Genomic DNA, 144179 nt, shown 5'->3' on the forward strand with positions numbered 1-144179 from the left:
ATTAAGGCTTGGTCCTGTGAGTGGAAGAACCAGGCGGTACGCAAGCAAATAAAGCAGATTTCTGTCAGGTTGTTATTCGGGGGAAATCTCGCTCTTTTGGGGCGGGTTTAACAGTGTCCGCAGTGGTGAGGGGAAGAGCTGTGCAAACGTCTGTCGGAAGAAGTGAACTTGACCACTTTGCTCATTTACATTCACTGGGTGTTGCCTTTTGTCAGCTCATTTAGGGCTCCTCAGATGTTGGTGTGAAGAAATCAACATTTAGATAGCGTACTAATGTGCCGCTGAGAAGACCCTCTGAAGATAACTACCTTTGATATGACCCCCTGCGACTCACACTGTCCCAAGCTTAGCCCCACCAGCAGGGGCAAGACAATCCAATCCATTTGCCCCCCAGAGAGATCAAAGCCCCGGCCTCCTCCTTTTCATTCTATTACCAAAGGCACCACCTTTGCAAAGTCCCTACACAAATGAGATTGTGCATCAGCCATTTTTCTTTGGTGGGGTTAAAGACAATGTTTCTGAAAGGTCAGAAAACAAGCAGGGACATTAAAGAGTTTGGATGATGAAGGAGAAGAGATGGACTGGGGAGGGAGGGTGGGGGCATTGAAAGGAGGTGGCGAATAGCGAAAAGCCGCTGATTAAGGCCTGATGACTGTTAATGGGACAATGCTTGAACCGCTGGGGCCATTACTGTGCCATTGTCTTATAGGGTGCTTGGCTATTGAGTAAAGGCATGCCATTACACAACGTTTGATGCTCCTGCTCAAGTGCAGAGATATTCGACAGACAGGCTCATCTCCTGTTGAGGATGTTTGATAAAATGAACCGAGGGCTCAGAGACACCACTTCCTGCCCCTCTTTAAAAAAGTAGTCTGCATTGAGCATACAGGAATAGGCATGTTCACCAGCAACAAACTGATACTGTGCACTCATACTGGGGTTTGCCAATCATTGGGTAAACGGTCTCTCCTCGGTACTATAAGGTGTTTTTCAAAGTATAAGGTTTCTGTGGTCACATCTATTCAAACAACTGTGCTAATTGACTGCGACTCCACAGGCCTGCCATCTTATTAATGTTGTATAACTGCATATAACTTTATTTTCTAACTGAATAGCAACTCAGTCCGTGTTAGTTTTCCACCAACTCTCTCACTCTGGTATATATTTTTTTTCTTTTGAAAACTACGTGAATAATGAGTAAATTATATGTGTGAAGCAGCTTTGCGCAATGTGGTTGTGGCTGAGGCAGACTTAACATAGCAGCCAGGAGCTGAGCCAGCTCTGGCCCTGGCCCTTGTCCTAGCCCTATCCCCAGGCCGCCAGCCTTCTGGACCAACCATAATGAAGAGGAGGCCCAGCTGTAGCTCTGTCCACTCTCCTGGCGCATATGTTCGCTCCTCGCTCTTCTGGCAAAGCGGGCAGACATGGCATATTGGGATATTGTTTGTATAAACAATGGGCAGATTGTTTGTTTGCACTGAAGCGGTCACAGCTGTGTAAGCACTGGGATATGTTGCATATGGTGGGACTGGAGAGAGAGAGAGAGAGAGTGAGGGAATCCACCTGAAGGATACAGGTGGTGGAGGACGAACAGAAGTGTCATCGTGCTCCTCAAAAATGGCTGAAAAAGCCAGACATAAACATTTCCACGAGTCCAGAGGGTACTAGAGCTTAGCGGGGGAAAATAAATAGGGTATTGTGGTCAGGTATCGCTTTAATTGGGCTTTCATGCAGTGTATTACCCAACATAATATGACCATTTGTTTCTGTTTTAGCACACTTACCAACCATGGGCCTTTACAGCTGTAGTCAGGGCGGCCGAGTCTCCTTCATGTGGTTAACGGAGACTCAAACATGGGATGACATCATCAGAGAGGGACCTGAGGCCGCAGAGGAGGTGTCAGCTGCAGATGGAAGGAACACCAGGATGGATCAAACCAGTCATTCATGAATACTCCCCTGGTGAGCAAAACCTCGTGTCACATCTCTGTCCCTGGGATAGCAGTGAGAGACGGGCTGGGCCCCGTTGTCGCCACATGGAAAGCCCCACACACACACACACACACACACACACACACACTTCCCTGATTAAGTGGAAATGTTTTCACCAGCATAAGGCTGACACGTTAAATGAATAGTTGATCGTCTGGGAAATGTGATTCTCTCAATCTTGGAGAGGAGTGTATTTCCAAAATTGGGCATCTTTCGGAGTTAAACAGATGCCAGTTAGCCCAGCTAAGCACAAAGAGTGGAAACAGGTGGAAACGTCCACCCTGGCTCTCTCCGAAGGCAACAAATCCACTTTAACCAGCAGCTGTAAAGCTCCCAACTTGTAACTTTCCCTAAAAAAGGCTCAATGCTTCCCACTGTGTCCAGCACTTAACGTTAAGCTAAGCTAAACACATCCTTTGTCCAGCCTCATAGCACGTAGACGTGAGTGCCGTTGATTTAATCATCTCGCTCAGGGAACGCTAGCTTACGCCTTTGAAATGAGCTCAAATATATCCAAAGAGGGAGGCAGAGAGAGGTGAAATACAATATACAAATACGTAGGAGGTGAGAGAGAACAATCGTTTTACCTGGCAGGTAACATGACACCCAATCAGAGTACGTCATCACCTCGCTCTGTGAAACCCCTTGTTTCCCCTGCTCACGTTGACTTCACCCAACAACTTAAATCGGTGGCACAAACCTGTTCTCCGCTCGCGGCCACACACTCACCGCATTGTGCCGAATCACTTGTCCTTTGTTTATTATTTCCCAAGGACAGGGAGATCTCCCCTTATTGCTCAATCAGGCAGATTGTCATCCCACAGAGATGAATGGCGTGCATTGTGTTTCTTCTCCATTTAGCGATAAGTACCAGCTCCTAGAAGTTTGACACATCCCTGTGAAATGTTGTTTACATAATGGCCTGGTTTTGATCCGAATGCTTATTCCAGAAGTATGCCATCTTCATCTGACAAAATAAGACGCGTTGCCTGTGTGCACGCTGCCTCCAGTTCTTCACCCTTTCATCTCTGATGATTCACTCAAGAGATTGTTAACCCGGGGAAGGGTGCCAGCGATGTTGGAATAATAATTGTGGCTATGCCAGGTACTTCACTTTATTGCACATCTTCTGTTGTGAAGGCAGATTGTATTGAGATTGTATTTTATTAAGGCAACTGTACAAACATATAAATGCAGGGTGATATTGCCCAATTAAATGTTATCATATCAACACTTGATGAAAAGATCAGACAATGGTTCGTGTTGCAAATAAAAAACAGTGTTGAATGTTGGTTAGGACGTCATTGCTCGGGCGTCTGTGTTATTCCAAACATCTCACACCCCTACAAAGGTGTGTGAGATGTGTGTGTGTGTGTGTACATGTGTGGACATGAGTAAATGTGTTGGCATATGTGTAATTGGTGTGAGGTGGCATGCAGGGACACGACTGTTTCTCTGGAGTCCATTGAATGTGCCATAGCTCTCTGTGTGTGTGTGTGTGTCTCTGTGTTTGTTTGTGTGTGTGTGTGTAACACACCCCCTGGACTTCCTGGAGTTAGGGCACATGCCTGTGGCCTGTGTTAGCCTGTGGTTGGTGTAATGATGACAGGCTCACACACACACACAGATTCCTGGACCCCCACAAACATGACTTGGCTGAGCCTGCATGGTATATTGTACTGCTGACAATGCTCCCATTACTCTTAATTACTCTGAAGAATGGACACTAAATTGTTTAAATGGAGTGTGTCTCTGTATGTCTGCCTGTCTGCTCGTCAGTGCATCTATCCTCCACAGCAGCGGAGCAAGTAAAAGTCCCGCTTGCAAAATGTCAGTAACTTCAGTGACAGTTTTAAGTATAAAAGGCAAAATTACAGTTTGTAAGTTATATTTGTTGTTATATTTTCATATATTGTATTAGTGTGTTGTTTTTGCAGATACATTAACATGTAAATGGATAATTTGAACAATTACTGTTTACCGTGCTGTCATAGAAAGTGTTGTATTTTATAGGGTCAGTAGAGCTTTTCGAACAAATATTCAGCTGTTAAGTAGCTGGAACAGCAGCTTTCAGATGAATGTTGTGGAGCAAAAAAGTACAGCGTGTCCCTCTGAAATGCAAGTACGAAGCAGCATAAATAGGACCTCAGAATTATAGTACAGCATCATGACATTAGTAAGTTTCCAACACTGACCCTCAGTGACAGTCCAACCATATGGAAGTAAACAGATGAAGAGGTTATCAAGAGTATCTCATGCTCCTTTTGATCCGACATGAAAATCAAGCAGAAAGTACAGTCATTTCCTCGCCATCTTTTAATCTAAATGGGTCTAATAACAGGTAACCAGGTGTATTTGGGTGGATGCATGACATGTACATATTAGAGCACATCCATTGCACAACAGCCGGGAAATGGGGTGTGCTGTGCAATCGGACAGATTGAGATCTTTTTCTTTTTCTTTTTTTGTTTCAGTTGCATCACAAAGCTGCGGTGCACCTCATTTCATGAATCCTTGTGTAGATTGAGTAAGATGAAGTAATTAGAGGCTTTAGTTTGGATAGCTAGCTATCTGCTCTGCTGCACATGAAGGCAGGGAAGTAGTATAATTAGAAACTAGCCAGCAACACCAAAGGGTTAGGTGGCAAACACTGGCCAGGATAACACACACTTTGTTATTACCCCGTTTGCAGTTATCATTTGATATGGCAGCATCCTGTCCTATTTTTTTTTATGTTCACCTGATGACATAGCCCTGATGGACCATCATCTGCTTCCACAGCAGGATGTGGCCTGTTGAGGCTCCAGCAATGACTCATCAAAGTGTGTTGTTTGTTGCAAGTATGCCTTCTGTGCGTGTGCTGTCTGCAAATATTCCAGCAATTGTGTGTAATGAGTTTGAGAGGCACATCTGGGCCAAACATTTAAACCATGTACTCAGCCCTCAACCGCTGATTTGTGAATTCTGGGCTATGGGTTAAACACCACCAAATGATTGTTCAAGTAACTCTTGCTTTCCATAAAGGGGGGGCGGGGGTTGTTATTTTGCAAGAAACGGTTCCAACTTGTACCAACTAAACATTTTTGACTAAATGGTTTTGGACAACAACTGAATAATTTTCCAAAAGACATTTCTTTCGGGGGTTGTTTTCTCACAGTGGATCAGAAAAACTGTTACCAAAAAATGACGGGGAGAAAGAAGGAGTAAGGTTATCACTTGATGTTTAATAAAACAAATATATTCAAATTTTCTTATAAAACAATATATATAACACATTTACAAAGCATGGGGGCACCATGTCTTTATAATACTAGTGTTGACAGAATTCAATTAAGTGCCACCTTCAGGATAATATTTACAATACAGTAATTTACTGCAATAACTGAGGCTTGAAGTTCCATAAAAAGAGAAACAAAGCAGCTCTGCCATTACCGACGACATGAATCGATCTTCCCAAGACTTCTGAAATACTTCCGACTCCTCGTCTGTTGTTGGGGAATTGGATCGGTCCGTCTTGCCCTGTTGCATTCCTCTGGGAGTATCACTTTCCCAGGAATCATGTCTATCCTTCCGGGTGCTGTTTATGTCAGCAACTTTGGCAGGAAAGAATGTCTTAGGTGTTGGTTGTGTGTGTGTGTGTGTGTGTGTGTGTGTGTGTGTGTGTCAGCATCTCTGGTGTGTGGAAGGCTGAAAAGTGTGAGTGTCCGTGACTGACTTGTGGGTTTTTTGCTGGATCTGTGTCTGTGTGTGTGTACTCCTGTCTCAGTGTGTGTGTGTGTGTCAGCGTCTCTGACAGGTGTGTAGGTTCCGGGCTGCAGTCCTGCTGGCGCTTTGATCTCGCTCTCCTTTCTCTGGTCGGCAGGACAGACCGTCGCCACAGTCGCAGCGCTGGAACAGCTCCAAGCCGTGGGTGCCTTTCCTGCGGTGGCGCGTACACACCTGGCCCTCGGTCAGCACCGGCTTACAGATGCGGGACCAGAAGTGTCTGGCACAGCAAAGACCCTCAGAGCAGTCTGCGGACCTGAGGCAAGTATCCCCTTCCTGGCCTGGTGACAGAGGGGAAATGAAAGTTATGTTACACGAAAAAACAGACAACTTCACTGACAACTGCTTGTGTTGTTGCTTGAGCCTAATAGAGATTGATGGTTCTCGACGGGACGCTCACCTTTTGCAGCATGAGGCTGATTGCCGTGGGCAGTGGGGGGCTTCTTGGCATGATGCTCCATTGTGTTATTGCTGTGTTTGTGCCGGCCGGTGATAATAGATGCATCTGTGCCATCCATGTCATTCGCCTGGCAAACACCTAGAAAGGTCAAAAGAAAAATACATTTAGGGTCTGCCACTGATGCAATATCAAATGAATGGATATAATTAATAATTAATTATAACACACATAGATCTTAGACAGCATAACTACACGTATCCTAATACCATAAACAACGTGGTAAATCATACACGTCAGTATTATTTCAAATGGGATGCTTCTGCTCACCATTGCTGCAGCGGTTTCCTGCACAACACATGGAGTCCCGTGCGCAACGCTTCCGGCTCTTACGGCAGGGAAGGCAGGCGCCTCGGACGTCGTTGCAGAACTCATCACCTCCACAGTCTTCATCATCCGTGCAAACACCTGACTGCTATAGTTTGATTAAAACAAAAGCAGTGTTATTGACGTATTGAGATATCACACGTAAAACGCAACACAAGCGCAACTTACGGCGCACAGAATTGACTTTTACGCATGGGAAAGTGCGTTACCTGCAAGACGTCCACGGGTGACTTGTGTCCTACGCCACCGGCGGGAGAGGTGCGCGGACTCGGACTGACGGTATCGGCGCCTTTGACTCCCGTTGCACCGGGCAAGTTTTTGATGGCGTTGGAGTTCACCAAGACCGTCCCCGCGTAAACGTCTCCAAGGTATCCAAACAGCGTGAGACACACAGCCAAGAAGCGACGCGCTGGCGGCATGTGCATGATTCTCCTGTTAAAAGTTTCTGCGTTGCCAAGAAACGGGGGGAGAGGAAGGAGAAAAAGAGAAAAATCCCGTCTGTTTATCTGTTAAAATAGCTGCGTGACAAAGTCCAAAAGCGGCCTTGAATCCTGAATCACAAACGTTCCCAGAGAGTCTCGGTGCGGTGCTTTCGAAGCCTCCTGACTCGCAGTCCCGGGATGATCTCTTTATACATGTGGACCTGTTTGTCTTCCCGCCCCTCGCTGTACACAACAAAGGCGGAGGGTGGAATTTCAAAGAGAGCCCCACTGTACGGAAATGGCCATCCATTCTCCCCGCAGGACTGCGTTTCACAATGTTTGTGTAATGATAATGACCTGCAAAGTCTGAATGCACTCTCGGGGGGGGGGGGGAGTATATCCACAGCCAGGAATTTCTCAAATTTCTCAATCCAGTTAGTATAAAATGACGTGTTCAATATAAAAGAGGGAGTGAATATGTTCCTTAATTGATTTTTCTGAAAACAAGTAGCAGTTTTGTCAAAGTCCACGAGTTGTGTGCTTTGTTTCAACACCGGTTTAAGAGTATTTGTACAACATTGATACACAACTCTTAATATAATATATTATGGGAGTCACTTGTCTCCAAATAAAAAAACCCATTAGACGAATGTTATTTCTCAGTTTAGAGATCACTTGTTGAAATGAACCCTTTTCATTTGTCTTGATGCCAACAGTTCCACCATTTATTCACATTCGTGTTTTATTTGAATAACCTTCAGATTGAAATGATCTTAAGTAACAAATGCAGCACATTCGATCTGTTAATTGATTTGTCTTTAGAGCTCTGGGACAGAAACTCTCCGGTGTGGGATTCTGTGCGTTTTCCTCGGGTTATACCCCTTCTTCTCTATCAAAGCTGTTTGGTTATTCCACTTTCTCAGCCCTTTGGCTGTGTACGAGCGCAGCGATTGAAGTTACGCGCGTCGATTAACTGGCTCGACTTCATTTGATCCTCCTGATTGCAAAGGGGGGCAATTATCCTCCAAAGTGTGCTTGATTACACCAGTGGCGGACATCAATGTGCGGGATATGCAGACCATTAAGGGGTGTGAAAAGTTTACCGAATTAATGGACTTCCGCGGTGAGGCCTTTCAGGGTTGACTGGCACTTTGAGATTAAAGGCAACTGTGATCTGCCCTGCTCTCTGACCCTGTGGGCTCCTCCGCTGTAAGAAATGTCCATTCTAACAGAAGCAAAAAAAAAAAAAAATCAAACCAGATAAAATCACACCTTTCTTTTTACCGGTCAACAGTTCATTTATGATGAAATAGGTGTTCTTGAAAAGGTCCCATTTCGTGATATAATCGTATTCTGGAAAAAGTGGAATTTAATTTCCGATTTTTAAAACACAGGTGTTGAAGCATGATGGGAAAACGAGTCATTTATGAAAAACATCTTATCTTAGCACTTGGACGTCATCTGCTGGTCACGTAGCTCACGGTTGAGTGTGAGGACGTGTTTGCGCGTGCATATGCGCGCGCGTGCGTGTAGAAAGAGAGAGAGGGGTGGGGGGGGGGGGGATGCGCCATAGACACCTGACAAACACACTGTAGCACTTTACGCGTTTGGATTGCTGTATGTCTTTTGAAGTGGAGCTTTTATCTCCACTTTACTAAATGTCAGTGCTGGTAAGGTGAGCCCCTTTGATGCACTTTGATCCCCTTTGATCTCCCTGAGGTGTCACCCTGTTGTTATGACTGAAGCCACCCCCCAAACAGATCTGTTGTGCGAATAACACCGAGACCAGAGAAACTGAATCATCCGCACTTACCGGTAAGTGGACGACATCAACTCAAGGACAGACTATTCGATATCAGGCGACCTGAACCAGTTCACGTCAGACTGGGCCGGCTGATTTGAGAGAGAGGACAGGATGTCTTACCTGCAGCTCCCTCTTGTGGCAACAAGCGAAACTGCAGCTGGAATCTTCACAGCACACTCGAACCACTCATCCCGAGTTGTTTTAAAAGATAATAATAATTAAGAGACACACACCACTCAAAAGTATTGTTTTTACTCTATAATTTTTTAAAAATCTTACAGGTGGCACTCTGCAAAATGAATTTACAGCAGAATAAACAACATAACACAAGGCAAATATCAGGTAACATTGCAGAAGGCTGGCAATATAAGACTCAAAACCAGTGGTTTGTAAAGTGATGGCATACATAAGGCTTTGTGATAAACATAACCTGCCCTTAATACAGCAAAAATACTTATGGTATGCCCACGGAACTGAGATTTATTGTCATTCTTAAATCTCCATCTACATCATTCAATGATTTAAATGTAAGTGTGGCTTACTGGGATGACACATGAGTCGAGCTGTTATGAAACGAGAATTTAGAAGATGATAGATTATGATTAATGCTAGCATGCCGCCAAGGATTGTCAACAGGGGTGAAGAGAAATAATGTTTTTGCAAACTGTGAAAACTGCAAATCATTCTTGCCCTCTCTACATGCTTAGACGTCATGACCGAAACATGTGACGGATGCGGTTGACTTCATAAAACCATTTTAGATATGCAGAGAAAAGCCCGTCATTGCAGCCACATCAGGTATATAATTTAATATAATAATAATAAATGTTCCTGTGAGATAAATAAAAAATGGGTAGATAGGAAAATGTATTTTTATATGCAGTTTTGTCAGCCATCAAATGAAATTCTCTTTCCGTGGTGATTAACGTATTTATTGGATAAAACACAGGATGAGAAGCAGCCATCTAAGAGGACACATACGTTGTTGAGGTGTATATGTGTTCATGCAGCATCAAAAAGGACTTGTGATGTTAATTTTGTATGCCATTGATTTAAGGCACTTACATTTCTTCCGATTCCGTGCTCTTGTTTTTGGACATGAGAGGTGACGAGCTGGGTGAGAGATCACGGCGCTAGTAGTCAAAGTTGTGAGTTTATGACAATATCATTTCCCTCTCTTTCTGGCGCTCTTTGCCTCCAGGAGACATTTTTAAAATATCCAAAACGATGAAGTTATGTCAAGATAGTCTCAAGATTATGTGGATTGTGGTCAATTTTGCCTCCCAAGACGAGGATGATTAATTTACAAGGATGAACTCAACCTGTTTAAAAAACGAGAACGCCACGTGGCACAATGCAACATGGTGTCGAGTGATATCGAACAAATCTTCACTCCAAGTTTACAAATTGACACCAGCCTCCAAAGTCAAGTACGTCACAAAGAAATCAAGCACAAAAAAATAATAAAAAAATCACTTTACAAAAACAAAAGCCGGCACTGTCATCGCACCATCTCTTACTATAATTTATCAATAACAGCACCAAAGACATTGAAGCCATTTTCACAGTTATGTCAGAACTATACAGGGGGTGAACTGAGGACGAGGCATTTGGGTGATTTAAAAACAAAATTAAGAAGAACGCCGGTGGTTACGCATTCATAGTGTGATGAAAAGCATTTTAAAGAGAGGAAAAAAGGTGTGACTCCATCTACCGAATCTTAAAATTAGCCGTAACTGCTAATTATTTTTCAGTTAATTGTCTTAAGTGCATAATAACACGTTGCTTCATGGAAATACTAGCTGACATTTCACGTGTCAAAGAGTGATTCATTAAAATTTTAAGCAGGGCCCTTTTAAGAGTGACCTCTCGTTCCACTGAATGCACAGTGTTTTGTGCTTTTCAAAGTAGGTTAATCTTAGATGAAGTGTACTAAGTATTTGATGTCGCTGTGGTCATGTGTGTGAATGTAAATTCAAATACTATGTACCAGCCTGCTGTATGCCATAAGGATATTAAATAAGAAAAGAAAGAAAAACAACTCTGTGACATTCAGGTTAGTCTTGAGCACTTGATACCAGTTTGACTTGCAAACTGTAGTGTGAAGGTCTCTGGAAGGTATCATTGCAGCACGAAGCTGCTTGTCAAAAACCAGGATGCAACTGCAGTAACATTTAAACCCTGCCAACATTTCACCAAATGTTGCACAAAAACAAATGCAGAAAAAAAAAATCAATCACTAGCCTCCTCTCCTTTTGAGCAGTCCACCTTTATCACACTCTTATTTATCCTAGAACCGAAACTTAGACAAACTATCGAACATTCATCTACCCACTCGACATCGTTCCCTGTTACCGGGGGAAACCTGGCTCCATTATCAGCCTGCGTTTAGTTGTGTGTGTGTGTATATGTGTGTGTATCCCTGCACTTTCTTTGCCTTCGCCTTTTAGAGCCGAGCGTAAGACAACACTGAAGAAGTGCTACAACAGTCCCATTATAAATGCTTGATCCAGAGCCACAGTGAAATAAAGGCATATCGGTGACCCAGAGGGTTTGCTATCTATCCGTTTATCTTCTTCTCCATAGCCACTCTTTCTCTTTCTTTTAAAAGCAGTTTTTTTTGTTTTTTTTGTTTTTTTACAACAGCCATCTCCTCAAGATGGCCTCCAAAGCCAGCAAAAGAAGAGTCTCTTTTGGTTTTAAGTTTAGTGGAGGACTTCAAAAATCCACGTCCCAGCCGGAGTTGTCATCAGGAGGCGGGTCCTCGTTGTCCTCCGGGAAGTTGTCAAAGTTACTTGTGTCGACTGCTGACGTGACCTGGCAGAAATACAGCAGAATCGTTCATAGAAAGACTAAACAAGCGGGCAACAAATGCATTTTGAATTCGGGATTGACTAAAAAAGAACGTTTGACTGAGTATTAGCAGTGTGCACTTACATTAGGGATAATAGGAGGCGTCAAAGTCCCCTTCTTCAAGCCCTCCCAGTTAAAGCCCTCAAACCATCTAAAGGAAAACCAGCATCAATTCTTAGTTTCACAATCATGTTCTAATACACCATAATACTGGGAAGACAAATAAATAAAGAGGGGATTACAATCATTTATAGACTTACTTGTGCTTTTGGATGTCTTTGACACCATTTTTCAAGTTTCCCAGTCGTTCAGAAGGATTATCCCTGCAGTAGAGAAATAAAACATGTTGATTCATTCATTCATGATTCACTTAAACGATTACGATTTAGTTTAAACGGTTGCTGGAAACCCAGACACTTACCTGCATAGCTTTTTAATTAGGTTGGCAGCATTTTTGGTAATTTTCTTTGGAAATTCGATCATGTCGATACCTCTCAGGATTATGTTGTAGGTTTTCATTGGGTCAGGCCCAGAGAATGGAGGGCTACGGAAGCAAAGATTGCATTGTTCTAAACAGCATTTCACTTTTTGTGGATTTTTATATTGTTATGATATGAAGATATTAGTTGGCCATTCCCAGTCTTGTGTGTACCTGCCAGTTAAGAGCTCAAACATGAGGATTCCTAGAGACCAGTAGTCGGCTGAGATGTCATGACCCTTGTTCAGAATGATCTCTGGTGCTACATACTCCGGCGTCCCACAGAAGGTCCAAGTCTTCTTCCCAAACCCGATCTTCTTGGCAAAGCCAAAGTCAACCTGAGTAAAAGAAAGATTTTTGTTCTGTCAGTCAGAAATTTAACAGGAATTTGTGCCATGACAATTTGGTCCTTTCCCCCCCATTTGTATCAGATCATGTAGATACTTATGCATAATAATGGCAATTTGTGTAATTATTTCAGTATTGCAGTTTTCACTCGATGCTTTGACATGATTGATAGAAAGGGTTGAGCAGCTGGTTGCCGCCCTGCCAAAAGCAATAAACTGGTTTCTTCAGGAGGAGAAAAGGGAATGGCGGCGCCTCAAACAACACAGAACCCAACTTAACCTCAATTATACTTTTCTTTATACCATAATTATAGTTTTTATTCACTGCTAGCATGAGGCAAGTGTGCACGTTTCATTTGATCCTTCATCGTAGCATCATAGAAAGACTGTATTTCTCTTGTTTACAGAATTTCTGACTTTCACACAAGACACAGGAAAATGCAATTTCTTTGGATGGTAATCCTTTATTGATCTCCTACCAGTTTGGCATAGCCCCTGTGGTCCAAAATAAGGTTCTCTGGTTTGAGGTCTCGGTAGATAATTCCTTTGGAATGCAGGTAGGCGAAGGCCTCCACCACACAAGCGGTGTAAAACCTGGTGGTCGAGTCCTCGAATGAACCTCTGGAAACACAGAAGGACAACAGATACTTGAGGTTTTAGGATCATCTCCCCATGTGCACGTTGTGGTACTTATACTTTGAATTACTTGCATTAACAAATTAGCTTACCGATCTCGAAGAATGGTCCACAACTCTCCTCCTAAACACGCCTCCATCAACATGTAGAGGTATTTGCTGTCCTTGAATGTTCTATAGAGCCTAAAAACACAAAAGCTGATGTTATTGAAACAGCTTTAAAATGCATTAAAAAAAATGTTTTGGTGAATATCTAGAGAAGTGCAATGAATTTACATTCCAAACTTAAAAGATTAGATGCATTATCATAAACATAAACTCTCATGAGTCTTCTTATTTTCTTTCAGCATCCACAGAGAAGACAGCAGGAAAACCTTGTATAGGGTGTCTCAGTATCACAGTTCGACACAGTATCAGGATCTACCGGTTCTGAGGCCATAAAGCACTGATCCTTGTGAGATGGTTGAAACAGTAGATTATTTGTAGTGCCTGTTCCATGCTGTACCTAACAATGAAGTCAGAGTGGGCCTCCTGCATGATGAGTTTCTCTGAACGAATGTGCTCCTGCTGTCTCGTGTCGACGATGTGGCGCTTCTTCAGGATCTTCATGGCGAAGGTTTTGTTCTCATCGCTCTTGAGCTGAACCTGCAGCGAGAAGGAAAGACAGATATTCAAACACATAGGTCGGCGGCACATTAATCCGCAAAGCTTGTGTGACGCTAAAAGCGTTACTGTCACAGCACAGCGCCCCCTACCAGCTCAACGCGACCAAATCCACCAACTCCCAGAGTGTCGATGATGTTGAAGTCGGCCAGGTTGAGATTGAAGAAAAACGCATTCTCCGCTTCATACCTGTGGTGCCGACAAAAAGGAGGGAGAGGGGGGACGGAACGGGAACAGGATTAGAGATAAGACGAAGGTTGAAAGAATTGATAATCCAATTTCAACAACCTGAGACAAAATATCCATCCCTCCTTCAGCTCATTTGTTTGCAAATCTTAAGCGGATTTAACTCCTGGTAATCTATTGAGGATGTTATTGAGGATGCGGAGAGGATAAATGTGAACAAGTGAACAGGATGTATTTGAGTCTCGTCCTCTGGTAAACCACTTCGACCTCTCCATGAAGACATACTGTCTATCCCCAGTGTTGATAGGAAAAAAAACAAAAGAGGGGACACTCATCCATCACAAGCTCACGACTCAGCTGGCTCTGAAGACCTCCATTAGCTTCGCTAACACCCCAACATGCCACTGCATAGCTGCACGTGCTGGCAGTGGAGATGGCATCCACGTGTCCATCCCTTATCCCCAGATGCCCCGTGTCTTCTCTTGTTATTGTTTGATCCCGGCAGAGTTTTATCAGTTCAGTCTCTGGATCAGTGGGCTTAGGACAGTTCTGAGCACGGACAGCCGTTTCTGGGTCACACAGAACAGACTATCGCTCTTAACGTCAGGCCTTTTTTCCCCCGCCTACACAGAAATAGTACAGCTCTGTGCCACCGATGGACACAAGGAGGACTTGTTTAAATAAATCAACAGTGTTCCCTAATGGTGCAGCAGCAGTTTACTTACAATCAAGTTAAACAATGACTCACTTTGAAGTATTGTTCCAAGTTTAAATTTGATAAATAAAATCGGTAAATGAGACTGATTGAGACATTTGAGACGTGGAAAGAGGATTTCACATGGATCCATCAGATGCATAAGTTACACTGCAAGCCGGAACAACAAAACCTTTTCCCCTAAGCTGCATACCAGCGAGCACAGTAGGGGCATGTGTTGGCAGGTTCCTGAGCCATGGTGTTTTGGAGAAACACATTAGGTTTCTAGGACAGTCACTGTTTATTTGTGTTTAAATAGGCACTACTACTAGCATGTAAGATTTACAGGTGATCCCTTCTACTTTCCTCCCCTCCCTTTATCTGGAAGCCGGCCCAGAAAACACTCCAAATCCCCAAATGCTCTCCGCTTAACAAAAGGATGGAGAGATGCAAAAGAGAGTACACGCATTCCTGTGTGGGGCAGGATTATGAATAGGGTCATGATGCCTGACACGTGCACACAGGGACTTAGGAGTGCACATAATGAGGGTGGTCTCGTAAAATTTGTCTCGATATAAAAAGGGGTCAGGAATGAGGGGATCATTTTACCTCATGCTGGTCTTTAAAAGGGTTTACAAGTAATAGCAGGATTTGGCCAACAGATGGCAGCCATGCGCCGTTAGAAGGATCAAGGTAGGGAGCAAATAGTTGAGGATGATGCACAGTAATTAAAAGCCTTTCACGGCTGAACCACATGAATGAAACTATTGTGTTAGGTAGGCAATGGAAGAATCAACTCATATGTTCTATTCCTTTAGATTAACTCATCATTAAGTGAAGAAAAAAAGACAGCCTTGAAACCCAGCTGGTAAAGTTGTCAGTGCACTGCAATGAATTGTAATGAATAGTTTTGTTCCAGGAAAAACACTTCCCGTTGTTCTATGTCTCAACCAAGGACACATCTCCCTGGGAGTCTATGAATAGTGGAGATATTTACTAAAGCGACTCAAATACTAGTATCTATTTTTTCAGTTAAGCCAGAGAATAACACTGTCTATTGTCCATGGCTGAAGTACTAGATACAATTTGATACTGGTGAGCAGACAAAGAATCAACATTGTCTCTATTGTTATATAGGCCCTCATATGAGTTTGAAATTACATGTGATTTTTTTTTCACTCCCTGTAAGGTTACAAATCTCTTACTAGCACTGAGATACAAAGTGTTCCTATGCAGGTCAGCTATAGCACCCCTGTGGGTGATAATCTGTATCAGTGAACGGATGAGATCATACAAGATGATGCAATCCCCGTGTGTCCGAGTATGTGAGAGAGTGTGTGTGTGTGTGTGTGTGTGTGTGTGTGTGTGTGTGTGTGTGTGTGTGTGTGTGTGTGTGTGTGTGTGCTATTGTTCTCATTTCCTTTGGTCTAGCCTGACTCAAGATAGAGGAAAGAGGAGAAACAGCATATCTGACCTTAAAGCTGACTCTCATTAAATGCCACTTTTATTTACCAGTAGTTCTTGCCTACTGAACTCCCACACCTGCTCAAAACACATGGCATGTACTGAGTTGTACCGGGTTCATATTTTCTCATCAATCTTCAACATGCCTGATGGGCTATGATTAGAAAGTAAGTGGGAAGTGAAATATTTACCCTCAACACATGACATCTGCAAGTTTCATAAACTTAGATTTGAGAGATTCATTTACTGACAGTCTGAAAGGAAAAATGAGATCAAGTTCGCCACAAAGCAGTAGGAAAAAGAGGCAGCTGTTGACCTATAAGAGGATAGTTCAAATTGATTTTTTTAATGGCATTTTACAGCCTAAGAAACAGGACATGAGGGGAGAGAGAGTACAGGAATGACATGCAACAAGGACCCCGACCGGATGCAAACCAGGGACATTGCAGCTTATCATTGGAGGAGCTGTAACCCACAGGCCAAAGACTTCTGCAGCTGTATGTAACATATGGGAATATGGATAAGGTAGAGTATTTTTTGTCTTACCTACAGTCTCTCACCTTGCATCCCACCAAACAACATACTTATTAAATCCATATTTTATGCATGCAGAAATACAAGTAAAATATTTCAACAGAGATGGACATATTAACTCTACTTTATGTAGCTTGATGCTCCTCCTGCAGAGAGACGAAGCAGTGGCTTGATCAAAACCAATGTGCACATACAGCACATAGTAGGGAGGTTGTCATGGAAGAAAAGACCTGTCAACCTCACAGAGTGCAGCTGTATAGTTACAGTATTCCTGCATGGTGCTTATCCGCTGTGACCAATTAGAGATAGTTTCCATCACCGTTGGATCCTGACTCGGGCTTTCTTCACCAAGAAATGAACGTGCTCCGCTGGGTGGGAAGTGCCAGCAAGAGACGACACTCACAGCGGGGAAAGTTGCCTTAATCAGGGTGGAAAAAACAGCTTTGAAGTGACAGATTTTTAGGGAGCAGAGGGAGAGAGTGGCTTCACTTGAGAGAATTGGGTTGACAAAAAGGTTACAAATGGTGGCCTTGATTGTTTGCTCACTTTGCATGAAATCAATCTTAAAACTAGCTTCCCTGCAGACCTAGGGGAGGGATGGGGTAGAACATGCACCCCGTGGGTTTCTTTCTACCACACAGATTTGCTGGCAGTCATCAGTGGTAGAGTGCCATAAGAGGGACCTGGCAGAGAGAGAGGCACCCCCTCCTATTAATCCCCCCACATTCTGTCTTCTCTATTTCCTCAGTGCCTCTGCCCAACGCAGTTAGGTCGGTGTTATGCTCTGCTCTTTGATGACTCAATTCTAGTGACTTGCAAAAGTTGACTGACAGCCTCATCAGTCAGCCACAAATCCAGAGTATCAGACAGATTCTAGGCTGCTTTGTCACCCGTGTGTTGTTCTCTCTTCACTTAGTCCATCCATCTGCACCTCTCTTTGCCTCTCAGGGGCGATAAAATGTTCCTTCTCTCCCACCTTCTGTAATCTTTCATAACCAAGTTCTTGTGTCTCCTCACCTTGACTCTGAACAGAGCACAGAGTGAGCGAGGTATCAGATTATGCCGATACGTAGCTGCCTGTACCCCAAGGTGCCCACTTCATTGCCAAGGTGCCTTCCATAGTGCTATTCTCTTGTTTCCATAGCAACGATAAATAGAGTCCATATTAATTCCACCAGAAATAGAGGCAAAGGTCATGGCCTTTGCTTTCTGGCCTGCCACACGGGTATTGTCTTGTTACGTAACAGACATAAAGAGACAATGCATTAACAGTTGGTCTGGAACATGTTTCTCCATCAAATGTTGCAGCCGGAGGGCAGTCACGATATGGTACATTTTAAAGGGTTATTGAATCGGAAAATTAAATCTGCAATGTTAAATAAATAAAACGAAAGACGAGCAAAACAAAAAGCAAGCCCAAAGCAAAAATCATTGTGTTTTTTTTAATTAATTCATGCAGACCAATAAATTAAAATGTTCTTACTTGGCTTTGGCATCAGCATCCTCACAGCCTTTACTGGATACATCCTCCAAACCTCCAATCAGGTGCTTGAATGAACTGCAACACAGACATGCCAATTGTTGAAACAGCAATCCCTTCTGAGATTATTTATTTTGTTCACAAATCTACAATTTACAGTAATACACATATTCTCCACTTACAGTATGTAATCAATGCAGTTTGTACACTGCAGACCATCGGTAAAGAAAGCTGGTACAATAGAGGGCCAGACTGTCATTAAAAACACTGCCAGTTACTATTAAATATTCATCAGTCTGCTTTTAGAGGCAAAGCTCTAAACTGTTCTGTAAAATAGAGGAGAAGACAGCGCTAACAAAGAGGTGTAAAACAGTGTGATACTTAGTGGGAATTTGTGAGACAAAAGTAGAGGTTGTACATAAATGTTTTAATTAATTCAATATAGAATAGAAAACATACTGTGCTGACAGAATGATTAAAAAAAGTAATTCTTACATAAAATACTGTGACAATATTATCTGTTCTTTCAGCACTTTCAGGTATTTCAACGGTGCAACCATGTACTTTTCAAGCCATAATAATAAAACTATAGTTTTTCAGCATTTTCTCACTGGACAGAAGATAATGCATTCTAATTAGTATGATTACAGAGGATATGAACATTAAGGGAAGTTTATGATGAGATGTTGCCTGCAGAATAAGATCTTGTACGTGAGAAATAGCAACTAAGGCACTAACTATGTGAAGTATGGCTGCCTATGCAGAAGACTGCAAACATCCTGGAAGAAGGCTCATTAAACTGTCAGCCAGTCGATGTAATACATCTGGTGTTTTCTCCTGTTGAGACCATAATGCCTCGAAGCTGGGACTTGTTTCCAAGCTGAGCTTTTTCTTTAAATGTTTGGCTGCTTACGGCACTATTGAGACTGCGACTCTGCCATTTGTTTTTATTCCCCCGTCTTTCCAACTGTCTCCATCTCCTCCTTTTCTCCTGCACAGCTCCTGCAATTATCCTAATCGTATATCTGAAAAATCATCTGGTTGAAACACTATGAAGGGCTTGGCTGGGGTGATATAAACACACACATACACAATGAGCAGTGAGAGCATGAGCTGTTTGTATGACAGGCAGAGTGATTAGCACTATCTCACCTGTGCTGGATGACTCACTCACTATCCCCTCTGCCGGCCCTGAGGATGGCCCATTTGAGCCTGCTGTGTTCCCTGAGGCCAGAGGGAGGCCCTGGGTAAGCTGATACCATCTCCTCCCTATGCCTGATTCCATCTGTCTCTCTATTCTCACCACACGCACCAACTTAATCCTTAGATGGTGACATGATATGAACTTCTTTGGCTCTAAATTTTAATACCATAAAAACATGATAAACATTGTAGTGAAATGTCAAAACATGCCACCGCAATGCAAAGCTGAAAATGTGGTTTCGCTCTTTGATAATCTCCTGACAAACATCAGAGGAATAAACATTGTAAGTCATTCCTGCACACATTTGCTGAGGTTGAATTAGGATTTAAGATTTTTTTCTTAAAAAGCAAATCTCACACGTTTAGATGTCTGTGAGAAAACATCTGCATGAGTATTAGCCCAGAACGTAGAAGGTGAATAAATCAACAGACTCGGAGATGATGTGGTTGCCTTCGAACCACACAAACAAGGCACTATTTTTTTTAATCACTACACATTTATTGAATTTGTTGAAATGTAATTTATTGGATCATTTAGGATACCTTTACATTTTTTTGGAGTTGAAACTGTAACATTCTTTAAGGTCCAGAAGTGCGTTCATGTTGGTGTCTCAGTAAATGTAGCACTTGTATAGCCTGTTCAAAGAAATCCTCCCTGCCGGACCATTAAGAGTAGATTGCGTGGGCTGGGTTTTGCATGGCTGCTCATGATAGACCACTTTAATGTTAAAGAAACAATAGGATCAATAATGTAAAACATGTTCTGTTGATTATCTTTATTGATACTCACTCTCTATCGATGACTAGACAGGTGACGGCCTCTGCTGCAATGACGTTGGCGGTCCTGATGTCCTCCCTGGAAAAAACATCATAGAACACAATCAGGCACACATCGGCACATATGATCCAATTAATGCCCTCTGGGCATATTATTCATAATATTACACATTTTAAATGCTTTATCAGACATGTGATGATGGAAACAGTCAAAACCATTGTGCCACTGGCACATCACTCTCAACAGGGAACACACATCACTGCTTGATTGGCATTACTCTTTGTTATATTTGACATCAAGTTCATCTTCCTCTGATGACAATGCTTCTTCAGAGGAGTCGCTCCAGCCGCCCGAGTCCTCCGAGTCTGTATCCCAAGGATCCATCCTTCAGTGTGAAAGACTTTCTGCTAAGCTCTGACTCTGAGCCAGGGCAGTGCCTGCAGCAGCCCTCCGACAAAAGACACGTCTGGCGTACTTGTAATAAAAATATCCAATCCAAATGCAGTGTTATCCACTTTTCAAGCAGAACAATATATATATAAATATATATTTTATATATATATATATAAAAAAGATTCTTCAGGGGATGTCCCATAAGCAGATTATTTCGTTCCCCATATTTTTGAAAAAAAAGAGAAAAAGGAAAACGAAGAAGATTGTTCCCTGGTTGAATTTAATATCCCGATGGGAAGCGAATAAAAGCTAAAACAAGCCCTGCTCTAGATGCGAAAAGAGTCTATTCAATTAAATTTAAGTGCTGACAGTAGCTGACAATCACTCTGTGCCTGATCTCAACTCAGACATATGGCAACCTATTTCAATGAGCCGAGGTGACAATTCCTCCTCGTGCTATGCCAACTCCCTCTGCCTTCCCTTTTCCAAACACACCCCTCCTCACGCACAAACTCACACACATACACGGTGTCCCACTCTTTCTGCTGACCCCTTTGAATAAAGGGCACAGCTGGTGGGGGAATAACAGATTTTGAAAAGGTGAGGGCTACAGAGGAGAGGAGAGTGGAGGAATGGTTGTCAGGGGCAGACACTATTGGGGTCCCTCGAGCAAACAATATTTCATTCAGCTCTGATAAACTCCTATGGCCTGCGTCCATGCTCTTAACAAAACAATACTGCTCCACCTGTTCTCCTCTTTGCCCAAAACAGCTTTTACAACAATTTTCATAAGCACACTTACAGTATAACCAGGTTAGTGGGTGAAAGAACTGATTGTCTCTGTTGACAGTTGACACCGTGGTTGTTATTCTTGATTATGGTGAGTGATAGTCAGCGGGAATGAGATCTCAATAGTGTACATCGCTCAAGGCTGAGGCGTGAAGAGATGCTTCTGTTTATGAGACCCTCATAAAAGTCGCCCCGGTCGTAACTGTATGTGGAGTTGTGTACTGTGAGTTTATTTTCTCCTTTATGTTCGCAATGATAAATATGTGGTGTATAGGTTCCGATAAATGTAATTTCATATATTTTCAGTTTATATGAAATAACAACATGACAAAGCATATTATGGTATACTTTGTGTGAATTCAATATGTGACAAAGTACTTTGTCACATAAGTATTTTCTCATTTAATTAAAAGTTTTTGAGAAAAAAAAAAGATAATTTCCAGCTATACACTGACTATGTTTGCATGCATTACACAGACATAGAGTAATCCAATTAGGCAATAGTTTTTTAGGGGTATTTCCATGAGCAGAATTCTTGATTGTAGGAAGACAGGAGTTGAACAATGATGCTGAATGAATGAGAACAAACCCTGCTGTCCAATATAATAATGTCCTGAGCTGTATGTACTATTGTATGCCGAGGTAATGGAGCTTTAATGTTGGAGAAGCCAGTTAGAGTTCAGTTAGTTGTAATGATGATCAAATGATCGTCCCGCAAAATATTGCCACAGCTTAATTCCAGCAGCCTTGTGGTGCTCAAAGAAAAGTAAATGGACACACACACACACACACACACACACACACACACACACACACACACACACAATCATACACTGACAGCAGAGGCTGCCATGCAAGGCAAATCAGCTTGCTTTGTTAAGGGCGGTTGAGTCAGAAATACTTGTTATGTCCCAGCTGTGAATTGGCCATCGACAATCGGCCAGCTGTAGAGTCACTTTTCAACAGCCGTCAGCCCTACTTCTACAAATGCACCTGCCAAGTAACTCAAACGAAGAGTTTTTTTAATTAATGTCATATACTGTATGTGTCAAGGGAGATAACAAAATTTCTTTCATAGCCAGTCACTCAAAAATTATTCATTTGTCAATAATTCCAGAATGTCGAAGAACATTTTTAAATAGCTGTTATTCTAATGTTAACATTTAGAAGCTTTCGCAACACATTTCTGAATTGTAGATCTCAGACAGACACACACACACACACACACACACACATTTCTCATGATAATGAGCTACATCTACAGCGATATCCCCAATCTGCTACATGAGTTTATTTCTCTCATAAAAAATTAAGTGTACAGTGTTCGTATCATTTACTAACCATGGTGATACAACAAAACACAACAACACAACACTTTGGGCTATATTGAAATAGAGGATTAAGCACGAATTATCTTTAAGAGACCTCAAGGGTTTCAAATTAGAGAGCGACTTGTTACACCTGTCCCCTGCTTCTCGAGTGTGGCTGAGGAAAACAACTTAAGTGTGTTATTGCGTTGATACTAGCGATGTTCTGTGTGAAGCACAGACACGAAACAATATGTGTCAGAATGATTCATTTGCATGCTGCTAAGCCAAAGTTATCCACTAAGCCAAAGATGGCTCTGAACGTGTTAATTGCAGCCCAACAAGACACGCATTGGAAAATAGACACAGACACGCACAGACGCACAAGCAAAGACACACCAAAAGCAGCTGCAAGCTGTGGCTGGAATGTCCTTTGGACTTACACAGGAGGGAGCCTGAGGTGTTGATTTCCAGTAGATAGTTGAAATGAACCTGGTAATTGGACAGTGATCTGGTGTCCCAGGAAGGGGGTTAGGAAAATAGCGTACTGGCTCGGAGGCTGAGAGTGGGTCAGTAGCTATGGAATGAAATGAGGGAAGTAAAGCCGCGGTCAGAATTGGGGCAGGAACAAGCGGTGGCCGTGGGATCCTCAGCCAAACATTTGTGCTTCTATTCTGTGACTGAATTGTTCTGCTTATAATGCTTATTATTATACTTTATATGTATTCAGATAGGCCTGGATAGTTGTATCACAGATTTCTATTAGAGCACTTAAGTAAATTACTGTGCCGGGGTTTGTTCAGCTTTTTCCCATTGACAACAAATTGTGCTTTTTTCACATAACTCCAGAGTATGACCACTCTCTGAGGCATAGCCCACATTTGCATATTTATGAATATATTTAATCTATTCTTCCGGGCAGCCACTTTCACACTTGTTGGAAATTATTCATGAGGAATAACCCATACATGCCATCTCGTTTTAAGTGGGTAATTAAAAACAATAAGTTTACCACCATGGGAACTTATTTAGAAAAAAGGATCTACATTAGTCAATGGTCAGAGAAAAATATTTTTTGGATCCCATTTGAATTTTGCCACAAATTAACAAATATCATTTTAGTTTTTTGTTTCACACAAAACTATATGGTATTATGACAAACTGATCTTCTGAAATCTTTCCAAACTGACGAAGATCATACGTGTAATCAAAATTAGACAAAACGATTCAAGACATCAAGATAAGTAGATGATACAAATGTGACCCCAACTAAAAACACTAAACAGACAAAAAACAAAGAAATATCAAGTAATAAGACATAAAGAAATTTGTTGGATCATTTCTTCATAGATTATAGAAAAGTATAAGAAAGGTGTTATAATCAACATATACAACCTATAATAAGAAGACATTTTTGAACAAGTGGAAAGATAATATGGATTAAATATTTACGAGTGTATTTTCCCTGTTTGTTGCATCTGTCTTGTTTTTGTTTTTTTCCCAAGCTCAAACACCCAAGATTTAAATGTTTGTGAATTTATTTCAGTCACAAATGATGTTGTTAGAGTAGCAGACACACTGTGAAAATGATAATGAGGAAAGGCTACTCTGGAACCTCTGATTGAGCTTGCAACAATTATGTAGCAATTATTTCACTTTTTCTGACTGATTGTATTTATTATTTTTTCCAGCCTGCAGTTGACGGAGCAATGTGACAGAATGGTTTAGTTGTTTTGTGAATTTCTGGTTTTTAGCTGCAGCAGACTCTCAATTCCCATCCCCATCTTCCCTTGGGTTGCAACACCTAAAATACATTTTTGGCCTGTGGGAAAGTCTGAAGAAACAACCTCCCCCCCCCCCCCCCCCCCCCAACACAACAATTGTGCATGTTTCCAAAATAAAAAAGGGTAACATGGGATTTACTTTGACAAAGTGCTTCTCAGTCTAAAAAAAAAAAAAAAGCTTAAAATCTTTGGCCGTTTATTTTAATGTGGTGATGGTAGGAACGCATAGCAGTAACTTTATAAAACAAGAAATGTCTTCATTCTAAAAAAATCTATGTGCTTTAGAGAAAATAAAACACAGAGTAGATGCACAGGAACATACAGCAATGTATAATATACAGATTTGTAGTTAACAGCAGATGGCAGAAGTCAATTCTTTGACTCATGGGAAACAAGCTATTAAAAGATGACGGTAAGGCTTGGAGTGAAGAGAGACGGGTGATTCTACAAGGCCGCATTCAGACCAACAAGCACATATCTAAAGATGTAGCATTCATTTCAATGAGGCCATTGTGTTGCACATTGCCCTGGCCAAACACAAACCATGTAACAAGACTTTACAGTCATGCTGTTGCCTCCATTAGGCTGAGCTGAGCATGAGAACATGTTTAACATTACAATATTACCATGCTGATGTATACCAATCAACAAAATGATAACAAATTATCTTGAGGGGGACATGAATGTACCAGATTTCATGGCAATCAAGAGAGTTGTTGAGACATTTGATGAAAACCCCTAAAAGAACCTCATGGTGGCACTAGAGGAAAAGCCACTAGGATACATCGTCTTCGAACCATGGTAGAAACAATTTTAGAGCAAACCAATAGTAGTCCAATAGACATTTAAGTCTGGACCAAAATGATGGGCCGACCGACACTGTCATAGAGTCATGCTACTGGCATAGCTAAAGCCTCGTAGTCGTAGCACCTCCCTTGTAGAAACAGAACGAACTTGTGCTGTTGTGACAGGAGTCAGCTTCGTTTGGCCAAGTATGTAAAAGATACAATAAATAAGAAAAAATAAGAAATTGAAATGTCTTACTACCAGTCAAGTGTTCTGTTAGTTGTTTATAAAATAATGCAGACGAAAAAACAATGAATAGATAGATGATTATGTGCAGTAGGATACTCTATACTATAGACACAAACAGGAACATATGATGATGGAAAGAATGTGACATGAGATATGTTGCCGGTCCAGTATTCATTAAGGCCTAACCCTGCGGAGAAAACATGTCATTTGATATTTGGCCGGCTGCTTTAATGTACACGCATCACACACTAGCGCTCACACAAGCTTGAGCCAAATCATTATGTCTGCCCGCTGGCAGGAGAACAGACTGTGATTTGTAAATATGTTCAAAGGCAACATCTTCAGATGGACACTCTAGCATTTGACTAAAGGCCATTGAGTTTCATGAGCAAGGACAAACACAGTTAACTTCTGATTACAAAGACGGCCCCGCAGAAGAGCCATCTGATCAAAAGACTACTCCGAAGATGGCCACCCTCTCGATCATGTAAATTTGCAAGACATGCTTGACCATCAAAGGTGCAGTTGAATAGGCTTCTCTAGCTCAAGACACTCCAAGACAAAAGGCATTCAGGCCAAAAGATGATAACAATACCAAGCAGATGCAGAGGTGGGGACGGCACTCTGTTATAGTGGGATGCAGGGAAGGGACGGTTTTCTTGATTAGACAAAGCATGAGAGGCCCTTGAAGGTGCTTTGAAGCGCTTTTTAGAGGTGCACACTTCTATTCTAGGAAACACTAAATGCATTGATGTATGGATACTGTTAAATATATATGTGATATGTCATGTGTGTGCGTCACATACTAAACCATCAGTGTGTTACATCAAGACTTTTGTGGCTTTCTTTTAAATAATAATTACAAGGAATCATTGAATTCCTTGAAAATACAATAGTGCACAATCCATTATGAATTAGTACTTTGTTTCATGCGCTCATCAAACAGCACTTTTTGAAAAATCTCATTAGCGTAAAAAGGATCGAATTTCTATTTGAACATCCTACTCCTCTGTCTACCGAGAGGTCAGGCTTCCTGTGTCTCACATGTTCCGCATGCATATTAATGCTCTGTCATCTTTTATATCCTATGGTTGTTAGCTTACACATATGGGGGGTGGGGGGTGTTCAACCATCTGTGCAGTTCCAGCTGTCACCTGAACATCACATCTAACATCTGGCGTGCTCCTTTTGAAAATAAAAATAATGATTTATATATGCCAACACATAAGCTGGCTGTTTTTTAGTTGTTTAGTAATATTCATGCCCTTTATGTTTCAAAGTCTTTACTATAGGCTACTCTTGAGCTGTTAAGGGCTTGAGATCTAAGTTATGGCAGCTTTCACAGTCAGCGGCCACAAGATGGCGACATCTCCATTTATTCCGCTATGTTGACACTGTTGGCAATGTGCTTGCATGCATTCAAACGTCCTCTCGTGAGTGCATACAGTATGTTCTCTCTCTACCTGCACCCTCGCAGAAATAAGACACTTTTATCTCTCCCCTCCCTCCGTTTTAATAATACATTTTGCACACAGGCACACAGCGATGACAAGACAGCACAAACAGCAGGGTAAAAATATCACTTCGGGGCGCTGGGCTTGGATGTAGCCATATAAAAATATTTTCATTACTCTGAAGTGTTATTTAGTGAAAGTATTTGAGTGCCTAGATGGCACTGAATGTAAGCAGTACGGTAGCAGTGAATCATCTGACCCTCACAACATTTATATACAGTCTGGTTGCTTCAAACATTCCTGCCACAGGCTGATAATGTCTGTATTACATGTTTATCTGAATTGACAAAGGGCGCTGTGTTAGTTACAGCCACTATGCTGACATACTTAACACAAATGTTCACGAAAGAGGGTGATTATTACAGTCAAGGACTGCATGAAGATGCCCTTGTTACTGGTAACCAAGACAGTAAATGAGAAGAAAAGACAATAGAATCGAAGAGGCGTATAGTTAATATTGTCTAAATGAAATAAGTCTCACTATACGAAAAATTCTGTGCAAAAAAATGACTTCTTCCGTGTCGTTTCTGTGTGTGATAGCAGGATAGCACAGACAGGTTGTCACTTGATGTGGTTGTGAGGGATCTCTACTGTCAGTTGAACATAAACACTTTTTTTCCCTCTTTTGATTTTGGCAAAAAAATAGAGATTTAGAAAGAGGAGCATTCCACGGCAATTGTGTATGGCCTTGTTTGTAATTTATTCAAAGGGGGCGACGTAAAATTGCTGCATCTTTAGATATTCATGCTGTTTATATTGCATCAGCTTAGAATATGATTCCATAACCAATCATTTAAAAATGTTTGTTGCTAAAATTTTATCTCAACAAACTGTATTTTCAGTTGCAGAAAAAAATCAAATATGACAAAAATAATGAAAAAGAAATCATGACTATGACAGTGTAGAGTCCCTCTTTCTTATCAGATTATTTTCTGTGGCACAGAGACAGATGGAATCGGTGTGGGAGAGCTACAATAATTCTGGCCTTAAGTTGTTTAATATGTTCCCTGCTTTTATTTCCATACACTTAGCAAGTAATCATGCCGCTCAAGAGGAGTGAGTGGTAGGGGAAAAAAACAGGGACAGATAAGAGCTGGAGGCTGATTGATAGCAAATTTGAAAGGATAGATGCGCGTTAAGTACAAGAGAGAGGATGTTAAAGAAGGGTTGCGAGTGAAAACTAGAAGAGAAGCGGGTGACAGTGAAGGAGACAGAAACAGCGGGAGAACGGAAGATTTAAATTGGAAGAGGCAGTGTTATTAGGAACAATCTTACCCTTGCAGTGCTTTCTCCCCGAACCAGTCTCCTTTTCCGAGGCTGCGCAGGTAGACAGGCTCTCCATTGGGCAAGTCTTCCCTGGTCACATTAACCTGGAGAAAAAGAATGGAAAAAAAGCAGGCGGAGGAGAGTTAAACACCAGAGCAGTGTGACAGTGAGGAAGATGGGGAAAAAAGAAGAAATGAGGGGCGATGTATAACAGCAAAAGAGAACACATTTCATTTACACATCATTGTAAAAGAAAGTGACATGTATATGATCTCTCAATACGGCGGGTTAATGACACTAATACAAAGAGGGGGAGGAGAGCTGGTGTGACAGACATCTCTGTTCGTGGGTGATCAGTGACAAAGAGACGGCCTTCTCTGTGAGGATCCGGGAGGCGCCACAGACCACTTCATTAGCCAGATGACATGTGAGTGATGGCACTGTGGCGTGGTGGTCAGATTTACAAATCAAAGTGATGGGCACTTGAGTGGATTTTGGAGGAAGTGACTGGAGACGGTCGTTTCGCCTAATGAAGGATGGTGTCAGATCTGCACAGGTGTTGTAGCATATCAAACACCAGCACGCTGTCATGCAGCCAACAACTGGGTGACTGAGTAATTATTCATGATCGAATGTGATCACGTGAGTGCGGGACAAAAACAGCAAAGAGAGATGGGAACAGGTCCAAGGGCAGATCGTCCATCGATGTGCGTTGGGAGATGCCAGTATTTGGCGGAATATCCTCGAGACAAAGTGTCTGCGGTCTAGATGGAAACAGAGTGAGTGGGAATATCCAGCGTTGATACTGAAGGTCAGGAGCTAATGTGTATGTGCTCACGTCTTTGTGAAGTGGGCTGCATCCGTTTGGGGTCAAAGGACAGTAACAAAAAAAAAAAAAAAAAGTAGAAGAAATGTAATGTATCTTAAACCGTAGAATGACAGTTACATCCTTGACATGTGACCTGTGAAAACAATGAATTTGCCTCAATAACTGGGACTTGAGATGGAATTTGATGGATGTATAGAAGAAAACATGTTCAAATCTTACCATGTGTGGAAGAGACTGAGAATTATTTTGTTGACAAATGTAAATAATGATGAAACAGTGGAAGGAGCTTCAGGAAAAGGAAAAAGACGATGATGACGAGGTGGGAGAAAATATGAGGGAAAACAGGTAACATGTCAAAACATGTTGACAACGGAAGCACATGAAAGCCCACCAACATGTTGATGTTGATGTTAGATGGGACAGCGTGTCATCTGGGCTCAGTGTTAAAGCCGGTGTTGATGACAGAAAGGTGAAATGGAAGTGACTCCATTCTCCTTTCTAGATACCCTCCACAGCATCTGCAAGGGAGGACGACACAGGCAGCCTCTCCCTTACGTCAAGATGATTGATGATGACCGACTTCCGACCAAAAAACACCACCACTTTGCTTCAAAGATAGGTGCCTTTTACCATGTGTGCCTTGATGTCATGCGCTGTGATGTCATAATTGTGATATCGGCGGTGGGCTACAGGAACTGTTTCTCACCTTTCCCTTACTGATGATGAAGAAGGTGTCTCCTCTGGCCCCCTGTCTGATGATGTACTCTCCATCTCCATAATGTGTCTGTCAGAAGAGAAGACCAGAGAAGAGAAGCGTTATTCAGGAACACTATGATTTGTTTGTCTCCGTTCTTGCATTGAGGGAACGAAAGGCTGAATTGGGTGCAGTGAGATAAATTCCAATTAGATGTGTTCTTGCGACACCACAGACTGGCCAGCTGTCCAGGGTGTTCCTCTGCCTTACACCCACCGCTTGCTTGCATATGCCCTATGACCTTGACTGAGCAGGTGGAAGAAAATTGGTGAATAAATTAATAATATCGCATCAAATGTGAAGGCAAATCACACCTCCTTTTGAAGAGTACAATTAATATATCCATCCATCATTCCATTTTCTTTACCAAGTAATCCTGTTGGGGGTTATGGGTGCCAGAGCCAATCCCAGCATGCATTGGTAAAGCCTAACACATAACAGAAAAAAACCTTCACTAACACATTGCCTCTCGCGTTGGAAATAACCTTCAGTACCAGATAAGAATGCTTGCTTGGTTGTGACATAACTTAATATGATGTGAAAAACCTCTTGTGCCATGGAGAAAACTGGATATCACGTTCCAACATGATCTACAAAACCATATCATAAGGAGTCACATACAAAAAGGATAAGGACCTCTGTCTAATGTGCAACAGAGGTTGCAGGTTACTTATATAATGTTGCCTTTTTTCACCAGCGTGTCCTCGAGGAGAGGAAACTGAAGAGAAGAAAAGTCATTCTGTCTAATCAAAAATCAATCATAGACTAAAAGCATCCATTAAAGTAGAGGACAAGACATTAGACAGCATGATGGATTTAGCCCTATGTGACCCAGCTGCACAAAACTACAGGACCTCTGCAGGTAAGAAAGAAAAATGCGGACCCAGTTTTTTTTTAAATAGAGGAAACCTTAAATAGGTTGTTTGTTTGTTTATGGGGTGACAGAAATCAACATATTTCAAACAAATTCCTAAGCTAACATCTCCCTTGGTCAACAGTGCAAACACATACAGCAGATTACATTTAAAGGCATGTCTAGAATACCATGCAAAACACCTCATTTTCACGGGGTGTTTGCATTCTCTCGGCTCACTCACACATGCCATCCCTGCCCAGAGTCAAATTGATGATCTCATCAATCACATTAATAAATGTCCTTTATAAGGTTAATATAGAGAATTTGATCACGAGGAAGGAGGTTTGATTAGACTGCGCTTCACTAGATATACTAGATGTACCAAATATGTCAGATTCATTATAAGAACAGAGATCTTGAAATGGGAAATCTGCTTTGTGTTTGCTTGCATCCCAAAAGTTCCCTTTAGCCTTGTTTTGCCCATTTTACACTTTACTGTTCACACTGTTTTGATGTGGGTGGCATAGCTTGCAGCACCTTACACCAATGCCCTTCCACAACCTCTTTCTTTTCCATGTATTTGTCCTTCGACATTGAGGTTGTTTTGTGTAAGCTGATAGATTCCCTTTTGTTGGTCCTCCTACCCTTACACACCCCTAGTGATCCTGCTGAACTGAACAGTTTCTCTTGAGTTTGATCTTCTGACCTTTTTTTTTTTACTGTTAGGTCTTTGAATTAAAGTCAATTTCACCTTTAACCACATACAGAAAGGTTACATTCTGCGACAGCCTTTGTAGCCATTGTCCATACCATGCTGCAGATACTAGATGCTGCATAGCACATCTGCAACAAGTTTGCCTTTACCTTTGCTGAAAAGCAAAAGGATCTGGAAGTAATTTCTCTTAGTTACATAAGTTATTGCACATATACACTCAGTGGCATTGAATAATCTTAAAAACTAGTCAAAAGGCCATATTTGATTGCAACCCAACACATTGAAAGCCTCAATGTGAGCAGCACACATCAAAAGTATACATGAGAATGTTTTTGCATAACTAAATTATGCTGAAAAAAAAAACATCAAAGGAAGTGGCGTGCAGATGGGTAGAACATGTGCTATCGAGAAACTTCTCAAAACGCACACTGAAACAGCCTGAAGAAAACTTTCCACTGTTGAAATGTCACATGATTAAATAATATGGTTCACAATGTTCCTCAGCCTATTGGGTTGTTTGACCCCCTCCCTCTTGAAAGCTGAAATGGCCTCTAACAGTAGTGTACTGACTTCCTGGACAGGTTCACAAAATGAACTGTCACTTAGGTAGACCATTGGGTTCAATATCACCACACTGAGCACATACCAAAGAGCATAAATGAAAAAATGCCAGCTATGCTTTTCTCCAGCTAACTTTGTTCCGTTAACGCCCCCCCCTTCACTCAGTGCACACTATCTGGATTATGTCTTCTTTCCCCTTCTGGCTGCCAGCTCTCACTGCAATAAAAGAGAGTGAACGTATGGAAATCAGTGCGTGGTGTAGGCTTGTGACATCTGCTCTGTGCTGGAGGTGTCACAGGCTTTGGAACAAGGCACTTACCTCTTCAAGGACATCGGCAAGCTTGCTCAGAATATCTTCCTGCAGGCCGTGGAATGTGGGAACGCTGCGTGAGACAGAAAAGAAAGTGCTTTTTCGGGATCGATTGGGTTCTTACATATATCACATATTACTCATTAAGTCTATTGTTGTTGAAGAAATCAGAGTGGATAGCAGCAGGTATCGTCTGCGAAATAGCTGACCAGAATCAAAGCAGACCTTTCATCTGAAATGCATATAAATATGGGAAACGGTAACACAGAAAAATCAATATTATGCTATGGCAGTTGGCCTGTATATTGTATTACAGATGGTGCATATAAATATTTCAGCATAAACTGGGCCACGTGTCTAGTTACACAGCGGGGAATCAGATCCTAGGTTGAATACACCAGTATGACGCCCTAATGTTTGTTCCGTCTGCTTCCCGGCAGCCTCAATGAACGATATCTGCCTGTTATCAAGCCTACTAAATAAAACTGGCCCAATGTTTATCAAGGAGGAAAATAACCCCTCTTGGTGAACAAAGGACATATCTCCCTATATGATCTCCCACTCTGTGTTTCCCCATCTCCCTCTTCCCCCTCATTTTCCATGCTTTATTACAGTAATCTCAACCATCTCCTCTTGGCCCCCAACCCAGGCCTCGCTGTCGTGTTGATCCTTGTGTTGTTGCTTCGTTGACAGAGAAGCTAGCTAATCAGCTGACCCTACTTTACATGAAACATATGGAGTTTCAATCCCTCGAGCTGTGAAGCTGTTGACACAAACAAAAACCCTCTGTTGCATTCAATTTCTTAATTGTGTTATAAGAAATTAATTAATTATACAAGGCCAATGGGGAAGTAGAGTTTCACTAATGTGCTGTTTTTGATCATTACACACATGGTTCTGTGTGACTGTGAGAGATTAAGACAACCTTAAATCATTTCTGTGGCAATCTTGAAAACGCAGAGTAAAATCAGCACTTCCTTGGGGTTTTATTAACACTTTCCCAAGCTCATTTTTCCACGCCTTATAAAATATCGTAGGGCAGATGGCCGTCTGCTTTTATTCCAACGGAGCTAGACATTTACCTTGGAAGGGGAAGGGGGCAAAGGCTGGATTAATAGTCCACCAACCTTTAAAAAAATATCAATTCACAGTAATATGCCTTTTGTAAACCATGGCGATGCTTGTCAGTTTATTACACACCACCTATGCAGTTACTATTCCTGGAGCAATGTGCTTGAGTGATGAAGTGCATGCTAGGAGGTAATATAAAAAAAGTCTTCACAAGCACATTCACTTCCTGTTTGCAATAATAATAAACTTCAACTCTTAGTGCTTATAAAATAAGATGAATAGTATTTTTATGTGGTTGGAAATATATTATGTCTAAAAGTGAAAGATTACTATGGATATAAGAAAGGTTGAAGTGGCTTTATTGCATTATTGCTCCCTAAAAGCATCCTGTGTTCATGTTCTCCTTAGTGGCGATATCTTGCATTAGTGTGAATAATTACTGTCCACTTTCAGAAGCAAAGGCAGAAGTAGTGTGCTTTCTTTTATACTGCTACAAAAACAAACTTGTTCAGATTGAGTGGACCCTGGCGCTTACATCAAAGACAAGAGGTGAAAGTGAATGGTTGGGTGTACAAAAGGTGTGACACAGGTCTGTGATTATGGTGGCAGTACCGCCCTTAATGGTGTTTCCAGCTCATAAAAATAGCAGTAAACTATTAAAATATGAATGAAAAAGGAGTACATTTTTGTTAGCTTTCAAGCACGTTGTGCATTAAGTGTATACATACATTTTTATTCTATTTTGAAACATTTTGTCTGTGGCATGTACTTATACTCATTCCCATTTCATATTAATGTTCTATGTTAACTTAATATCATCATCAGTGATTTAAATACTTGAAATACTACAATAAACTATTAATCATTAAAAAATGTCTATGATCTTTCTGGTCTAGTAATTTCAGTCAAAGTGGTTCTTTTGAAAGGTTTTTATTTACAACCTATTTTGTAGTTTAGGTATGGGGATGTGTTAGAAATGTCTTGGTTTCCTGCCTGCTTTGAAACAACTCCGTCAAAAAGTGTCAGAGTCTGATCGTGATCACAGTGAGTCACGAGGTTACGTTCAGCAGAAATCCACCCAGGCAGAGGGTGTGCTTTTATCATATCAGGCACATCTATGAGAGCAAGAGAAAAGAGCAATAGAGCAACCTCTAATATCGCCTCGGAAACGGAGTCATGGGAAAATGGGCATGCATATGAAATATACAGAAGATGTGATATAATATTCACAATTAGCTTGATGAAGATCAAAGTGGTGACAGAAAAAAAGAGGAAAGTTGAACAGAGATGGGACAAAAGAGAGTTATACCTAATTGCGCCTCTCATGTATCCTGATCATGCACACACTGCCCTCCCCTCTGTCTTTTGATGAGTATTTTCTTTTATCCTATACTCCATGCAGGCCTTTTAAGTGATAATGTGCTTCTGGTGGTTAGGCGTAGAGCTCTCCAATAGAGATAGGGATATTAAAGAAAGATGATACAGGTAGGTATTTTTACAGCAGGGTGAATGACACCTCCAGTGACGCAAAAGCTATTCATTTTTTGAATTATATAATTTACTGGGAAAAATTAGCAAGCAATCTTGTGAGAAACAGCTCACAGATATCCCCCCTGTATCCATTTAGTTAATTAATTCATTGCATTTCAGATCAAAGACCTATTCAGGGCCATTTGTCTGTCATTGTGGGACAATTTAGACGGTTGCTCACCTTTTCAGAAACTCCATATACTCTGTGTGCTTTATGAGACCCGTCCTCATCATGATCGTCTGAAAACATTGTCGGTCAATGGCCCACAGCTTCACATTCGTTAGAGCTGGAGAGAAGAAAACACAAAATAAGCAATTTTGCCCTCAGGCAACATATTAATAAAAACATTTTCCGCATTATACATGCGCTGCAACAGCTGTATGCCTTATGCATGTGGATATGTCGAATATGATATGCATTTAAAAGCATTTGATATTAAACATATTGTATGGCATGTAGCATGCATGATGGAATTGAAACTAAAACCCTACTGAAATCTCTGTTCAGTGAGAATAAGGTGGAGAAATATGTGGATCTTTATGTATAGTTGTTTTTGTTGGCAACAACTGGCCTCCAAGTGTTTTCCTTAGCAGCTGATCAGGCCTGCAAAGCAAGCAGGAAACATTCTGGGTGATTAGTCTTTGTTCAGCAAGTGGAGTTAATTGGTATTTTTGGAATACCTTGCATGGGTGGCTTGCTTCAAGTCACACTCCAGCATTTTAATTGGTTTAAGGTCAGGAATCTGACTTGACTATTCAAGTTGTTTTTGTTTTTTTTTGTTAGTTGAAGCCCTTGAGTTACCGACTTTGTGTTAAGGACAATTAGCAAAAAGCAAAAAAAAGGTACATTTCAAATCTCAAACAGTCACCCGTGGCATGCTTCTGTGCAATTTCCTGTAACAGTTTAGAATTAATTGTTCCACAAATGATAGAAATCTGTTAGCCCGAGGCACCAACTCCATTACTATAATACTCTATACACATGGAGTAGGTGGAGTTAAAAAATGTCTTTCGTTTAAATATGGCATCGTGTCCAGAGCATTGTTGGAGTGTTAGACGGCAGCAATACTTCATCTTTAGAGAGTAGCAGTTTCCTCTGTAGTAGCTTTCCATGGACAAATGCATGTTTGTTGATTTAGTTGTTATATAAAACATTAAATTCAGTCAGAATACAAAAACAATGCATCAAAATACAAGCTTTTAAATCACTAAATAACAGGGGACTTTTACTGTGTCTCATTTTCTAGTAACTTAAATGTGTTTATCACTTAATTAGCAGCTATTCATCTTCAATAAAAACAAGACTAATTATACTGCAGGGAGGAAGAGTAGGCAGCAAAAATAACAGGGGAATTTTACTGTCAAGAATTAAGAGGATCTGAAATGTGTTTATCACTAAATTGGTGGAACTGTTATAGCCTATTCTTCAATAAAACAAGTCTACTAATACTGCAGGGAAGAGTAAAGAGCAAAAGTAATGGGGGGCTTTAATTGTGAAGAATATATAGGAAACTTAATGTGTTTATCCACCATTTTACAGCTGCACCAAAAATATCTAATACTCAAGACCAATCTGAGCTCTGATCTGGTGCATCCAATCACAAAGGTGGCACTGAAGAGACAAGGTAACCATGGACGGAGTTTCCCAGAATGCATTGCTGTTATGTTATGCTTTTGACGCCTTATTGAATAATGTACCGTTCTTTTGCAGCATCCATACAGAATCCCCGTCCATCCAAGTCTAAATCTAAATCTCTTGATTTTTTTTGGCTGGCCTGTTGATTGATGGAGTCTTGGGTCTTTCAAAATTCCCTTTCTTGCCATTTTCAATATTTTTTTTTTGAAACCACAGCAGATCTGAAGTCCTCTGTAGTCACTTTTGATCGGAATATGTTTCACCTCGACGGATCTCTATTGTGAAGCGCCAACTGTTGGAACCAAGTAATGCAGGTTTTCATCGGAGCAGTGGACCTCTTACCCACACATTAATGTCAACATGTTTCCACATTCAGCCCCATTTTCTCAAAGAAATTGGGTTATTCGGGGCAAAAACACATCAAACCCCTTTACGAAGCACACTGAAAAGAGACTTCCAGACGTCATGCTTCACTTTGTTAATAGCAGTTTATGGTAATCATTTCAAAATAACTTTGGGCTTTCTCCCAGTAACATTATCTTTTGCAAGACATGTTCTCATTTCGACTTCAATTGTGCAATTATACAGTAGACTGGGGCATAATGAAAAGAGAGAGGAAAATCTCCAGTCTGACCCCAAAACAAATCTGGAGATCCCTAAGGAGCCCCGTGGCTTCAGGGATGTAGTAATATTAGACGGAAATTCATCAGATAAGAGTCAGTCGATTTGGTGTATTGTCAAAGCGTCTGTTGCGCGAGCTTTTCATTCCATCTCATCCTCCCAAACCGACACTAACTTAACACTCGTTTTCAAGATAGAATCCAGTTTTATCAATAGCAATGTGGTATTCATTGATCATGGGAAAACGATTCTCCGCTCGCTGACAATGTTCTGTCAGGATGCAATGACAAATCAGGACAGCAGGAACAATCATAGGCATTGACCAAGAAACAGTAATTCGCCTGTACACCAAACTCATTCAACAAACACTGGAAAACAAATGTACAGGTTAGTATTCATCCCTGACAACAACCTGACCCGTGGGAAAAAAAATCAAAACAACCATATACAATAACTGTCTATTAGCTAGTGGACGGACTGTTTTGATCTTATTTGACTTGATTGTTTTTTTTCAATTTAAATGTGTTTTATTATGAGTACGTTGTGGTCTTCTTGCTTTTCCTGTGGTCTTTCTGATGTCCTCGTGTTTGGAGCACAACAAGTTGATCTGAATCTGAATCTGAGTCACTGTGCATGCTTGGCAACATAACGGCACCCTGCAGCTGATGGGGGATCAGTGTGTCACTTCAGACGGATGGGCTTTGGCCTGCAGTTTAATGGGCATTCCCTAATGGTGTATATCTGATACTACAACACTTAATAAATGTGATGCGGGCGCTCTCTCCCTCTGTCTGTCACACACACAAACCAAGTTGTGTTTCTATCAGTGTGAGTATGGAGCTTTAGGCCAAGAGAGAGAATACTGTGCATGGAGATGTGATACTGGATATTTAACTTTTTTTAGAATGCATTTAGGGATAAAAGCTAATGTAACTGACTAGTTAAGAGTTAATGTTTGCATTGAATGGCAAATACTAGTAATGTAAATATGGCTCCACACATACACAAATACGTGCTCCCATACATACCCTTATAGGAATTTACATACATATACACACATATGAGTGAGTGAACACACAGATATTATTTATTTGCAGACCCAAGAGTTGGACTGCACTTTAAAATAGAGCCAACCCACAGGAGAAATGGCCTAATTACACAGTCTGACACCGTTTTTAGTTAGAGATGACCCCAAAAAAACATAGCATTACATACAAATATATACAGGATCTACTGAATCTCATTATGTCCTACTTAATCAGAAAGGTTATTTCTGCAGGGGGCATGTGGGCAAATTATTCCAAGGTAGACTGAGGGCTCAACCAACCTGGTATACGGGGATGGGTCTAGAGAGAAGTTATTACAGTAACCTTCTAAACTGACCCCGAAGGAACACGAGTAGGAGGTTAGACGTCACAATGCAATGTGCAACGGAGTGTTTTGGTGTGTGGGAGTGTGGGGCACTGGGAAATAAGATATGTAGGAAGCCTGCAGCGCACCACAGTAGGTAAACGTATTATTCGGAGGCTTGACTAAATTGCGGTGAGACTCGGGGAGCTAGTTATCCTGTAGTGAGGGAGCAGATGAATGTCATAATGTTCATGGGTTGCCGACCATTAGCTTCACAGCTGTCTGTACTACACCCTCGGCAGTGCTGCAGTGCTGCAGGGATGTTATCTGTGAAAGGTTTTTGAGGAATTTGGAAGTGTGTTGTTCCACGGGGATGATTATTGGGGTTTTAACAGTCATGCAATGGTGGACTATAAATGCATAGCATGAAACCCACAACTAAATACTGTATATACAGGGGGAAAGAAAAAAACACCTGTGCAATGTAATGCATTCCAACAGAGGTCTGACAGTAAAGATTTATAAGTTGTTCTAGATTGCATTGTATTGTTGTTGCACCACGTCGTAACTTATCTGCTGTTTTCATGCCCACTTCATGTAAAACGCGTCGCATTCTTCTTCATGATATTCGTCGTAGGTCGGTGAACATGATCATTAGCGTTTGTCAAATTGATTTCCTTTTTTTCTGTTTTTGTTTTGCAGTAAATATGGTGGTGTCAAATGGAACGTATATGCATCCATTCTCATTACCATAAAAATGCTTTAAGGCCGATTACACACGAGACACATCGGTAGAAATGTGCCGCCCGCAAAACCATTGTTTTCCTTACGCTCCTCTCTTGCACTGCATGTTGCATTTTTCTCACAGCTTTTAGACGTGCATAAAAGTTAAAATGTTCAAATTGTGCAAGAGACATCTTTACCAACCCCTTCCTGTTTTGATGGCGGTAGATGTTGTAGGAACGGACAACGCAAACAAACGCAGACGAAAGGTTGATATTAGCGGTATTTAATTACAATGAACTATATTTTTTTTTTCAGTATGCCATAAATCCAAAACCTCTGCTTTTTATGGCCTTTCCCCCTCCTCCTCTTCCGACAGCAGAGCAACAGCAAGAGATTTACATCTGACTGAATCCACATTTGCTCACCTGGTTGCGCATGCACCACCTCTCCACAGGCTGATCAGCTGTTTTGCCTGACGCATTATACCAAGGGCCATGTTTGAGGCGGCTGCGCCTGTTTCATCGCATCTCAATGTGATCGGGGCCACAGGCACCATTGGGAAGTGTTCAAGTGATGCTTATTCGCGTGCCGTCATGCAGACTGAGGAGGTAGTTTAGATACAGTGGCCGGGATGTGCCAATTCAGGGAGCAAAAGTGATAAATTGCTGCTTTTGTGAAAAATGTACGGCCATTGAAGCTGTGAAAGTGGCCTCTTGATGTGTATCAAACCCCCGATGTGGGTTTACAGGGAACAGATGTGTGTTGAAACATATTGCTCGTTACATCTCAAATATCATATCATGATAATTCCTCCAAACAATGGCTGTTTTTTGGATGTGCATGTAAAGTGTGTAATTGACAAATTTGAATGATACATTCTGCTCCCTAAATCAATATCGCTTAACTGTGACTATACTGCTTAACACCTATTTTCTCTTTGCCCATGAAAGCTCCTCTAAATTGAATGTAATCCCACCTCAGAGTAAGAGATGGCTATTCATAGCAATGCGGTCCACAGCCAAGCGCATTATCATTAGTTTGTGCTCATCCTTTCCTCCCCTCACCCTGATGCAGTGTTTTAAATCTCTCAGCCTTGAATTTTCTCCAAATTATTTGCAACAATAGATTAATAATATTGATTGTGAATACTTCCAAAACTGGGCAACTCGCTCCTTTAAAATGCCAGGCCCAAAGCAAAAGAGGATCTGTGTGTTTGAGCCTGAGGAAATCAGTGAGAGATACATCTCAATGTTGCCATAAGTAGGGTGTAAGCCAAGACATCACTCATTCATTTGGCTCAGTCATAATTCATTGTAACTGAATTTCAGCCTGGGGGATTATGCAAATGTTGGTGTGTTTGCTCTCGTAATCGAATTGTGGGTCATTAAATAACATAAATATAGGATGAGATCAACAATATTTCTTCTCTGCATTCGGGACATAACAGTTTACATCCAGAGAGCGTGGGCAAAACTTAGAGCATTACTGTGACCGTAATCGCGATTTTTGTTGTTGGTGCCACAAGTTTTAATGGGGTTTAAAATGAGTGAAAACAGTCTTCGTCTGGCCCATGATGATTAAGTATAAAGAAAACATCTGCAGAAAATCCAACATTCCTTTTCCAAAAGCGCCACAGGGCTACATGAAAGTGGTGCTTAAACAAAGATTAGATTAGAGTCTCAAGCAGTGAAGTGTGCAAGCAAACTTGTACACACTGATGGCAAGAAATATTTTTGTTAGTAACGTAATATAAACACTGTGTAATGCATTGCTCAGTGTATGTTTCATTTGAATGCAAATAAGCTCCTTTTCTCCAAATGCATTTATTATCTGTCTACCGTGGTAGGAGTTTCTAATAACAGATGATGATACATATTTTGACACAATACTATATATTATTCGCAGCACCGTCTTAAGTTGGGATTTCTGTTCATCGTCTTCTCCCCCTTTTACAAATCAAAAATTGTCACACGACAAAGAAAGTGTATTAGGAAACCGTATAAATATTAATCATTATGTGTCTTCGGTGCCGTGTTTGTTTTTAGGATGGGCTCGGCTGTGAATTATCATTTCAGCACTTGTAGATGATTAACCTGGGGTTGCACACAGCTCTGAGAAATGGAGTGGCGTCTCCAAACTAATTAGTGGGAGCACCCACCATAAGAATTTGTAGCCTGGAATATTGTTTGAATGTTTGGCTTTGAAGGCATTTGAATTGGTTTTCACCATCACTCTAAAAACTTTTCTAGCTGTCAGATCTGTGACTTCATTTTCGCTAATTAACATTTTCTCCTAAACTCTCGCCCACTTTCCTTCCTTGTAATGTCTCAGAAAATAAGAAAATCAACCTTCATCTCACCGACTGATAGACACACACACACACACACACACACACACACACACTTAAAATCACAGTCACGTGAACACCACTCCTTCGAGGCCTCCCACATGTCTTGTTTTGGTAAGCATTAAGAGAGCTGCGCTGTCAAGGCGGCAGAGTGAAGGAGCGTAATCTCCTTTCCCCCCTAAGTCATTAATAATATCAAGTCTGATTACATCTGGATGAGCTCTTTAGAGCGTGAGAAAGCAGGACAGGTCATTTGGGCCGGACAGCGTCACAGACCCTTGAGCCTAAAACATCAGAAGAATCTTCTTCGCAATTATGGATATAATCATCTACTTTATTGAGGCTTAAAGGAACATAATACACACCGATTCATACGCCAAAGAACAACAAACTTTGACATGATGTTTGGGGTTATCTCCAACATTGCAGGGCTTTCGTTAGGGCGGTAGTGTGTGCTCTTATGACAACTTTCACATAATCGCTGAATCCCAGCATATAATTAGCTGATTTAATCAGATGAAGTCTCCAGCTGCCATTTCTACTGATGCTCACCTCATGTGGGAGACAGAAGTCCATGGACTTGGAGCAGCAGCTGCTTGAGAAGTATCGAGCTGAACGCCGTGGCACCCTGCCATCCACCCACCGCGCTCACGCTGCTTTATAGAGGATAACCCATCCTTTGTTTTATAGAGTAACCGACTTAATTAGGGGGGTTTCTACTTCAGCTGTGGTAATGTTACAAATACGTTTATTTCAAAACCATCAACACCTAGACACGTGGGAGTCATAATATTTAAATGCATAATCCAACACTGTCCACAGACGGGATACTCTCGTTACATTTCGGTCGGAAACTTCGCGTCAGAGGCTGATTGAATGGGTGTAATCCGAAAAGCGTGCGTTTGGCTTCCTCGGTTTCCATTCACCACTCATCTGTAATATTAACAAACCTCACTTTCAACCTTTATTCATCAATTATAGCTGATCTTGTTTGGAAGTTTGTCATAAACATGCACACGTTGGGAAAACAGGAGTTTTGGTGTCTGTTTAAATAGTTTAAAAAAGTATTGCATTCATCCATCCATCTGAAGTCAAACTCAATATGACCTCATCATCTGATAGCACCTTCTAGTTATTCAAGGCGTAGAGTCTGTAGATGGGATGTGCACAGTTCACAGTGGGCGAGTTTGCCACAACAGCAAAGAACAAAATGAAAAAAAGCGTTTCCAGTGATGCTCCCTCTTAAGGTTTCAAATAAGGTTGAACAAAGCAGAGGGAAAATAATAACTAAGTAAATGAAACATGTAAACAGGAAGGCCTCACTCACAATACCACAAAACACACTTTATAAGGAATGTATCATGAAAATAGGGAGATTTCCCTTGAATGGTTTCATGCAATGTCTCAAGATCGTCCGATAAGCTCGGGCCAATCAGAAGCCTGAATACGGACAGCTACAGGTCTGAGGTGCGTGCGAGACAACAAAGAGAGGCGACTGTTCATTCAAAACAACGGCGGTTCCCAACGAGGTTAGTGTGGATGCTGCAATAGCAGCAGTTATATCAGAAGAGAGTATTTCTCCCAACTGGCTTCAGCCAGAGTTTGATTGACAGATGGTTCATACAATCACCTGCCAAGTAATTATTTTCTTTAGTGCCTGCCACCAAACAGTTTCCAATGACGGTTTCTCGAATGGATTTGTCTAACAAACCATCTGTCCGGTCAGGTTAATGGTAATATATTTTACAGTGAACAATGAGATTGAGTGCAATCCAACCTTATGAGTCATGATTAATGGACTTGAGTAGCTCTGACATTCATAACTGATGAAGGGTGTTATGCGTGGTGCAGAGTGAACAGATGTTAAACCTCTAATTAATTGGTATTATGTATGTTTTTAGAAGTCTAGAAACAGAGGAAGAAGGGGGGGTCATAGGCCAAGAAGAAAAGTGGAACGAAGAAAAGAAAAGACAGAATGTATTCAGGTCATGACATTCTATCAAAGCAATGCCAACTGTTGACTTTCAACAGGCTCCTGTTTATTTTTTGGTCCAAAACATTTCCCATTAAAAAGGAATGATTCTCTTCCTTTCTACAAGGAATTCATTTCATGGTTTCATGATTGGAGTACCACTTTCCAGAGCTGGTGACGTCAATGGTAAGGAAAACTGCTCCTATGTAGGCGGAACGGTGCAACGCTGCGGCATCCGAACGGCAATAAAACATCACTTTTCAGCACAAATTGCTTTCTCGTCCGTTTGCGAGGTACATTTTAATTGCTTGTTGTCTTCATCATTATACACAAGCAAACGTGAAAGTATTCGCCACGGAGGAAGTCAGTTGGAATAACCCGATAAGTTTCCGTCTGCCCAGCTGCAGAAAATCAAACTGAGGAAATGAAGTGCGTTTGCTATTCATCAGCATGGAGGTTATTTTTAGGGCCTGGTGCAGGTTGTATCAGGTTGTATCAGATGACACATTTCTCTATAATAACAGGTTCTGTGGACTGCTCAAACTCCACGCTGAAAGCGGTCAAATTACTGATTTGTCAGGCAGTCAAATATGTTCTTCCAATATGCTGATTGTAAATAGCGGTCATGCTCCTGTCATTTAGGAATTCACTAAAAGGGAGGAAGAACAAAATTGGCTGGTGCGCTGCATGTCATGAATCAGATGTTAATTTTGCTTATTTCATGCGCAAACAATGAACATTTCCAGCCACATATTTGTGAATGATACTCATTGTTAACCATATTTAGTCGTGTAAAAGACGACCTATGTGCAAAAAGTTTTTCTAAAGCCATTCCAACTTTAATTAAATAACCTCTACTTAAATTTGGAGAAATCGGTGTTGTCTATTGTGTGTTTGTGTCATATTGATTTAGTCTGTATGTCTTACTTGTTTTGCTATGTATACAAATGTTACTGGAAAATCATTTCCTCCTGGAGGACAAATATTAAACTATCTCATATCTCTGGGTAATGCGCTACTGAATGCGTTAACCGTAGTGTCTACACTAAAATGACAACAAACATATGAGTATTTTGTTATTTCAGTTCTCACAACAACAAGACATAACTTGTTGTGTCATTGTTGAATTTAATCAGGCCTCCTGTCAGTCAAAGCTGATGTTTTGCAACCCGTCAAGGCAAAAGCTTCAAATTTCTGCTCGAGATACAGTCGGAGTGATAATTCCCCCCACTGCTCTGCCAGAGTGTGATGAATGCATGTTTCTGTGACTGCATGTGAGTAAGTGACTGCATGCCAGCATGAGTGCACATACTCCGTGTAAATGTCTGTATGCCACTCTTGATCATTTTCTTTTTTTTTAGCAATTATTCTGACAAGAGGCCTCTCTACTCTGCAGGAGTTCCTACATTCAGCTCTGTTTTCATGCAAACATTAATCAAACCAATGGAGTGGCCCAGATAATACAGATAATGTTCTCTGTTCAGGGATCTTGTGTGGAAAAAAAAGAAATCTGCCATGTTTCAAATATAATTACATCTGACTTATAGATTTCAACCTGAAGAGCTCATGGTAGTCATGGTGTCATTTATATCCGTCTCAGTCATGTGCACACTGCCTCCAACCTACTGGTCAACAATTAGAAAGTGTTATTATTCAGCTCCAGCAGTTGGTTTCATTTTAATAGTCTGTTGCTAGTAGCAACCAATACTAGCACAGTCTCATAGCAGTTTCTCATTGGCACACCCTAAAAAGCCATTGTTTGGACCATCACTAAACTACTAGCGTGGCCTGAATAGGGTTTTTAACTGCATGATGTGGAAACATTTTCTTCCAATTGTTTATACCACACCCTGGAATTTCTGCTCTTATAACTAATCGTCTACTTAAAGCAGATTTTATAAATTAATTGTATGATTTGTTTAGACATTCAAAGCACTTACTTCTGGGGAAAGATGGTAGTTGTTAAGTATTGAAAAAGATCAAATGACTTGAAGGCCATCCCCTGTTATTTTCAACATCTATTGTATTGTTTAGCTTGCTGCAAATAGCACATGACCGGGAGGGAAGAATAATTATTGTTTTTAAATTATATAAACTATATCTTATTCACTGTCATCTTCTTCTCATGAGCATGAAATTAAGGTTAATTTTCAGAGGATGGGGGTCAGCAAATACAAATGGCATTGCCTCTGTCAGTCACTGTAATGTCTGCTGCCTCAGACCAGAACTGGCAACACAAAATGTACATGAGGAAACCTGTGATGGAACAGATTAGCTAAATTGGGTGAACTTCTCCATTGTTAGATCGCCCTAATAGATTTGCAAAACCCAATACGATTGGCGAAGGTGGGTAGCGAGTGAGAGGAATCTGCCTGGGAAAGAAGGTGAATGATTGCACGCAAGCACTCAGTTATCAATGATAATAGTTTGAATGTTATTGGTATGAATAAAGCTTCAAAGCATTGAAAGGTTCGGTAAATAATTTACATCAAGAATGTGGGAGTGTGTTTACAGGTCAAAAGTGCCAATTATGATGGGCAAATCCAGTTTAGCCTATTTATGATTATAACAATAATGAGAATTTACATTATGACAAAGCGAGTGAAATGTCATCTTGACAGAAGACATATTCTATCAGCACTACAGCTACAGCAGTTCTGCTATGCTTGTATTTTTTTGCCCATTGAGGTGACAAACAACAATCAATCCTTCTTGGATGAAAGGTCAGTCCCACCGTCTCGCTGAGATTTGGTCAATAAACACTGAGTAATTGCTACATGGTACCCAACCTTGGCCTATCTGATCTCTGCACTGGGGAAATCTAAACTAAATTCCACAAATTTAAATCTGTAATTTAAGCATCTTTCACCCTGATTAACTTTGATTCTTGCGGTTACATTTTCTACACAATGTGAGAAACAGCTTCCTTACAGAATTCCTCTTCCATAGATCAATAAGTCCATAAAACAGCCAAAGGTGTCATACCGGCTCCAGTTTTCTTTTCTTTTTTTTCTGTGGAGAATCAGCTTTCATGTTGGTCGGATCAATAATCTGATTGTAATCCATTTTTTTACACAAATCTGCTTGCAAATTCAAGTCTACCCTATTCCAGAGGGTGTCGGTAATACACCAAACTTTAGATACAACATTAAGTATTTATAATATCACTTTATCTCAGTCAACCATTCCATCTTGAGTTAGGCTATTCTTGGATGCATTCACATTTAGTTTTGTTTAAGATGGGGACGCTTCTCAATGCCTCAGACCTCGTCTATCGGCCTGTCTGTCTGTCTGACTGTATACTGCTGCTGTCTATGGTTGCCTCTCGCTGGGTGTTTTAACCTTTCAAACAGTCTTGAGCCCCAGAAGAGCCTCTAGCTCCAGGCTCACACCTGCGCTCCAACTCAGGACAACATGCAGCATCAGGGGCCCTCGCATGCATGCACATATAATGGGACAACCTTCAACATAATAATGCACTTGCACACATAATAATGCAAATGCACATGAATTCAGATCCATTCATCTATAGAAAAGAATCCACATTGTCAGGTTATAGACACCGAGCAAAAATACAGGCAGTGACAACCTTGACTTCAAACAGCTGGGTGGGGGCTTCCCTTGTACCATCTCCATTTTAACAGCACATTTCCTGCTGCATTTTCTTGTGGCAACAGTGTTACCATGGCAGCCGTGGAAACAGAGAAGATTTTTTTTTTCTCCGCTCTGTCCCACTGGAATTCTACAAACGCCATTCTTTCTGTCTTCCTCTCTCTGTCCCTGTATTTTCTTCACTTAACCAATGAAACCCCTGTGTCGTACTGCTGAACCTCTGCACAAATCAGCAGGGCGTGATGTAAACACAATGAGCAGACCTTCATTCTGGACGTATCTGTCACATATCTCGTCTGTGAGCTTTGTTTTTCCAAACCATCTCTAATTGTGATGAGTAGCCTATTGTAAAAGACACAGCAGCACAGTAGATGGTGCCTCTGTGTTTCTTGTTCAGTGCATTGGGCGAAAGTATGCATTCCAGTCACATTTAAACCTACAGGCAACCTTAGGGCAATTTAGACCCCAAAATGCATGTCTTTGGACTATGGAAGGAAGCTGTAGAATCGGGAGAAAAACCCAGGGGAACATGGAAACTCCACACAGAAGGCTGACCCAGGAAACCAAAAGTGTTCTCCAGGTGTTTCAAAATGTGGGGCATTCATATATGATGACCATACGAGAGGCAAAAGCTGGCTCTCACATCTGAGGATGCAGAAACACCTGTTCTCTTCTGCTGTACTTGTTCTATCTTTATCTTCTCTATTTAGCTGGCTAGACGTACATACAGGCAGCTGGAAGGCTGCAGAGACCACAGCCGCATTTATGGTTCTGTACAATAGCATAGAATACAAATACCCCCTGATTACAATGTATGTAAGACATATTTCCTATGTTAGCATGCAAAAACATTTTCATTGTTGAAGACACATAGCAGCATGACTGTTCTTATATTCAGCTGAATACACAGGAAATCGACAAGTGGTAAGTGCAAAGTAAAAGTGCTCACTCTGGTTTTCAAAAAGCACAAAAGTAAAGCCTTTTGTTCTGAAGGTGCTTTGACATTTTGGGACTCACTAGATTTCAATCCCACTTAATACAAATTGCATACAATGCTGCTGTTTTTCTCTGCTGGCAAGGTAAAAAAAAAAAAAAAAAAGACAGCGCTTGCTATTCTGCGCCAGAACCAACAAGAGAGCAGTCCCCGAGTGTGAGAGGAGGTCAAGACTCGGGACTGATGTTGTGGAATCACACCGCCGGATCAAAAGAAGCCCGGTGGTGATCACACGGTTCATCATCATGTCATGTGGAAAATGTCAAAGTGCAGAAAGAATGTTTCGCAGCTAGTCTGCATTCCTTCGCGATGGGAGTTGGAGATAAAGAAACTCGGAGGGCACACTGACAGACTTCCAATCAACATGTTTTATCATTTAAACATAACAGAGGGGGGAAAAAAAGAAACCGCCGTTCTCCACCAGTCATAATGTTTAACTTCTCCAAGGAGTCAGACCTGTAACTTATCTAGTTCTGCCAACAAGATTCACTCGCTGCAGACAGGGTGATTCCTGAGACTGAGCAGACGTAGTCCACTACACACACACACTCACATTCACACACACTCGCATGCACGTTTTCCTCCCTGAGATTGATGAGAAAGACAACTGTTTGCTAACTCCCCAGCGGAAGGAAGGCTATTTAAACAGCTGAGCTATCAGTCCGTCACAAGGGCCATTCTCAGAAGTCTCCAGGACAATGCTGCCGCCGCTTCATTTTTTCGTTCTGCGATACCATGATACGAAGTGCTTTTTTTAGTAACGGGTGTGTGTGTATGAATACTGATGAGAGCACTGGCCCTGTGCGAGCTGTCATGTTATATCTATGAAGCGTGCTAAAGTGACGATTGCACTTCGGCAAAATGCAGGCTAGTGTGGATACATCACAAAGTATGTAGTTACGCATGTCTGTGTCTATGAGGGGTTTGACGGTGCTTTCAGAAGCTCTTGTCATTCAGGAGGACCTCAGGGGACTGTATTAAAACAACGTGTTGATCAGAGTGTAGTAGTGGCACATAAGGTGTTAAAATCATGTTCAAATTCCAACTACCCAACACGAACATGAGCATCCTCATGAAAATAGACAACTATTAAAGAAGATTTAAAGATTCAGTCATGGCTTGGATGGCTGCCAACTACATTAATTTTTATCTCAAATCCGTGGTAGCAAGGGGAGAATATAAATGTCAAATAAATGGAATCATTATGAGAAAGGATATGCCAATTTGAGATGAATGTACCAACCAGTCCATGCATATATTAAATATATAACTGGTTGGCATAAATATGCATATCATATATTTATGCGTGAAATGTGCATCAATGATTCCCAACCTTTCAAGTCTGATGTATCCCTTCATCGACCAGCATGTCATCTTCTAAATGTCTTTATTTATTTTAAACTGGAGGTTAAAAAAATGGATTCTGCTAAACAAGACGTGGTAATTCTGGAAATGGAAGATTGAAAAGGGAAACACCCTCAGAATGACAACGATAATAATATGAGCCACTCTTATCTCCGATCGTTAAAAATAGATGAAAAAAAAATGCTATGCAACAGTTCTCACTTAGTTTCCAGTCAATTAACTTAAACCGTGTTTCCTAGCCATGCGTCTGTTTCTCATACCGGCTGACCCTGCGCTCCTTTGAACAGTGAAAAGCTCATTCTGAAATGTGCATGGGAGCGTTTCTGACACTCAAAATGAGAGATATACGCATGTGTGTGTGTGTGTGTGTGTGTGTGTGTGTGTGTGTGTGTGTGTGTGTGTGTGTGTGTGTGTGTGTGTGTGTGTGCGTGCGTGCGTGTGTGCCTGCTGCTGGCAAACCCCCAACAGTACACTTGATGGGTCGAGCTGTATAGCAGCTTTCAAACACACGCTGCCCTCACCTCATCTGGAGCTCCCTTTAAATGCTCATGGTACTTCTCAAAGGGAATTAAGCCATTGATTATGTTCAAAACCTATAATCTAGTCGTATGTTAAAGCGTTTCATGTGCATGAGATTGGATCCCGACTGAGAGCACATGCTGAGTTTCTGCAGTGACGTCTGAGACTCCTTGACCATCACTATCATTAAGATGGAGCACAGAGATAATCCGTCTCACTGATTATGTTAGTAGTGACAGGCAGTGACCTCATCTTTAAGAGGGGACTGGTCCAAAATGTCCTTTGGAGCCACTATGACTGAACAATATGTTTATTTGTGCCACAATGTGGTGTATTTGTCAGTCGTAGTTTACCAGTTATGCATAGGACTGTTTTTTTTTTTAAATGTATTCTTTACCGTGGAAATAAAATGTTATTTTTTTATACATTCTTTTGTTCTTCATTTCTTCTTTTTTCAGCAAAACCTTAAGATGAGGTTGAAAGCTATGGAAAACATCTATATTTATGGTGTTGAATATTTAATAAAGACGACGTCTCTGGGATGTGCTTATGATTGGTTAGTATTTAGGGCAAGTAACTTTAGAATAAGTGATGGATTGTTGGAAAATTTAGATAAAACTATGGAGCCAATAGAGCACTAGTGGTTTTTCAATGTTTTTTTATGGTGTAACGTTGAAATGATCAAATAAGTTATAAGTACTATTTAAGTAATTGGTTATTAATTTTAGTCATTTTTCGAACAAAAAGGCTAGACAGCACCTACAGACATTAGGATTTGCTGCTTTTTTTCTTGTTTATATCGTTGTAAACTGATTATCTTCAATTTTGAAAATAATTACCAGTTACAGAGTTAACCCTTTTACTGGGACTTTTACAAATATATACTTTGATTCCACAACTTAAGCATGAAAAAACCAGAGCCACAACAGCAATATTGTTTGAAATGGTTTCTTTCCCGCCGTTATGCCACACCATGCTGAATCCTGTTAGCTGTTAACGGCTTTATGAAACAGTGACATTTTGACGGTAGAAAATAATATTTTTAGCCGAAGCCCACCGTCTGCCTGTCCGCAGACAGAACAATTCCAATTTTTGTCCTGCTTCCCTTGAGGAAGCTCCCTCATTTTGCTGTCACGGCTGTCCAGTATTTGTCACCTCTCTCTTTTGTCTCACTCCTACCACTTTCTTCCCCTCTTGCATGTGGAATCCCACCTCATTTGCCAAGACTGGCAGAGCCAAACCCCAACTGTGTCCACAACTCTACTCTTGAGTGTCTGCATCCACGAGCGAAATATAACATATTGATTGGAGGAGCTTGTTGGGGGTACGCATCCTTTTGGGGAAGAAAAGTGGATTCTGTTATAGAAGACATAAAAGGCTGTAAAGGAGCGGAGTTGATGGGAAGCAAATATCCTTTTCAGTCCCACCCCAGGAATTTGCATGGAAATACAAGAATGAATGCAAATGCAATATTATAGTTTTCAACTTTGCCTGATACCTGAAATACATCCGCTTAGAATTACACATTTCGAGTCCACATGGGGAGATGAAATGACGCTGAGGATATATCCTCCTATAAAGGGGTTCCACATGCAGATCAAATCAAGTTCTTCATTGGAAGTTGATCCCCCATGCACCCTCGTAGTAGTTGCATGATTTCCATCGAAAGCAGTCACCTCTAATATCCTATGTCACTGCTGAAATGCTCAGTATATTCTTGTGTAGAGACATATATTAAAACAAGCTTAAGACAATCACCCGCTGTCACGCTGCCAGAGACCCTGGTAGACTGTAAACACACTTCTGCCCATGTAGACAATTACATCATTTGTTCCATGCAGAGTTTTTATTAAGCAGCCACATCACCAGCGAAGCGCTGACGTACACTTCTAAAGATTGTGGAAGGAAATACATGCTGGTGGGCTGGTGAGAGGCAAAAGAATATACCAAAGAAAAAAAAAAAAACACAGACACTCTGTCGCCTGTGGGAAGGGGGAATATTTTATCCCATAAGAGTTGGCTCATCTCCCTACGGGCACTTGTTGCCATAGCAATGGGAGCTGGGAGTTTCTGTCAGGTTGGCTGGTCAATGGTAGGGCATCATGGGACATGAATGGGGTCAGTAATGGGAGTGCAACCTGGCTGCCACCATCATAAACTGTGGTTTCCTCCACACTCTCAACCGGCGCCTCCTCGGCCTCGTCTACAGGCCTTCATTGCATGCATTCATTGGAACCTGGCTCACACGCAAAACAACTCACAGTGTGTGGAATTATTTACTAGGTCAACAATGATTAGACTGAATTATGATACTGTAAGTGCCAGCTGAAGCACTCAGGCACTTGATTTGAGCCATATCTGCGCTGAAACACTCACACCCACCAGACTTTATCCCACCTTTTTGTCTACTTAGTATCTCATCCAAAAGACACGTTTCCAGTTATTTTCCATTTCCTGCCTCGCATAAACACACATTTTTCATACTGACACACTCTCTCCTAGCACGCTACATCTCAAATGTGCGTAGTCCACCATCTGTGCTGTCCTTTCTCAGTCTTCTGTCCGTACTCTATTAGGCTGACTATTCAAACCACCAGGCTGATAGACCACCTACTCACCCACTGTGCATCCTTCATAGCTGGAGCTTTGACACAACAAAGGGTAGACGTTAACATCCAGCCCCCCTTGGGGGGATCTCGCAAGACACTTATAGAGTATTGTGGGAACACAGAGCGGCGGAGAGCATTTCATGATGGCCGAGGAACAATGCTATCTGTGCTATACGGTGACTTTGTGATCCTCCTCTCTGTGTCGACGCAAGGCTTATATCTTCCAGGCAGAAAGACCCCCTAATCCTGCACCCCAAGGGAACAGAATTCACTGGATGTGTGTTTGTGTGTGCGTTTGTATGTGCGAACAGGCACATCCTGGGGAATGTGTAGACATTCAACACTGATGTGAGCACTTTGGATGGTTTTCCAGGTGTCTGTGGAGACTCACTCTTGACTGTGGCCGTCCTGGTGCAGTTGTAGAGAATAGCCAGCTCTCCGAACACCTTCCCTGGCCCCATGGTGCAGAGCTTCAGGCTCTCCTTCGTCACCTCCACCTTCCCATCTGAAAACGGGCAAGAAAAACAGGTACGACATTAAGCATGATGCTATTCAAATTGCATTGTCAATATCCTGCCTGATCACCGAAGTGTGTGAGCCCTCTGCTCCCTTCAATAGGGGCAGCAAACACAGTTTCAGTGATGAAATGGAGTGGATGATAGGTGTCTGAGGGCTTTTTTTCATTTTTGGGAGCACCCAGCCAGGCAACCCTTGAATCACTGGGCTGGAAAGAAAATAAGATTATTTTGCAATGTGGACTTTCCAAGGGCGACTGGCCTCCTACTAAGCCTGCGTGTGGACCTTAAATAGCAATGCAGCCGTACCAATGTGAGAAAATTCTACTTAGAGCTCTCACACATGGCCTGGCATGCCTTAAGGTGAAGGACTGGTTAAATTCAAGCATTCATAAAGAATGCTCAAAAATGTTATTATTGCAGTATGCAAGGATTCACATAGTCACTATTTAGATCTGGTCCAATGCCAACATATTTTAGCATTAAAAAAGCACCATTCAACTTTAAACTCTAGATGAAACGGCATTTTGAGAGTATCTAGCTTCCGTATCCTGATGTTTGTCCGAGTTAAACAAGATATGCATGCAAGACATAACGTTGGGAGGAATATGAATTTGATTTGATTAGCTCACAACCAGCTTTAGCTCTGTGCAGAGTCCAACGTTCCAGATTGACTGATGGATGATGTCATGATATAATTGCTTGAAATTGGTTGGTAAGCCGATGTGAGCACGTCATATTTTGTTTTCCAGTTAGAAAAATGTAATGGATTTGAAGGAATTGTTTTTTTAATAAATTGCTCAATAAGATCACAATATGATCTAGAAGGGGTTAAAAAGGCATTTTTCAATTCAGCTCAACTCCCAATAATAATCTTTTTTTTCCCCCGAGTGTATAATTGTGGCAAGTTTGCACCATCACCAGGGTAAAATTGATTTCCATTTCAATATTTCCAATAAAATGATGTCTACATTGTTGTTTGCTAAATGTGAAACTGCTTCCTAGTATGTCTACGTTACTTTAGCATATGTCCCCAATTCATACAGGCATAAAAGAAACCCACACATGACGGTGTCTGAACAAAATCAGAGAATGTTCACTTCCGTGCAGCCTGGGTGAGCATTATTCCAGTTTAGGTAAATATTTTCTTATACAGACTGTAAGAGGCTTTTTTTGCCCCTGTGACGGGGGGTTGGCTGCTGCCAATGTTTACAAAAGCCTCATCAAGCATGTAAACTGGAAACGCAGCGTTCCAGAAGGCGCAAAATCCCAAAGAAAACAGCTGAAGTCATCTCCAGGCGATTGAAGAAATATGGCAAGATGATAAGAGCACGTGAGTCATCCACAGAGGAAACAGTTTGACTTGTTATCTTGTTGCAGAGGCTGGTAAACTCCTTTGACAGAAACCCTACAGAAACCTTGCCATGTTTCAGTCAATTATTTTTTCAGACTTTCTTCCACCTACCTGGAAGGATTATCATTTTTGTCGTGATAAACAATCCATCATCCATTAATGCCCAGCAAAGAAGCATACATGCAGAGAAAATCTTCAGCCCTTAAAGTGCGTCACCATATTATTCCCTGCCGTTTTTACTGCCCTGAGAGTCTTTTTTTCCTCTGGGCTTCCTGCAACACTCCACTATTTCCATTAAAATGGAGAAACAGTTGGAGATCAAAAAACCAACTATGATGTCTCACCATTCAGCTTCTTAACTATACAGTGCTTGTGCATCTCTGATTTTAGTATCAGCTTAAGCAAGAGCTTTCTTCGGTAGATTGAAAAGCGTACGCCACACATCTTCTTTCGATTCTCTCACTCAAATGCTTGTTTTCAGTTTAGCAAGGCGTATAATCACCAGACTTCAACTTCTTGAGTGCAAGTCTGATAGACAGCTATGGGTGTTATACTTGAAGTTTGGTTCTCGTGCACAAAGAAAAAGTATTAAAACCCTTATGGTAGATCATCGTATGCCTGATTCTATTTTGTACTCGTTTTGTACTCATGTTTCCCATTTTCTTAGCATAAAATAACTTCTTATGCACATCAACATTTCTCTGAGGAAAAAAGGGAACCGCGTATTGCTCGTTTACAACCGTAAAAACATTTCACAAACTAAGTATAGCTGATATCATTTTCGTAGTGTCAATCTCAAGCCTTGCAGAGGCTATCAGGACTGTAATTATTGAGCACAATTTGCTGCAAGAACTGCCAATGAGAATCGATGAGCCCGAGAAATATGTGGCAAATTGGAGTGTGAAGAGTGTCGAGATGATGATGTGACTTGTCACCTCACAAAGCCCCTGAGATCCTATTACAGCTATTAAACCTGCGTCTAATAGACAGACAATGGATGATGACTAGTTTAGAAGAAAGAAGATGCCAATGGTTGCCATGTTCTTCCAGTACAGAAATTGTAACCAAAGACAGTCCTGCGTGTTTGTTGTCATCTAATCAGGTGGATAAAGGGTTCACATTGAGCTGTCTATGATCAATTGTGCACCCTATTTAACTGACTATTGAATCCATATCACAATAAGCAAGCCACAAATTGTTGGCTTTGATCCATCAGCAATAGCAACATGTACAAAGCAGGTCTGTGAAGTGAAATAGATGCAATATACACACTGCCATTCAATCAGACCAACTGCCACAAAAGCTTGATTCATTACAGTGAGACGACTGAGAGGACTACTCAAAGTTTTTTAATTGCCTTTCATGCTTTTATGTTAGAAAAAAAAAGTCCTCTTATGTCTTATATTCTGCATGAATGGTTTGCAAAATAAGTCATGTTTTGTACATGGAGAACAAAGGAACAAAACACAACTAAAACCACTGAAAGAGACAATGATCTCCCTGAACAGAAGTGAATCAAAGTTATTCGTAAAATAAACTGGAAGATTAACAACAATGTGTGTGTAGATTTACAAGTTCCTGTTTCACAATAATGCCTAGAACAAGCTGGAACCCGAAGGTGTATTGTTTTTAAAGCAAAGCTATTCTTAAGACGTCACAGTAGAAATAGAAGGTTTGTCTTGGGTAAGCACTATTGGAATTGAACAACCTGGCTCTGAAGCTTTGACAAAAGAGAGTGAAGAGCAGGCAAATAATAAGTAATTAATTTAAATAAAGATGAGGTAAATAAACTCAGACCTGAGGAAACAATGGGATGTGATTGTCAGTGAAATCAGTGGTGTAGGTGTGCCGAGTGCGGTGTGAGGAAAAGATGTCGCAAGAGTACACAAGAATAATGCACAGGAGTGAAGAGAGAACTCACAGCCAGAAAAGCTTTAAAGGAGGTACCTGCTGCTTTAAAGAGACAAACGCATACAGAAAAACACAGCAGAGGGCCGTCACAAATCACAAAATGAAGATAATAACTATGGAGCGATAAATCACAAATTAAAGTGAAACAGAAGTTAGAGCGGCTTTAGCTTCTGTACTGTGATTACTCCCCAGTGGAACAGATTGATATCACTGTTGAATTTGATTGGACCGCTAAAAAGTGGTGGTGCGCTTGAATGCAGCGTGTTACAGAGCTACAGGACCAGCTGCACCATCCAACTTGTTGATCAATGTTTCTGATTGATTGATGTATGGATGTCTTATATAAGCACATAGGACAAAAATGTGATGGTTGGCTTTTAATATAAACATATGAAGAAATCAGGACACTTTACACATCAAGCAGGACTAGAACACCATCATGATTTTCCCAACATCACCCATTATTATAACTGGATTCTATATATTTTCCATATATTGTTAAATAGCTGCACAATATGACTGGGGATGTGATCTATAAGGGTTACGAAGGCATTTTTTCCATTTCATCTGGACTTTAAACTAGGGCTGCAACATTATGAAAGTCAATACTGATGCTTTTTTATTGTTGATTTTGTTGTTATTCATCCCCTCTTTGGAGCCAGTGGAACAAAGAATCTTCATTGTAAAAAAAGAACCTTGTACAGGCATTCAGCCCTTCATTCACATCTTCAATGATCACAAAGGCTATCGTACACTATGAAGGACACTTTAATATAAGCTTCTTTCATGTGCTTCAAAACTCTTTTTAGCCTGTCAGACAGCTGCAAAATGAATGAGAAAAAAATATTTTTCAGTACTTACAGAGCCAAAAAACAACATATTACGGAACAGGGAGGAAGTAAAGTAGAAACATAAATGTTATAAAACATAATACAATATTTGTGTTTGCCATAAACTTACAGTAGGCTCGAACACGGGGCCTTTTTATAAAACACACATTGGCATACAGGAAAGGCCTTCCCAGTGGACCTCTTCTTCTGAATATTAATGATAAAGGAATGATCAAGGAAATCACAGGTACCTCACGGCTTACTTCTTAATAGGATGCATGTTTTTACAAAGATAAGCATCTCTACCTTGTTGCAGCTGTTGCAGACGTGAGAGAGATGAACAGCTGTTCACTCTCCATGCTGTTACTCAGAGCACATACGGTATTTACATGTCATCTGTGCCAGTGGTGCACAAACATAATGCAGGTGATTATTTCTAGTACATCTTCTTGAAATGTACCTGGAACATTTCTTACAAACTCCGTGTCACCCATCTTCCTCCCGAGTTGGTGTAACACTCCCACAAGGCTGACATTTTACTTCACTTCCAAAACAAACTAGGCACCCTTTGACCTCTTACATCATACCAGTCGTGTGCAATCCGTGGCATCTTCTCCGAATCGGCAGCCAACAACACAAGATTTTGCCAGCAAAAATTGAATGTGACACATCATACAAACATTGGCCACTGATACGGGTGAATGTCATCTTATTTGCCGAAAAGGCTGATAAATCGGAAAGCATATTCAATCAAACCACAAAGTAGACTGCTGAGGGGCCAAATAAAATGGGTACACAAACCATCCAAATGTGAGTTATAATTATTGTATTTATTCTTATTTTGGGGGCCAAAACTGTTTCAAATGTGAATACATTTGGTGTATGCTGTTTTTGTCAAAAGGAAAGAAGAAACGCATACATTTAACAAGTGACTTCACACATTTCAGTGTATGCCCGTGTCCTTTTTCAAAAGGACACAGGACACAGAACTTGGTTCGGTCCGAGGTTTAATAACAGCATGCGTCTTGCGGATGGGTTGAAATAAGGACAAAGACAACCAAAAATAAAGTAGAAAAACTGCATGCTTGACTATGGACGAAGCTCCTAATTTCCTGTGGAAGGACATGCAATTAATCCCTGAGCGAGGTGAGTAGTCAGGAGCACAGTGCTTGTTATGAACGACGCACTGACCGCAGAGGGAATTACTCAGAAAATAAATAATCAAATTATTAGAATTAGCAATATAGCAAATACATTGCTGTTCAGAAGTTCACAAGAATCTATCTAAACATGCCAAGATGTGATCCAGCTCATTTCCTGTTTTTGTATCCAGTAAGACCAGCTTTATCCATATTCACTTGTTATTCTCCTCACATATGCAAGTTCTATCCAAATTCGTATTCAAATAGCACCACAGGCAAAAACATGCCATCTTATTGGGCAGTCGATCAGACACATCTCACAGAGCCATGTAACAGTTGATTACTGTCCTGTCTATAAAGGCCCATTAAGAATGGAATAAGAGGTAGAACAGAAAACGTGTCAAATACCACCTGTATAATTTTAACTACCATGAGGGTTTTTCCTGTGTCAACGTATCACAGCAGGTCTCCTCCCTGGAGCTGTGTTAAAGGCTGATCATTTGAACACGCACAGCGGGGCTTCCAGACAGACGGACAGAGCAGACTTCCCTCCGGCTCGATTCTGGCTGCATTCCAAATCAAAATCTTCTGTCTTTTAAGTTAACTTTATCTCACACTGTTGCTGAAGAGGGGAAAGCCAAGCAAAAGGGCTCCTACTAACACTCTAACGCAGTGATTTAAATAATCCTCTACTATCTGAAGGAGAGTTGCAAAATGAAGTCATTTTCTATTAAGACATTTGTCTTTTAGACTCAACCTGATGAGTACAAAGGCACTTTTGTGATGACCCCACTCAAGTGTGCCTCTGTTAGCTGCATACGACACACTAACATTCTCTCTTAACCCCAAATCAATTTGGATAAAAGGACATCTGTGGTTTTCCGTGTGAAGTCTTTCACACCGAAGCAAGGCTGCGTCTATATATAGAATTGTGTTCTAGGGGTCAGGCGCAGGATACGGTTTCATTCTTCCTCCCCTTCTTTCATTGATATTTTTTATGTTTTTCAAGCTGCACAAAATAGATGTCAAGAAACAGGATGCGGGGGAGTTCAAAATCCCACGAGTGTAACATATAACCACTATCCCATCTTAATGTGCCTTGTTCTTCCGCCTCTGCTGAGGGGTCCGATTACCCGATCCTATTCCAGCCCCATTAGAGCAATGGAGGAACACACTGTCTGTAGAGCCACCAGAACATTATTGCATCCTGCTCCCACTGGCAAAAAAAATGGGGGTCATGACCTGTGAAGATTTTAGGTGGTACATCGCTAAAGTTGGCAATTCTCTGAAGTGACTCCAGGTCAACAATGACATGTCTGTGAGAAAAGCAGTCACGTTCTGTTGGGCAGTTTGGATGGTTTTGAGGAGAAAGAAAACTGATGGTGAAAGCTCATGTTGGATCGAGCGTGGGATCTATCCATCAGGGATTGAAATGGCTTCAGAAAATTCTAGGGTTTAATAATCTCCATCTGCTATTTATTTCTTAAAAAAGATACAGTAAATAAATTGCATCCTATTCAAAGTGACTTAAATAAGCTTGAAGTGGATGCCTTTGACTCTGCATTCGCTCGGAGCAGAGTTTGTGTTTTTGTCATGTTTTTCAAAGAACACCACTCAGAAAAAAACCTCTCAAAAAACACTTTCCGCAGAACAAATATTCATAGCTGTCCAGTCATGAAAAATAGCACACATGAATCAACACACTGGGTAGACATCAGAAAATGAAAAAATATAATAAATAGATCTCAAGATGAATGCAGTGGCTCTGCTTCACCTTCGGGAAAAACAATATTCAAAGGGCTCGATGTCAAAATGCTTATGCTTAGTTTTGAAACGAATTAATAGTTTGTTAAATTAGGCGAAAAAAAATGATTGGTAATTCCTCACATCACAGAACTGGCTGTGATTCAATAAAGAGGACTAGCTGTTCCGACACATTATTATTCTCTGCAGTAAAAAACAAAACAAGCCCTAAGGAAATACGACTGGAGCCAATAGCAAGAACCAACACAAAAAGAGGGAGAGAAAGAGAGTTAGAGCACTATTGTGTTCATAATCAGGGAAGGTAACTCAGAATGGGAGAGACTTAAGTTCAAGCGCACCGGTACTGAAAGTGACAAACACTGAGTGTTGTAGTTTCAGAGAATCCCTGTGTGTGTAAGCGCAGGCTGAAAGCATACAAGCAGCAAGATGATGCATGGTGGCTATAACTTGCTTGTAACTTGGAAGTGAATGAGAATCAGAGTGCATTGTGTTGCTTTTCTACTTAAAATGGAGCCGAGAGAGGTGGGCATTATTCGGAGAAAAAAAGTGGCAAATTTGCTAGTTTAAAATGGCAAATTTGCTGGTTTTAAAGTCGTAAATTGGCTAGTTTAAGGTGGCAGATTTGCTCGTTTTAAAGGGGCAAATTTGTGACTATAAAACTAGCAAATTTGCCGCTTTAAACTAGCAAATTTGTGACTTTTTTTCTCAGAAATTGCCCACCTCTCTTGGCTCCGTTTTTTTTTTTTTTTTTCTACAGTGGCCCTTATATGCCGTTGTATATATATATATATATATATATATATATATATATATATATACACACACACATATTTTGAGGTATTTTCTATATTAAGCTGTTGTTTCTAAATAATTTCTGCACTCCCTTAATGTTAGTTAAGTTGGAATTGGCCAACATTGTTGCTGCATACCCCTCTGACACTGGGTAGTTGTGCCACTGCGCTAACCCTGACTCTAACCCTAAACCCTAACCCTTATTGCCTGGTGTTATGTGGTCAAACAAATTTCGCAATCCTTACCAATATTGTATTCACAGGTTTGTATCACTATGATGATTTTCTTTAGATATTTAAATATAACACGGAAAAAAACCCAAAAAGGCCCAAATTGTTGCTGCATACCCCTCTGACACTGGGTAGTTGCGCCACTGCTTGAAAGGCAATAGTGAATCACTGTAGTGCTATAGTCTGCTCTCAGTCCAGAGAAGAAGGAAAGCGGCGCCGGGGCTCGTCAACAACACATCCATTGGTCTGTGTATGTTTTACAAGTTGTTTATTGGATTAAATCCAAAGTAACAAAAACAGGAAAACTGAAGTAACTGAAGACTGAGGTGAAATGGAGAAGGTGGCTAGGCATTATGCATTGCATATTGTATAGAGAAAGGTTAGCAGTGAAATACAATTAATAAAGCAATTTCAGCTACCCAATACCATGCTATTGGAGCTGATGTGATAATAAATCTCTGAAGCTGAATTTGCGTTAAAATTACTTTTGGTAATTGACACACGTACACAAGCTAAATTGACTGCAGTCTAAAACAATGGTACTGAAATCAACCCTACTGCATAATGTTCAGGTTTTTGTTTTAGGGAAGTGTTGATTCATTCTGGAGGGTGCGGTTTGTGGTGCTGTTCATTACATTATATTGACAGGTGTTTCTATTATGTTGCCCACCTAATTTATATCAATGAAAGCAGGATAAATTAAAAAACACCTCTCTGTATAATGCGTGCAGTTCAACAGCACCACAAATTGCCGGCTCCAAAATGACCACATGAATGAATAAATCAATTATGATAGTTAGCTAGAATTGCTGTTCGTTTTGTTTTATACTGCTTACTATTCTCTAAACTTTAAACTACACAGAGGGTTGGTTATAGAGTAGGTGGATTGCTGCAGGAAACATAAAGACAGTTTTATGTTTGCCCAGAGACCTCCATCCCTCTTCCACAGAGAGGCATGTCTGGATGATATTTTTTTTTAAATACTCTTGACTGTCATCATTTTTCTGTCAACAAACTTGTGATGCAGTCTGTGTAAGCTTCTGCAGCTCCACGAATCTCAAGATGAGGGAGAGTGATTGCAGTTCCTGTACTGGGCAGCTGAAATCGACCAATACCGTTAGAAATGGTACCCAAACTATTTAAACTTTAAGGTGCTTTGTAATCTCATCGGTTGTTGTTATGTCAGTTGTTTTCTCTCAAATCTCCCCTCATCTGTTAGAAGTATCAAATAGATTCAGGATTCAAAAAGTTCAGTCAAGCATTTGCTACCGACTAGTGTAGCACATCTTTCTATCTGATGTGGCTGGAGTCAGTCGGTTCACTTTCTGTCTATATTTTTGTGCCACCATTCCTTCTGAATTGACGAGAGCAGAGGCTCTTAGCACAAACTAGCCGACATCAAAGACACCTATGTTATGTATGCCATTTGTATTACAGGAGCAACAAAAGGAAAAGAAAAAAGGCTGTGAGGAGGGTGAGAGATGTTAGGAGGCAGAGCCACAGATCTTACTAAATATAGCATCAGAGATGCTCCGTAGGTATCACACAGAGACAGAGGAACCTTGAAGTCAACATAGTACAAATGTCTACCTATGGAATAAAACTAGCGAATGTAATAATACAGCCAGTGAAAAGTACCAAAAATGTATATACCTGCAATGAATAAACATTTTTCAAGGAAATTAAAAAATGCCTTCTGGGAACAATACAGTCAAAATATCTTAGCATCTATTTTTTTAGAGATCTGAAGCTCTCATTTGTTTACGCAGGACCAAATAACATCTAAATGTGATATAATCGCATTAATTGGTAACAATAGAAGTTTCCACATGTTTTTTTAGGAAAATATATGACATGAACTGGGAGGTCTGGTGAGTTGGTATGGAAACACCCACAGTCATTATAGTTTATTCTGAGGTGAACGTGTGCACCAAATTTCATAGCAATCCATCAAATAGTTGAGGTATTTCAATTTGAATCAAATTGGTGAACAAGTGAGCAACACTGCTGTCTATAGAGCCATTTTGTGGGCTGAAAGATATATTTCTGACTTTCCATTTGTTCACCCCGATCCTTTAAAGATTATGAAGCTTAAAAACAAGGCTGTTTTTCATAGTTTATGAAAAGTTGAGATTAAAGATACAACCACAATATGCTCCTGCATACAGCAACACTATCACACAAAGTCAGTTTACATTGAATAATACTTTGTACAAAACAAAAGGTGAGAATCCCATGGTGGAGCAGAGAGTATTTGGTGGAGGAAATCGATGAAAAAAAGAGTAATTTAAGAGAGAAGACGCAATAAAAAATAGTTTATTGCGTTGTGTAAAAGAAATTCTAATCTCAAAGTCCCCTGTAAACCTTGACACCGGTGACATTGGGCTGAGATGTGTAAGAAGGCCAGGCTGAAGAGGAAACAGAGGGACAGCAGGGGGGAAACACAGTAAGACAAGGACGGACACCTGGTGCTATAAGTGAGCTCTGGAACATCATATAATTTGAGCTGAGAGCACTTCACGTATTTTTCAGTTCATCTGAGGCACCTTCACGCAGGGCTTCCTGCCATCGACGCGGTGGGAAATTGCATTGCAGGATTTTTTTTATACAAGTGGTTTGTGAGACCTAAAGACACACAAAAAAAGGGTGCTGTCGACATAATACAGGGGCCAGCTGGTTTCATCCTTTTTACATAATTTTACCTTACAGTAAGAACACATATGTCTACTTTTAGAGCCTTTCAGTCTCACACTGGAGGATACTTTCATTCAGTAAAAGGACATGAGAGGTGAAATGACAGTTTAATTCCCTCGTCCAGAACCCCCCTCTCTTTTTTCATTAAAACTTTATAATAGTCCTAGTTCCCTCCCTGCTGCTCTCAGTCATCAAACTCCGATTATGGCTTTTGTGTTGACAAGCTGATTGATCGCCTGATCAGGGGGCAGTGATAATGATCATTTTGTATTCACAGACCAAATCACAGCGTTGTAATTACCAGTTAGTGTCCATGCCATGTGCACATAATGCAGCTTTTCTTAATGCAGATCAGATGTAATTAGACATCGTCAACATCAGAATGTAAATTAATATGGCATCTGATGTACTACATTAATGGGCCTCTCATTTCCGAAGCCATCTCTCATTTCAGTAGCCTGCTGTGTCATGACAGACGTGAGAAGACTTTCACTGGGGAATTTGGACGCCCTGTCAGTGTTGCCAGTGTTGGGGTAACAAATGCACGTGGAGTGTTTCCGTGCATAAAAGTACACACGTACACAACAAGTCTAGTCATTCTAGGTAGCGCTTAACACAAAGTAAAGCTGGGGCTGATGGGAATGTCACTGTTTTTTTAGGTATTTGGGCATATACCAAAGTATTGAACAGATTACACTTTTTTACCCGATGGTGGCGCTAGTTAAAAAAACAGGATTAACAACGGGGCCATTCCATACCAATTGTCTTGAAAGAAAAGAAATCATGTGAAAAATAATAATTCATGACACTTATTTTACTCGTTTGGGTTGAAATTTGTACTGAAGATTGCATTTGCAGCAGACATTCATGTAAATAGTTGTTACTGAATGTTTTACAGTTATCAAATTAACAAAAACATATTTTATTTTACCAAAAGACAAATCTTACCTTTTCAAAAGTTAATATCTTCATTAGTTTTCCTTTTTGGCCAAAATGTGATTACGTCCTAGAAATAATTTGGTCCTGCATAAACAATTTGAAGATTTTTCAATTACACAGGACCAAATAACATCTAGTTGTAATGAAACCATATTAATACAGAAACCAAACTATATATCAAATACAAGTTTTCCAAAAACATCTATGACATGAACTGGAGTCCTGATGAGTTGGATACGGAATGACACAAAGTTATTATAGTTTAACCTGAGGGTGACATGAATGTGTGCAACAAATTAGGTAGCAATCCATTAAATAGTTGAGGTATTTCAATCTGAAGCAAAGTGGTAGAAAATGCTCCTGCACTTTGTAACACACATACACACACAAAATCAGCTGTGAAAAAAAAAATGTGAGAACCCTTTGCCGGAGCAGAGAGTGTGTGGCGGAGGCAATCAACGTTAAAAAAAAAATACATATCAAAGAGATGAATTTTAACGCAGCAGACTCAATAAAAAGTCTGCAGCCGGAGAAGAGTGATTTAAAAAGGAACACTTATCTCAAAGTCTCCAGTAAACCTTGACTCCAGCGTCATTGAATGATGAAACAGGACTTTTCAAGTTCACTGTATTCACTGACCAACCTTCAAAGCTTGGCATCATCACAATGTTGTTTAGAGCCAGAGCGTAAAACATTATCTCTATTTCTGCAGCTATTTCACTTGCATAAATACAGTACAGTATGTGCGTGTGCGTCTTTGTGATTAATTTATGGGAGGTTATAGTTTTGCACCTCCACCTTTAAAAAATGTTTTCTCATACAGTCCCTGCATTCATGTGACTATACTGTATTCAAGCAGCCTATATCAATAATCATTTAATATTTTCAGCATCAAATAAATCACATTTTTGGACTGTCCATTGAGTCGGTTCAGTCATAGTGGTCCCTAATCGCTTTACAAAGCTAAGAAACGTGTCATTTAGCTCAACTACGCTCATGGACTAACAAGGGATCATAGGAAAAGATAGCATCTGTATGTTGGATTAACCTGCTTGGCCCACTGATTCCAGGCAAACATTAAATGAGCTAAAAGTCGGATCGTACTGTTGCCATAACGCTGAACTAATTTGTCAACGTCGACGTCTGATAACTTTGTTAACAAGCCACTGAACGTTAGATCGCTGATAAGACAGGAGTCGGCTGTGGAGATGGGATGTTCACAAAGGAGCCGAATTAAAAAGCAGGCCCTTTTTAGTGTCTTGAATATTTTGGATTTCAAGGCACTCTCAAACCTAATCTAGATAAGTGGTGTAGAAATGCAGAGAATGTGTTTTAAATTTCTTTAATTTTTTTCTGGGAAAGATCTCACCAATTATGTACCTTTCCAATTCTGCTCCCCTATTTTAAATCATAACCATGCGCCCGTGGAGGGGAAAGGATTCATCCATCACTGTAGCAGAGCATATTACTCAAGCCCTATCCTCAGTGTGCTTATCCACTCACAGCAGACTCTCAGCATCACTCCAAGTCCACGGCCACCAGCTCCCCATGCACACACACACACACACAGAAAAACAACACACTCAACACAGCACAGTTCATACCTATCTAAGTCGAAGCAACGAACGGAGTTTCAAACGCTACATTTGCATAATATGTACGACACTTGTGAGCTCTCTTTGTCTGTGCCTGCCTTTCCTTCCTCCTTCTTCTCCCCTTATGTCTCACCAACACACACATCGCTTTCATCGTCTTTCCAGTTGAGGAATTCACAAAAGTGCCGTTAACCACGAAGGCGGGATGAAAGCTCAGGGATCATTCACAAATCACTCATTAATTCTTCCTCTGAGGTGTATTCATTCGCCTCTGTGGAGTGAAAACGAGGATTTATTATTCGGGGGTAACAAAAAATAATAATGGCCAACTCGCGCTAATCGGAAAAAAAAGTAAAAAGGCGGAAAAGGAAGGGGGTGAATAGGAAAGAAAGGGAGGAAAAGGCCGAATGAAAATGAGATAAGATGGACAGGTGGGCGGGTGAAGGGAGATAGAAGAATAAGACAGTAGTGGAAAAGATGATGAGCAAGAAGAGAAAGATGGTGACAAGAGGACAGATTGGGGTCAAAGTCGTAGGAGTGATGGGGGCTGGAACTCTGGTGTTTTGTATTTGAGCATTTTGAATTGATAACTTGAACCGGAGTGAGTCCCCCTGTGTGTGCGTGTGTGTGTGTGTGTGTGTGTGTGTGTGTGTGTGTGTGTGTGTGTGTGTGTGTGTGTGTGTGTGTGTGTGTGTGTGTGTGTGTGTGTAAAAGTAACAAAGGAAATGACTTAGAGGCAGAGAGACAACGAGAAAAGACACTTGCCAGGCAGAGAGTGTTTTCTCGTGGTGATCAGGACAGATGGTGCAGTGGCTCAGCATAGGTGAGACTATTGGTCTGCAACACACGCATGCAAACCATTTGCACATAAATGGCACATTAGCAGACGTTATATTCATCTTGATAGGGGTATTTCAGATCATTAGGCTATTGTATGTCAGCAAACGCAGGCAGATGTTTACCCACCTCCTCGAAATGCAACAAGCTACCTGAACTTGGTGTAAGGTGTCTAAATTTTTTTTTTTTTTTTTAAACAGCTCACATGTTTTCCCTGTCTAATCTAGAGGCTTAAATGTCAGCTTCGAATTACAAATCAAATCATAAGGATGCCAGAAAGTAAAGACATTTTCTGCAGGCTCTCTGTACTTTTTTCCTACTCTTTCAAAGTAATTGATTTTTCATGCCTCAAGAGATGGCGTCAGTCAAGTGAACAAAAAGAATTATGCACATATGTTGTAAGTATATGCTGTTCAACTACATGTGTGTGTATGTGAGAGAGAGAGAGAGAGAGAGAGAGAGAGAGAGAGAGAGAGAGAGAGAGAGAGAGAGAGAGAGAGAGAGAGAGAGAGAGCAGCAGCAACATAGAAAATGCGTTTTACATGCGTTTTCATTTAATAACTTTGCTTCTATTCCATTTTAAAGGGGGTGGCCGTATTTAAGTGGACAGATTCGGGGCTACCATCTGAACCTGAGAGTTACTTTTGACTTGTGGAAGATAACAAGGGAGTGTGTTTAAATGTCATCCCAATTACAGACACCTCACCTTTCCCCAGATGACACCTTAATAAACCTCATTAGAGTTATCATGAGGGCAGGCAGCCTTGAAGAGTGCCAGCTATATTTGACTCAATCCCGTGGTTATAACAGAATTACATGCTCTTGTAGCTATGTGCTTACGTAGAAACACACAAGCACAGTCAATTTTCAATTTGATTTTAGTCCCAAGTAGTTGATATTGAGTTCCCCCGAGGAGCCTTTTTTCAGCAGGCAGGGTGAGTCTGAGCCTCAGCAGTGGGTTAAGGTTCATTATTTAACTACAATTGGTTGCTGTACAGCGCTGTCAAGCTACAATACACAGCAGTCGTTGTATTGAACGGTGGCTATATGCTGTATTCTCTTGGTCTAATCAACTCAAAATCTGTGAGCCTCGGCATTTTACTTTCCTGAGCTGCATTAGTTAAGTTGCCAGGCAACAACGTGGTGCAGTGGGGTTTGCACGCTCACGTTTCTTCTCTGTTTTCATATTGTCTTATTAATATGCGAATACATCATAATAATCAGCTGTTTATTAACAAGCCACAATGCTGTTTATTAACTAGTAATCTAACGGGACAGTGTTTCTTTCCCTTGCTTGTTTTATTACTTTGTTTTATACTATTTATCTATTTTTTTTTTAATACTAAGATGTATTAGTAAAAGAAGCAAAAGAAGAATTTCACTGTACAGAGAAACACATTTCTTTTTGTGCATGTGACAATAAAATCTTCTCATCTGCTCTACGGATCAAGCCCTTTCACGCCTACAGTATGACACTGAGTCACACTCAGGTGCCCCTGTTGATTACATCTCTCTGCTCAGGATGAGACCGGAGCCCATTTCCCTTTACTCTGCCTCATTGGCCAGTGAGCACAGAGGGCACCTCTCTGACGACTCAAGCCTATAGCCCGGTGAGAAAAAGACGTCAGAGCGTCAGAACGAGACTTACTGGATGGCCAGACATTAAAACATTTCTAGCCGACTACTTTGTTACTGCATAGAAAAAGAGGTATCCAATTGAGCAGAGCCTAATTAATGGAAGCAAAAGCTTAAGTGTCACAGACTGCTTATTTGTGTGTTCACTTCAGTCTAACAAGGAGAAGGGAGGACAAAAACATTTCTTCTGAAACGCCATGAAAAATCAACATAAACAGACACCTGTGCCTCTAATTGCACACCCTTGTTTGTATTTCATAAGGGATGAATGCAAACGGATGAGTGTAGATGCTTTCACACACAATCATGTATACCAAGAGCCTTGAGTGTTCAAGCAACAAGTCAAAAACCCTTCAAATACTCCCCTTATAGAGAGAAAAATAGTATCAGGCCACAGTGGATAAACATTGCTATTCATTGTTATTCAGAGGTGTATATCTCAGTAAAAGCAGCAGGAAAAGGAAAGATGACTGGCAGGAACGGTTGAGTATAAGCCTCAAAACAGCACGCTGTTACTTTCTGCCGAAGTCAGACATTAAATGATGCCATTTAAGCCTCAATTACACTTGAAGATTTCTAGAGGAAATCCTTCAAAATATTATATTTGCCTTACCTAAGAGCAGGTGACGTAAACTAATTGGGACTCTATCCAATTTGTGCTGAGAAAGTGCCAAATCCTAGACTTTTGTCAAATCCCCTGAACATCTCCACCGGCATAAAGTAGTCCACAGTGCATCAATGGTTGCATTGAATATTGTAACCTGTCAAAGAACCTGTCAATGTGCCGGGAACACTTGGGATTTGGAGCTGACTCCTATTGTAACATTACCACTCGTTCTCCTCAATTGTCCGTCTCTCCTCCCTGTCAACATTGTAAAACTAAGAAAATATACACATGAGCTCGTTCTTGCTAAAAGATAACAAATGGAATGAAAAAGCAAAAGTCATAGTCAATATCACGTATGCCTGCATCCTCCTGGTGAGGCTTTTTTTTTCTTTGAACGCACTGGTTTCTCACACAGGGTAAAAGAAATCAAAGCAAAGAAGGAATTTTAAATTCATATTCAGAATATTCACATTTAAACGCAAGGTTGGCACAAGGAAACCTTGTCAGGAGAAACCTCAAACACCCCGTAATTACAATAAAGCTGTCAACCAGAAGAAAACGGATCAGTTAAACCATCTTCTCCAAACCGCAGACTTGGAAAGACACAGTACAGCTCAGATTGTAACCTTATATTAACAACACCAAAACATTAAACATTATGTTGGATGAATAGAACAATAAAACATGAGAGTGTGATGGATGTTTTTCACTATTTTCTCACATTGTGCAGACCAAAAGGCAATCAATTAACTGACAGAGTAATCAATAATGAAAATCGTCTTTACTTGCTGCAATAAAAATATATTAACTTTAGATTTGTTAAATTTGCCATAACTCAATTTTAAATTAGACTTCAAATACGAGCTTTTTTTCTGATATTAATACAAAACCATTTACTGTGAGACATTTTATTTCCCAGCTGACTGGTGCAACAATCACCATTTTTATTGCAAATTAGACTAAACCGATCATGTGCTCTCCATATTCACTTCCATTTTTATTTTTGGCCTAAGCCCAGTATCCTGTGTGTTTATGCCATCCACAGTAATTCTGAAATATCTGTTATCCAAGCTAAGGATTAGGCTCAGTTACACAGTTACATACATCCTTGTCAACACTCTCCTACTGCAACCATGTGTCCATGGCAGGTAGAACAAGGGCTATTAGCATACACACTTTCATTACATTAAGTTGAATGATGACTATGAAGGAAATCAAGGGGGTTTTCCTGTCAAGGAAATACTTGATAGTAATTGGATGTGATTATACTACTTATTATCATCATTAGCCACCTGTATGGGTCTTCGTGGACGACACATCCAATCAAAAGCCTCTCTCATCTCCATGGAAACATGAGCTTTTGTCTCATTTGCAATCAGTATGTTCAAGAGGAGCGTGAATTACAGCCCAGTGGATGCGACCAAAATACGACAAACGCTCATTAAGGCAGCCTCATCATAGATGTGAGCCGCTGCCAGGATCCGTTCGCTTTCTGCGGCTCCTGTTTTGTCTTATCATTAATTATCAGCTCCATCTGCAACAAAAGCTAACTGCTCTGAGGTTTTTTAACCAGGGATCTGTGATCATTTTTTCCAAAATATCAGTCTTGTCTGTATTATAAGGGCACAATAACTTATGCATATGCTCTTGTATTTAAAAAAATGAGGTAATGATGTAACACTTAATTATTCTGTTTTGTATGTTGATGTAGTTTACTTATGCCTCATGCAGCTACATGTTGCATGATAAACGATGTCAGCCCTATGGCAAAAACGTTAATGATTAGCCTTCCAAATTATAATAAGGAATGACACAAGTGGATGAGCAGGGAACACTTCATTTGCCAGGGAAATGATGTACAATGCTGTGCAGACGGCTGTCTGTTTGACATGGCATGGCACACTCAAACATCCCGTCAGTGTGCATTAAAAAGTCACAGACTATGCGATGGGCTTCCACGGAGCTTGACAAAAAAAAAAGTCATCAACCCTTGGGCTGATGCTTTTAACATTTGCTTTTTATGCAAAACGAGTCGAGGTCAGTTACGGTGAACACTGCAGGCGAGAGAGAGCGACAGAGAGAGAGAGAGTGAGACAGACAGAGAGAGAGAGAGAGAGAGAGAGAGAGAGAGAGAAAGCAATGAACAGAAAGTGGGGTAGAACAGTGAAAGTTTGAGGTTGCAAGACAATACTTGGGGATACATATGTTGCGCCTACCCTAAAGGATTTGAAAATGGTAAATGATTAACCGAATATGTGATATTAGTGGCTCGTGACCACTGTTGAATTGAAGCTATTTAAACTCTTTTCAATTACGCTACGGGTCTTTCCTCTTTCACGGTCGGGGCGAATCTCAAAGCCCCTTAACAATTATTTCTCCAAGAGATTTGCATCTTTCGTTTCTCTCTTTCTGTTGCGATCAAGAGGAACATATTTATCACGTCGGTGCAACGCTTGCTCGTTTGTGACCGAGCACGACGAGTCAGTCAATCAACATCTCGCAGCTTTCATCACAGGGAGAGATTAAAATCTCCTCAATACCTTCAGAAGGGGTTGAAAGACTTTTTTAGATCACCATCTGGAGGTTTCAGGAACCGTTCAATTGCCTCAATACTTCCTCAAATTCCAAAATGTCCTCTCGGGTGACACGGTTGTGTTTTGTATTTCATTTGCATTTTGCCAATTTCATGTTTGACTCTTTACATATCTGGCTGTCTGCAGTCAACAGATAAGGGCAACAGGTGATGTCCTTCTTGCAACAGGGCTGTGGACATAAGTACTCAGATTTTTTACTGGAGTGAAAGTACCAATAGCAGAATGTAAACGCAGAAGTAGCATCAGCAAAATATATCACATCTGCAGAAAAAAAACAACCCCTGCTTCTACTATGATACAATAGTGTACAACCATTCTAGCATCTCTGTGAAATGAAACATTAAAATGCTGACATGCTCACGTTTACCTCACCATAATAGTTTAGCGTATTAGCAGTTTAGCAGGTATTTGGTCATAATGTCAGGAGGATTTGACTGGGTTTATCTTGGTTTGGAGCTGGATGTCCAACAAATATCTGTAAACCATTCCGATTGTCCCTGTTTTCCCCAAAATTAAAAATAGTATACTTGTTTTCACCACTACGACCCATTTTTTGATAATAAATAATTATAATGCACCACGTGTCTGAATTTAACACCAATATGTCTGTGTGTAAGTATGTAAATCAATCTATGTGTTGTTCCCAACTCTTCCTGACAGACTAGCACACTAACAGTTAACTGTCATGCTGAAGAATAAGTGTGTTCTGCACACAGTAGAAGAGTAGTCATGGTAATATCAGCTGCATACAGTGGAAACGTGATTATAAAAGATGTTAACCATGTTTTATTAGACAAACGCAATCCTTGTGTTTTGTGTTTATTAGTTATTATACTGTTTTCAGATAAACTATGTTTTGGTTGGTTTTGAGAGAGAAGACATAGACATAGGCACGGCGCATGGTGTTGAAAAGGTGCGCTCAGTCGATATGCTAAGAAATAAAATAATTGTGCCCCATCCTGATGCCTGAAGGTTAGGGGTTATGCTGGCATCCCAACACAGACTCTGTCTGTCTCTGGAGCCCTTTCAAATGTGACAAACTCTACCTGCCTCTACTTGAAGAGAGCAGGGGATGTTTTTGTAGAAGTCTAATTTTAGTTGAGAAAAACAGTTTCCTCATTATTTGGTCGTCCCTTCCCACAGTTCTATTCTTAACCATGCCCGCATGCAGCATCCAGAAATTGTCTTTTCAACTCAATAATCAAAGTAGGTGGCGGACATGAAACAACGGGGGGGCGACAATCAATATCAGCATCCTTCCAAGTATTAACCTTTAAATGCCACCATCTATGTACCAACCAACAAGATTCAAGCTCATGGCGTTTCACTTTCGTTATTCTCTCTTTACCTCCCTCTGTTCTGCCATGTTTTCATGATTTAAGGAAAGTATTTCCACCTTGAAACATTTTCAATCCACATTAGAGTAGTTACACTGCACATACAACTTTATGAACTAAATGCTATTTAGGTCTTAGAGGTAGTGAGCAATAATAGTAGTTTGTATGGTCTATGATGATTGATGATTTTATTAAGTCTGTGAATGTCCAGGTTCACCTCTAATGAGAAGTTATTTTGTGCAGGTATTTTCCATGAGGTCAAATCTGTTGTCATTGACGATGGCTCTCTGAAAATGTTATGGCAGTACCTTGCTCGTGACAAATCATGACGCAAAAATGCCCTTTCACAAATCCCATCAGCGGCAAGCAGCGAGGACTGTTGCTCTTGTTTTTCCAGAGCTCTCACACTCTGTATCGTCGATGCTCGTTTAAAAAAAATAAAAAGATGACATAAAAAAAAAAACCCCACGCTGGAACAATACTACTAAAAAAGAATGGAATAAAAGGGATCACAGCATCACATAAAATAAAAGCAATGGGACATGAGTGAATCATAGAGCATCAGAAGTGTAGTTTTGATTTTTTGGTTCATCGCTGTGTAGAAACCCATCAATAATGCCCTTTCATTTCTTTTCTGTCATTGTCAGGCAGGCTCTCCTAAAGCTCACCAGACACCGTCATACAGATCCACTTAAAAAACAATCTGTTCAAAAGGAGTAACCATTCTTGTTAGGGTAAGACTATATTCTTTCTACTGGTGGTTTTGATTTCACTGCAGGATCCACATTTTACCTCGGTGCACATGTGCTTTTACCTTCCATGACGTAGACCAACGAGCCCACATCGCCTTCCTTAATGATGCAGCTGTCCTTTCCATACTCCACAGGGTACATGCAGTCCACGATCTCTTGGATCTGCGACAGCTCCAGGTTCTTCATGAAGTCATTGTCGAGGATGGCCTCCTTGATCAGATCCTTGGACCTGGAGACAAGGTGAAATTAAATCAGACCATCACTACAAAAACAAAACAAATTCATATGGATGTTTATATTTCATAGTAGAGAGACATGATGAGAACCATAGAGGGTATAAATGTGTCACACACACAGATCAAGCAAAACATCCTCTAAAACAGAGGAAGATGTTGACCATATCAACTGGCAGGCATGTTAATAATTTAAACAAAAAAATGAAATCTCACTCAAGCGGTAGCTTTTCAAAAAAACTCTTTATTTCAAAGCCGTCAAGGTGAAACCAGTTCTGTGTCCTCCTAATGCTGCAACCATCTTAATCAATGCGTAATGAAAGCAAGTTGTTTCCATTCAGGGCTGTACTTCTGAAAGCAAAAAAACAAACCTGCAGACAGCGGAGTCATTTGGGCATTCACAGGTAAGTCTCTTTTTTTTTTTGTAATGACTATGCACGGAGGGGAGAAAATGTAATTAACTGTAAAGCTAATGTGTAGTCTTCAAGGGGCACAGAGCACTTTGTCAGGCAGTCTAAAAGGAGACATTATGTCAAATCACCATTTGGAACGAGGAGTACACATTAGATGCTATTTAGGAACCCTCACCGGAGGAGCCATTTTATTCACTAGAGGTGTCGTGTGTTGACAGCATGTGAACGAGAGCCATGGTTGAAATCATCACAGCAAGAGTCAAAGAAGTGTCAAGAGATGGGAGAGAAATCTGAGCTGGACTTCAAAACAGTGAGATCACTCATTCACTGCAGCATGGCTGGTGCTGCTCGGCCGGTTTTGACAGGGTCTCGCTGGGCAGCCGAGGTTAACAAAATGTATTAGGGTTAATCCAACAAGAAGTCCCCTCCTGAGAAGCTAAACTTTTATACCCTCAAAGCCCTCTCAATCCCCTGCTAGCAGGATTCAAAGGCACTGGTGAGCTGCCAACTTGCCTTTTGGGGCTCCGTGCCCTTTTCAGAAAACGGATTTCTGGGTGCATTGTTGACGCTGGTCACCTGAGGAGCTTAAAGTTAAAAGGGCAAATAACCTGCAAGGCATTTATGAGGCAGCGCTCCCCACAACACACCGACGTCTCTGCCCAGCTGCCAACCCGCAGAAAAATCCCATACAAACCACACACCGACAGTGCCCAGCCTGTTTTTTTTTTTTAACCAAATGCTGTGTTGCATGTCCCCTCTGCACATTCGTGGTGTGGAAGTCATGTTTTTCAGGCAGCGTCTTTCTTTCTCCTCAAGGGCTTTTCAGGTCACATCACTGCCTCTCCATTAAATCCCGACACACATTATCAAATCTGTGAAGTAGTCCCTCAAATTAAAACTGTCAAAAATGTGAAATGCACTGAACAGCAGTCATTAAAGCTAACAGGTACATTTTCAGCACAGGCCAGTGTCCACAGATCATCATTTATGCACCATCAGCTGAGCGCATTAGCTTTGGTTTGAGTATCAAAATAGCATCCTAAGACATCCAAAAACAAGATTATCATAATGTGTGCTTTGTATTCAACAGTCTGGGGACTTTTCAACAAGAAATTCAAGGCTAATAGCTGTGCTTTTACTCTGAGTGCAGTGATACTTGTGGATTAAAGATGAGGAGCTAAACTTAAGATCAATATTAGCTGGTTGGCTCAATCTACAAGCAAAATACAGATTATTTACTTAAATTATTTAAAGTGCAAACACTGGATTGATTGGATTCTAATGTCAGTGACACATCCTGGTATATATATGCCACTGTGCAAAAGCCACATTTCAGACAATGTATTCCGATGGGAGGATCATTATCCCAGACTTTCCCATCATTTGTGGGCATACCTTTTCAGCAAATACTATAGGGAACTCCTCTATGTGGCAAATTAAAGAGATGAAATAGGGTAACAAGCATCCAAGGACTCAGGATTTTCTTTTATTTGAACCTAGGATGGTGCAGCAATCAGGATAAGCCAAAGGTTCCTTGTTGGATATATTTTATTCCGCCCTTGAGTGGCAGAACTGGTTAGTCCTGGGAGCTGAACAGAGAAAACGGAGTGGTTGCACCTATTTTTAAACGTCCATCTATCTGCAATCTATGTCTTTCAAACCTCCTGGGACCCAACTAAAAGGGTCCTCAAACAGCTATAGATTTATTATGATGTTACATTTTAAACATTTTTAAACATTATTATTATAAGTCAACTCAACTGTATATGCTTTGCTTAGTGTGTACATCTATTACTGCTTGGTGCTTCTGAGAAAAAAAATTGTACAACTACATTTACTTTTACAGAGAAATGTTACTGGTTACGTTGCAAATTTAGATTTAAAAAATATCACAATTAGCTAAAATATGATGTATTATTATAGACCTTTTCATTGTCATCCTGTTGCTATAGGCAACAGATTTAGTCCATTGCAGCAGGAAACACAAAGGGGGCCATTCAGAATCTTTATCTTTACAAATTTGAAAAGCACTTCTGTGATATTTGTATCCAGGAGAATTGAAAGCTAAGTAAAGGCTGATAATGCTTATGACTCTTCAGTTAATTCCACTGAAGAGTCAAAAGTAATAATTGAATACAGGACCTTTTACTGAGCGGTATTCATAACTTCACTAATAAACCCACAAGGCTGTCAACATGAAGATAATTGTGCCAGCAGGTAACGGTACTAACAGCTCAGCTAACGGTGCTAACATCAAGAACAGTAGGCTATTAACAACGGTAACAGAGCTAACACCGCTCAGTGATAACAACCCTCGTTAACCTGAGGGGGAACCAGTCAGAAAAAAGTTACCCCTTCCACCACTACCAATACCATACTATTTAGCCGACCGTAACATTATTATTAGTGTACTGTAAGTCAGTGTGGGAAGCTTACAAAGTTTGAGTTGCAATGGCACAAAGGTTATTGGCTCGTGCTCGTGCAGGTAAGCACTAAGAATAGTCAGGTGGTGACATTAGTATATAATAATGGATTGGATTGGATCCACATCTGTCCTCTTCTCCTCCATATTGAAAGGTTCTTGTCACCGTAACTAAGGAACTCGGGTATTTCCCACTCGTAATTAGTATTACTGTCAATAAATAATGGCAGGAGTGGCAATATTGGTGCTCTAAAACTGCAGAGGGGAAGAGGTTTAAATGTTTAACCAGACAGAGGATATTGGATGTGCTTGTGTATCTAATAAACAGACTCATCATTTATATTCAGGAACAATACTTTCTTTATGTGCCTCGGCTTCAGACGTCAATGACGTCAACGATGCAAGCCTCAATACGCGCTTCACAGAAAACTTCCTGGGTTACTTGAAACCTTGGCCCAGCATGGTTTGTTTATAGCCTGATGTAAGCTCTTTATTTCTGACGGTTGCCACAGACAACCAGTTTGTAGTTAGGTGTTGGAGACTCTCATTAAGTTTAGGGAGTGCCAGTCTGGACTGTGATTTTAATTTTATGCGAGCACTAAAGGAACAGGAACAAAATGGAAATCGATTATTTTCCATAACTGACCTCCAGCCCTCTTGAAATGTGCCTCATTGGCACCGGTTCTGTTACTCTACTCCCAGGAGTATTCTGGCCTTTTCAACCCTGATCTGGACCCCCCGACTTGAGCCCCCGATAGCAACACTGAGGAACGTCTTCTAGCCAGACCCTTGTAAAAACATCTGCCTTCCTCTCCTTTGTGAGGATGATATATTTGCCTTCATCCACTAGTGAAGTTTGGGGCTGAGCAAGTTCAGCCTTCCTTAAAAGGAGAAAATATGCTCTTTTGGGAGGAAAAAAGAAGAGGGGTGGCAGAAAAGTGGGAGAGGCTAACAGAAATAAGAGGCAGACCGGGGGAGAGGGATGGGTGGCTTGTGTGTGACGCTCTGTGGGTCTTGTAAAGAAGATAAAGTGAGTGAGAATGAAAGAAAAATCTAAACATTTAGCCAAATCCAACAGGCAGTATCACTATACTTCAATAACCTACATGAAAATGTGACGGAGCTGTTTTTATTTCATGATGATATCACTTGCATTTTTACTTAAAAAAGAAAAAAGGTCTCTATTTTCAATTGGGAAATAACAATAGAAGAATATTGCAAAACCAAAATAAATTCAAATTAATTGCTATGATGTCCAAATAAGGCCAAACTAATAAGAGAACAACGAAATTTGCATCAAACAGACTGCTGCTTTCAATTATGTTTTATCAGAAGAGGGTGATGAAAAGTTGTGGCAGACGCTCAGAACATTTGAGTTGAGAGTCAGTTCAAACAGCCTCTTGGTAAAAAGCAGTTCATTTTTAGCTCCATCGTGAAACTTCCTTTCAGTTTCCCTGCAGGGAACTATCATCACAAGTCATGCAGTCATTCTTTCCGCATCATAATTGGCAGATAATTACATTTAACCTCTTTAATGTCATGGGTTGTTGGGAAAACTGCAACATACTGCACAAAAGTTTTAGTTGTTTATTTTACAAAAGCCTGATAATAACAATCTTCATGGTCTCTCTAAATATTACAATGAATGGTCACTGTATTTTGTTTTCCTCATCTGCCATAAACCAGTTTCCAGGGTCTCACGCTCAGAGGCAGACAAAGAAAGCGCCGCACAAGGAAAGAGTGTGCTTTCTGTGTTTTTTGCCAACTTACAGAGCTGACAGGTACAACAAAGACTAATGGCCTTTCTCTGCTCAGATAAATAATCCCCTTCAGTTATGAATCTTTGCAGATGAAATCCTTGGAGCTGTGTTTGTTTTGGTGTCAAAAGAGTAACGACGTTCATATCTGACACATCTGATCTCCCTGCAAAGTCTGAAAACACCAACAGGAGGACGGAAATAATTCATGTAATGGATTTAAAAGTAGATAGTATGGCAATGATTTTAATGAGAGCACTCCATTCCTCTCATTTTAAAGTGATCCGACAACCTTGATATGCATTTCAAAGCCGGATTTAGTTTTGACAAAGTGTTGAATATATTCAGTGTGTCTATTTTTCGATTTATTTAAATGTGCCGGCAGATTTTTCCTGTTCATTGGGGGGGGGGCAAGTATATTGATTCATAATAACACAACCTTGAGGTTCAAACCCAACAGACAACTGCATTAGTTCACAACAGGCGGCTCTTCTAGTGACAGTTTCAGTCTGAGGACCTGTTCTCCTGTTGCAGACCAAGGTGAGCAGGAAAGAGATGTTTGGTTGAGAGTTTGAAAAGGACAGGAGAGGGAGGGGGAGAGAGAGAGATAGAGAGGGAGGGAGAGAGAGAGAGAGAGAGAGAGAGGAGCTCTAGACAAATCATAAGGTAAACATGCACAGGGAGCCTGCTAAGACTGCCTGTCACAGAATCACAGCTTGTATAAAATATTCACTGGTACATTACACAGCTGCCAGCTCGCTAAACCCACAATCCCCCATCACTGGATCACATGTAATCTCTCTGTGTGATCACTTGATACTCAGCCTTTTATCACCGGGCCACTGATTATCTAATTGATAACTGCCACTAATGACGTTTCTATTTTTCTCGTTTTAGTTGAAGGCACAATATCCCTTTCTGTGTGTGTGTGTGTGTGTGTGTGTGTGTGTGTGTGTGTGTGTGTGTGTGTGTGTGTGTGTGTGTGTGTTAGGGAGCAGCGCCTCATCCATATGTGCTACAGGTGCCGTACCTGCTGCGCCACACGTATCGTTACGCACGCGAAATCGGAAAGGTGACAAAGGGTGAACGAACTCGTACTGGAGCGCGACAGCCGACGAAAAAATAAATAGATATTACAACCACTATCGCTATTTAAAAAAAAAGATGAACACTGTAGGATCATAATTTGTGGACACCTACTGTGGGCTTTTGGGGTAGAAAGGTAGGGTGACATGGCTAAGATCCTGGATGTCGAAGGCGGTGGGCTCCGCCGAGATCGCCTGCCTCTTCGTCCGCTGCTGCTCGTGCAGCTCGTTCTGCTTGTGGACCTGCTGGGTCGCCGGCTTGATCACGGAGCGGTATTTGTCCAGCTCGGTCTGCAGCCTCTGTATGAGCTCGTCCTTCTGGTCGAGCTCAAGTTCCAGCTCGTCGATGAGCGCGTCCCTCTGCCGCAGCTCCTCGATCTTCTCCTGGAGCGCGTACTGGAGGTCGCGCAAGGTGCCCATGTCGTTCCGCGTCGAGCGACTTCCCGATAAGTTTACCGAAAGGTGTGCGGCGCTGGCGTTTATCCCCTCTCCTCTGCCACGCTGCTCACAAACTTTATCCGGCATGAACGGCTTCAGAGAATGCAGCGCCTGTGTTTCCTGGGGGAGGGAGGGAGGGAGGGAGGGGGGAGGAGGAGGGAATCCTCGCCGCTGTCCGTCACTAGTGGATGATGGGAATTTAAGCGAAGGTATGTTCGGTGGTTACCGCGATTGCCAAGGTGAGTCCGTAAAGCGTCACAACCACTACCAGGCAAAGTTTGTCCTCTCTCTCCCTCTCTCTCTCTCTGTGTCGCTGTGTCCCCCTCTCTCGCTCTCTCTCCTCCCCCTCCCTCGGCGGTGTGACAGCGGAGGACCGTCCTCTCCTTGTGCGTCAGGCTGCGACCCTGAGGGAGCGCATGGCGAGGAGGGCGCCTACAGGAATCCGTGGCACAGTGCAGTCTGCCACTCCGGAGAGACTCCGCGCACTCGTCTCACATGAATAATGGACTCGGCGAGAAAGCCACCGCTCCGGGAAGCATCACACCTCAGCCAGCAGATCGCCCCGAGGCTGCTCAGCTGCAAATAGACGGGGCCCGGAACCTTAATGGAAGTTGAAGGTGATGGAAACTTAATGATCCCCGGCGTTAAAATAAATATTGTTCTTTTTTTTTTCATCTGGCGAAGGAGGCTGTTTGTATTGTGTCGTCAAGAAAGTGATGCTTCAGCGGCACATTTGAACCCAACTGATGCTCCAGGCATACATGGTATTTGGAAGTGGAAATGAATGACACCTTTGTTCCTCAAATCCCTGTCACTGCGGTGCATTTGTTCGAGAGATTCCACAGAGGAACAAGTGAAGGTGCTAAAGGCAACACAGCAACAATCCTAATGTCATAGATTGTCAAACAGCAGCAGCAGACAGAAATATGCCCAAAGATAACGAGGCTCACGACTCAGCTGCACATTCTTCATTTGATGTGGTGTTAGTGTGTTCTCTCTCCGCTGGTGTGTGTCCACATTATCCCAATGAGTCATCTGAAGCGCGGCGGGAAAGCGTTTGGCCTCATCGCTCTGGACCAATTCAGGGGAGGATAAACGGCCAAGGACAATCTGATGGGATGAGGAGACGGCGGTCACCGAGCGGGCGGGCAGCGAGGACAGGAAAAAGCGGTGTGTGTGTGTGTGTGTGTGTGTGTGTGTGTGTGTGTGTGTGTGTGTGTGTGTGTGTGTGTGTGTGTGTGTGTGTGTTGGGGTGTTTTGAACAGGTGTTGAAAAGCAACTGTTTTTTCCTCAAGAAAAAAAGCGTGTAAACAACCGAGGAGCAGAGCCGGTTGTTCTAATAATAGATCGTATACTGCCCTCTTGTGGTGGGATAAAGCATCAACTCGGGCAAACAACAAGGTGGCTTCTGCTCTGCAGGCAACCATGTCCAACACCTCACCTTCCTATGTTGTAGGTGTCATTGGCTGAAATAAGTAGTTTGTGCTGTAGCTATAATGAACAACTTCTATTACTTCACATACTGACTTTAGTCCTGTGTGCAATAAGTGAAAATAATGTTAAACCTGCTTTCAGAGAAATAAAATGTACGTGATAAAGTAACTGTGAGGAACACCTGTTTAACCGTGTATAGTCTAATAGCTTAATATAGTTCCCCACCCTCAAAATATTTGTTTTCTTGTGATGCTCCCTGCATGCAACGTTTTAATGAAGCCGAGGCAGCCTGTCTCCTCTGAGCCAATTAAAAAAAAACGTCATATATTTCTTTTTATATCTCCATGAAGGGAAGGGCGCAGGGCACGAAGCATGAACAGCAGCAAAGTTCCCTTTGTGCAGGTGCCTGGAGACTTCAAGCTCTCTCCAGTCCGGTGTCGCATCTCCTCCACATCCTCCCATCATCAAAAGGCCCTCCCACTGCCCTTCAAAGCACCTCTGCGCTTTAGATTTCACCTCTCTAATTATCCAGCTCAGCCGTTTTTCCTATGCAGATCAATAGAAACAGGATCCGTCGCTCCATGCTGCGGTAATCCGATGAGCAGGGCGGGACGCCGGCTGGTGCCATGCGTCCCGACTAATGGGGGTCACACTGTCTCCAACCCCGCCGCACAGGTGGACCCACCATCCAAACACCGGTTGGTACGGGGATCAATCACGTCATCACGTAAACAGGTTAACTTCCCGCTGATAACTGCACAGATTGTGACCATGTGCAATTAGCCATGTTTGTCCATTGAAGGCCCGTTCAAGCACTTATTGTGCCTCATCAGCTGGGTATAATGTATGACCATTTTCAGAATGAACCCTGGTCCTGTAGAAGGCTGAGAAGTATGCTTGTTAGTCATCATTTCAATCAATGAACCCCGGGGTCATTCATGACCTCTTCATTCTGACGTATGTCTTGCTTGTGTTGGTACATCAGGTAATGAGTGCAGATGAGGACCTGCCCTGTCTGCAGTTCATTAATGCAAATGAAGATTGGAAATTGTCTAGCCATCTTAATCAAATCAACCTCATTGCCTACTACATTAATTGAGTCAGCAGAGAGTAGTGTGTGTGTGTGTGTGTGTGTGTGTGTGTGTGTGTGTGTGTGTGTGTGTGTGTGTGTGTGATATCAATAGAGCAAGTCATTTATCCCAATGGGATTGTTATAACAGAAATGTAGGTGAAAAGAAACATAAGAGTGTCAAAGTTATTGCTGGGATTATTACAGCAAAAGCAAACCGACCAGGACTGTGGCAAAGTGAAAACGCTGGTTTTACTATTCAGCTTCTCATGTGAAACTCTCAAAAATCAAAGAGAACCCTATCGCGAAGCTAAAACGAGCACCTAAAGGTGAGGCATATGGTCAAACGAAGCGTTTTCTAATGGAGTATTAAATATCCTCAGACATGCACTTCGGGTCCTCAGCGTCCAGCTACTAAAAGCCAATAATGCATCGCACTTCCTCCCGTCTGCGTCCCGTGGGACCGCCGTGATGGATCTGATCAATTAGGAGCTCTTTCTGAAGCTCGCCATGGAGCTGTGTCATCGGCCCTCAAGAATGGAAGTGCTTCTCCATTCATGGCAAACGTCTCCATCTCTCATTTAGAAAAAAACAAACAAACAAACAAATGGGCAGAAAACAGACAGAAAGAGAAGCTTTGTGGAAGTGCCACAATAAAGTGTGTGGAGTTACCATCAGTATAAGAGAGTTCCCAATTACAGATTCACACCAATCAAACATGTTCCAATTAAAAGCACAAATGTCTCGTCTTACCAGTCGGACTTGGCGTATTTCCGAAACGCCTGCCTCGACAGGTCCTGGTGCGTCTGGGGCTCCGCGGAGATGCCCTGCGCCCTGCGGGTCCTCGGTCCAATAAGTTCGGCGCTGGGCAAAACAGACTGACATTTGTGTAATTTCCTCTTCAGCTCCTGGATCTCGTCCTCTCGGTCCGCCAGACGCCTCTCCAAGTCCCGTATCCTCTCCTCCTTCAGCAGCAGGATCTTGGCAAAGTCGTCCTCCAGGTCACTCATGTTGAAATCTGCGTTAAACTTTGCCGCGACTCTCCGCGAGAGGGAAAAAAAAACAAACCAACCTCCGATTAAAACTCCCAGTACTCGCACAGGTTATGAAAAAAAAAAAAAAAACGGACACGAATCCCTTCCTATGTGCACGCGCGGGCTGATGATGTTCCTAAAGACCCCTTCACTGCCCACTCGTACGTGGAGGAAAAAGGAGCGACGCGCTGTTTAAAGCCGGGGAGCGGACGGTTGTCAGAGCAGCGCTACAGTCCAGCGAGCCTCCGGGGAGCTGCTGATGATCCTTCATTGAGAAACCAATTACAGCAGCTCTTTCTCTCTCGAGGACGCGGGCAGGCCGTCACGCTGGCCACTGAAGAGCCCAGGCAACTCCATTAGTTCACCGCCTCTCTCACGCTGCGAACGCGCCACAGACGGAGCCCGACGATGCTGCTTCTGCTGCTGCTGCTGTCAAATATTTGTTTACCACCTTTCCGAGAAGCCCGAGCCCCTTAGAGCGCGATGTTAAACACCCACGTCGCCTCTCCGACCTATTGCAACAACCAATTGTCCCGCTCTTCCTTTATAGAACAGTGGACTGGACTCTGGATGTGTTTGCAATAGTCACCTGGTGTAAGTGAAGTTGCACTTTTGATGTGGAAATTGATTTATTTGCATGTTATTGCCCCCCCCCCCCCCCCCCCTTTTAAATCAAGGTTATTCATTCTTAGTTGAATTGATAATAAATACACAAAACAAAGGTGTTGCATATGAAAAAAAATCTAGATTCTAGATTTATAGCTGCAGTAGGAACAAACAAAAAAAAGAAAAGTTGCCGTTATCGTATGCATCCAACATACACAGCAGACCCAGAGCCCTTCTGTCTTCATAATTAGACTAATCAGTTTGCATGCTTTGGCAACAGGGCTCATCACTTTCTTCCTGCAGAGAGTTCAGACATAGATCATCACTTCTCCTGCTGTAATATTAATCTCTAAACCCAGACAGTTTTTTTAATGCGCCACCTTCTTTTCCCTATTCTGCTCCCTAAATCTGTTTCAACTCAATGAATTCATTGTGTGTGTGTGTGTGTGTGTGTGTGTGTGTGTGTGTGTGTGTGTGTGTGTGTGTGTGTGTGTGTGTAGGGGGGGGGGCTCATGGGCGCTAGGAGGATGTTTCATTAAGATTCTGAGTTAAAAATAGAGTGAACAGATCTTCCCTTTGCTGATGCACTTCAACATATCCCACCCTTGTCTACTGCTTGCAGTCTTATTATTCCAACCACTTGTTATTGGGTTAGAGATAAATGCTCGTTGTTGGAAAGCGTGGCTGTGTCTTTTGGAGTCCTATTACACATCAATTGACATTTTCTTCCCCCCCTTAAAGCCTGCAGCTCTTTCCAAACGCATCTTAGAAGAGAGTATTACCATAACTGGTTGTAAATCCCTCATCTCCCATGTGAGCCTTAACGGCGGAGAGTTATCAGGTGTAGTGGTTGTCATCACGAAAAAACGCACATGGTCCACGTCTTTGCTGCCGTTTCCGTCCGCGCCGTGAGTGTGTTGTGTCTCATGGTAACGGTGAGTGGCCGAATGAATGCACTCGGCATTCAAAGACAAGGTGAGGACCCCGGGTCGCGTTGTTGTCAATGTGGAAAAACGGTGATGGATTCATTATGCATGCGGCAGACACTGTGCCCATTATGACAGCGGCAAATGAAGTGTCACCTTCCTTGACCCCCCGTCCACATCCACGGAGATTATGGTTGCGCTGAAGAAAGCATGCTGACATCCTATTCAAGGAAAAGGCGCATTTGGTGCATTCGGACGGGACTGCGCAGAATATCATCAATCAAAGATGTCTTTGTTGTTATGCTCGCCGGCCCTGAAAGGTTTATCTGTGTTGCCTACCCAAGTATTCCCGTGTTTACAGAGAGTGAGTAATGCTGCACTACCAGTTCCAGCTCGTGTTGTCAGAGCACTGCACGGGTCATCTCCCTTGGAGGTTGTGGGCTAGGTAATGGACGCCAAGTTAACCTCAAGGCACCCGGAGATAGACGCCCTGACTGCGATCCCGTCGGCCAGTGAGTCTGGTCTGTCTGCGCCGTATTGAAGGCTTTCGTGTGTTTGTCTTTGCAGCGTTTTCTAAAGCGTCTCCGGGGCAGAGAGAAGCCGGTGCCCTCTCATTCGCCTCTGGGACAGATCAGCTTACGGAAGAGACGAGGGCAGACATTAGTCACTGTTTTCCTGTAATACACTCTCTCTCTCACTCACACACACACACACACACACACACACACACACACACACACAGAGAAGAAATAGAGGGAGGTATCTTGGGTAAACCCAGACATATGCTTGCACATCATTATCACCCCCACGCACACACACACACTTGCATGCAGTGATTTATGTAACCATTCACAAAGCTAAAATCCCTGCAGACACACACACACACACACACACACACAGACACACACACACACACACACACACACACACACACACACACACACACACACACACACACACACACACACACACACACACACACACACAGTAATGATGCCAGTATGGAAACCTTAGAGGGGATTACTGTAAATGCAACGGTAGGAGAAGTATGCTGTTGTGTCTCTGGAGAATCTTCCTCCTTAAGCCCCTGATGTCTTTGATATTACATCTGAGTGTGCTCTCGGTGTCTCTGCCGCCGTCCCGGTGAGACACCGCCAGCTGGCTGCCTGCCCGGGCCTCCCGTCCCGGGAGAGGTGACATGAGCGCTGGGAGAAGGTGAAAGACGGGAGAGACGCCCTGGGATGATGACGAGAGGGAGAGAGGATGCTTCAGCCTGGTGGCAATCTATTCCTGACCCTCTCCAGTCCCGTAAAACACGGCCTCAAAATCCTGCACTTTAGCAGCAATATCGTGTGCCAACTTCACATGGCCGCGGGCTCACATTGTAACATGATATCACATCCAGAGCTGCGGATTGATCACTTGACTCACACTGGAGATGGATGGAGCCAGAGCTCAGGAAATTGACTTAGCAAAACACAGTGACAGTTACTTCCTGCCTTCTTCTATTAAAATCAGATAGGTGAGGATAAGGTGTATTTCATCGTTTTCTGGGCTTCAACAAATATTTTCATTATTATAAAACCAGGAAATTAGTTAGTATTGTTTCACCTCCGATTCCGTTGTCTTGAAGTCAATGGGTTTTTTTTAGATACCCGAAATAAGAACTGTTGTTTACAGAAGCTGCATTGTTCTACGAAACACAATATGTATGTAAATACCGCTCTCAAATGGCTAAATGAGACTACAGAACATCATCACACTGACTAGTCCACCTTCACAGCTTTGTTGTGTCAATTTGCACTCATGTGACTATAAAAAGTGGCGTTCATTTGTAAAGATAATCTTGCAGATAAAAACTAAACTAAAATCTTGCGTAGCTGCAGCCATCATGGGCATCGTTGTCGGTTAATGTTCCTTCAACGACTCGATTCAATTGTGTCAACACCAGATTGAGCAGGAAAATCTAATGAGAACAAAAGTGATCCAAAGATGACGGGACAGTGAGTGAGAATAAAGCTGTGGTGTTTCAGAGAAGAAATGTGTCTGCGAGGCAAATGGGAGGTCAGGGTTCGCTGGTTGGAATGTTGCATTCCCGTCATCTTCCAGGTGTGCTGGGTGAGTAACGTTGTTAATGACCTCAGCCGTGTCTACGGTGGCCCTGGGAGCTCAAAGCATTCCCCAATATGACAAAACAACAAGGAAAAAAACAACGCAAAAAGAAAAAGCACACAATCGCCTATGACAACAAGTGCAGCGAATAGAAATTCACCACAAATACAGGAAACAAACAAACAGAGAATCTGTAAGTTAATTTTAGCTACATACTACAAATATTAGCTCACATTAACTGTATATTTAATCATTTGTGCAGTGTTTCTCTATCTGCGGATCTCCAAATATCGACGTCAGCTTCGATCCCTCTGCCTGATTCCACCAAATCCCCTCCACATCCCTCCTAAAGCAGCTCCTGTTTGTCTGGAGAACATGGAGATCACGCCTCCCTGCTTTCGCTCTCTCGAAACAGGATTTAAGTTTTTATTTTTGGAGGTGTATATTTTCACGCCTTTCCCAAGCTGTCTGACGCTATACCATCAAGGAGCCGCTACAAAACAGTTGCGATGTTGTCATCACAGAAAAACCGAGGATTTTTTTTTTTTTAGTTTCCTGCATGTGTTTATTTGAACTGCGCTGAGGAGTGAAGATTTGACCTCGGCTGTAACTAAAGAAAAAACTGGTTTTGTAAATATGGATATTTACAAAATGTATCCGTGGGCATCTTGGTCAGCAGAGCCTTGTTTATCTTATTTTGCATCAGGATTGAAATCCCTGCACTCATCATCACATTATTGATATCCGGAGTAATGGATAAAACCCTTCATGTAATGAATGAAAGGAGACATGTTACATCTCCCCAGCTGGCCGTGTATCCACTGCGCCAAAGCAACGATTTCATAAAGCAGTAGAGGTGGGAAGTAATTGAGGGGTTTTGTGTGAAATTAAATGACCCCATTGACATTCTAAGCTCACCTCAGGCCCCTCCGCCTCACAAACTGGCCTACATGAACGCTATTTCCCTCCCTCGGTCTCCGCTTCTCGTACCGGGTGTTTGTGTTAGCAAAAGCGCGTTTGAAAAGGTCGTCACCCGAGACACATTTGCGATGAATAACCGCCTGAAAGGATGAGCCGCGCCGACGGTTACTTGGAGCTCCAAACATGTGTTAGAAAGCGTGGACGTCCGTCTCCAGAGGACCCTCTCCTTCTTGCGTAACGAGCTGTAAACACACCTGAGTCATGAGTCACATCACTGGAGCGCTAGGATCTGCTAGCATGCCATTATCAGGCTGTTAACAAGGAATGCGTTTAATGGAAGCTAGCTTGAGAGAGCACGTTCCTCCCCCGGTGTAAACCGTGCCATATGGAGGCTGTATGCCAGACTCTCTTCTGCAGGGGTCAGGAGATAAATCTATGGTCACAAAGCTTTCACATACAATGCATTGATTCTACTGGTAAGGCTTGTTTTCTCTTCATGGTCTTCTTGACATCAAGTGACTACGGAGAAAATGCAGACATATTCATGAGTCTAAGGAGGTTTGGAGACTGAATACTCGAAGAGATCTTCATCACAACATGTCCAACAGCCCAATGTATAAAGGATTGACAAACTAGGTCAACAATGGTGGACGACTCAAACCATTTCTCCACTGATTAATAATAATATCACAGATTTCATGCATGATACAAATAACAGGGATTTTCATGTTTAAATCACACTTAGGTTAAACCGTCAGTATCAGAGCTGTGTGCATTAGGAATGAATGAACAGGGGGCGTGCTGAGGATCTAACCAATGGCTGCGTCCGACAGCGAGCATCATACCTCTTCAGTGAGATAAAAGGTTTCCTCTGCTCCTTCAAAGATCTCTGAGTAGTTTATTCTCAGAATATTTATTAATGCAACTCTAATAACCTAATTTTAATATCATATCTTCTTTTATTACAAGAGGATTGCATCATCACTTGTTAATAACTGCCGGCATTATGTTTTGATTAGCATGTGGAGAAGGCAACGTTATAGGTACAGTGGTGGAAGAGGGAAACGTAGGAATACAAGCCCTGCATTGAAAATATTTTTTAAGTTAAAGTATGTATTCCTTGAAAAATAGTCAGCCAGTCTGGTCCCTGCCAGATTCCCTGTGGAGGCTGAGCTGAAGGGGTTTCTTGTTAACATGCATGATTTTGTCTGATTGTGCAGAATCCAACTTATATGTATAATAACTTATATGTATAACTTTATAGATATAGCCGATCTTCTCATGGGGGTCTCATTTACTGGTGTAGGTCACATAGAGGCATCATTAGGGTCTTTAATTGAGAATGTTTCATGACCAACTAATCCTCACAATATCTTCTTTTACAATCCAAACACTGACTTTGTTGTGGAGTTGAAGTAAAAAAGAATGAAGGAGGGAAAAAAAGCAAGGAAAGTTAGTAGTCAAGTTAAGTAAATGTACTTAGTTACCTTCCACCACTGGGTAGCTAGAAGACAGTAGCAGTTGTGAACCATAAAAGACTAAAATCACAGCTATTGGACCCCTGAATTCCTCAGCACATGCCTATCTCTGCGGGGTTCCCTGCAAACTAAGCAAAGCTTTTCACCGCCTGTGGAAGGACGTAACGTTAAGTCACAGCGGAGGCTGGTCCAAACGTCTGGAGCGAACTCTTGACAACTGTGTCACCGCACGCCTTCACTTCAACAAACTCATAAAAGTCTGCACAGCCAAAGATAGACGCGGGCTGTCAGAGGGACATGGCAGTAAATCAGCAGGAGACCCCCAGGGGCCAACGGGAAAGGGTCTTTGGAAGGTGTAGCTTAGCTTGCCATTATGCTGATCCTCAACCTGTCACTGAACTTAACCCCTCTCAACTTGTGGCCTTAAGACCAAGCTGTATAGCGCATCCTATTATGGCACTTTTACAATCCAAACACTGACTTTAAGATTCGTCACACCTTTAATATAGTAACGGTGCTCACATTACCTCTCCAGCAGAGCCCTCTCCTGTCTGCACGGTTGATCCCTACACCTAAAGGGCCTCCACATTCCTGGCTCAGCTGGACATTCAACAGGCCACCACCTGCAGCATGTCCACAAACTGCCCGGAGTTAACAATCCCTCCCTCACTGTGGAACCATTCACCCCCAACTGGAAGGTGCTGTAAAAACAGTGTCTGAAAGCACTTACGGGACCTGTTAGCGAACACTGTCCAGTCATTTTATTAGGATAGTAGAAAGATCACAGGGAACGAGGAGTGGATGAAAATTAAAGTACGCAATAGCAAAGAGAGAATATACTGCTTAAGAAGAGATGTCGAGGATACAGTTGAAGGCGCCAAACAAAAGGCTGACGTCTTTGACTGACATTTGCCCACCATGGCTGCTGGGAGTGCTAACAGTGGGGGGAAGGGGTGTTGGGGGGGGCGGGGCAGCATCTTGTCTCAGCTGTCACTTCAGAGCCCGTGGTTTGGAAGACGTGAGAAAAAAAAATGCCCACACACTTCGTCACGTCCACACGCTGAGATCCCCTCTCCGCCACCAGAACCGCACTGGAACATCTTTTGTTCTGCTTCTTCATCCCTTTGTCTCGTTCTCATTGTTGGCGAGTCACTGTGTGCTCGGTGAAGAGTTTGGAGTGTTTTCCCTAAATCATCTTGTTAAAAAAAAAAATTTAAATAATAAAAGCATAATTAATTTAGAGCTGGTGCAAATGTCGTTTCCACATTTGCATAACAAAGACAAGACTGATTGATATTAGGAGAGATTCAGATCACCTCCGGTTTGTGCGGTTGCCTCGTAGCCAGCGACGCCCTCCTCATCTCCAATCGACATCACATGGCGCCAGAGGAGCTCACCCAGAATAACCGGACGGGCCTCCAGAGGCAACCCGCTCGCTAATGTAATATGTACGAGCTGAGACGGAATCTCTTTCTTAGAAATCACGGCAGAGAGTCAGTGTGAGGGATATTAACAGAAGCAGAGAGACATTCTTCATAGATGCTTGGATGAATCTGTGCCTTTATTACACAACAGCGTACAGTAGACGTAGAAGCCCAGTAGAGAGATGTGACCATGTTTCTGGATGAGCAGCCATTGCAGTTCTCCACTGTGAAAAAAAACAAACAAACTGGTGGATGACTCAGCCTGAAGGAGCGCTTGAAGATATCCAGTTAAAAGTCAGGCAAGGCTGCCAAGCACTCCTCGTCTTCATGTTCCAGGCGTGATCACTCTTCATCCGCGTGTGCCGCAGTAAATCAGCCATGCAGGTCCCCATTATGGAAACCCTTTGACCTAGTACAATGCTCATCGAGTCAAACACCATCATCCATATAGATTTGGATTTCAGTGCTTCACTAAGTTCTACCATCATCGCCTCTGAAGCCACGTCAAACGTGTGATTGCTTTTCATCTGGTAGGCTTATTTGTCACACAAACTCCTTTCCCTTTTTCTTATAGCAATGTAAAATGTAATCCTATGGCCAAAAACATGTATGATTTCTTAACAGAGGGACTTGAGAGGAGAGGATACACAAATCAGCTTTTAAACAAAACACAATAAAAATGAGACAGCGACTGAATGTACTTTTACAGGCTCTACTTTGAGGTTTTTTTTTTAAAACCCCGAATGGAGCTACGGGACATCAGAAGAGTGCAGAAAGATAACAGATTCTGAGTAAATCCTTTAGACTAACAGTGTTCTTGAAGACTGTTTGAAATGTGCTTTGGTGCTATACTGAACTACAGAAGAGCATCTGTTGTTTTTTCCAGTATTATGCTCAAGGAAAGGCTTATGCTCTCCGGCTTCAACTGCCTCATCACTCTCTATATATGGTCATTATTTTACTGAACTAACAGTCACATCCAGTGTTACGTAAGACTTCACAGTATGAACTTATCGCTGACACTTCAGCAACCTCGGGGAGGCTTGCTTTCAGTCGACATTGCAGTCAGCTGCCATATTTCAAAAATGTCAGTCTTTATTGGCCTTTCAATACCAGTTCAGGTGTGTCAGTTCAGGACACATTAATGTTTCATTGTGGGCTTTTACGGGAAGTTTTGACTTTATCTAATGGCCAGCAAGAAGGTGGCCAACCGTAGTTTCCCATAATACCTTGAGAGCCATAAAATCCACAAGGTCATGCAGCAAATCCTGTGTGAGTTCAGGTGACAGGACTAGACCAGGCCACACACTGCTAATGTGGTTGCCACGAGCAACGCTCACATGTGCTGCCTTTACCCATCGCCTCACCCAGACCAAAGAAACCCCCTCTGCTTAGAGGTGCTGTAGGAGGCGGACCAGGCTTAAAAATTCAACCAGATATGAAAATACTGCTTTCCAACCTGGTGTCAAGTTCTCCTCAAAGAAAGGCACATAATAGTATACTCATTGAAATAGGAGGAGAAACTAAATCGGCATTACTGTGATCAATAGATGCTACTGGAGCCACAGTTCAGCAGCTCTCTAACACTCTGACAATCAGGATCTGACGGTAATCAGCCATCTGCTCATCCGAACGTGTCGGCAACGTGGCCGTTTCCAAAATCCATCATAAAAATAAACCACTCAGCAGCCGGAGATCAGAGTGTCTCTTCAAGGATGAGGCTCTAAAACCTAATGGACCCCACAGGTATTGCAGTGAAAAGGCCGAGGACATCCATATTTGTTCGCCGGCTCCGCCGGCGAGGACTGTGGACAGATGGCATAGAAACTGTTTGCCGCAGTCATGAGAGTCCGTTCAGTTGGCGTGAGTTGACTTTTGACTCGTTACATCACACAGCATGTCGCTCCCTGAGATGATTCCAGCTCAGACTGGGACTCGCTCCAAAACTTGAGCGATTATAGAAAGCAGAGGGAGCAATGTCACAAAGCGTATCCCAACTTAACAGAACTGTCTTAGCTGGAGTTTGACTTTCAGCCACAGACCTCGAGCGTGACATGTCCTCCAACACTGAAAATCACCACCTTGGCCAATATGACTAGGTTTACTGAATCACCTCTCCAGGGGTAGATGGAAGCTGTGACACTATTTCAAGTGGACGAAATATGGAGGAGTGTTGGCCCCACTGACAGAGCATGGCAAGATGAACAAGCTCTGAAGCGAGGATAAACTTAAGTGCTTATCTGGGTGGGGACATTTCATGGGCTCTTGAGAAACGCCTGGGGTCCTGATGGTGGATGGGGTGGCTTTACATCTCGCCAGCGCTGATAATGGTGTGCGTGATGAAAATAACTATCGTCGCTACAACCATCGCTGTCCTTGGCGATTTGTTCTGGGTCTGGAGTGCTTCGATCATATCAAGTCTCTCGAGAGGAAAGTGTGCGGTTGCCGGAGGAGGATAACCTACTGTTGTTTTTCTCCTCGTCTCGACACATCTCAAAAGTTGTTGTGGCAATAAAAGGGACACAAAAATGTATCTTGATGTGTTTGAATGCTGATATATTTGCCTTTTTGCTGTCCTACAAATCCATGCTTGCAGCTAAGTAAACTAGTAACCAAGGAAAACATGTTAAAGCAGGGATTTGCATCATTGGAGTAACCAGCAACAGTACGGAGATTTTTTTAATTATCGACAGAAAAACCAAGTCCAGTGTCGCCAAATAATTTCCAATGAAAGTAGTTAGCCACACTAGCTGCAAAAGTTGCTAAATCTAGTGAGCCTGTCCCTTCCTTTATATATATATACATATATACACATTCTATTGATCAAATAAATCAAATATACAAGTTATGTGAATTAAGTGTCGTGTATGATTTAATTAAATTGAGTGGAAAGTGGGGGAAAATTAATGCAATAAAAAAAGAAATTGACTTAAAAGCAAATAAACAAAATGTATAAACCATTACAACCAATACATTTTCAAACCACCAAAAAAAAAAAAAGGATTCCTGGTCAATATCACTTGGGGTAAAGCTTAACCTGCACCCCATATAATTAAACATTAAGGTCTAACTTAGTACCTATTTATCATTGTATAATTTATCAAATGTTTTTAGATTTTCAATAAATATGTATCGTTATTTCTATATGAATTGGTTTATATCGTACTAAATCTTGGATGAGCTTATCACTTTAATAATGCAATGTTCACAACTTGTTTCCACTGCCCCCAGGTGGCCAAAACGGTCAGATATAAGTGTATCAGTGTATGCAGTGTATACTTTAGTAGCGTTCAGCCTACCTGTTTTAACCGCCATTCATTATGAAACGGTGTGTGAAAACACTCTACGACACTGTTGAAAATTACCTCGTTGTTTATCTAAAATTACTGTATTACTCAAATACAGCGCCATTTAAATTCGCGCGTTGATATCAAATCACGTCTGCGTCCGAAGCTAGAGGCAGGTTCTGAGTGCACTTGTTGTTAACGTCCGGCTGCTTCCAGTGGCCCGGTTGGGGCTAGCCGGTAATATCAAGTCTCATTCCGGCGTACTCCGACCTGAATAACAAGCACACTTTCTCGGCACAAGAAACACGTGTTCCCTTGGCTGCATCTCATTGGCCAAATATTCTCTGGCTAGCTCTAATTTGACTTTGTAACTAGGAAGTGGCAAGATAAACAACGCAATTCAATGTAGAGAAGAAGATACTGGTCAGAGAACAACTTTACCACGTATCCCAGTATGAATATGAGGTAGACGCACTGGGAGAATTTGAAAATCATTAATGTAATGGCGCGACTGTTGCGCCATAAGCGCCTGAAATAACTAACTTTCAGCCAATCGTTGACCTTTTTTGTACTTTGGTTCTGCTCTGAGATGTCAATCACAACAGAGCCAAGACAGCCACTGGATGTAATTTCAGCTAGAATGAGGATTTAACAATGAGGTGAATTTTAACTCAGCTTTTAACTGACAAACTTTTTCATATGCATAAAACATAAACAAACGAACATCTCAAAAATCACACAATTTTGATAAACATGTTAGAGGTTTATGTTAGCGAAGTGGCCGATGTTGTCGATGGAGATTGACAGTGGTATGGTCCTTTAATGTTCAAACTGTTGACAGGTATGGTCCTTTAATGTTCAAACTTCTCAATCTTTACAAATGACTGATGGACTTTATGCATGAGAATGTCCTTCTATCCATTACAGTAACTGTCACCAGTCCAAGCACGGGAGGCGATGAGGACTATACAGGCCAGACCATGACTTTATACATCATGGCAGTTTTATAAGCCGAAACCTTCTTTCTCATACCACCCACTTTCTGAGCCATCCATTAATAGACAAAACTCCAACAGCATTATCTTCACAGACTAAGTATGGTATTACAGTGAAAGACAGCAGCTGCTGAGAATAGAATAGAAGTTTGCCTGTGAACCCATGAATCAGGCGGCTGTTTCTCTTGGCTTTGTGGCCTTGAGGGAGGGCAAGTTACTCTGTGATGCAATCATGTAACTGGAAAAATAAAGTTTGTATTTTCACATATTGAGGCACAGGCAGAAGAAATGTTTTTCTTGAGGGAAAACGATTGATGGACAGCAGAGCATAGAAAACAGCCAGATTGGGAAAACAGGCTCCTGCCAGTGTGGACAACGTCAGAGCAACATGGTAACACCGTCATCATGTTGTAAAATAATTCACAAAATAGGATTTAAATCACGAGTCGGGACACAGCCCAAAACCTTAAATCAAATGCAAGGTGACAGTAATTAAGGACGCAGCCAGTTTTACTGCACATCTAGAATATTTTCAGTAAATCTGCCATCTTTAGAGCATCACTGTGGCCTTAAGTCAGCCGAAACTAGAAGAAGTTTGAGCACAGACTTCCTCCTGGCTTTGTCTCAATTGTGTACTGTAGTAGTGTGTGGGAGTTTGGCTTGGCTGGCCAGCACACTCTCCAGGGTGCCAGCAAATTCTCCAGCGGGCCAAGGAGCCAGAGATAAATCTATTCCCGTTTTTCATGCAAGGAATCATGAGGACCTCTCGCTCTTATAGGCAACTGTAGAAACCACTCTTCAAAGCCCTGACAGCAACGAGGGACCTGCGGTCCTGATCTAATTAGCTGTTGCTTGGATCTCTCGTGTCCCGAAGGCTGCTGTGGCAAGAGTCCACAATGATCCACACGGACCGGTCAGCTGATCATTTTCAACATAAACTTTATTGACATGTTTGCTTTAGACTTCCAAGAGTTTGGACACAACTTTAAATCCTTATATTGATATTCATTAGGTAACTGAACATTGCGTAAGGGCAGAAAATTTTTTTCTAAATTAGATTCTAACAAAGCAAGTCAGTTTGTTTTTTTTATCAAGAGATTTTCTGCATTTGAACTTTTAAATTAAAATATGATATGGGGGTATTTTTGCTTATCAAACACACCATCCTGATTTTTTTAAGTTAAATTAATAATAAATCCTACAAAGCAATGCAATCCCTTTTCCTAGCTATCATTTTATTACTTGTTTAGTAATGAATATTCATTGTTAAGGACACAACTTTTAACCACATTTCCAGGCACCTTAACTTATTTCTGTTAAGACTGTAAGAGTGGCTACAAGAGACTGGAAAGCAGAAGTGTAAGTGGTGTCTGTTTATTAAAAATCCTCATGCTCAGCAGACTAGAAAACACCTGGGTGGATGAGAGGAGGTTACAGGAAGATTTGAAACATGAGACGTGTTTGAAGGGTGAACAAGAGGCCCAGAATGTGCTACATGTCATGTCATACAAACAGGAAGCAATAACCACATTTCTGAAGAAGAGGCCACCTCGTCTTATTTATTCAACTCAAGGCGTCCATCTGCTGGCTGTTAGTGGGTCTGCCATGACATCATCTTTCAGCACAATGCGTCGACACAACAGGAACATAATCTGCTGTAAAAAGAAATTGCTGAGTGTGATACATGTTTGAGGAAAGAGGCCAACAGGAAATCAAATACATTTTAGTAAAAGGTTTTATTCAAAAGCGTCCCAAGTACAATCCTTTATCATATCTTACAAACATCTGGTATACACAAAAAGGAGGACAACATGGGTGAAAAGTTTACAGAGGAACATGGAGGATAACAATCGTTCAAAATAACTCCCAACTTGATTGGCAAACTAGAAGACAAACATCAGCTCCAACCGTGAGCATCATCAAAGCCCTAAAACATAATTAGAAAAGCCATGTTTGGACCGTTACTTAAAAACATAATTTCAAATCAAAGTACGACCGTGAGGAACCTGCTGCTGTGCTCCTAAAAACCATTCTTTGTTCAAGTGAAATGAGTTGGTAATGCTACATGAAGGAGGGTAAGTCTGGACTGTAATTTGTCTCAAACATTAAGACTCTTGTTGGCATTAAAAGGTATAGCTTCATTAATTGGAAATTGTATTTTCTCAACCCCGGCTATCGACAGTATTCTTTAGAAATGAACCGCTTCATCATTATTCCTTTCAGATTTGTATAATCTAAAGCTGAGTGCAGTTTCTCTTCATCAAAGCTAATCAGTATCATTTGAAATTAAAGTTTCACAAAACGTTGAATCTTTCCCTATAGATCAACTTGTGCAATACTTATTCTTTACAGTTCAGTCATTGTTACACAATGAAAAGCAAAAAAAACACAAAAAAAACATCACCATGCATATGATTAAGATTATCAATAAGGACGCATTTTCACATTCATGGAAATCAATGTTATCCTGCACACACGTGGTTAAATATATTGCCTGCTCTGTGCATCATGCTTCAGCTTCTTCCCCACACACGCAAGTTCCATGTTGAGCGTTTGGTACTTCGAGTTTTGGTGCTGCACTTACAGAGGCAATGCAAACAAGGAAGGTACAGAGTACATGTACAGATTCATAACAGACATGCTGACAAACTTTACCTGAAGCTTATATTCTCCCAACTTTGACGTTCCCTACACTCAACACGTGTTTTCTCCCAGAGACAAGACCAGATAGTAGTGAGGATCATTCTGATCTCAAGATGGGACTCAATGTGGGGAACAAGAGAGAAGTTTTTTTTGTTTGTTTGGTTTTTTTTTTTCCATCTCCTGAGCAAGATGTTGCAGTGATGCACAAGACATGTCCAGGTCCAGAATAACAACTGACATGTCTTTTCAACCAGGCAGTGATAGGCAGATAATGGAGTGGTGGAAGGTAACACTCACTGACAAATTAGCATCAATGATTGGGCTTTGAACATGGCTGGTGTTGGTTAAAGACTGACTGGTAAAAATGAAATGTTATTGACATAAAGAAAAGTACAATTAACAGTCATTATTTTCTATTAGAACGGCATGGACCAACTAAACACAAACGGACATCGTAAAGCATCAATAAATAAACGGGACATTTCACTCACTGCACTTAATTTTGGGAAAACCAATTTTCTGGTAAGGCTGGCGTAGTTTTCTCTCTCTCTCTCTCTTTTTTTTTTTTTACATTCATGGGAACGAGACTGTTAACCAAGTACCACCTCGTACCGCGGCGTGGTCACACCCGTGGCAGAGAGACACAAGACACATTGTACTTGAACTGTTTTACAATCAAGCTAAGAAAGGCACTGGAATAATGTTTTACCACATTAGATTCTTATGCTCTCAGTTATCCATCTTGAAAAAGGTAAAAATCTAAAAATCTTTAATTGGACATCATTAATTTTTGAAAAATAAAGTTTGACATACTTAAAAAAAATATTTATTTTTTTTGCACCTTTGACTCATTTTAGCAAGGATAGTTTACAAAAAAGTAATTTACTATTAAAAAAAATGCATATGGCATTTTGGTTATCAAATGAGTATTGATTGACACCATTTGCACTCAAAATCTTGTAAGAATATGAAGACAATTAACTATGGTTTTGTGCAGAGAGGGAAAAAAGTATTTGAGTACTTGTGGCCAAAAATCTTTGAGTTTGAGAAGTTTGTCGAAATGCTTCATAAACTGTTGTGTGGCCCACGAAGCAGAAAAGACACAAAACAAATATAAATTAGTGCTCTGTGTTGGTATACTAGAGAAAAAAGAAGAACATTTATATATATATATATATATATATATATATATATATATATATATATATATAACACAGAAAAAAAAAATACTTGGTGGGTCACAGTGCTACCCATTTGGACAGGGATGTGTCCGTTACTAGAGGTGAAAGGACAGCGCTACATATAACAGGGCCATCTTCCATGGGTAAAAACAGCACTTATGGAAGTCATAGTCCTCGCCTGCTTTGACATGATAAGGGTCACTGGATGTCAAGTTTGCTGTACTTCACACCACGGTTCCACTGCAATGATCGCCATGACAGCGGCAGCTGATAGTTGCGAGGGACCATGCCGCTTACGTTCTCTTCAAAGTATTGGAAGAGTCTGTACCACCACACCCGCGAGAACGGGTTACTCTGCGACGTCTCCTTCAGCGACTGAAACAAAACATAAAGGACACAAACACTGTGAGTATTTAAGACTTTAAATATTCACTGAGCAATTTACTTCACATCATTCATCAACCATGTTATGAATTAATCTTAACATATTTATAACAAATGTGCTGCAGCTTTGCAACTAGTGCTTTAGATAACAAAAAGAAGTGCAGATAAATAACAATCCATATGACTGTACATTGCAAGACCTCTGCAAGAACAACACAAGAACTTGCTTCCTCTCTGCGTACACACTCTGATAGCTAGGTCATAAAATACAGGTTCCAGTTAATAAACCCTTGTGCGCTCTTACTTTACTTTCTTAACTACTTTAAATCACATTCCAGTAAGGTAGCTTGTGCTGCATGTTGCACTCACCTGCTGGTTAGCCATGGTGTGGTACCACCAAAAGAGGCGTGTAGTAATAAAGTATGCAACCACCACGTCCACCGTGTAGTGGTCATGGGCAAGAAGGATGCAGAAAATTCCTACAGCGCTCAAGGTCCAGCACAACCACTGGTACCACCAGAACCGCTTGGGGGAATCTGCCAATCAAACATAAAAAGGCAAGTAGGGTTAATACACCAGAGACACAGATCAACCCTATATGTCTTAATTCTAAAAGACAGACATTTTCCCCAAACTGTTCTCCTTTTCACCACTAGATGTCACTGCCACAGTGGAAAAGCATTGCAACGTTTGAGAAATGTACAAATGTCTACAATTTGACCCTGCAGTTAAGATGCTTCTGACTTCTAACCCACTTCCATAGCTTTGCGGCGAACCAAATACTTTAGATAACGGAAATGTCTGCTGCAGAGCAGAGCATGTGGTTTTGTAATAGAGCAATGTCTTCACAGGCTGATACCAACATTGTAACAGACGTGCATTGGATGGCGCAACATTTCCTTTGTCTACATTTCCAGATACAATTTAGAGAAGTGTAGCGAAAACCAAGCCACACAAGGCTTTATCAAGTCGATGTAGATGACTGAAAACTGTAGTGAGGGAACCTCAGTTTACTATTCTAACTTGTAATAACAATAACAATATCTGTCATCAATAATGACATCAGATTATTGGAGGTGGAGCTGTCAAAATGATCTGCTACATGTTAGTGAATATAAAGATATCCTTTGAAGGTAAAAAGAGCATCAGTAAAAAGTAAAAAAAAAAATGTCCTTAACAATCTTACTTAACATATATTAAAGACACAGTGGAACTTACACTCCTTGATGAAGAGGTATGTTAGTGTTAACATGACGGTGTGGCCACTATACAGATAATCTCCACACATGGTGTGGGAACCTGTGATGGAAAGGCCCCCACCAGCAATCATCTTCATTATTCTCCTCATCTGTGCCTCCCAGTTCCCGAGAAGCTGAAAGAAACACAACCAGTCGTTCCATTATTGTTGGCTTTTTAATAAAAGCATAATAACTGACAATTTAACGAACAGCTGCTAAAGAAGTACATGATGAAGAATGGGTCCTTGCAGAGTGTTGAACCATTCAGCATTAACACATCATAATACTCTACAAGAAGCACTCTGCATTTGTTGTATGACAAAATCATTATCTGTTAAACACAGCAATAAAAAGCAGTAAGAGCACTAGTCCTATGAAAATAAAATAACAAAAAAGGCCAGAGATAAAATGGGATGACATAAATGAAATAGGTCATATATGACAAAGAGGATTTGGGTGTCAAATAAAGTAAGTTCATTGTGTGTGTACACATCGTTGTGTTTTAGCAACAGTTACATAATAAAAACTCCCTTCAAGCATAAAAAGTTTTTTATTGCCTCAAGGAGATTGACTATAATTACCTAATTATTATTGCGATGTTTATTATATGTCAAAATACAATGAAAACATTGGTTCCTGAAATTAGTAAATAATCATGATTAATAATCGTGATCTTAATATTGATCCAAATTATTGTGATTAATATAATTTTCTCCATAATCACGCGGCCCTACAGTTGGTTTCAGCACAATGACGTGTGCTTTCCGAGTGGAAATATTACAATAACAGGAACTATAAAAAAGTGAAGTGATAAGCATCTATTACTCAGAAAAATAGACATATTTTACAAACAGTGGTCAGTGAAGAGCACTCAGAGGCTTTCCTCTTGCAAAAGATTTTTTGCTGAATTTGCCCATTCAGCATGTTTGCGACAAAAGTAGTTAAGTAAGAAGCCTTTCATGCTCAACAAGCCTACAATGGTGAGAGAAAGAGAAGTGTGTCCATGCATAATACCTTTGGAGAGCATTTGAAGTGCATCCCGGGAACAGGCAGAGTGGTGATGTACATTGTAATACACCGGTACAGATAGAGTGTGCCCACGATGAAAAAGAACCGTCTGCCTATAATTGACCTGGGAAAAATAGACGGAAATTAACAATATTACATTTTCAGTTGCATTTCAGATCCGGACGAAAAACACACGTTGGCTGACTAAACTAGACTGTACCTGTGCTTGAGTAGAATCCACTGTATCAGCCAGAGTGCCACCAGCAACATGCCCATAATCTCACAGATGGAGAAAGCCCACTCCACCCTGTTAAACAGGTCGAAGAATTTATCAGGTAGTGGTGGGGTGTGCTCCTTCGGCGGTACTCTCTCATGAACCACTGAAATGACCACAGTGGTGGTAACGAAGCAGACCACTGCATAAACAAACGCGATGCCCGTCTTCCCCCACTCGGCAGGGAACGAGGTGCGCATAGTTTCTTTTGTCGGGATGGGGATGTGAACCATCTCCATCCTGAAGTCCTTCATCTCCAATGTGCCATTCCTTTGAGGCTTGCTAGTTCCGTTAGGTAGCCCACCAGCATGCCCGTTTGCGTGGCCATTTTTGTGTGCCTCAATATGAGTCTCTATCCGCAGAGTCTCCAGCCGCTCCAACAGCTGCTGCCCCCCATCAGACGACACCAATGAGAGCGGAGGCACGTGGAAATCTGCCTCGTTGAGCCTGAGCAACGCAGAACCATCCTTCTGACGGAGCGCATCTACATACTCAGGCATCCCCTCTTTGCATAGCCAGTCAGAGACGTCCTCTGCTGACCATGCTGTCACCTTCTTCATCTTGGCCAGTGGGCAATGTGAAGAATTAGGCTCCTCAGAGTAGAGGGGAAGGTTCACAAGAGGTTTGGCAGTCTATGGGTCAGTGGTAGGTCCTCTCCAGTTTTGGCACATGGTGTTTCTTGCACCGAGAGGGAGCCCAGTCTCCTCTTAAAGTGATGGGTGGTGAAGGTAAGCAGCCGGGTCACTTACTACGTTATGGGCCAACAGGTAGCAGCAGTGACCTCCTTTGGCGTTCTTCAGCTCATCAGCTTTTCCACCACACCGCACCCCTGTTAAAAGAAAATAGAAAATGCTGTGAATCAGAATACAGCTATGACTACCATCCTCATCATATCCTTACACAACTCTACTGGGCGTAGTCATGTCCATGATGCCTGGTCTGACGCTTACTGTGTATCCTCTGGGAAAACAGAGCAGCATGACACACAGGTTGTTTGGCAGTCTTTGAACCACTGGAAATCACAGATGAAACCAGGTAAGCTGAATTTCAGAAATGAAACATGAATTCTTCACATCATTCTAATGCTTTCAAAACTATGAAGAATGAGAGATCAAATGATCAGCATTTCCCCTCTTTGATTCTCACCATATGAGAATCATCTTTTCATGTGGTAACACGCTGGAACGTTTTTACATGACCGCTGTCTCCATTGAGAAAGTGGCATACATTTTAACTGAGGTTGGTGGTATCATTGTCATCCGTTTATTTATCTGACATTTGCTGTATGGAAAATGATTAGTATCTGAAAGGGCCAACTACTAAATATGTAATCTCTCTCTCTAAAGCTATATATTTATCGGTGAAACAGCGTGTGAAGTGCTATGCTTTTTAAACTGAAGACAAGAGAAAGTGATGGATGATTAGATAAAAGAGATCACTGAGGCAGTGATAAATCATTCGATAAGCAGAACGGAGACAGGGCCAAACAGATAATTCTTCATTTCTACAGTGTGATGGAGTAGCCAAGTGAACTGACCATGTAACTCGGGTTACTCGGCCTATTTAATCTAAACTGTAAGTATAACAGATCAAATCCGACCAGTTCTTTGGCTTTTTAACTTTACTTTGCTTTCCATGGTGTGCATTTCTCATCTGGGTGCCAAGCAACAGCCAGGGTTTAGCATTAACAAGGAGATGAACTCACATCTGCTGCATATCAAGCATTTGTTTATAGACCGTGATGTCGGTGGTGGTCACAGGGTGGCCCAGCTTGTGTTGTGTTTTGAGTGTGAGGTACAGCTGGAGGCAAGTCCAGATCTACTGCATGGATAAGAGGAAAGAGAGAGGATGGGAGGGGAAACAGACTGCGAGGAGGAACTCATAAATCAGAGTGAAGGTCAGAACCAAACACTGAGACAGCCCCACCCCTGTAAAGAGGGCAAACGGCCAACAGTCAGGCCCCAGCGCAGCCAGCTCAGCTAAGGCCAATGGCAGCTAAATACTCTGGCAGACGAGCTGGGTTGCAGGACAACAAACTGCACATTAGTGTCTCGTCTCACCTCAGAGGCCTGTTCATTTGGGCCAGCAAAACAGAGCCAAAGAAATGTGCTATAAGTTGGGTCGTGTACAACACCTGGGATCAAATGTATTCCTGCTGAGGTCTGGAGAATAATTTGACCCAACAATCTCACAATTCTAACACTAAAAAGCAAGTGTAAAAATAAACATATGGGTAGCATTCAAACAGTACAGCAGGACAGTCCTAACTGCACTAGCTTAGCCATGTGACACCCAGCTGTGTATGTTAACATAGTGTGAAAAGTGCAGAAGGAGCTGTATTTAGTGGAAATAAAGAGAGAAACACAGAGACAAAGAGCACTCCCGTTAGTCTATTAACTGTATACGACTGAGACAGATCAGAGATTAGCTGTCACTGAGTCAGCTGTGTGGTGAGGACCTTTGGTCCATGAATCAGCTTACAATGTGCTCAGTGAAGAAATAATCTCACGCAACTGAACAGGCAAGAAGGAAAACAAACTAATCCTGAAATGAAATAACTATCCTGTATTTACCTAGTTATCTAAAGACAGTGGTCTCCCAAAGATTCTGGATATGAGAGTTTAAATTAGAGAGGTTTTTATAATTCCTATGCTAAAATTGCATGCGAATAGGCATATCCATTTGGTAATTGGATGATGCTATTTTAGTCTTATTCAAGCAAAGACCTGGGCATGGAGACAATACAAGTATCTGGAGAACATATGCATGCACTGAACTACTTTTCGTTGGCTGTAATTTGACACTGCATGAACACGTAGATCCTGCAGAAACACAAGGGTTTGTAAAATACATACTTCACCCAAGAAAATCTTTGTTGCTGAAGCTAACCAACACCTGATGAGCACGTAGCAGGCTTTGATTAAAAAAAAAAACGCTTTCTCCCAGAAGCAAAACAGATGGAAATCTTCAGAACAATATTGTTTGATGGCAGATACAGAAACAAAGGAAATTCTGGAAATACTTCAGCCTTATGATGTTGTGAATTTTGATACAAGATAAGAGAAGACGTTGAAGCTACTCCCTAAACATTTTGACCTTGAAAGCCTTTGGTTTCAGAACTTAAGTAAATATGCCAGCAGCAAAGAAAGAGCGTTGATGTTTGTGTTTACTGAACACAGAGAGTACGATTGTCATATGTTTACTTATTGTAGGCCTCCTTACAGGACTAGCATTATTCATTTGAGGACGGTTAAGCTGTTGGAGGAAGTGGTGTTTTATCTCGTCAACACAAAAAGAGACTGGTCTGGAGGCAGATGAGCAGCTAAGTAGTTAAAATCATTAGAGTATGCAATGCATATCCCGAAGGCTTGAAAGGTGGCTGTAAAAAGTACGTTGCTCCTTGGTCAGCTGTATTCATGGGTTCTTAGATTGCTTTGACTAGCGACAAGTACAGACTCGATGCAACTAAAAGTTAAATGTTAGTCGTGATAAAATAATTTGTTCAATTAACTGAGTCTTCAATTAAACTTCTACATCGTCAAAATTCTGTTTTGTTTGGAGGAAGTGGAGAATCGGGGTTTTGGGAAAACACTACTTAAAAGAGGTCCATCAAGTTTTCTTTTAAACAAACAAAAGTTATGTTTACTTTAGTGTTATTCACCAAAACATTGCATTGAATGTATCCTCGGGGTCCAACAAGCAACGGCACTTTTCCCTCATTTGGCAAGTCTTTCCCCTCAGATAGGTTGGTGGGGCCAAGCAAATAGGAGGGGACACATGTGACATCACCAGAAAAATATCCCACCCAGGAGCGACAATATGTCAAGCCGACACAAACATAAACACGCCATCTGTAGCCCATCTTTAGGCAGCCAAGAGTGGTACAAAAATTACTCATTAACAATGGCCTTTCAGAGCGGAGGAAAGTAGAGTCCAATTGCATCTAACAACTAGCAATGACAGCATTAAAATGGTCTCTGCTACATGTTTCATATGGACATGCAGTTAGTAAACATTTGCTCATGTTAATGGCAGCCTAGATGAACTCTACAGTGTGTTTGTCTTCAGAAAACATGTTGGGCTACACTTTAAAGATTAAAAAAAAGCCTGATCTGAGCTTCACAATAAAAGGGTAACTGTGTTGTATAACCTCCTGTTATGCGTTTCTGAATTTCCTCTCTTCGTTGGATCAACAGCATTGGCCTCAGAGGAGGAATTTGTTTCTCTGACCCGTCGCCACCTTGTGTCTAAATTTCCTCCTCTTCCTTTATTCATATCTATGCATGAAAGATCAGGAGCCAGTTCCTATTGACTGCACGGTCTCCCACTCTATCTCTACTGCTGCACATTTGTTTCCTGTTGTTCATTTCATTCATTTGTTGTGTTTTTCTCCCTTATAACACTTACAATACGACAATCGACATATCCTGGCGAAAAGAATGGCCTTCATCACATTTGGCAGAAGTAAAGGTGTGTGAACATGAATCAGATGGGAACACACACACACACACACACACACACACACACGTCTTGAAATGGAATATGTAGCTAAATTCTGTCAAAGACAATATGCCTCCTTGCAACAGCATGTCTGTGCTTGAGCTGGTTGCTGAACCAAATCCCAAACCACTTCAGAGTTTCCACTGGGGAACCCATCATAAGTGCAGGGTAACACCATCGTCATGTAAAACTAAGCTCACTCATGGGCAATGAGAGCTCCGAGGTATGACTAGATGGAAACTGTAGTTCAGCGAAGCAAACATATGTGCTGCTGCGTGGCCAGCAGGGCAGACATGTGATCTTCAATAGAGGAAATGGGAAAATCAGGTTAACCAGTAAGGTGCAACTAATCGGACAGAATAACAACAGATCAAAAAGATGCCGACAGCACAGAGATAAGGATTGTTGGTCAAATAAAAACAAGCAATTTGAAGACATCACTGTGGGAGATTTATTTGACCATTATTTCATAGACAATTAATTGAGAAAGAACCGGAGATTCATCAATAATAGTAATCATTAGTTGTAGCCCTTTAACAAAGCACAACATTCTCAGAGTCTGATTAAAGTTACCTTTTAAACTAGTAGAAATGTGGACCAGTTCATAAAAGGTTTGGCTGGTGCCCCAGTCTGGTACGGACTCCTGTGTCGTTACAGAGACCTAATCATTTGAATAGTGTCTCTTTATGTAAATAACCCCCATAGATGACAACAGCAAAGTAAAGATAACATTTAACATTTTTGACAGTTGTAGCTCTTCAAAAGAAAATTACAATCAGCAAAAATTGGAATTGGTAGGTTGGGCTTTTAAAAAAAAGTGGAACGGTGCAGTCGTTGCATCTCAACACTTAACCTGGATATGTATATGTGATGCATTTACAGAAAATGGTCAAATATTTCAAGAGAGGAGGCATCACATTACGGAACCAGCAACACACACGTCACATTAAAAGGCAACCGAAGATGATATTCCACCTCGAAAGCAGTTTACCCTCTTCCTGTCTTGTGTCCTTAGGGTGTTGTCCTTTTCTTTAGTTTTACAGTTTTTGAAAGGAGCAGTATCCCTTTACAGGTTTTTTTTTAATCTTGTGAGGTAAACGGACAATGGTTGAACAACACGCTCTCACCTGTATCCCTTTACACCTAGTATACAAACGCCCCGCAGGTAGAGAATGGAAGGCCAATATTTACACAACTGGGCAAGCCTACTTAAAGTGATTATGGTTAAAAATTAACTGTGTATGTTCCTGCTTACACAGTAGTTCAGTCCTGTTATTAGAATGTTTTAATATACTTACACCAAGCTATATAAAATATGACGCTGTGGCTCCTTCTATTTCTAAGAAACTAGGTTCATCATTTGTAAAACCTGTGAAAACACTCAGATATTCAGTTATGATAATGCTCTGTAAACTTCTGCAAAACTAAGGGGCCACCAGTATGTGCACCTATCTTTGTTGAACTGTTTAGGACAGACTATATGAAACAGTGTTTGGCTTCAGTGAACACAGAGGAGATGAATAACAAGCTTGGAATGTGCAGCATTTCCAAGATGACAAAAATCACCAAAAAATTAAAAAAATAATAATTACCACTTACTAGCCAAGTGAATAGTTTCAGTTTAACATACCAATGCTTTGACCAACTTCAATGAATTTGAATAGATTTTGATTAGCACTCCTCTAGCAATGAAAAACAAATCAACCATAAATAGCACTCAGACAGAAATAGAGGTTTTATTTTGTTGTATTTATTAAGTTCCCAAGTGAAATCAATGTTGCTCTGCTTGCTACTCAGATGAATGCCTAGTTTATAACAGGCAACGCATTGTGTTGTCATTGCGTGTATACAAGCAAACTGTTGGTTGCAGAAATAAACATAGCCTTGGAGCTTTCAACGAGTCACAAATACACATTGGAACCAATGAAGATGGGTCTTGCAGTGCAAGATGACCTTTAAAAGTAAATTCGATCAGCACAGGCATTCATTTTACATTTTTTAAGCTACACCTACACTTAAAGTTTTTTTTACCTCCCTGTTTAGTTTTCTACCGTCAAGAAATAATGGGTGTACTCTCTATTTCCTTGAGCAACAAATTACTCTTCAGCTCAGCAATGACGACCTTCAGCAATGGATCAATATATCTAGTCATGCATGTAAGCACGGAAACGTTTCTGGGACAATACCAGGCTTATTGTGATAGCATATAAAAACATATTAAATAAAGATCACTCCTTTTACAAGAAATGTCAGGTCAGTCTTATAAGATAAAAGGTTTTACAATGGGAAAGCTTTTAATTAGAGAGGTCTCGACACCCTCACCAAAGCTATTTGTGACAATAAAAATGTATGAAAATGAGTAATTTAACACTGAGGTCTGATGATGGCCTTAACTGAGTACAGTTACTGTGAAGTCAGACCCCAGGCAACAAGGTCTGATATTTATTTGGGTCAGGGTATAATCAATCTTCTATCTGTAACAGCTGACAACAGCAGATCCAAAAAAAACAACCTTTGCATAACATCCTCCCAGTACTGCCCAGAAAACTGCATTTCTAATTTTGTCAGATAACTATACTACTAAACTATATTTAGAAGGTGTAGTATCACTGTTTTTACCATTTTAACATACACAATTCCATAGAATATTTTCACTAAAATTAGCTATTTCGATTCCTTTATAATGCTGTTTTTTACTTAAATAAATAACTGAATCCCTAAATCAATTAAGTTAAAGCCAATGAAATACAGCAAAATTTGCCTCTACTACCATTGTACAAAACCACTATGCTAATCAGTCATTACATTAGCTATTACATTAATAAAAGGAGAACAAGATATGACAAAGTCTACAATGCCAAATAAACCTTTGAAATGTGGTTTATTATACAGACGGCTATCACATCGCAATATTATGTCCTATCAGTCTGTTCAATTTCAGAGCAAGTAGTTTAAGCCAAGGGTAAAGATGAGACAGGCCATTTGCATGGATGGATCTTGCAGAAGTCTTGGAGGAGCTGAGCTGAACGGGTACAAGAGCCACTGTAATGGTAGGCGATATCTACTAATGAGAAAACCACCTGTGGCTTTATGGGGCACTGATTGGGATGTCAGGCCCACACAGGCGCAGAGGACCGACACACAACTTGTTCAACTGCATGTGGTGCAGACACCTCAGAAATTATATCTAGGATAGCACCCATGGGACTTGTTGTCAACGGGGAGTAATTACTGTGTAGCACCGAATTTAGCTCATCTTTTCATATATCAACTGTGTCAACAAGACTGACAGCTTAAGAGACGTGTAATGATTTTGCATGAAAAATGCAATTTCTTGTGCTGTAAAAACCGTGCTTCTTAATTAAACTGTTGAAAATCCTTGAAACCCAGTAACGAGGGCCAAGTTAAAAGGTGCTGAACTGCATATGGTTGAGGGATTGCCTCTGATTATCTGATGTTGTAAGTTAAGAGCAACAACTTGCACAGCACACTGAATTTTAACCATTATTTCTGGGATTATTTGCCCCCACACAATCTTCCATGAGGATGCCACCCATCGTACACTTTCATGACCAGATTTGATGTAAACTCCATGTATGAGAAAATACACATTCTCTAACAAGAAAAGAAAAGCAAAACTCCTTCACAATGGGCACATGGTTTGTTTCAATGAAAAGGGTTAGGGCAAGTAGAGCTCCACCGACTCTCACAATTGCAGAGAGAGTTGTCATAATCTACATTATCTTGTACAGACATGCAGCTAATTTCCATAGGCTGGAACAATGTGTGTCATTTCCAATCTAGAGGCCAATAAATTAATCCAAGTACCATCCTAACGACAGCTGATTTAAAATAATTAGAAGAGGAAAAATAAACAAGATTCTTCTCCTTCACATTAGCATAGGAATTGTTTTCTACACAAAAGCTGGCCATTAGTTAATTAACATACATTGGAGGTAGGTGGAGTTTTCAAGTTGCTGAGGAGCAATAAAAGGATACTAGACAATTCTTAGTGGTTTTTTCACATGCATACTTTGCACATATATAGTTTGGGTTCAATCTATTTAGGGGCAGTTATGAGAACCAAATGCCACTGGCCTGCCATTGGTCAAAGTCACACCAGCTATCCTCAATATAACATCATGTTGCATTTTGCCTTTTAAAATAGGTCAAAACAAGCACAAATTGGGGTCGGAGCAGGTCTACATATTTTGGGGAGTTTACGGATACAATACAGTCACACTGGTGTACCGTTATTTACACCAAACACCCTGAGAAACTTGACTAACATAAGTGGAATGCAAGAGGACACCTGAAACATGTCAGGACAGGGAATACCTAGCTCAGGTGTAAGTAGGCTAGACAATAGCACAAAACAGGGAAAAGGCTGGCATTCAGAGGGGTGGCTTGCACTACTTAACATTCCTTATGAATACTGCACTTGCAACCCTTGCCTTGTCCACATGTATTTATCATGTACCTACCTGCATCATTGAGTGAAATATAGAACCTAACATATACATCATTTCTATTTGTCAAACTATGCGTAATTAATTTAGGCTAAAGTCTGTTTTGCTCCTTCATTTAAAACAAAGCCCAGCAAAGTAAGATTACATTAGACTACTTAAATGTAGCCCTTCTGTCAAGCAAATTTAATCTCATATTTTGACATGATTTCTGTTCTGAAATAAACAAACAACAACAACAGACATTCACTACATCAATGTTCTACTAGCCTGGATTTCCAAAAAAAAAAAAAAGTTGTAGGCCACTGGAAACTGGGACATAATGTGGGGAGTGGCAAAACTTCATGTGTTTCTAATTATGGCAGAAACAAGATTTAAAAACCTTACATCGGTTTTCTCTGGGGGCAAACCTATGATGGAAATCAAATGATCGATGGCTATTGACATTTTAACATCATAACATAGAATAACAAACAGGCCAAGGCCATCAGCTAATAGCATTACCTATCGGTGGCTTGAGTATAAACTCATGTATGCTGCAGAGGAGCAGGCACATTTGCAAATGTGTAATCTTTTTAGAAAAGACCAACATGCATTTCAAGCATCCAATATGTATCAATTTCAGATCATCTGAAGACTCACAAAGAGGGTACAGATTGGCTGTTTGTTGTAACCTATTCAAAAACAAACGGATATGCGATACAAAATACATATTGGGGTACTGTAACCAGCGATCTATCAATACCAACCAACATATTAAATTAACAATGCACCAGGTGTACCAAACAAAGTGACCATATATACCTCCATCATTGTCAGTGAATAAGGACTATTTGTGTCAACTGGATGAAGAAGGATCCATTTGTCCCCTAATCATGTTTAAGTTTATGATGAGTAATATTTGCTGAGCTTTCATCTAAATATTCACATATCCATGTTTTCATCTATAGTCGTCTCTTTCCTGATCCGAGTTGGAGAGTCTCATTAATCTTCCTCATTCTGTCCTGTTGATATCTGTGTATTTCATAATTCTCCCTCTCGCTTTCTCCGAAGCTGACACTAACATGGGTTACAGATCAATTAAAACGTCACTGAGAGGGATGCTAATACTAGTTAGGTATGGAATATATATATATCTGAAGCTCTGACTAATTCATCAGTCATATATAGTAAAGCTATGTTTTCATTCATAAAAACTACACAGTGCTCCAATGTCATTGAGTAATTTGCAGTCTGACATCAGGAATTAGGAAAATGTGAAATTGTTTTGTTCAAAATTAATACAGAGGAACGTTGGTGATCTAAGCTTATGTTGGTCAATATTATTGGTCATCAACTTACAGACAGTTTTCCGAGGCTGACTCATGGCTTTGCCTACAAAACCTCATTGTTTCCACTTGTTGATAGTCTGACATGCTTTGCTTTGACAAGGAAGCTTCCTCAGCAACGGGGCTGGATGCACTGGCGACAATACACCCCATTGACTCCCTCCTACATTTTGCCCCCTTGACATTCACTGCAGTCATACTGTTTACATCTGTGAAATGTTGCTTTCTCACCAGTTCTGCTACACAGACATCTCTCTGTTTATTCGATCAATGTCTCTGTTGGCCCTGTCCTGTCCGTCCAGGCAGTTTTTCTGTGGCCTGAGCGGATCCTAATTTAGCAGTCAATCTTAACTATATACACTGCTATAACAGGGCAATGGTGATTTTTTTTCCCCAACGACACAACTGCTCAAACATCTGTGACCAAGTTTCCCCCTAAGGGTGGGGTGGGGGGGGATAAGACGTCTCCCCTCTTTTTATGCGAATAAAGGAGGCAGAACACATCGCAAATGATGACCATGACGAGTGTCACAGAGCTGAAAACAAATGTTTGACTACCATTAATACTCTGGGTTAATATTTACAGAGAGAGCAGCTGCTAATATATTCGCGACTCGCTGCAACTTTAACGTCAGTAGGCACACCTGTGAGGCAGTGTTACATCAAAGTCATGGCTAACACAGGTGACTCAATGTGCCGAAAACACTGATTCACTTCATTCATATTAGGGCCTCGTCAACCTCTGTGTGGTGATGGCTTAAGAGCTTAGTTGGACCACCTAAATATAGACAGGCAAGCTGGCGTCTTCAGTATTTTAGCTAGCTAGCTCACAAGCTAAAACAGCACACTGTGCTCTTGAATTCCTCGCGCGATTTTGGGTAACGGTTAGCTACACACGATTGGGGTTTACAAGACTGGGTTTTTTTTTTATTTGTAACCTGATTATCGACCAACTCGATATTTTGCTCGGGTTAAAAAAATCAACGCTGCTCGAATTGGGGCTAACTTCTCTGCCAATCGCGTTGGATTTGGATTAACGATAACAGGAGAAGGTTTGTCGCGAAGTGATACAATGTTTTAACAGAAGGCCAGTGAGCAGCAATAGTTTACGCTAGCCGACGCTAGGGTTGGTGATAAATACAACGTTGAGAAACGGTCTGTCAAATAGCGCGTACCAAGAGCACCGTAGCGTAGTGTTACAATGCAACGGTTTGGTTAACTCGGTTTGAGCTACAGTATAACACATTAACTAACAGTTGCCTGACCACGACTTGGAGCCACAGTGTTAATTGACCAACCTCAAACAGGACCGAGGGAGCTGCACAGATAGCTAGGTCTAGCTTTCGACAAAAGAGTAGCGAACGTGTGAGTAATGTTATTACCTCGCCGTCGAAATGTTGAAGGACTTCTTTTCAGATCGTAGTGGTTATCACCGCAATGTGGTAAGAATCCCTCTCCGCGTCTCTCCGGTGTTTTAATGGGTAGGCGTTTTGTGCTTGGAGAAGCTGGGAGTTCCCTTCATACCGTCACCCGTGCTGCCTTCAAGGACCATCAGAGCTATCGAGTGGTGTTCGAGTGACCATACGAAAAAAGACCGAATAATGTGTGATGGGTCGCAACAAAACAACATCACAATCAACTTTACACGTCATAGCATATTAATTAGTTTTTTTTTAGCTGCACAATGTGTGACACCACATATTTCCGCATGAGAACTCGGAAGTTGGAGCACGGAAGGAGCATGTGAATGCAGCAACAGTCACAACTGCAGCACGAGCCTACCCCACTCACTCGTCGGAAGCCATCTATTGGTGAAAGTCTAAAACAACACTGAAAATATAGCTCTGGTGGTTCACTAAAAAAAATAAAGATTAGCCTAGAGATAATTACATCACACAACTAACATACAGTAGCCTACACTGTATATTTTTGTATTTTTTGTGGGCCAAAAATGAGAGAAAAAAACAAACAAAATGGGTAATGCAATGGGTCAAGCAGCCGTATCACAATATTAACATTTTCACCCAATAACATCATGGCATGAAAGAGCCTTTTGGAGAAATGGCCAACTTTTGCACACTCGTATATCCTCGACAGGGAAGAATATACCCGGGACAATATAGAACAGAGAAAAAGGTTTCATAAAATAGTCAAACTGATAGTCAATCCAATTAACTGCATAGCACTGCTACAAATTACATCATACAAAATGTTTAATACGTGTAAATCAAAACGTTCAATTACTAATTTTCATCTTTTTTATTTATAATATGCTTCACATCATTGATTTCGTCAACTGTTTTTTGACACACATGCTCAAATTGTAGATACAATTCCATCGTTGTTACATTCTTTATATTCAATTGAGTGTGGTGGTGGAGGAGGACATTCACAGTCCTAAAAAGTGGATGTAGCACAAATAAATAACATTTCTGATTAGAATTTTTTATTTTGGTCAAAACGTTGCTTGACATTTTAATGAAGTTTGATAACCACTTTATTCTAACAGAAGAATATGAGCATCATAGTTTGTAGCCGGCTTTGCAATAAATACCAGAGAATTGTATTTTCATGTGAAGACAAAATTAAAACTGAAAACTGGAATATCAACTTGCACTTTTACCTGAAAGCAGGACGAAGTGAAACTATTACAATGATAATGGGTGTCATGTATACAAGAAAATTATTAAACCATGAAGTCATGGTAAGATAGTAGATTAAAGGCGTTGCAAGTCTCACTGTAAAACTTTACAATGACACTAAGATATGAAAGCATCATAAACCAAACAATGAAACACTTCCTTTTATTGCCTAATCATCTCCTGCTGTCTACTTGAATATATGAACCCAGAGGACAATCGGTATATACCGGCAATCGCCAAGTATTTCAACACAAAAGGGAGATACAAGGAAGTGAACCCTTATCTACTTGCTGTAAACAGCTCTATCCTGCAGCCTCCATCCGCACAATGTCAGGAAGTTCATCTGTGATAATAAGACACGGCACAAGGTACCCCACAACCAAAAATGTCAAGAAGACGCAGAAGCTTTACGACATAGTCCAGCATGATTCCTCAGGTGAAGAGAGTTGGCTGCGTGAGATCCAGACCCAGTGGACGATGTGGTACACTGAGGACATGGACGGCCGACTCGTCCAGAAAGGCGTGAACGACCACAAACATCTGGCCATGAGGCTGTCAAAGCTGTTCCCCTCACTGATCTCAGAGGAGAAGCTCAGAGGTGGATTCATCAAATTCATAACCAGCTCAAAGCACAGGTGTGTCAACAGCACGCTGTCTTTTCAACACAGGGCTGTGGGCTATTACAGGTAGGACTATGATCAGATCAAATATATGGTTGTATTTACATTCCCATATACTGTTACCTTTTTCTACGCTGATAATGAGTTTGACCACACGGTGAAAGATGCCCTCATGAGGTTTTTTAACCTCTGCACCAGGTGTGTGCAGGAAGTTCTTACCAGTTTAACCAGAGACCAGAGATGGGGAGGGTCCAGTAGAAGATTGCAGACCGTCTCAGAGTCCCGGTTTCGCCATACAAGGTCATATCGGCCAAAGCACTGCCTTTTTACACTGTTGTGTGCATATACTCTCAAAGTATTTATCATAACTGTAAAGCATCCTCTGCATGCTCTGCTATGTATAGGTTTCTTAAATGACTGATCAAGACCGCGCATGTACTTTAAATGTGTACCAGGTCTATTGCAGATGTACGAAAACAGTGATTCTCAATTCTAACTTTGCCTTTAATCCAATTTAAATATTAGTTTAAAATGATTAAATACACTACATCAGCAATTGTACAACAAATTAAACACACAATCTAATTTGAAAGCCTTGCCATCCATGGAACGGGAATGAATGAGTATCCTGGTAAACTAAAGGTGCAACAATCAAGTGTCTAGGTGCTTCCGTTTTGATGAGCCTATTTTATAGGGTGACACTTTTCGTTCATCTCAGAAATACGCAGGAAATGGCTGCATTTCCTGCGTTATTTCACCACTAAACATTTATACCAACCTCTCTAACACAGATATGGCTGTGTGAATCTGCAATCAAAGCCATGAATTCCCCTTGGTGTCAACTCGTCGATGAGGATGATGCAAAGGTAGGTACTATGTTTCTTAAGTTAATTTAATGAATTCATTTATGGAGTCATTTATTAGAGAGAACAATTGGGATCACAACAGGCCTTTTTTACAGACCTTTTTCATCATACAAGCACAGTTGTCACTAATAACATGAACTATGGCTCTGTTCTATCGTAGTGTCCCAATACAATACCAGGACCCTGAAACTGAAGCAGTCAAACAGAATTCAGCCGTCTTTAATTTATTATTCAGGCCTGTTCTTTTTCTATAGACACAGCCCTACATTTCACAATGCAAAAAATGTTTATTCTCTGCCACTTTGCCAGCAAATTTACGGAGCCTACTATTTCTCCCTGGCATCTTCATTTATTTATAGAGCTTTTCAGCACCAATTGAACAGAAGGTTTCCCTGCATAAGCAAACGCTGTTCAAAATGTATCACAAGCAAATATCCTGGGAATTTAAAGAGGTAAACAGAAACAGAGAAGCTAATGTAAGGGTTATATTTAGGTTCAGGGTGACAACAGTGAGGCACTTCAGCTGATCAGAGGGGCACTTCGGGCCGACCAGAGGAGCGCGGAGGTCAACCAGGGACATAGAAACTAAACCAACTAGTGAATCCAACACAAACAGCATAAAGCACACAAACAGCCCTGTCTAATTTAGGTTGGAGACGACACTACACCACCTATTTCTTGTTTCTATGGAATATACGCTCAAAAACAAAAATCACAATTTATTACCATCTCCTTTTTGCCTCACCATTGAGAAAACCTTTAGCAATATGTATATAACAAAGTGTGTATTGTGTCTTGTGTAACACGCTGACCTAACATTCAGGGTCTTTGCTCAAAGGCCATCCGCTGGCTACATTTCAACTATCTGCACCAACAGCTCATGGATTATGCAAGTGACCTAAGGGAATTCTGGAGAAGAGACCACGGTTATGATATTAACAGCAAGTTGAGCTGCAATCTCTTCCACGATGTGTTTAACCGACTGAACAATGTAGCCAGTGAGAACAAGTAGGTGAGCTTTAAATAACCTGCACAGTCCATATAAATCATCAGTGGTATTTTTTTTTCTTCTGCTTATCCCTGAATCGTGGTTGTTTTGCTGTTGTCCAAAGTGAAATCTAATCTCTGTTCTATCCCAGTTCCAACTATGGAGGTTCAAAATACGTCTTTACATATACAGTTTAACAATCCAGACATTACTTGAGAATGACTCATATAAATTTATTCAGATATTGGATTAGAACTCACCTTTATTATACAGAAAATGAATAACAAATGGCCAGATGATGACTAAAATACACAGCAGTAGGCAGCCAAGGTAATCTTACTGACTGATAAAAAGAAAGAGAGCAACAGCGGCGGAATGTATTTACTCAAGAACTGTATTTATTTGCAATTTGAATGTATAATACTTAACTTGAGTATTTTGGTTTTCTACTCCAGCCTATACATGTCAATTTCAGAGAAACAGCAAAACTGCAACAGCAAAAAAATCAAGAAATATCTAAAGAATGAATATAAATCTTTCGCAGAATTTAGGTTTAGTTCAGAACCTGTTAATCATCTCACAACCCCTCAGATTACTTTTGTGAGTAAGGCTACCTTCACCTCTACCAGCTACAACAGAAACATTCTGCTTCAGCTTGCATCAGCATTATCAATGTTGTATTTATAAAAATAATAAGATGATAAGACGCCTGAAGTAGAAGGAAGTTAAATACAGGACTTTTATTTTGTTTGACATTGTAGTATTGGTACTTTTGGGTCTGAGTACTTCTTCCACCACTGGAGGGCAATGACAAGAATGCCACGTGGCCCACAATAGACTAAAAAAAAAAAATAGAAAAAATATAATAATAATAATAATAACAAATCCAAGTTGTACGGGCCATTTATAACTGAAATGTAAAAATGTAAAACTACCAGTGGTCACATGTAGTCAAGATCTTCTGCTACTTTCTCTATACTCCACTGCATTTATTGGACCCCTTACATTGCAGATTACGATTGTTAATACAAAATATTTAAACAAATACATATTTGAAATGTGAAATTCACAAGCTATCCAGTACAGTACAAAAAGTACCAATTTTTACCAGCTGCACCATTTAAGTAATTACATGTTAATGACTCAATAATCATATAAATATAAATCTGAAATAGGCAATGCTGCATAATGAGTACTTTTTTTTATGAATGCATGTCTTTTCCTTGTAACGGTGTTTCAACACTTAGGTGTTATTTGTTTCCACCAGTGAGTAAAGTACAAGGGGTCATGTGATTGAAAGTGGTCAACGTCCAACACATGATTGGGCCAGTCTTTTAGGATTGGTTGGACAGTCCCACATGGACGACGTCACTCGGTTTGGGGTCTGGTACGTGGGGGTGCGCACCACACAAAAAAAAGCTACTTGGCTACATCATGCCGATCGTATTTTGGAAAATCATTGTTCATTTAATCTTCATAACTGGTTTTTGCTCCTGTTTTCGTAACGATGCGGATCCCGGGGAGAATCGAAACATACCCGCCATCGCCAAATACTTCAGCACGAAAGGGAGATACGAGGAAGTGAACCCTTATCTCATAGAGGACATACTTGCTGTGAACACATCTATCCTGCAGCCTCCATCCGCGCAATGTCGCCAAATTCATCTGACCGCCATTATAAGACACGGCACCAGGTATCCGACGGGCAAAAACGTCAAGAAGATGCAGAAGCTTTACGACATAGTCCAGCGCAATGCCTCGGGTGAAGAGAGCTGGCTGCGTGAGCTCCAGACCCAGTGGACGATGTGGTACACTGAGGACATGGACGGCCGACTCGTCCAGAAAGGCGTGGACGATCACAAACATCTGGCCATCAGGCTGTCAAAGCTGTTCCCCTCACTGATCTCAGAGGAGAAGCTCAGAGGTGGATTCATCAAATTCATAACCAGCTCAAAGCACAGGTGTGTCAACAGCACGCTGTCTTTCAAGGCAGGGCTGACAGAGCAGTGGGCTATTACAGGTAGGATCAGATCAAATATATGATGGTTGTATTTACATTCCCATATAGCCTACAAGCTGTTACCTTTTCCCACGCAGATAAGGAGTTTGACCACACGGTGAATGATGCGCTCATGAGGTTCTTTGACCAGTGCACCAGGTTTGTGCAGGAAGTTGATCAAAACCCATCCGCTCTGTCAGAGGTCGACAACTTCAAGCAGGGCCCGGAGATGAGGAGGGTGACGGAGAAGATTGCAGACCGTCTCAATGTCCCCTACAATAGCATCACAGCTGGTCAGTGGTCCAGAAAGTATTCATGTCCTTTGTGTACCAGATGTATGTACGTAAAGTATGAAAAGTAAAACGTTTTCTATATGTGAAAGAAAGATGCACCATGTGAGCACAATACAAAAGGAATAAAATAATAAGGAACTACATTTAGCCACAGGGCCACAATATTACATAATGCAGGAGCCAGTTAATACTGTGCTTCAGTGGTGCAATGTCCCAAACAAATTTACAATCATTCAAATTAACAAGTCAATAATAAAAATAACTGGCACACAGTGAAGCTTGGGATTTTGGTCATCCAGATTTGATGCTATATCATTACATATTTTATCGGATTATTACTTTTGCATTGATATGTGATTAGCATTTAGTGTTTAGGATTTACTGTAAATCAAAAGTAACTACAGTTGTCAAATACATGGACTAGAAGTAGAAAGTAGCATAAAATGAAGGCATACTAAAGTATAGGTATCTGAAACATGCACTCCATTACCACATTGAGTAAAAGTACATCTTAGCTATATTCCACTGCTGTGGATGGTCAGATGTGTGAGTGTGTTGTGATATTTTGCTCTTGAGTATGCTGTGTGCATATTACTTTAAATTAGTTACCTTTACTATCAAGTCCAACATTTCTTAAATGGAAGAAAACAACCTAATGTGGATGTCTTTACCCAAAAGAAAACAGCTACTCGTATGGCAAGTTATTTCTGTCCTGATCGAGCGTATTATACACAGTTGCTTATTTCTTTCTTATTTCTTCGAAAAAGGCCCATTTTAATCCACTTATTAGTCACATTTAATTTCCATTTTACTTTATTTTCCATAAATGTTCAATTATATGCTAGTCTGTCACATTTTTGGATGTTCAGCTGATCTGCTTTGCAAAGACTAAAATACTCACAAAATTACACAATCAATTAATGAATCAATTGATAGTGTCCTAATAGAAAACTGTCAGTATTCTCCCAATAATTACCTACTCAAATGCATCTAATGCCATTGTAAACACAACGTGTGCTGAACATCTCATTGGTCATACTTCACGGTATTTGGACAGTAGATGGAGCTGTTTCCTAATTTGAAAGCATTGAAGCGCCACTAGAGTGAGCTGTAGCCAATATTGACTTCATTTTTGGCATTAGAGAAGTGACACAGGCCTCAAACTGGTGCAGAAGCAAAACAATGCATACCACGGCGTTCAGGATAAAGCATATCACGTTCCAGTGCGTTGATTGTGTTTGTTTTAATGGCTGATGTTGTGTCTGATTCCACTACTTGATACCATTTTATGCAACCTTTCACCTGCAGATATGGCTGAAGCTGCATTTTATTTGTGCGCTTATGAGTTTGCCATCAAGACTGTGAACTCCCCCTGGTGTCAGCTTTTTGATGAGGTTGATGCACAGGTAAGAGCCTCAAATATTTCATGATTGTACATCATTGAATGTGTCAACCATGCAGGTAAGAATGCACCACAAAGGATGGAGGAGATGTTCTTATTCAGTAACCCGATGCGCTTGTTTAAAGCTAAATTACTCTTAATCATTTACCATAGTGGGTTTGAAAGTTACGTTTATTTATTTACTGTCTTTTTAAAGCAGTAATAATACTTTCTTTGCTTTGCCACAGTGTTCATGCATTTAGAAACTATCTGGCATTATTCATGTCACAAAGAGTGTTGTATGTCCCTGGCATAACAAAAGACAAAAAGATCACTATCTCTTCTTAGTCTTCACACGAAAAACCTCACATCTACTACCTGGTTCAACAGGTTATGGAGTACGCAAATGATTTGAAGCAGTTCTGGAAAAGAGCCTATGGTCATGATATCAACAGCAAGTCGAGCTGCATTCTCTTCCACGACTTGTTCAGTCGACTGAACAAAGCAGCCAGCGAGAACAAGTAAGTAAAAGTCAAATGTCCTCCTTCAGTACTTAAAAATGAAGGTTGCTGTAACTCCATATTTTTGTTAATACATCAAATGGTCAAAATGAAACCGGCCGGGCATCTCTCAATTCTGAACCTGCCTTTAGCTCTCGACCCCAACTACTAACTACAACTTGGTGTAAGCCTTGCTGCTCCAATGTAATGGTGATGACCAAAATGCACAACTCGAGGTTACAAAACCATAGTCAGCAACCAATGGGTGACGTCATGGTGATTTTGTCTATGGGCTCACTGATCTATCGTTAATACCTTTCGGACAGTGTTGAATGTCTTTGTAATACACGATATCAGGTAGTGGATACATAGACTGCTTGTTTGTAGGATAAATAAATTGTTGGTTTCTTTTTATGGGAATTGTTGACAATAAGAAAAATAAAGAACATCCCCTAATAGCCTTAACCTTTAAATCACGGCGTGGGCAGCCACTGAATCACTGTGTCACTAAAGCAAAACCCCACATATTCTCCGTTTCCAGTTTCTCCAAACATTTTCCCCAGTTGTGGCTGGGGTGTGTATTGTCTTTGAATGTCCGTTTGGCTCTTAGCAGGCAACGCTTCACGGATATCACTGATGCTCAGTAGTTGGGTACCAGACACTGATGTTCTGGGCGGTTTCAACATCCCATGCCAGTTTTAATGTCTCCAATTGGGATGCCTTCTATTTCACAACATTTTGCCTTGTTCAGTTACTTAAAGCAATACAGCAGTTTTTGTGCTTTTTTAAAGATGGTTCATGACCAGGTCAGGTTGTGTGTGATGCTGATTCCCAGGAAATTAAAATGGTTCACTTGCTCCACCTCAGCCCATTGGTTGTGCTGCAATTGAGCAGTAGGAAGTTGATGTCCTTTTCTATACGTTACGTTATCATACGCCAATGATGGTAGTGTCAATTTGCAATCTTGACAATGGAGTTCTTTCCATGTTGGGGTCACAGTCGTGGGTGGCTGCGGTGTTCAACACAAGAGCGGAGAAGGTGTGGCTGCCAGTCCAAACTGCCTGGGGTCTTTTTGTCAGGAAGTCCAATATCCAGTTGCAGAGTGTGGTACTCAAGCCCAAATTGCTCCGTTTGTTAGTCAGTTTCATGGGAAAGATTGTGTTAAAGGCTGAGCTGAAAACAAACAGCATTCTAATGTTGGTGTTGTTGTTTTTTATTTGATGGTTTGTTGTTTTTCCTCTGTTTTATATCATTGTAAATTGAATATCTTTGTTTTTTTTACTGTTCACTGGATAAAACAAGACACCATGGTTTTCTTTGGGCTGATCCCAGCTGACTTTGGGCCAAGGCAGGGTACATTTTATTTGCCTTTGAGTGACAAAAGCTAGCTCCAAATCAGCCCAATAGCAAAAATTGCAATTTCCAGGTTTAAGCCGTTAGAGGGCAGTTGCTATACACATTTATAACAAATCTTATAGCATTCCAATACGTAAATGTCCAGATTTGTTTAATCTATTCTTTATTCTACAAAATTCAGATCAGAAAAATCATTATTTTGTTCGACTAATAGTTCAAAACCCAAACATGTTTAGTTAACAATGATAAACCCACTCAACCGCCACTTCATCATCATGCCCTCTGGACGCAGGTACAGGTCCCTGGTATGCAGGAGGGCCCGCTATGGCAAAAGCATGGTGCCTGCAGCCATAGCAGCCCTCAACAAAAGGCCAAGATAAAATAACTCTACAACCCCACTCTGCCATATACTGTATCTGTCTACATGTTTATGTTTTATTCTGTGTTAGACCTAAAAACTGATGTTGTATATCCTGTATAACAGATCAGGGCAGCAGGTGACTGAAGCCGTGACAGTCCAGGTTGGACATGCAGAGACCCTCCTGCCACTGCTCGCCCTGCTGGGCTTCTTCAAGGACAGGGATGCCCTGACTTCCACCAACTACGCCACCCAGACCCAACGCTCCTTCCGCAGCAGCCACATGTTACCCTATGCAGCTAACTTACTCCTGGTGCTATATGACTGTGGGGGAGGCGACCTGAGACTGCAGCCGCTGCTCAATGAGAAGCCTGTGACTTTCCCTGATTTGACTGACCAGCAGGGTTCCATGCCGCTCTATCAGGACGTCAAAGAGCACTACAGGGAGCTGCTCCAGGGCTGTGACTTTGAGGCTGAGTGTCAGCTGTTCAAGAGTGCTGCTAAAGTGTAGACAGACAGGGACGATTCTGGAAAAGAGGGTATTACAGTAGCTTCATTATAGTTTATTTTCTAAAATAGAGTGATCTTGGTGGTCTTAATAGGAGCATGTAGGCCTGAATGCCTCTCCTATATTATCATGAACAAATCACTGTTTGGCCTGGCCTTTTTTCAAAATGAAGCAACAAGGAAGCTTTTTTTCCTCTCTCTCTTTGTCTTATGGCTAAGAAAAGACAGATTTGGAGTTTTCAAAGCTGGTACCACCCCCAGTATGAACAACTAGTACCATCAGAGTATTAATACCACTATGTTTTCATTCCAGGAATTTCAGAATTTATTTTTGCAGTGTGCACATTTTATATTGCTTCAATCAAAATCAGTTAGTATTGGTGGCATTTACTGCACTACGCAAGCTTTACAAGGGATGCACCAATCCAACTTTTTCAGTCTTGACACCGATAGCAATTGATGGGCCGATACTGAGTACCGATCCGATACCAGTGTTCAATTAATAAGCTATATGTCTCGCTGTATGGAATTGACTGGGATACATTTTTTTTTAATGTATCCGGCAACATCAGGCGTGACTTTAAACATTGCTTTCCTAACATTGTAAAATGAAATGTAATGAATAAATACCTTGATACAAATGTAGTGAATTGTTATTTGTTAAAATAATGGTACCAGATTGGCCTATTGTCACAGATACTCGATCCAGCTATTTGGGTTGTCAGACCTTTATCTGTAGCCGTGCATCTCTATGCCTTGCAACTTGTAAGGCGTAGACATCACCTTTCTAGTGAAATGTGTTTGGCAGGGGCAGATTTTGGCCATTTTGGTGCCTGCTGGATCCTCTGAAATGAATGATATTCTAGTTGAATTCAACTTAATTCTATGGACTATGCCATCAACAGCACATACTTTAACAAGCAGTCCCTGTCCTTATGTCCCTTATCCTGGTTGTATTCAGGTCATTATATGTTTTATTCATTTGTTTTGTTTTTTTCAAATTTTCCTTAACTATACAATTAACTGTACACGCTAGGTCTGAATTTAAATGTCTAATAAGTTGTTTTTCACGGTTGAATAGCAATCAACCTGCTCCATAGCTTTCCTTAAATACATTCCTGTAATATTATGGATAGTGTCTTTTACCATTAATGTTTTAATGAGGCTCCCTACAGGGTTTATAAGTAACTAAATGTGTAAACGGAATGTCAATCATGAATTATTTGTTTACAGGTCACAAGCCATTAAAAGGAACAACTTTTGGTTTTACAGATTCTCCAAAAGTCACATATTTACTATAAGAGTTCATACTGTTGTCTCGACGGATTACAACCGAACCCTTTTGGTAATAATTTCCATGGGTGTGGCAGCAAGCCCTGCATGAGATTTAGGCTAGAGAGGCTTATTTAGGCTTCCTTAACATTTATAAATACCAGTTGTGGAAGAAGTACTGCTCAGATCTTTATTGAAGTAAAAGTAGCAAGACCACACTGTAGAAGTGCCCTAAAAAGTAAAGGTAAAAGTCCTGCATTCAAAACTTTACTTTAACTTTACAGTATAAGCATTTAAATAGTTGTAAAGTTCAAAAGTAAAAACACTCAAAAAGTACATGTTAAGTAGAATGGCCCATTTCAAAACCGTATACATTATATGCTTGGATATAAAATGATTGATGCATTTATGTGTAAATACACTATTGTTTGCAGAGGGTGAAAGTGGAACCAGTTTTAACTAGTCTATATACTGCCAGGTGGTGTATTCATAACACAATCATAGCTTTTATCAAATGTCATGGAGTGAAAAATAAATTCAGTACTTATTTAGTACTTATTCAGTACTTATTTAGCAGTTTTTTTCTACCTGTAAAAGACAGTGACGTGGTTTGACTCACAAAGAGTCATTTGGATAATCAAGCGAATTCGCTGTCAAATTCAACCGGCTTGTCTCTTTAAAAGAACACTATGTAATAGCTACGTCTCATGTCCCCTTGCGTAATATTGGTTAACTAATAACACGAGTTATGGTTTAATGTGAATGAGTAAGTAACTTCGGTTGAATAACATTGCTAAACTGTAACCTAAACGCTCTGTTATTTTAGCCCCCCCGACAGAATTAAGCTAAACTAACAGTCCGCCTGCTAGTTAACGCTACAGCCAGGCAGTGATTCGAGGCTAACGCTAGCTAACGTTCGTGTTAACAGTTCCGCTTCAACAACCGAAGAGATTTTATTTTGATAACCCGAGCTGAGTGTGAAAATGTCTTTTGTGGCTGAAATAGTATGAGCGACAACTATTAACTGGCTCATCTGGTTGGAGATAGTGTTAGTGTAATTTAATATATCGGCTTCACAATAATGTAAGTGAATATGCCCAACCTCTGTTCCACTCCTGTCGGGTTACAGCGCTCGGCCCCATCATGTCGTTTTGCTTGAGTATTGGCTAGTTTACATCAAATTATGCAGATTTCTAGACGTCGGAGGAGGAGGAGGGCAGGAGGCTGGGCCAGCGGAATGCTACGTGTCTTGGAAGTCCTTTTAAACCCCCCTCGTCTTCTTCGATTTCCAAACCTTTTGGAGGTTACGACTCCTTCATCCAAGCTCTCTCTCTCTCTCTCTCTCTCTATCTCTCTCTCTCTCTCCCTCTCTCGGAGTGTGTGTGAAGCGGTCCGCCAACCGGTGTTCAGCAGTTCGTCGGCAGTGATAACGCACAGCGCGAAATGTCCGGCGTGAAAAAGCTTCGTACGGTAAGTAGATGCGGAGATAACGGGGTGAGGGAACCGAAGTGCAAGCTGTCAATTTATCAGCCCTGAAAATGTTTGTCAAAAAGTCCAGTCAAGTGCGCCCGAGATGTAAAACTCCTCCTAAGTAGTTATGGGTGTAAAATAACGGGGTAGACAAGTAACAGCTATCCGTTCTCTTGACGACACTTACCAAAAACAGAAAAATAATAGTAGTCTACATAGTTGTTGCCTGTTATTTGACTTTATTTTTCTTGGTGCCTCTGCATTGTAACTCAGGCGACGTCCAGGTGTGATGGTCAGCAGCCTCGCCGTGACTCTGAATAGGCCGGTTGTTGCAGTAACGTACCCGACGTATCAATTTGGCCCATTCATAACGCGGTGAGGAGGAGAAAGAGGCCACTGTGGAACGGCAGTCTGATGCTGCACAGGAATGCTGCTTACTTGGGAGATCATATGTGGAGAGTTGTTCTGAGAATTAGAATAACCAGAATGACCAATATGTGGAACTATCCTTAACTGTAAGCTCGAAAATGTCCATGTACAGTATTTGTCCCACAAAGCTGCATTTTTTTTGTGGGTAAATCCCTCCAAGTTAGCAGCATTTCAGACAAGGTGACTCTGATTTCAACCTGTAGCCCAGTTTGGTAACTGAAATGTCTGAGTCACTTTTCAAGCACTTTTGAGTATGTCAATGGGATATTTCAGGGTTTTAAACTGTTTATTGGACAACATGACTGCATTTTGATACATAAACATGTGCGTTTTTCATATTTTTAAGACTCTTCAATGGCTGATGAATTGATGATGAAAATGAATACTAGGTGTAGATGTGTTATCACTTTGACAAAATGGCCTTTCTATGTTTTCCATTATTGTACACATGCCTTCATTTGAGAAATTTCAGGCAACTATAAAATCACTTATCTTTTGTGATTTCCTGAGAAAGAGGATGTAAGCTGCAAGAGGAAAAGAGTTACATAATGTCTTCCAAACAACAACAAGAGTTTAAAGCATTTCCTACACAGGAATGCAGTTGAAAGTGATTTTTCAAAAGGACAACTTAAAAGGAAGGGGAAATGAAACAGGGGAAGAGATCAACATTTATTCAAATGAACATAGATTAATAATGTGAAGTGAAGCAATGGTTTTGGATAAAACATGTCTAAAGAGAGGGGTCTGTGAAGTCGTCAATTTGTTGTAAAGCTGGCAGTTTCCACACAACATCAACACCAAGAGGTGGCTCGGATCAACCTGGGCTCAATGGGCCTTATTCAGGGTTCTGTCTTTGTGCAGGTCTGGGAGGTCCTTCAGGTTACCTGCAACAATACCCTGCAGTACAACACATTGTAGCCTATCCATTAAAAAATCAAGCAGCAGGATATCAGGCCGAGATCAATGCCATGGACGTCACAACATATTTTCTGCTAAAATATGTGGCTTGATACAGTTAAAAGCAGTCAATATAAAAGTCTAAGACCCCCTCAAGGTGTGTCATTTGGAATGGCGAGGAGGTGGGAGGAAGAATGTATTCTGTTTGTCTTCAACTGTGGGTGTGTACGTGCACAAATTGTAGGCTTGTCCTTTGATTGTGAGATGACACTCATTATTAGAGCATGTAATGTGTTTTGCATTAAACAACTTAATAGCTGTGAGTAGGAGCACCTTGAAATGCTGCTTGAGGCACATTAAGGACAAATGATGACAGTATTATACATTCACATCCTTCCACGGTTTCAGTCATATTTGGAGTGGTTCCTATTTTTTTTTAGTACCAGCAATGCCCAGAATGGTTATCCATAAACCCAGCAAATTTATGGAGCATACAGTCTAACTTTATGTTGTGAACTTCCCCACATCCTTGATTGAAACACACCTTTATGTGCGACGTGTTAGGGTGATTGCTTTTTACAGTCACGGCTGTGTTTGTGTGTGAAAAGGGGGCTTTTTAAACGCTGATTGTATATTGGAGACTGAAACCTTGCCAGGGTGATTAGCAGGGTCTTGTATGTAATGTAACACTGGGTGGAGTCAGGGTTATTAGCATGGGAGATAGTGATTGAGAGGAGAAAGAGGAGGGTGGTGGTGAGTACGCAATAAGTGAAGCCATGGGATGGATGAAGGGAAAAGTGGGTGCAGAGGGTGAACGTGTGGGCACGAGCACTGCCACATCATCGCTGGGCTGCTGGAAGCACACTGGACACATTGTCCAGTCGGTCCTCTCCCTCCCTCCATGCCTCCCCCCCCTCTACCCCTCCCGTCTAGAAGTCAATACAGCCCCATTTGTCCACAGCTTGCTCCGTGTAGTCACTTTGAACACGTAAAACTGGTCATGCAATGCTGAAATGAATGAGCTTCAGTGTTATTAAGTTCCACGTCGCATTCAAATGGAGTCAGGCCAGGTGAGATGGCTTATTGCAACCAGCGTGCCAACTCCCTACATCAAGCTGTCATGAGTAAATCCTTCAGAACTACTTTTGTTTGCCTCCATCTGAGCATGTGTTCTTCTGTTGCAGGATCTCAACAGGTCGACCAATACGGTGTATCAGGCCCACCATGTCAGCAGGAGCAAGAGAGGGCAGGTCGTGGGCACCAGGGGAGGCTTCAGAGGCTGTACCATCTGGCTCACTGGTACATTTCTACAGTCGTGTATAGTATCCATCTTTTATCTGATAGGGACTATTTTAACAGTCTTGTTCATTTTTTTGTCTAGGTTTGTCAGGTGCTGGGAAGACAACTATCAGTTTTGCCCTGGAAGAGTTCCTCGTGTCCCACGCTATTCCTTGCTACTCACTGGACGGAGACAACATTCGCCAGGGGCTGAATAAGAATCTGGGCTTCTCTGCCGAAGACCGCGAGGAGAACATCCGTCGTATCGCTGAGGTGGCCAAACTGTTTGCCGACGCTGGGCTGGTGTGCGTCACCAGTTTCATCTCGCCTTTCGGCAAGGTAAGAAAACCTTTAAAGTCACGTATATTCTGCTAGCCAAAAAAAAAAAGATGTTTTATCCAAAATTTAAAAGTATCAGCAGTGTTGAATACATTTACTCAAATTTAATACATGTACTATTTTCTTCCGCAGGATCGCGATGAGGCGAGGAAGATCCACGCTAGTGCCGGGCTACCATTTTTCGAGGTGTTTATCCATGCTTCCCTTGAGGTGTGTGAGAGCAGGGACGTAAAAGGACTTTACAAGAAGGCTCGCGCTGGAGAGATCAAAGGTCTGCTCATATCGGAAATCTTTTACCATTGTTTTTTATGCCACCTCTCTATGAGTGATACGAGTAATCCCAAGCCCTAGTTCCCTCTTACCTTATTCAAGTAAAAATGTGTGAGTGTGCATGCTGATTGGGGTTTTCGATGAGATTCCTTTTTTATGGTTTCACAGGTTTCACTGGGATTGACTCAGATTATGAGCGTCCGGAAGCGCCAGATCTTGTGCTGAAAACCGGAGAGCTCTCGGTGAACGAGTGCCTCCACCAGGTGCTGGAGCTGCTCAGGGAGCAGGTGGGTGTAACACGACCCGCTGTACTATACATATTATATATGAATTGTATCTCGCACCGGCCTTCATCAGTATCACTTCATTTACATTTTCTGTAACGGCAGATATATTTCCTGTGTACAAGACAAATGTTAAAGCACAAAGGTTTCAACTGAGTGGCGTGACCAAGAGAGAGAAGAATATATGTACATATATTAATACCTGTTAGGCTCTCAACACACAGAATATATCCCTATTAAAACATAGCTTATCAAAAGGCAGGTTTAAGTGCCCTAAAAGCAAACAATGAACACATAGAAGACGGTTCCATATTTCCAGCTATGAAGATGTTCCCACGAGAAGGGAGGGGTTCGTAACAACCAGAGAGTGGCAGAGAACATCGTGGCTACAGATGTGAATAGAAAATAAGGTATTCTCTTGTGCTCTTAGCCATTTTTTTGCCACCCGAGGATCATTTTTAACTAGAAAACGCATTTTCCTGCTGAAAAGCTGATGCTATACATTGCAGGCGTGATTATGCAAGGAGAAAAAAACATACAGAAGAAATCACTATAATAAAGATGCGAAGAACAATAATGGGAAATGCCTCAAAGCGTTCCCACTAATGAACATGCAAAGGAATACCAGTTCACATTACAGTGTTTTATGTTGATGTGCCATGAATGTGCCAATTGTTTACACTTCACCAAAGCCAAACTGGAAAGACAAGTGCAACCATGACCCGAGACTTTAATGGAGACAAAGAAAAAGCTTCCGCTGCCAGGCTTTTAAGCTTTGGTAAAGGTAAAGCTGCTGATAAAGTTGATGAATCAACATCATACTGAGTTATGACTCAGTCACTGAAGCAGAGGTGACTTTTAAATTAAAAAACAATGCCGTATCAACATAACCAATCAGATTTTCTTCAGTTAGCCTCATGTTCTTTGTGGCTGAGTAAACAGGAATGTAGTTCCAGTTATGTAGAGGTCTCTCTCAGTAACCGGATCCTGTCATGAGTATAAACATACTGTATACTGCTGTACTTAAAAATATCTAGCATATGTGGAGAGATTCAAGCACATAAACAAACAGATTTGGGACTGTGGTTGTAGCCAAATCAGTCAGGAGGTCAGCCGATGAAACATAGTTGGCAGTTGAATTACTTATTTTTATAACATATTAACAAAGGAAGACAAGTGTGAGGAGCAACGTGAACAACAGCATATTTTCACACATCCAACCCCTGGCAAAGAGTATACTTTGAGGATGTTCATTCTACTTAATAGCATAACAACAAAAATCACAGATCTGGCACAAACCTATTTTTGGTTTAACAGCAGCTGCACATTTTGGCTCAGTCAAACATAGCTCAAATAAATCAAGTTGAGGAAAACATTTTTGAATCACTCAAGTTGAGGAAAAATCATCATCTTAAAAAAACAATCACTAGTAGTTTGTTGCTCCTCATATGAAGGCCTGAATTCTTCAAGGCATGATCTGCACTCATGAAAAACAATATACAGTATATTCTCCATCAAGCTGGTTCCACTTTTTTCTTTAAATTTTCCACCTTAAATGTTCAGATCGGATTAAGATCCGGCCTGTTTGCTGGCCATGTTGTTGCTTTAACTCTCTTTGCTCTGTGGCGACATGTATTGTCATCCTTAAAAACGACATTCCTCATCACCAAACCTATTTTCTATCGATGGAATGAGAAAAGTGTCCAAAATGTCAATGTACACCTGTGCATTGACTGTTGAGGTAATGATTGCCATCTCCTATGGTCCTTTATCTGACATGCAGGGAATCGTAAATGGAGAAATGCACTTGTTTCTTCAGGCAGTTATAATTGTATGTTTCATTGGAACGGCACCAGCATCATCGCCTCGGCCAATGCAGTTTTGTGATTCATCACTGAAATATCACTCTCATCCAATCGAGGTCTACCTGTTTGCTTTCCTTTCTTAACCTTATAATAACCATTTTGTTTTTACTTAGACACAGCTGACTGGGAACGACCAACATTTCCTTCTTGAAGGAGTTTGCTAATCCTTTCCATTATTTCAATTGGAATACCTCTTTTTGGAGCTATATGTTTACCTTCAATAAGCCATATCCAACAGCTCGTGTAGGTCTCCCTTTTAACTGCAGACTAATTTGCATATTCAGACCTATGCTGGTCTGAATATTTATAACAATAATCGTAACATGAGCTGATATTTTTAACATACATGATAGTTAAAGTATTATTTTGGAGTTTTGAACAGCTGGTTGGACAAAAAATAAAGCAATCTGAAGATGTCCCTTTGGGCTCTGGGAAATAGTGATGGCCAAGTTGAACCTTTTTACCATTTGGTACAACAATGATTAATTGTTGAAATGAATCATCGGATTAATGGGTGATGAAAATAATCATTAATTGCAGCCCTAAAATATTAACTTTCCCCTTTTCTTCTTGCATATAGAATATTGTACCCGGCGAGATCATGGAGGAGGTGAATGAACTCTTTGTGACGGAGAACAAGCTGAACCTCGCTGTGGCTGATGCAAACACGCTTCCCACCATCAGCATCACCAAGGTAACCCACCGCTCCAGCACACAGGCTTCTTTTTTTAATCAAACAGCAAATGGACAGGAGGTCAATACCGGACAAGGCAGAGAGCTGCTCACGATGAGCCCATAAACATTCCCCACTGTTTAGACGCTGTGTAATAATGGTCTATATAACTTCTCTGGGTACTAATGAAGACATAAAAGGCTACCAGGAGTACAGCAGTGTGGAATTAACAATATCATACAAGTACTTTCAAGTGAACAGTCTTTCTAATTGTATCTTCTCATTGATTTCTAGTCAATGATTATTCCAAAACATAATAATGTTATCTCAGACCATTGTGTTATGGCTTAGTGAGGAGGTTAATGTATTTATCATAAAATAAGTCAGCAGCAATGACCTTACCTAACCTTTTACCGTCCAGCATTCTTACTTATTCTTCTTACTTACTTAATTCATTGATTCTTTAATTCCCAGTGCAGCGAAATGCATAAATTGAATGTATTTCATGCTGCTTATAATGATTTATTCTTTGTCCACAGTTGGATTTACAGTGGGTGCAGGTCTTGTCAGAAGGTTGGGCTAGCCCTCTCAAGGGCTTCATGAGAGAGAGGGAGTTCCTCCAGGTCTTACACTTTGCCAACCTGTTGGACGGTAAGAGAGAGTTGCATATACTGTGGAGACGACACTTCTAAAATAATATTATCTTTGGTCCACTGGTTGACATATCACTGCATTCTCTTCCGTCTCAGGTGGGACCATCAACTTGTCTGTTCCCATCGTTCTGCCTGTTAGCCTCGAGACCAAGCGGGAGCTGGACGGCTGTGCGGCTGTAGCTCTGGAGTACCAGGGTTCACGCGTGGCTATTCTCAGGAACCCAGAGTTCTTCCCACACCGCAAGGAGGAACGCTGTGCCAGACAGTGGGGAACCACTTGTCCACAGCACCCTTACATTAAGGTGACAAGGCAATATTTGAGTTCAAAGGGAATCATTTTGCCTGAAAATTCATACTACAGTTGAATATTTGAGTCCAAAGAATAATCCTCTGTGTATCACCTTGTGCAGATGGTTATGGAGGGAGGCGATTGGCTGGTAGGCGGTGACCTGGAGGTGCTGGAGCGGATCAAATGGAACGATGGACTTGACCAGTACCGCCTTACTCCACAGGAGCTCATGCGGAAGTTCAAAGAAATGAAAGCAGGTTAGAGCATCTGAATCACATAAACTAGAAAACTACAGTAACGATCGGGGAGCACACAGTGGCATAAAATGTGTTGAAAGAAGCTACCGATGTGACACGTGATGCTAGTCCATGAATAAAATATCCACCGCAGCTGGTGGAAGAGTGAATAGACATAAACATGAATTTAGCAGTGCACCGTTTGTCTTTCAGAAGAAGTTGACAAAAGGACCTGATGAAAAAAATAAAATGGTAAATTCAAAGCTGCATGGTGATGTTTGTGATCTGTGTTCAGTGATCAATGGCGACACACAGTATCTTTCTGAAAAGTAAAGAGCAATGAAATGTGACCACCCGTCTTACTCTCACTTTGATGTGAATGCTGTGTTCAGGTTTGTTTATTTATCTGCACCACAGTACAGTACGCATTAATTAATATTTCTTTTTCAGTATTCTTCGCTGCTCTTTGGTCACACCCTGTGTTGTGTTACTGATACAAGCATGTTGTGATGTGCATTTAACAGATTAGGTTGGCAATATTCTATGTTTTGTTCTTGTTAAAATCCCTATGAAAACCAAAACCAACGATCAAGAACTATACCTTTTGAAACAATTCAGAAATATGTACTATCATTGTTTAAAATAAGCCCAAAAAGCGGGGACTATAGTTAGTGGCTATTAGTCAAAAAGTAGGATTTAGTGTGATTGATGGGGATTATTTTCTGTTGCAGATTTGTTGTTATTGAGGATCGAAGCAAAATAAACAACTCTCTCATGTTTGTGGTAATGATGTCAGCCAGTGCAAAAGTAATCATTTTTTTTAAACTTTCTGGAAAACAATGGCACTCTATGATAAAGAAGAAGAAGCTTTATTAGGCTTTGTTAGGTTACACAGATAATAATTGTTGGAAAAAAAGTGAGGGCAAATTGTTGGTTTTGGTCTTTTATTGACCAAAACCTTGGTCTCTATATAAAAATATAGAATATCAGACGTATCCTTTAACAAAAACCACAAGCCACTTTTTATGAATAGAAAGGTGTGAAAGGTATTATGAGCAGATTTACTACGACAGTTAAATTGCACAATATTCTTCACATAGCTTGGACTACACAGATCATGAAGCTCAACAGCTCCGTTGTACTGTAATGCTGCTGTTATGTAAATTATATTGTATGTTGTCCTCCTTTAGATGCAGTATTCGCGTTCCAGCTGCGTAACCCAGTCCACAATGGCCACGCCCTGCTGATGCAGGACACCAAGCGGCGTCTGCTGGAGCGAGGCTACAAGAATCCAGTCCTCCTGCTGCACCCACTCGGCGGCTGGACCAAAGATGACGATGTGCCTCTGGACTGGAGGATGAAGCAGCATGCTGCCGTCCTGGAAGAGGGCATCCTGGACCCAGCCAGCACCATTGTTGCCATCTTCCCTTCACCTATGATGTACGCTGGACCCACAGAGGTGAGGAGTACTGGTGACTTATTGTTGAGTGGTGACTATCAGATTATACATGATTGCTTATTAACCTGCATGTGTTCCAAATGTCTCATCAGGTTCAATGGCACTGTCGAGCCAGAATGATCGCCGGAGCAAACTTCTACATTGTTGGCCGGGACCCTGCAGGCATGCCTCACCCGGAGACTAAGCAGGACCTGTATGAGCCCACCCATGGAGGCAAGGTGCTCACCATGGCCCCAGGCCTCACTTCTGTGGAGATCATCCCCTTCAGGGTCGCTGCCTACAACAAGACTAAGAAGGCCATGGACTTTTACGACACAGAGAGGTGAGTGACTCTTCTTGTATGTCCTGTTTATTTTTGTCTGAAATCTACCCACGTTGTTCTCCTGGTGTGAACTTAAGTGTGAGAAAACTGTAATAAAAGATAAAGTGCAGTAGATAATAAACTCATATGATTTTGATATATTATAATAATCCACAATACTTCAAATAACCTGTCCGACCCACTCTCTCCATACCTTTGCGTTCCCCTTTCTTCACTCTTTCAGACATGCTGAGTTTGAATTCATCTCTGGAACCAAGATGAGGAACATGGCTCGGTGTGGAGACAACCCTCCGGATGGTTTCATGGCCCCCAAGGCCTGGAAGGTGTTGGTCGAGTACTACACGTCTCTGCAGAAGGACAAGTAATCGACACAGCGCTCAGTTCACCATCGAAAAGCATCGGTTCTTGAAGGGCGATAAATATACACCCTCCCCTCCAGGAGTATCTTAGATAGATTCTTGTTTTATCTTTTACAAAAAATACTTATTTAGATGGCAGGGGTGGGTGTTTTGTACAAGTCTTCACCAAATCAAAATGACTCGCAGTCAAAGCATTACATTTTTATATTTCTATAAAACTATGTGATTTATAAATCCATTCTATGTTTATATGAATATTAACTTAAGATATGTATTTTAATAAATTAAAGGTAACAAGATTGTATTATTATTATTATTATTTAGGAGCACATCCCAAGACAGGGAAATCATTTTTGATATTTACATGTAATATCAAAGGGATGTATGACAAACAAAATCACTTTTTACAGCATTTTATGGCAATTATATCACTGTCTGTCGAGTCATGTATGAGCTGAATGAAAGTTAGCCGTATCACTACCTACAGTGCCTATTTGTATTACATGTGCCTATGGATGTTAATTAACTCCTCCTGTTAATGTTTTTCATATTTTTATGAAATGCAATATAGTTGTTTTTTTTAATAATGTGAAAGTGCCTTTCTCTCAAATGTTAACATTATAAAACAGAAATTGTTTGAATCCTTTCTCTCTGGCATATGCCTGAAATATCCCTGAGATTTGTGTGATTTTATCGAGCGGGCATGTGCATTCATGAAATAAATACCTGTCATTTTAGGAAGACAAATGCAGTAATAAAGAAGTTTATTTGTTACAATATGATAACGATATGAATCAATGAAGACTGACTAATACTGTGAAATTGTGTAATGTACCCTGAACAAGAAGCCTTTAAATTGAACGGTTTGTTTTGTTTTTTTTATTATTATTTCTGTGATACTTCAGTCCTGATTCGCCATGCGGTTATGCAACACACACTAGACTAACTTTTATCTGTATAAGGTGCACACTTATCAACTGAAGGTTAAAGGTTGAAGTCGACTGAGCAGTGTGGCATTGTGGGGCTGCAAAGCCAAAAGTGCAGGGCTGCCATCTGCTGGCGAGAAGTAGGAGAGATAATACATTCAAATAACAGAGGGTGGAAATACATGTAATGGGGCAAAGTCACTGTTTGTTGCTCTGATAGGAGGTGGGCTTGATAACTACACTTATCAATGATAATTATCTCAATGACACCAAAGCCAAATATAGTCTGCATTTCGACCTGTTGTCTAAAAACAACTGCCTTTTTATCTCTCTGGTAAAGGGTGAAATGGACAAGCAGCAGCCACGGTCAACAGTGGAGATGTTCATTAAAAAAAGGTCTAATACCTTGTGCATATTTGTTTGAAGTGTGAAACACCGGTTTGGCTCCAGATTGGCTTTGCCAGACAGATCTTTTATAACAGATTAAGGAGATCTTGAGACGCTTTCAAATTATACTTAAGAGATGGTAGAGTGAACTTGAAGGACTGATTAATTTTGCCAGTCATTAAGCTGTACGGGCTTACATTGCTCCGAGATGAATGCTCTTCTGTGAGGAGAACCAGTATCCCCTGTAAGAAGCAGATTCCTAATTAGCCTCACATGGGATCAGATCATTTAATCTGCGATGTACCAGGTAACCCCATTTAAATCTGCTGAACTGCACCCTCAGTACTTTATAAAATCTGCAACTACTGTACATCCATCCATGTCTTGTCACTGGGAAAGGACCAGGCCAGCTACTGGTGTACATCTCTTTTGACCTACAGGCCTAATATTTCAGAATGTAGGCTAACTGTATAACAGCCCAAATGTGCTACACAAGACACATTTCCACTTCGGCATTCAGTGATTGCATGACGGTCGTTGTGCAGCTGTGTTATGTGAACCATAGATTGGCCTCCTTGGTTCCAGATGTAGGCTGATGTTTACACATTAAGAGAGATTGTGTACTAAACTAGTTTTGCATTATGTACATGGAGATCATGAGAGTGAAGCCCATCTCATGCTGGTGCTGTTTGGCTATAGCAATGATGGGCCTCCAGAGTTATTTTCTGAAAAGGCAGGACAAAGTCACATGCAGTGACTGGTGGGGTGGAAAGGCATTATTTTTGTTATGATTAATCAATCTTCTGTTTGGTTTTCCAATGAATTACTTAATCGATTGGTCTATAAAATGTCAGAAATAGAGAAAGATATTAACTGTCACAAAGGAACAAGAAACCCAGCAAAGGTTCACATTTACGCAATTGCAATCCAGTGAATTTTACGCACTTACAATAAAATAAATGAATAACAATATTATTAACAGCATTAATCAATAATCAAATGCTTGCTGTATAATTTTCTGTAGAGTGAGTACTAGATCAATTGACTTATTAGATCTAATCATCTCTCTTCTATATTTTTTCACTTAAGTACATATTTTGGATTCATTCAACAGTTTGGAATTCTTCTTTGTAAGCTTGTAAAGTGTTAACTTGATTAACACTATTATTATTATTAGCATATTATTAATGAATATAGTATGCAAATTAACGCTATGAACGTATCTTCTATTTGATTATGCATGATGCCTAATTATTCCTAATGGTTGGTGTGCGTCAGTAACAACGACGTAAACAAACAAAAAAACATACAGACTATTGTCCATGCAATCATCATCAAGTTAGTCATCATCAAGTTAGTAGAATATAGGATGGATTTGAAAAGGTTGTGTAAACCAAGGAAATGTAGTGCAATGTATACTAATTTCCCACTGTAAAGATAATGAATGAATTGTGGACTGATATGTTACACGTATATATTTTCTATAACCTGAAATGACAATTTAAACCGCGAAAAGTGACATTATGTTGGAAACTTCCCTAATTACAGTCACACGTGATCACTTTGACAGAAGGGAGCGTCACATGCGGACTCATTTTATCCTTCCGCCAGAAGCATGAAATAACTAAATGTTTGTGCTTCGTGGGGCTAAAACAATCGTATGTTTTAAAAGTTGTTCGTCTACATTTTACACGAATCGTTGAAAATATAACAGTTACGGCCGCATTTGCCGGTTTTAATTAAACCGTGGAACTATATAGTGAAGGCGGTGGGATATTTGTTCTAAAATCCCAGCCTGCTCTACCTTCTTTTTTTCCTTCGGTGGAGGCCATGATGGGAGCCTGAGAGTTCAGCTGGAGCGAGAGGAGCAAGAAAAGAAGATGATTCCCCGGGACGGAACTGTCAAACCAATCTCTGCAGATTTCTGATCGTTGTATAGTCTATATACATTTGAGGTGGAGCCTGTCACTTTTTCAGATGTGTTCTTGGCGATCAGTCGATGACGATGTTGCATCGTTAAGAGGCTTTTGGATCGAAAAAGGAGGCAGCACTTGCTATTGTTGCTAGCTAGCTTTTGCGCTAGCTAGCTCGTTAGCTAGCGAGCTAGCTACGTCTGAGTGACTGGATACGGGTTTTGGGAACCGGTGAGTTCTCTATCCTCTCGCTGTCAATCGCGGCGGCTGCGATTGACTCATCGACGTGGACACTGACTGGCCTCTTAAGGACAACTGCATGTATTTTATTCGGGAGCGTTTGCAAGACGAATTGCAGGATTGGCAAAGTCGGGCCTGCACGGAGGAGCAGCGCAAGGCCCGTCTTTATGATCCAGAGGAAGCCTTTCTAATCCCACCGACGGCCACTGCTAGCTCTGCTGGCTAGCACGTCTCTGCGAGGACCTGCAAAATTCAGAGAGCAGCCAGCGACCGACAGCGGACCCAGTGACTGCGACACACACGACCTGACAGCCAATACTAGAAAAACCTGTTTTCATCATATTACCCCATATAGACTCCTGTCACCTGCTACAATGGCTGCGATTATAAAAGAAATGGTCAGCCGGAACAAAAGGAGATATCAAGAGGATGGGTTCGACCTGGACTTGACATGTATCCTTTCAAGTGTTTCTCATTTTCACAGCGGCCGGAACGTGAACTAGTAAGGTGTAATGGTCGCATTGAGTGGCAGAACTGGAACCAGAAATGTCAGTGGGGGAACGTGAGGTAGTTAGCTTCCCTGCTACTTAGCTAGCTGGCTAGTTGGTCAGACGGCGCAGCTTTGCTGTCACCCAGCATGTTTGAAAGATGGTGGATCTGTCAAACCAGCACGCATAAATGTCACAGTCATATTATAGTTGGAAAACACCGTTAAATTGGACGTTAGCGTGTGTTTGGGGGAAAAAGACGGGGCATTTAAGTTGCACACCAGTCACCCAGCGGTGGACCTAGCTTGAGGTTGTGAAATTGTTGGTGGCATTAAGTCAGTTTTTTTTTTTAATCAGTTTGTGTTTGAAGGCAGGTAGGTTAGATGTTGTCTAGTAATTTTCTCTAAGTTTTTTTTTTTATGTTTTATATACATCGAGATGGAATATTTGTAATACATGTAACGTACCATTGTATGGTAGGTTTCTGGTTTACGATACAAATAGCTGAAAAGACAAACATTCCTGATGTAAGCTCACCCTCACCTTTCCTTTATCTCAACTGTGTCCTCTATGGGTGAGTATGTTTATTGATGGATTTCGGCAAATCTTTCCAAATCTAATTAACATGTCCTTTCCCCTTTTTGGAGAGACAATCATTTCCAGCTTTAAGAACTGCTATTTCAGGCCCCTCTGCAGGACTCATTTCTCATCTATTACCACTGATAATAGTTGACCTGCTTCCCTGGTGCAGTATCGCTAGTACTGAAGTAGGTACTTTTAGTTTTTTCCCTGCTGTTGAACTAGATTAGCAACTGATGTGGTTGACAAAGGACGGCTAAATGCAAAATCTAATGTGTGTCGGTACATAGAGTGGGTTATGGTTATAGCTGGATGTACACTTGACTTTGTATCTGGATTTCAAAACACAGATTCAATCTCTTGAGTCCCTAAATTTGATATATTTGGTTTCAGAGCTGGAACAAGTAGTCAAATAATAGATTTGTTCATTTGGATGATGTGGTTCAATACAGAATATTCACTGTTCATGGCTTCTCAAATGTGTAAAGCTGTTTCTAGTTTTCTTCTATGAGATTAAATTGAATACCTTTTTGTATTTCGGATTTGCTGGTCAGACAATGCAAGACATTTGAAGATGTCAGCTTGGTCGCTGTGAAAATGTGATGGACATTTTTAACTATTCTTTGGCACTATAGATCAAATGATTAATCGAGAAGTATTTGGCAGATTTATTTATAATCAAAATGAACTTGTGAACCTATCTGGATCCATACAGCATAGGAGTAAAACTGGCCTTGGTATTTATGAGCTTAATTTTCCCTGGTTATCAGTATCATTGCAATCTTGATAATATGGCTTCTTTTTTCTTTTGTAGAACAATGGATATGTAAAGCTGAGTGCTGGTTAGCATGACTCAAATTAGGTATCATTGAACCGAAGTGTCAGCAAGGACGTATGTGACTGCAGATGATGAAACGTGGGCATCACAATATTTGATCAGATGTTTCACACCTGGTTTTCTCATGTGGTAAACGCTTGAGGCAGCACTACAGCTGCCTCTGGAGCTTTGTTCAGGTGTGTAGGGGGCAAGCCACTCAAAAGTGCCATCTTTCTTTCTTGAAGTCTTCTGTTGTTCAGATGCGGGTCCCTTCTAACCATCTCTTTTATCATTTTTGGCATGGTGTCTAAAAACAATATGGGCTCTCTGCAGTTATGTAATGCAGTATCACTGTTCTGGGAATTGCCCTTAAAATAGAGTTGCCAGTGATCTTGTATCAGCGTTGCAGTCTGAGTGCTCTCTCCTTCCCTTACCCTCTCAACCCACCACCTCTCCTTTGCTCTTTTTCTTTACTACTCCCACTCTAATTCTCCCTCCCTCTGCTTGCCCCCTTTCCTCTGCTCTCCTCCTTTCCTGTCCTCCCCACCCCCTCCTCACTCAGCGCTAGCCGGTTCCCACTCTCCCTTTTCCCCCCTCTCTCTTGCTCTCAGTTGTGGATTTGGCATATGCATAGAGCATAGGCAGGGCTGGCTTTAACGAAAAGGCGTGCTGGAAATGGAAGATTTTCTTTCTTTTTTCCCTCCTACTTGGAGTTTCCGCCGGGGGTCCCGTATGTGCCTTTCCTCCCAGCTGCAGAGACCAAGCCCCTCATGCCCTAAGCTAAGGCTCTCCTGGGAGCTCTGGAGCTTTTTAAAAACACTTAGAATAGACCGACTGGGATCCCTTTGCCTATGTCTTAGGGTTAGATTGCCCATCAAATAGCATAGAAAAGCTGTATTTGGTGCCATAATTAGGTCTTTGAGGTATCCATCGAGGGGATTATGGCACAGTATGCACAGATATGCTTCTATGTCATGATCTACAGAGAAGTACCTTGGCAGTATTCAAATAAAACCATAGATTTGCTATTGGTCTTGTTGAATTCATGCATCTAGGCCTGTGTTTAGCACACCTCAGCTGCATTAAGCTGTGTTGGGGCTTTTATTAAAGATTGCCATTTGTTTTTCCAGCTAAAATGTTTGAAATTGATCAGTTAATCTTGTGGAATGTCTTGTTCTGGATTCCAGTATTTTTAGCAGGTCTACTGATTGAACAGTGATACATGTGTGTGTGCACAGTGTATACCTTTTTTTTTTTTTTTTCTTGTGTGGTTTTGCATGTGCAGGTACTTGTATGTGTGCACATTAGCTAAGCCAGGGTTGTCGGATGCTTGTACATATTTTTTGAACGGTTAAACAGTTGCTTTGACCGTTTCATTTTGAGCGGAACTTATTTTCCAACAGACACATCCAATAAAACATTTTCACCTTTTCTATTTTTGACACCGTGGCACAGGAAGTGTAAGATAAGGTTGCCCTTTAGTCGGTGGTTTAAGTGTGAAATCCCACAGCTTATGGCGACAAGCAGACTTCAGTTACAGGTAGGCGTCGTAGCCCAGCCGCAAAGACATGCGCGCGCCAACTCGATTTATTCTTTTTGTCTGCAACATGACACTGATGTTTGCCTGAAGATTGTATGCATGTCGCTGTATAATTGACCACGACAGTTTCCATCACTATTGTGCATTGAATTATGGAGCCCCGTTTGATGGCGTGAGGCAACTTAAAAGGCAGGTGTAGCACTAGTGAGATGCTGCAACCAGATGTTAAACTTGGGAGTGGATGTGGTTCGTCAAGTGTTGCTTTCCACCCGTGTCGCTTCATGTCATGAAACACCACAACTGTCTTATGCTGTATGTGCAACTTGCAAGTCATAACACAAAGGTTTGTTTGATGAAATGTTTTTTTTTTTTTCTACTTGTGTGTCTTTATGTTCTTGCCTGCATTCGATCTCATAGATATTAATATCGTTCCGGCCGAGCGCGAAAGAGAGATAAGCCGAACATTTGCGATCATACAAATATAACTTTGGGGCTCTAAAAATAAATGCAGGTCAGGGAGCGGAGACTTTCCTCGTGCACCCACATGTGGGCCTGGCTCGTGCAGGAACGCTGTTACTCCCGTCCCCTCTGCCTGCTTCTCGCTGTCAAGGCCATCTGTCACAACATACACTCACACACTGATCAGCGCCACTCCTCTGTGCTCCCATCTATCCATAACTACAATGACACCCTCATTGACATTGGCTGAAACTTTTTCATGCTCTGCTGCCTGTCTCGGCATTCCTGTAAGTGCTCTCTAAGAGCAAATTCTTCTAGATTGTAACTTCTCTTAAATACATGTGTAATGTAGTCTTGTTAAATAGCTGTTGAAGGTATAGACAGACCTACTTATTCTTCAAGTTAAATATACGTTGCACCGGTAATGGGAAGGCTTGATTTCTAAAGTCATGCACAATGTACATTTCCTTGACTCCTGCCTGATCAGATATCTA

The 144179-nt window shown here is 41.2% G+C and overlaps 6 protein-coding genes and 1 pseudogene across 10 annotated transcripts in view; 4 read left to right on the forward strand and 3 right to left on the reverse strand.

Moving 5' to 3' along the window:
* Positions 1-5196: 5196 nt before the first annotated feature.
* Positions 5197-7233, reverse strand: dkk1b (dickkopf WNT signaling pathway inhibitor 1b). Of its 2 annotated transcripts, none has more exons than XM_084020883.1 (4): positions 6751-7233; positions 6485-6626; positions 6158-6295; positions 5197-6038 (listed from the first exon to the last, which is right to left on the reverse strand). In XM_084020883.1, the coding sequence occupies exons 1-4, from the start codon at positions 6964-6966 to the stop codon at positions 5773-5775; spliced, it is 762 nt and encodes a 253-aa protein (XP_083877009.1). In that variant the 5' UTR covers positions 6967-7233; the 3' UTR covers positions 5197-5772. The 2 variants fall into 2 exon arrangements, with proteins under 2 accessions (XP_083877009.1, XP_083877008.1); XM_084020882.1 differs by having other exon boundaries at positions 6485-6629; positions 6751-7221.
* Positions 7234-9017: 1784 nt separating this feature from the next.
* Positions 9018-84236, reverse strand: LOC311020661 (cGMP-dependent protein kinase 1). 2 transcript variants are annotated; one of them, XM_084020856.1, is made up of 18 exons: positions 83680-84236; positions 74138-74304; positions 52939-53052; positions 34978-35083; positions 32205-32268; positions 29706-29783; positions 28180-28274; positions 20095-20160; positions 18105-18179; positions 13836-13932; positions 13586-13725; positions 13174-13263; positions 12925-13066; positions 12273-12436; positions 12042-12164; positions 11881-11943; positions 11705-11771; positions 9018-11584 (listed from the first exon to the last, which is right to left on the reverse strand). In XM_084020856.1, the coding sequence occupies exons 1-18, from the start codon at positions 83934-83936 to the stop codon at positions 11486-11488; spliced, it is 2007 nt and encodes a 668-aa protein (XP_083876982.1). In that variant the 5' UTR covers positions 83937-84236; the 3' UTR covers positions 9018-11485. The 2 variants fall into 2 exon arrangements, with proteins under 2 accessions (XP_083876982.1, XP_083876981.1); XM_084020855.1 differs by lacking the exon at positions 83680-84236 and adding an exon at positions 80101-80503.
* A 13190-nt stretch (positions 84237-97426) lies between these two features.
* sgms1a (sphingomyelin synthase 1a) lies at positions 97427-114248 on the reverse strand. The gene is made up of 6 exons (XM_084021969.1): positions 114114-114248; positions 102384-103266; positions 102170-102287; positions 101136-101289; positions 100287-100453; positions 97427-99908 (listed from the first exon to the last, which is right to left on the reverse strand). The coding sequence occupies exons 2-6, from the start codon at positions 102995-102997 to the stop codon at positions 99732-99734; spliced, it is 1230 nt and encodes a 409-aa protein (XP_083878095.1). The 5' UTR covers positions 102998-103266; positions 114114-114248; the 3' UTR covers positions 97427-99731.
* Positions 114249-115572: 1324 nt separating this feature from the next.
* LOC311020715 (multiple inositol polyphosphate phosphatase 1-like) lies at positions 115573-117871 on the forward strand (annotated as a pseudogene). The gene is made up of 3 exons: positions 115573-116045; positions 116109-116204; positions 117683-117871. The product of its transcript is annotated as a multiple inositol polyphosphate phosphatase 1-like (transcript).
* A 1346-nt stretch (positions 117872-119217) lies between these two features.
* minpp1a (multiple inositol-polyphosphate phosphatase 1a) lies at positions 119218-125400 on the forward strand. Its single transcript, XM_084021333.1, has 5 exons — positions 119218-119867; positions 119945-120139; positions 121448-121545; positions 121911-122041; positions 123861-125400. The coding sequence occupies exons 1-5, from the start codon at positions 119282-119284 to the stop codon at positions 124243-124245; spliced, it is 1395 nt and encodes a 464-aa protein (XP_083877459.1). The 5' UTR covers positions 119218-119281; the 3' UTR covers positions 124246-125400.
* Positions 125401-126941: 1541 nt separating this feature from the next.
* On the forward strand, positions 126942-137192 carry LOC311021232 (bifunctional 3'-phosphoadenosine 5'-phosphosulfate synthase 2-like). Its single transcript, XM_084021685.1, has 12 exons — positions 126942-126983; positions 129494-129608; positions 129691-129926; positions 130059-130197; positions 130365-130483; positions 132926-133039; positions 133558-133669; positions 133768-133973; positions 134082-134217; positions 135387-135655; positions 135748-135977; positions 136201-137192. Exons 1-12 carry the CDS (start codon positions 126957-126959, stop codon positions 136340-136342), a joined length of 1845 nt encoding a protein of 614 aa, XP_083877811.1. The 5' UTR covers positions 126942-126956; the 3' UTR covers positions 136343-137192.
* Positions 137193-139451: 2259 nt separating this feature from the next.
* LOC311021234 (phosphatidylinositol 3,4,5-trisphosphate 3-phosphatase and dual-specificity protein phosphatase PTEN) overlaps positions 139452-144179 on the forward strand; it is a 10687-nt gene continuing 5959 nt past the window's right edge. For both annotated transcript variants that reach the window (XM_084021687.1, XM_084021688.1), the window contains exons 1-2: positions 139452-140255; positions 144173-144179. The exon at positions 144173-144179 is cut by the window's right edge and continues 78 nt beyond it. In XM_084021687.1, the coding sequence (XP_083877813.1) occupies positions 140177-140255; positions 144173-144179 (86 nt within the window). In that variant the 5' untranslated portion in view covers positions 139452-140176. The remainder of the gene's footprint in view (positions 140256-144172) is intronic.

Source organism: Eutrigla gurnardus (genome assembly GCF_963514095.1).
Source record: "Eutrigla gurnardus genome assembly, chromosome: 11".
Lineage (NCBI taxonomy): Eukaryota > Metazoa > Chordata > Actinopteri > Perciformes > Triglidae > Eutrigla > Eutrigla gurnardus.

Coding starts and splice junctions, on each gene's coding strand:
- dkk1b (XM_084020882.1), bottom strand. CDS start 6,966: ATGCACATGCCGCCAGCGCGTCGCTTCTTGGCTGTGTGTCTCACGCTG. Junction 6,630..6,750: donor CACCCGTGGACGTCTTGCAG/GTAACGCACTTT, acceptor ATCAAACTATAG/CAGTCAGGTGTTTGCACGGA. Junction 6,039..6,157: donor TCAGCCTCATGCTGCAAAAG/GTGAGCGTCCCG, acceptor CTCTGTCACCAG/GCCAGGAAGGGGATACTTGC.
- LOC311020661 (XM_084020855.1), bottom strand. CDS start 80,405: ATGGGCACCTTGCGCGACCTCCAGTACGCGCTCCAGGAGAAGATCGAG. Junction 13,726..13,835: donor GATTTGGTCGCGTTGAGCTG/GTAGGGGGCGCT, acceptor TTCTCGCTGCAG/GTTCAGCTCAAGAGCGATGA. Junction 11,772..11,880: donor AAAGACATCCAAAAGCACAA/GTAAGTCTATAA, acceptor GTTTTCCTTTAG/ATGGTTTGAGGGCTTTAACT.
- sgms1a (XM_084021969.1), bottom strand. CDS start 102,997: ATGAAGAAGGTGACAGCATGGTCAGCAGAGGACGTCTCTGACTGGCTA. Junction 102,288..102,383: donor TGGATTCTACTCAAGCACAG/GTACAGTCTAGT, acceptor TATTTTTCCCAG/GTCAATTATAGGCAGACGGT. Junction 100,454..101,135: donor ATACCTCTTCATCAAGGAGT/GTAAGTTCCACT, acceptor TTTGATTGGCAG/ATTCCCCCAAGCGGTTCTGG.
- minpp1a (XM_084021333.1), top strand. CDS start 119,282: ATGCCGATCGTATTTTGGAAAATCATTGTTCATTTAATCTTCATAACT. Junction 119,868..119,944: donor AGAGCAGTGGGCTATTACAG/GTAGGATCAGAT, acceptor TTTCCCACGCAG/ATAAGGAGTTTGACCACACG. Junction 121,546..121,910: donor TTGATGAGGTTGATGCACAG/GTAAGAGCCTCA, acceptor CTGGTTCAACAG/GTTATGGAGTACGCAAATGA.
- LOC311021232 (XM_084021685.1), top strand. CDS start 126,957: ATGTCCGGCGTGAAAAAGCTTCGTACG. Junction 129,927..130,058: donor TCATCTCGCCTTTCGGCAAG/GTAAGAAAACCT, acceptor TTTCTTCCGCAG/GATCGCGATGAGGCGAGGAA. Junction 134,218..135,386: donor GTTCAAAGAAATGAAAGCAG/GTTAGAGCATCT, acceptor GTCCTCCTTTAG/ATGCAGTATTCGCGTTCCAG.